Source organism: Cynocephalus volans, chromosome 11, assembly GCF_027409185.1.
Source record: "Cynocephalus volans isolate mCynVol1 chromosome 11, mCynVol1.pri, whole genome shotgun sequence".
In the NCBI taxonomy this organism is placed as follows: Eukaryota; Metazoa; Chordata; class Mammalia; order Dermoptera; family Cynocephalidae; genus Cynocephalus; species Cynocephalus volans.
The window spans coordinates 95,958,351-96,074,932 of NC_084470.1; the positions used below are offsets into that span (position 1 = coordinate 95,958,351).

Sequence of the window (116,582 nt, forward strand, 5' to 3'; positions counted from 1 at the left end):
CCTCTCTGGACCTCCGTCGCCCCCTCGTTTATATTCAGGACATGCACAAAGGCCCTCCCAGCTCTGCAGAACTGTGACTAGACATTTTTTTTGGTATTTGCTGTGGGCCCAGACTGGGGCCAGGTGCTTGTTGAAGCCTTGATGGCACATTTAAAGTGGGCTTGCGACCCCCGGGGTCTCCCAGTCCCTTGAAGCAGTGCCCACTTTCCAAGGAGGGGACATTGGGACTTACTGGCTGCTTGGTTTTTCCTATGTGTATCTCCCTTACCCCCACGGGGCTGTAAGATCCTGAATTCCTGGGGTGGGCCTAGCTCTGGGAAGCTCAGGCTCTGGCCTCCTTAATGCCCAGCCACCTCCTCCTCCCTCCAGACTCAGTCGGGCTCCTCCCCCTCCAGGAAGCCTTCCTCGACCCAGGCTGAGTTAGCTGCCTCCCTGGGCATACTCAGGGCCTGTGCTGCCCCCTCCCATGAGGTGGTCGGGTTTGGGGTCTGTCTCCCTACCAGACAGCTGTCTTGGAGGACGGAGGCTGTATCTGATCTGTTGCCATTTCCTGGCACCCCACGCAGCGTAACAGCTACAGTGAGCATCAGGAGTCCTTGATGAACAAATGGACGAGGGGAACAAATGAATGAGTGAAGGTGATCTAGGGCTCCAGCCTTGGAAGAAAGGGATCTAGACGCTGTCTGCCAGAGGGAGAGGACGGGGTTGAGAAAAGGGCAGAGAATGTGGAGCCATGAGGATTTGGGTCTAAATCCTGGCTCTATCCTGTCCTGGCTGGGTGGATCACTCTCCCACCCTGAACCTCAGTTTCCTCATTTGTCAAAAGTGGCCAATTACCGCTGCCTCTCAGGCAAGCCCACATTGAAGGCTGGTTCCCCTCCCCAAGGTACTGAAGGGGCATGGGTGTGCATGTCTTTGCTCGGCGGGTTTCTTCATGTCCTCCAGCCCTGTCTCACTGGCTTCTGGCACTGGCCATCCCTGTCTCAGGCACTTGGAGCAGGGACCGTGCTGGCCTGGCTTCTGGAGTGAGGAGTTGATGCCCAGCAGATGCCTGCAGAATGGTTGGGTCCTGAAGTGCCCAAGGGAGTCTGAGCAGAAACCCAGGCAGGCCGGTCGGCCCCAGCTTGGCCCCACCTGGCTGGGGGCCTCTGGCAAGCGACCAGCACTGCTGAGCCTCTGTTTTGTCACCTGTTCAATGGGGATTCTGGGCGCTGTGGTGAGGATTAAACAAGTCAGTCAGCAGTGTATTAGTCCATTTCTGTTGCTTATAACAAAATACTTGGAACTGGGTACTTTGTAAGAAAACGAAATTCATTCCCTACAGTTTCTGAGGCTGGGAAGTCCAAAGTCCAGGGAAGGCATCTGGTGAGGGCCTTCTTTGGTGGTGGCTTTACAGCAATGCAGGATCTCACATGGCATAGTATGGCAGAGCAGAGAGAGAGAGCCTCTCATGTGCTCTCTTTTTAAAGCCCTCAGAACCACACCCATGACTGCCATTACACCATCAAATGGATTAATCCATTCACTATAGCAAGGTCTTCACAGTCTAATCATCTCTTCAACACCCCATCTTTCAATTACCATAATATGATCTCCTACCCTCTTACCAATGTTACATTTTAAACTTTGGGGGGACACAATTCAATCCACTGCAGATGTGGAGGCTGGCACAGCCCTAAAGAAAGTGGGCTCACCTGTAAGAGCTCTCCCCTTGACACACATCTTCCAGGCCTTCTGGCAGAGTCCCCAGCCTGTTACCTCTCTGCCACTCGCTATTCTGTCCTTTTATTCTCTGGCCCTGAACTCTCCCAGGTAACAGAGATCTCCCAGGTAAGACAAAATGTTAAGACCATGTTCTGTCTTTCTTATATTTGTTTTTATGGTACCTTCTGTTTATAGCAGCCATTTCTTAGATATGACATGTATTTCCTTCTCAAAATATGCTGACCTAAGCAATAGTGTTGGGTAGCAGAGGAACTGAGGACTTCGGGGCCAGGTGGTCCAGATTCAGATCCCAGCTCCACCTCTTCATTGTTGTGTGCCCTCAACCAGTTCTCCTTGCCTCAGTTTCCCTACCTATATAGTATAAGGATAGCACCAGGACCCCCAACTGGTCTGAGAACTGTTGTGAGGGCTGATGTACCCACTGCTGTGAAGAGTTTTAAAAAGTGAGTAGACACAGAGTGAGTGTGTGACCTGCATACCCCCCAGCCTGAGAAGTGCTGGCTGGGTCCCTCCCCCCCCCTGCAGCCGAGAAGGCCTGCCGCCGCTGTCTGCCTCCCCACAAGCCCCGCAGCACTGCTTCATCTCCGGGCCAGTAAACCCAGATCAAGTTTCCCAGCCTTTGTCCTGTTGCTTGGAGCAGTTCTCAGGCCCTGAACATTCCTCCCACCTGTGCCCCCAACCACCCAAAGTCCCAAAGCCCCAGGTTCTGGGCCCAACTCTGCCCCCGACTCATGCCTCAGTTTCCTCAACTGCGAAATGGGCAATGGTACCTCCTCTCACGTGTGAAGTGGGTATAACCCTGTGCTCACCTTGACGCTATGGTGGCAGATGGGGTTGCTGCTGTCACATGCATGGTTTCTGCTTGAGCACCACAGGTCACTGCCACTCTCTGATGCAAACACTTGACCGCAGTCTTTACTGAGCGCCCCAAAACAGCCCTCCGTGCCCTGCACCCACCCTGCTCTTTCCTACCTCTCGGCTGTCTCCTTCACTGGGACCGTCACCGGGAGAGCTTTTCTCATTCCTCCTCAGCCCATCTTCCCCACCCCTGAACAACCCACAGGATGCAAACCAAGGGCCATTCCCTGCCACCTGCAGGGTCAGCTGGGGAAGGAAGGATAGCAGAGGCCAGTCAGAAGTGGGTTACCAACCTCACGGCCTTGGGACGGTCCCTCAGCTCTCCGTGCCTCAGTTTCTGCATCTACAAAATGGGAACAGTAACAGTTGCTCCCATAATGTTCTCGTGGAGATTTTATAAGCCACATGTCTGGTGCTCGCTCAGCCTCCCGTGGCTGTGTTCACTGGTATGACCATCCACGTGAGGCTGAGACGGGGAGCAAACCCTGCTTTTGTAGGGGGATTTCTCGCACCATATTTGGTCTTAGTATGGATGGAAAAAATTCACCCCCCATTCCGCACTTTCTGAACATAACTACCCCAGCAGGGGCAGCTGGTGCCTGTCCGTGGCCCATGTGTCCTCCTGTTCATTCCTCGGCTTCCAGGCCCCACATCTGACCAGCTGTTCCCTGCCTCCTCACCACCCTCAGCCCCTCCTGGGCGCTCCCCGGCAGCCCCAGGCGGGTGTCCCAGCCAGACCCCATGACGCGTGATTCCCCGAAAGTGTCTCGTGCTTTTCAGGCTCGGCCAATAGCTCAAAGGCCTCTTGGACCAGCCCCACTCGGTCACCTACTGAAATCTTACTCATACTTCAAGGCTTCAGGCTTGCCACCCTCCTGGACAGATGCTGCCTCATCTTGGCTAAGTCTCCTTTCCTTTCAAAGCCTTAATTTCCCTACCTGGAAAACAAAATCATGTTGGCGATTAGGGATGACACAATATATGGAGCAGGTCCAGCACTCCAGGCCCCCAGCCAGCACTTCACCAGCATGACTTCATTTTCTCATCCCAACTGCACTGACACATAGGAATGAGTAACATCTACGAGCAGTGACTCTATACCGCATACTTCACATGCATTCATTCATTTAATCCTCGAAACAGTGCCACAGGAGGGGACCGGCCTTATCCCCAGTTTGTGTATGGAGAAGCCAAGGCACAAGATGGTGAAGGACCAGCCCCAGGTCACACCCTAGTAAATGACAGAGCCGGGATTCGCACCAGGCAGTCTGGCTCCTGCACACCTGCACTTAGCCACTGCATGATGTGATCTCCAAATATACCCATGTTAGACAAGGGACTGAGGCCCAGAGAGGGAAAGTGTCTTGTCCAAGTCCACACAGCTAGGAGGCAGCAGAACTGAGTAGCCCTGCCTGACACACAGCACGTGCAGGGAAACCCTTGCCCAATTCCAGCTGCTCAGACAGCTTTAGGTGATGGGATCCTTGACAGCTGATGGTGTCCCTCCATGCTCCTTCCGTCTACCCGGGGGCCCTGCCAGGCCCAGACTGGACATGGTGGGCAGGGAAGAGGGCCTGGCAGGCCAGGGCTCTTCCAGGTGCCCCTGGGTTACAAGCCTGGTGCCTGTAGTCAGGGAGGGGACAGGCCTTTCTGGGTTCCCTTGTGCCCCCAGTCTTGCCCAAGATCACTCAGCAGGTGAGAGGGGGTAAGAAATGCCTCCCACTGCCCTGATTCAAAAAGGACTGGGCCCTCTGCAGAGCTTCCAGGGTCTGGAGGCCCTTCTCCTTCTGCCTGTCCTCCACGGCCGCTGACTCCTAGAAACAGCAGACAAACCCGGGCTGGCAGGACAGACCCATTGCCAAGGGCCAAGGACTCTGCAAGGTGAAGAATCAACTTCTCAGAAGTTTGGGGCAGAGACACGTGGGGCACCCAGGAGGAGGCAATCAGGGAGGGAGGTGCCGTGTGTTTTCTCCACCAGTCACTGCTCCTGTGACCCTGCCAGCCCTCCAAGGCAGCAGCTGGCCCTCATCTGGGGATTTCCTCAGGCTCATGCCCCTCCCTGGTCTGCACCTCCAGGGTCCCCACACTGCCTGCTTTGTAGCCCCTGTCTCACGCCTCAGTGTGAAGCCCAGAAACTCAGGTGTTGGTACCAGCAGGTCTGGTTCAAGGCCACTTAGCCACTGTGCTGTGTGGCCTTGGGGAAATCAAGCCTCCTCTCTGGGCTAACCACCCTCTTGGGTAGAGCTCCAGTGACAACCAGGTGTCAAGTGTCTGTCATTATCCTCCCTGTGCTTCACTTTTCTCGTCTGTAAAATGGGGATGATTGCACCTGCTTGGTAGAGCTGTGGTGAAATATGAATTAGTCAATATCTGTCAGTGCCTAGGTTAGTGCCTGGCACAGAGCAGGTGCAGTGTGCTGGCCGCATTCCTTTTCCTCCTGGTAGTGTTGTCACTACCAGCTCCTTCTAACAAGTGACAGTGCAAAACAGTCTCGGCCTCAGTTTCTCTGATCGAGAATACACCAAGTCTGTGCATGTCAGCTCTGGAGAAAGAATGTAAGAAATCCCCACCGGCCAAGACTGCGGCCTGGCTAGCATCTCCCCTGGGAGGATGACCACAGGCAAGTCCCTCTCTGTGCCTCAATTTCTCCATCCAGAAAATGATTTCACCCCAAAGCCCCTTCCAGCTCTCACGTGGTTCACATCTGGGAAGTTCTGGCAAAAAGCTCAGGGAACTTATTTATATACAGACTTTTGGGTGGGCCACTACCCTGTCAGTGGGAGCAGGAAGGAAAGGAGAAGCCTGAGCTCTTCAGGGAGTGGAACAGTGGCCCTGGCCCTGTAACCCTCTGGAAGTAGCCAGCTTGCTGGCGTTGAGGGCCACCAACAGGTGGGACCTGTCACCCTCATGTCCTTGGTCATGAGCGACCTCTCATCAGGCCTTCTGCCCACCCCAAAACCTAACTCTGCCACAGGCAGCCTCCAGGCTCAGCTCAAATGCCTCTTCTTTGAGGAAAGTTCTGGGCTCCCCGCCCCGGCCAGAGGGTCCCCTTCCCTGACCCTCTCTCCATTCTCTCTCTCTCAACCCTTGCTGGTTGCCTCTCTCAGTTCCCCACTTCTTTCTCTCTTTGTTCCTGTCCCTCCCTGGCCCCCTCTCTTTTCCACCCTCCCCAGGCACTTAGCAGCCGTACCCACCTCCACACATAGTCCCACAGCCCAGTCTTCCCTCTCTTGCTGCCAGCACTTGTTTGCTCTGGAGTTACGGCCTATGAGCCCCCTCCAGCACAGGCCTGGTGTACACGCACCATTCTGCCCCTGAACTTGGTTCCCTGGCCTCGGCACCACCCCTCTTCATGGTACTGCCCCTCCATCATGCCATTGAATCCCACGCTGCTGCACAAGGCAGGGCATTGTCCACACTGGACAGATGAGAACACCAAGGCTCAGACAGGGTGTGCGACATGCCCAGGGTCACACAGCCTGCACGTGGCAGTGCCGAGATCAATACCCAGGTTGTCTGACCCTATTCCCAAGCTCTCAGATTGCCATCTCTCCATCTGGGGTAGAGCCTCTGTTAAATCACCTCACTACGGCGTCTTTTTGAAACAGCTAAACCAACAGGGATAGGGTCGGGGAGGGGTGGAAGGGACCCACAGGGCCTTCGTGCTCAGCAACACCCTGATGAGCTTTCCCAGCAGGGAGCGCAGTGCACTGGGCCCTGAGATGCTGCCGAGGGTGACCTGAATTGGCTCTTCCTGCCGGGTGCATGTTTGCGTCAAGCTGGTGCCTGGTGCCTGTGCGACGTGAGGGTGGGCAGGCTCCCCTGGCAGCGGCCGCCCCTGGCAGGATGGGTGGGGCCTCGTGCCAGGCGCCAAGGGTTGATGGTCTTTGGAGGGTGGGCAGGTGGAGTGGGCTGTGGAGATTCTTGAGAAGCAGCTGCCTCTCCCCGGGGAGTGGGAGGAGGAGGCAGGAAGGGGAGGGGGTGCAGATGTGGGGGAGGGGTGTTCCTGGGGCCCCGTCCTCGTGGCGACGTGCCTGCATGTCTGGGGCATGAGCTGACTTCCCGATTGTGCCACAGCCACATCCCAGGACTTGCCTAGCATGACAACAGGGCCAGCAGCCAGTAGCCTTGCAGGCTTCTCTCTGCCTGGGGAGCTCAGCTTTGCTTTTCCCAGATTGGGGGAGGGAAGATGCATCCCCCATCCTGCAGCCAGGTGAGGGTCTAGGCACCCCACAAAGCCCATCCTGCAGGGGAGGGAAGAGAGGTGCAGAGGGAGCAGGGCCACCAAGGGCCACGCAGAGGTTCCCTGTCTGTGTTCAGGGTCCCGTCCGCCGAGGCCGGTGGCTGTGTCCTCAGCCCTATCTGGCTCCTGGTCCTTGTTCACTATTGGATCCCCAGGGCCAGGTTTAGCACTTAGCCCATGACAGATGTCCAGCACGTGTTTGTCAAATGAATGGACAAATCTGGACAAAACCGGAATAGAAGCACCTCTGGATCATTACATCTCAGATGCTCTGAGCAACACCCCAGCCTCCTTCTGGGCAGGGACAATGACTTCCCTCACATTACAAATGAGGAAACTGAGGCTTAGAGTTGAGTCTGACTCAGGACTCTCCTATCCAGCGTCCCAGGCAGGAGGTATCTTATGGAGCCATTGTTTACCCTGTGACCTGTATGTTGTGTCCCCAAGCCACCCCTGGTGTGGAAAGAGACCACAGATGGATTTGGGGCTGGGAGTGGTTTCTAACCACTTGCAACCTCCCCAGTCGATGCCTTGTCCAGGCCCCATTCCCAGCCACCTCCCAAGGACTGAGGTGACCCAGCCAGATGGTCCCTTCCCCTTTTCGGTCACAGAATTTAATATAAAGGAGTATGGGGGCCACATTGCTTGGGGATCAACAGGGGTTTTTCTGCCACTGAGAAGCTGGTTGATCCCACACAAGCTCCTTAACCTCTCTGAGCCGCTGTTTTCCACCTGTAATATGGGAACCAAAATCACACTGCCAGGACCAGTGTGAGCAAAACAGGAGCAAAAGACGGAGTTATGGCCTTTCCGTGGAATACTATACAGAAGTGAAAACTGAATGCAGCAGAGCTACATGTACTAGCACAGAAGAGCGTCAGAAACACGCTGCAGAAGGGGGAAGGGCAGGTTCCAGAAGGAAGCATTCGGCATGACCCTCCTCATGCGAAAATTGGGGGCACATGACATTTGGTATATACTATTTGTAGACATGTACATACTCATTAATAATAAAAGAATAAAAACACATTTTGAACAAGAAACACCAAAATCAAGGCAGTGGTTACCTTTAGTGAAAACACGGAGGCGTGTGCTCACCTTATCCAGGACACAGGTTTGCTAAAATATGACTCTCTCAGCACCCACTGTTCTCATCTGTCAGGTAGTCCAGGCAAGTGATAACAGTGGATGGGACTAGCATGGTGGCAAAGGAGAAGGTAAGCAGCGGAGAGTCCAAGTGGTGTTTGAAGGTATATTTTGATGGGACTTGTTTTGGGGTTGCATGTGCCTGCGAGCAACTGACTTAACTTTGCTGAGCCTCAGTTTCCTCATCTGTGAAATGGGGAAACACCTCCTGCATGGAGTGTCTGAAGGACTCAGTGCAAGAAGGCACATAAAGCCCTCACACAAGGCCTGGCGCACCGAGGCGTTCCTTCAGTTATGGTGACCATAACAACTACGGTCACTACCGATGTAGGCAGCGGAGGAAGGGGCACTGCAGGAGGGCCCTGAGACTCAGGACTTGTCAGCTGAGGCACTCCCCACTAGCCCACTAGTAGGCGAGGCCTCTGCAGCCCCTCAGTGGAGGGAGGTCAGGCATGGAGACTCTGTTCCACAGCAATCCCTGAAAATCCTCCCCCCACGCCCCAGAGGCCCCACTAATCGGTCACATGGCTGACCTTGAGCAGTAGGCTGATCTACACGTGAGTCCACACCATCTCCTCCCACTGTTGTGAAGCCCTGGCCCTGGGGGCTCTCAGCCAGTGGAGAAGAGAGGCCCAGCCAGTGCAGGAAGCCCAGTGCATTCCGAGAGCCGGGCTGGGGACACTGCGCCTGCGTATGCCAGGGAATAGGCCTGGCCCTGGCTGTGCCTGATTCTGTGACCTCGGCCAGTGCTTTGAGCTCTGAGCCTCAGTTTCCTCATCTGTCGTATGGAGATATGACTGTTCCCACAGCAATAAGATGATGTGTGTACTTTGCTTGGCTGGAATGGAACTACCTTTACTATTAGTATTAATCTCAAGGTCATCTCCAGGCCCTGCCCCAGACCAGCACCAAAACTTTAAGCACTATAAGGGCAGGAGTTTACCTGTCTCATCCACTGCTGGACCCCAGTGCCCAGCACAGGATACAGTATGTGATCAATGGCTTTGTATCAAGTAGGAGTTGGGGGAAAGGAGGTCTCAGGAGTCCCTAGTGTGAGTCTGAGTCCCGTATCTGTCTTGACCCCCTGAATGACACTGTCCCCTCCCTGCCTAAGTTCTCCTGGACTTCAAAACCAGCAAAACACCACCTTTTTCTGGGACCTTCCCCAATCCCTTTAGGACTGGGGAGCTTTCTCTCCTCCTAGGTCCTGTCACCCTTCAGCCCAGCTCTCCCGGCACATATGGCCATGTATTTAGGGCTCTGGGTTGTGTGTGATGCTTTTGCTAAGGAGGCCCCTTCAGACTTTGGTGGCGTTGTTTCTGATCGCTGTGAGGCTTTGGAGTTACGGTGGATGGAGTTATTTGTGGGCTTGTCCGGAGCTCCAGGAGCCGGGCCCACATCCTTCACCCCTGTGTACCCAAGGCCCAGCACAGTGCCTGCCACGTGGGGTGACTGGGTAACCGGCAAGCACACCGAGGGCTGGCGAGGCTCCTTCCTGTTCATTGTGGTCCAACTGCCATGTGCCTGCACTGTGGGTCCCAGTGATTGTCACCTCCTGATATTCACACCCGTTGTGGTTTGCTCCCTGCTGAATAGTGCTGACCTGTGTGACCGACAGGATTTTGCAGAAAGGCTGGCATGTGACTTCCGAGATTAGGTCACACGGGAGCTTCCACCCTGCTCCCTGGGACCAGTTCCTCTGGGGTAGGTCAGCAGTCTGTGCAGAGGAACTAAGTCCTCCCACCAGCAGCCAGTGAGTGAGCACCGTGAAAGTAGAGCCTCCAGCCCCAGTCAAGCCTGCAGATGACAGTGCCCCAGCTGACACCTTGACAATGACCTCATGAGACATCCCCTTCCCGCCAGAGCCAGAAGACCCTAGCTAAACCACTCCCAAATTGCTGGCCACAGAATGTAACAATGTTTATTCCCTATGAGCCACCCCGCAAGGGGTAATTTTTTACGTGGTGACAGGTAACTGATACGGGCAACCTGTGCCCCCCACATTCCTTGGGATCATCAGAATTTCAGCAGAAGCCGTCCCTGGGTTGCCAGGAGATGGCCTGCCAAGTGCAGATGACACACAGAGGCTTGACCCTCATTCACTTTCTGGACCAAGGTGGGGAGGTGTGAGCCTGAGCCCTAGGCAGGGGAAAGGGCTCTCTGTTCCAGGCCTCATGCTGGGGACTTTGTGTTCCCAGGAAGCAGACCTGACTGTTCTTGATACTTCACGCTGGGGTGACGTGATGGTGCTCCCTGAAGGCAGAGGAGAGACATGAGGCCTCCCTGTTGATTCACGGTGATCAGGAAGGAGGGTTGAGCGTGTTCTTAACCAGAGGCTGCTGCAAGACCTATTGGTAACCAGGTCAGGCTGCTGTTCTTCACTGCAGCCTCAAGCCTGAAGAACGTCACCGTCTCCCCGAATTCAGGAACCTCCTCTCTGCCGGGATCCGGGCTGAGTATGCAGAGGTGAACCAGCAATGGTCTCCATCCTCTGGATGCTCAGCTCAGGCCAACTGACACTGATTGAGCACCTACTGTATGTGGGTGCTGGGCTAGCAGCACTCCACTCAGAATCCAGCCCCTTCTCCACTGCAGCCGCCATCATCTCTCGCCTGCACTGGTGCAGTTGCCTCCTCACTGGCCTCCTCACTTATGCCCCTGCCCCCACCCCTACAATCTATTCGCCAAATGGAGCCCATGTGGTCTTCACAAATGATAAATTAGATCATGTCATTCCACTGCTCAAAACCCTCTGTTAACCCTGACATAAAAACTAAAACCCTTATAGAGAAGTTATCAGGGGCTCACCACCTGACCAATCTGAGATCACTAATATGGGACCACCTGACATTTTCAGCCTCCTGATGGGATGGGATAGCAAGTGAAGTCTTGACTCAACCGATTTAAGGCATTTCAGTCTATATAAAATCAGGGGACAGACGAACACGTTAATGACACTGTAAGGAAACTATCAGATACCACAACTGCGCTGGACTCTTCCCAAGAATCAATGTTTTGTTCACAAAAATTGCCAAACATCCCAAGTGTCCCTCAAGGGGAAAATGGGTAAACAGTGGTTCATCCATAGAGTGGATAATGTTCAGGAATAAAATGTTCGAAATGCTATAGGACACACACAACAATGTGGTCAATCTGTCCGCCTTTATGCTGAGCAAGAGGCCTGACACAAAGAGTGCATACAGCATGATTCCATTTGTGTGATGTTCTAGGGCAGCTGAGAACAATCTGTGCTGATAGAAACTAGGAGCTGTGGTTGCCTCAGGCAAGGGTAGAGATAGATGCCTGGAAGGAGTTCGAGGGAACCTTCTGGGAGGCTGGAAACATTCTGTGTCTTGATCTGGGTGGTGATGATATATGTACAAATTCACAAGCCACATACCTAAGATTTGTGCATCGTATGTGAGTCATGCCTCAATTAAAAATAATAATAATCAAATAAATAAGTTTTCTAAGAAGTCAGCAGGAGAAATAGTAGGGGACTGTTCTAGTTTAAAAGAATTTAAAGTGATATAGCAGTAAAGTTCAACATGTAAACTTTCATTAGATCCTGGTTTCACAAAAGGAAAGGAAAGGGAAGCAAGTGTTAAGAGAGAAACTGTAGATGAATTAAACTTCACAGTTTAATTTGAGCAAGGAACAATTCACAAATTGGGCAGCCCCCAGAATCAGGACATTTCAGAGCACCTCCACTGCTGCCGCATAGTTGGCTGAGATTTACAGACAGAAAGGGGGACATGACGTACAGACAGTGGAGGTGAGGTGCAGAACAGCTGGCTGCCTGTAACTGGTTGAGACTCAGCTACTAGTTACAAGAGTAGGTTCCAGTCCGCTTGCAGATCGAGCTAGGTTGTGAGGGTAGGTTACAGTCGGCTTGCACGTCAAGTTAGGTCACAGTTCACTATGTCTGAAGAAACCTTTCAGCGAAACTTAATGGAACAATTTCCCCCATTTGGTTAACCTCTCAAAATTGAGAGGCACTGACATCACTCTGCGTCGTCATTGTAAATGTACTTATGTGGTCTCAATTTCCACTGAGATATTGCAGAACAGCAGGTTTTATAAGGTGGGATCAGAGAAACAGAACAATAGAAAAAAAAATATATGAATAGAATCGAGTTACTTTTTCTTGAGGGTTGGATCAGAGAGGATTTACTTCCTTATTATGCTAGAATCTCCTGTTCTCAGGAGGGAAAAAACTGGTCTGCTTTAAGACCTGTCTTAAAGTTCAGTTTGTTTTTGTGGCACTTAACAGGAGTGACTCCACTTTGCTTTGGTCTGATCTGCTGGGCACTAGTGCAGGAGCTCTGTCCAAAACGATGGTCTACCTTCATTGTGTTTAACAATCCCCACTTCGGTCGGGTTCTTACCTAGATGAGAGTGTGACCCAAACTTAGGGCATGTGTGACGCTCTCAGGAACCACCATTTTAGGTTTCCAGTCTCAACACATCATTTATAGGTTACAGTGTCTTCGCGATCACATTTCTTTGACTTTCTGTCATCCCATTCAAAGAGAGACCATTTGATGTTTCACAGGTGGCTACAGGCAAACATTTAAAACTTTTGAGAGACTACAGTGCACCAGGGAGACTGATATTTTGACTATCAGGAAAATAATACCAAGAGTTTGGAGTGTGCTACTTAGCCAGTGTCCCCATGAAACAAATAAACCAGAATCAAGTAGGTTGAAGAATAGGCCAGATGAAGAGTCTGCCCATTTTAACCATTTGTGAATCCCCTGCACTGAGTCTTTATAATTTCCAATTTGTGTTCACCCATGTGCAAAAGGAAGTGTCAGCAGCTCACAGACTCTTCCCTGCCCATCCAGCAGGCGATCTGGAGCAATTCCATCATCTAGCACAAGCTTAGCAAGAGGACCTGAAGAAGACAGCTGTGTAACCACAGCCTTTGCAGTAGAATCTGCTACAGAGCCTCTTGTGAGGGATAATTTTTAAATCATTGCCTCATTTACATTTACTCCAAGCCATGTAAAAAAACAAACAAAAAAAAAAACAAAACAAAAACCTAACAAAAGATGTCCAGCCAGAGAGATAATGCCTTCTTGCAATGCTCTTTAACCTATGATGCAGGTTAAGAGGAATGAACTAATGTTCTGTTTCTGACTGATTATGGGGCAACAAAGATAACATTAAAACTTCTAGCCCACACTGACCCTTCATTTTTCATCTATCAAGGTTGCCCATGATACGGTTAGCTGCAAAATCCCCCACAAATAAAACTGTAGCCCATGGGTGCACACAGGCCCCCCCCTTTTTCTTTTTAGTTCTATTATTAATAAAATACATTACTTGCAATGGTGAAATTAGCAGTCTCTAGCCAAGGGTCTGAGGCAAAGTTATTACAGGTTAAAAGAGTGCTCTAAGTGTCCTGGCACATAGATCAGTTAGCAAGAAACTCCTTTCGGGTTTGGGGTGCAATTTTAATTGCAGTATTATTCTACCAAGCAAAAGAGGTAATCATAAGTAAGGAAAAATTAAGAGAAATAGGAGTTTCATGATGGCAGAGAAGTCTTGATCCATGACCTTGGGGCAGTTGTTCACGTCTAGGATGCAGTCTGAGGAGAAACCTCCCTGGTTAGCTTTACCTTAAGGTCCACAAGGGGGGTACAGTTTCAAGGGTCTGGAGGGGCCTTTGAGCTGTGAGATGTGAACCTTGGGTTCACGGCCCCAAAGCTTTGCTGCATTGTGGGTGACAATAGCAGTCTTTCTCTGATGTCCTTTCCAGAAGATCCAATCTCTGGGTCTTAGATTGTGAAGTCAGTAGATCATAAACAGCTTCTTCTACCCAGTAAAAATGCACTTTGGCATAATGCATTAAGGTCTTGCAGCATTTAATCATATCAGAGTTTAGGAGAGTGGAAGACACATGAGTTCCATTATTAGGGGCATAAGCTTTCCAGTGAATATTTCATAAGGCGTTAACGTATGTTTTCCGCTGGAAGTAGATCTGATTTTCATAAGTCTACAATACCTTTGACCAAGGCAATCCAGCTGATTCAGCTAGCTGTGCCTAATGCTATTGCATCTGTAAGACCTTATTTAACTGTTATAACTTGTCCAGTGAGACAAGTGCCTCTGTCACTGCAGACTTTCTCCAGGAGGGTCCTATGAGAGAAGAACGTTTTTTAGTAACCTTTTAGCTAGAATTACAGCATTGGCCCCCCTGCATGGGAAGCTTCTATACAACCAGAAAACAGGCATTAAAAATGGCAATTGAATGAAATCCCTCTTTAAATGTTTAAATGACCCATCAGGTAGCAGAAATGTACCTGAAGTCTTCATTGTCTTCCCAGAATCATGGATTTGACAAACCATGCATTGGTCATAAACCATTTTAGCAATTTTAGAACTGTCACCACACCAGTTTTTCCCATAATTTGGATCATTTTATCTCTTCTGTGATGAGTCATGGAGTGCAAAGCTTTTAATAATAAAGCTTTAAGGACTCAGGAAGGACCAGGCGGCCATCCAGGCTCCACGCTTAACACTAGATTTATACGTATTTTTTTAAAATACCAATTTTGTTTCTCCAGTTCAGGTGCCTCACATGGTTCATCAAATGGGCTATCACAGGTGATTTTGTGATTTGGCTTGGAGTATGGAGCTGATTCAAATTGCATATCTTAACAATTTCAGTGCGAGCTAACTCAGCATGAAAATCTACCGAAGTATTTATTTGGTATTTAATTAACTCTTGTCCTGCTTGATGTTGGTTGGCAGTTTTATAAGCCTGTCAGTTTCTTCATTAGAGTTTAGATGATTATTTCCTAGTGCAATGATACGATCTGAGGTTATCAGAACTCTGTACTTAGAGTCCTTTCCATCCTTCCCATGAGCCCGTTGAAGACATAGCACTTTAGGATTATAATAGTGTGTAAAGAGCTTTAAGAAAAAGCATCAGAATTAAGCAATTAACTGTGGACAACAAAACTTAAAATGCTCATGTCTAAAGATGAAATTGATAAGAAAGTTTTTTTATTTCTTTGACCTATGATAATTTAACATAATAATCATAATTATGACTGAAAAAACATACCAAGACATATTATAACTTTAGGAATTTCATACAGTTTTGGAGCATATAGTGTATTAATCTATTTTGTGTTTCTATAACAGAAATACCTGAGACTGGGTAATTTATAAAGAAAAGAGGTTTAATTTGGCTTATGATTCTGGGACAGCTGCATCTGGCACGGGCCTCAGGCTGCTTCTACTCATAGTGGAAAGTCACAGGCAGCTGGCGGGTACAAGCAGATTACATGGCGAGAGGAAGCAAGAGAGGAGGTGCCCGGGTCTATTAACAACCAGCTCTCACGGGAACTAACAGAGTGAGATCTCACTCAGGACCCCCACCCCCCAGGGAGAGCATTAATCCATTCATGAGGGACCTGCCCCCATGACCCAGACAGCTTCCAGCACTGCCACACTGAGGATCAGATTTCCACATGAGTTTTGGAGGGGACAACACATCCAAACTCCATCATATAGTAATAACATATCCATATAAATGTAACTAAAAAAAAAGGTTAAGCATTGTTTTTTGTTTGACAATACTTCCCGTATAACTTAACATGTCAAATAAGCCTGTTTATTATCTGTCTTTTGAATGCTTTAGGTGCCAAGGTTAGTTTGAGGTCAAAAAGACTTAATATTGATTTTGAAATTTGATTTTGGGAAGCCTGTCAAATATGTCAAAAGTTTAAAACACTTGATCAAAATAGGATCACAGTTTCCTGTAAAATAATAGTCATTCATTCAGCCAAAGTTAAGGTTTTGAAAAGCAAAAACCTCTACTCTGATAGAGAGGAGACAGTTATCCAAATAATCAAAAGACCTAATTAATAACACATGAGGCCAGAAAACCAAATTCCAGTTTTGTATTAGCATACTTTTTATATTAATGCTTAAGTTTCAGAAAAAGAATAAATAATTTTTTGATTTTTTAAATAAAACACAACTTTTATGTGAGCTTTATTTACCAAAAACATGTCTTACTTTTCTCACATAAGGAGTTTCAATGACCATATATTAATTAGAATAGTTAATATAATTATTAATTATATATTATTATTATATAATTATATATTAATTAATATAATTATTAATATAATTTTAACCCTAGTAACCTTAATTTCTAGCAAAAATCTAGAAAGTGAGCAATTTTGAACTATTTTATGTCATATTTTTACACAAAAATGATATTCTGATTTTTGAAAATTTTCTGAATTTTTTAACAGATCCAAATATATTTAGCTTTTTTAAATATCTCGTGAAAACAAGATGTCAAAGTATACAAACTTAAACTTGTGTATAATAGCTAATGTTTTAGTATTTTCATTTATTTAGAAATGACTCAGACATTTACAGTTACCTATTACTTATTTTAACATACCACAACTTTAAGATCTCAAATTACTAAAAAGAATTTTTGAAACTATGACAATTTTATTTATAAGTGTTTAACCCATTCACATTTGTCTAATTTACTCATACCAAGCTAAACCTTTATCAGCCAGTATTAACTAAGGCTTTTGAGATATTGGACATAGGTCCCTTTTCCCTAGCCGTCATGGGTCCCAATCACCCACGTGGCATCCAGGGTGACCATGTGGAGTCCAAGACAGAGGCTACAAAGATAATGTCTAAAGGATATTGTTTCTCCCATCATGGCTAGGAGGCAGAACTGAGACAGGGAGGACAAGAACATGTTGGGTTTTGTCCTGTAGCTGGTGGTCCATGCACTGTTGACACATATGTCCCCAGGCCTCACCATGGCCACCTGTCTAGACTCCAGAATTCAGAGGCTTAAAACCAAAGACAAGCTAACAACAAGATGCGTATGAGGTTTTGGGGGGAAGTCCCGTATCCAGTTCTCTCACAGCTTTTAGTTCACAAACAAATTAAGCAAGTGTCAAACATACCACAAAAGCAACAACTTTATGACTCTAAAACATCAGAGACAGTATAAATTTGTTCTGACCACTAGAGTAAACCTAGGCAAAAATGTTTTAATTAAATTCTGAAAACATATCTGTCCGGTTCAAATTGGCGGTGGTAAGTAACAAAAGGAGCCAGGCAGTGGGTTTGAGGCGAGCTTTAATGGAAGAGCTCTCGGGCGAGGTTCCATGGCTCGCAAGGGAGTGAGGCCAGGGAAGTCGCGCCAGGTAGATACAAGCAGGTATTTATAGGCGGAGGGCTGTTGGTGAGTTTTTTGCCCATATATGGTATGGAATTGAGCAGGGCTCAGTTTCCGGTTCCCGCCTTCCGGGGAGGGTAAGCGGGGGAGGGGGGGAGTTAACAAGATGGAGGCTCCATCACTACTTTGTTGCTGCTTTCTAGTCCTCCGGATCCCACCAGCCCAACAATATCTGCTTTACCAACAATCTTAAAAACTAAAGTCACGTGAACTTAAAAGGCAATTATGCTTATTATGAGTGCACATTATTTATAAGCTTATTTGGCAGTAAGTAGACAAAATACTAACACATGTATAGATGAACATGTAGACACAACATACAGCCCAAACATGTATACATCCACACGTAAAAAAAAACACAGAAACTAATAAATATCTTATAGCTTTTGTTTAAAATTTTAATAATGAGATGGATAAAATATAAAACTAATCAGTTTAAAAGGACACTTGGATTCAAATACTGTCCCTAAATGAAACAAGTCAAAGTTAATCTGCCCCGTGTGTCTGAAGCTCTCACAGAGTTTTAGAGAAAGCAAGGTAGCAAATTTACATCTCAAAGCATGGAGAAAGAATGCAAGAGAAAGATTTAAAAATAGAAACCAAGACAAAATAAAATCATAGAATTTTACCATAGGATTTTAGGAGAAGACACATAGATGGGCCTGGAAGAAAACTCAGAAGTCTGTTCAAAACAACCAGTTGAATGCCAGAAAGTTGTATTTTGGAGACTTATTTAGTTCAACAGGTGGTCTTTTTAACTGCGTTTGTGTTTCTTAGCTAAAACTACTGATTTCAGGGCAGATGAATGAATAAAGCAAGGAAAGCAGTCTCTGTGCCTGGACTCAGCATGGACAGCTCTGAAAAAGGAGCAAGCCCACTTTACCTGAGGGCCTGTTGTTTTATAAACACTTTGTCCGGCTTTTCTTGTTCCTTCAGGGTAAGAGAGCAACTCAGCCAAAAGGTTAACAGATTCAATTTTTCTTATCAATGAGTTGCTCAGGCTTTTTATTTCCCTTTTGTAAAGAGTCTTTTAAAAGAGGCAATAAAAATTTTGAAATCTTTAGAAACTTTGACACATCCATAGGCATCCCTGGATAAGCCTAATTTGGGAGCCCTCAATTTTAAGTGCACTGTTGTTCATTTGGAACAATCCACCATAATTTTAAATGATCATTAATTAGTAAGAGTCCATATTGGAATGTATTTACTACTTCCAAGGCCTAAAACTTATACTTGCAAAAGTAGCCATAGCCAGAAGGTGGAATACTCAGTTCTTTAGAAATTAAGGACCCCCTTTTTTTGTGGGGGCAGCTGGCCTGTACAGGGAACCAGACCCTTGACCTTGGTGTTTAAGGCCATGATCTAAACAACTGAGCTAACCAGACAGCCCCAAGGATCCCCTTTTTACATTTTGGCTTTGGCTCTGAGATCTCCTTGATCAACTTGGCCAAAGATTTTTCTCTACCTAAGAATGCAAGAAAAAGCTAATTTGATCCTGAATCCAATTCAGTTTGTGTCTGTCTGACCCGGCCAGACATCTGAGGCTTCTAACTGAACCCAATCTAGTTAATTATTGGATCCACTCCTATTCTGGACCCAGCCCAGTCTCTGTCTTGACTTCCAAACCCAGTTCAGATAAAAAAATTTTTGCTCAAATGAACTCAGATAGCTCAAAACACAAATCCGTGGAGCTTCAGAATCCAAGAACTTACCCACAATCCCCAGTTGGTACAAGAAAGCAATGAACACAATGGATCCTGTGGGTACCTTGCTTGGTCACTTAGTGTTCCTGGGAGTCACTGAAAGCTCAACTGTGGGTCCCACTTCTGACATCATCTGTCAAAAGAAACACTTTAGACAAATTAAATTTAACAGAGTTTATTTTATTTTATTTATTTTAAAAAGATGACCGGTAAAGGGATCTTAACCCTTGACTAGGTGTTGTCAGCTCCACACTCTCCCCAAGTGAACCAAAGGCTGGCCCTTAAATTTAACCGAGTTTAATTTGAGCAAAGAATCATTTCCGAACCTGTGGCCTTGGTGTTATCAGCACCACACTCTCCCAAGTGAACCAAAGAACTTAAATTTAACAGAGTTTAATTTGAGCAAAGAATCATTTCCTAATCAGGCAGCCCCCAAAATCAGAACAAATTCAGAGCAACTCCACAGCTACCACATGGTTGGTTAAGATTTACAGACAGAAAAAGAAAGTGACATACCGAAAATAGGAGAGAGGTGCAGAACAATTGGCTGCCTGTAACTTGCTGAGACTCAGCTATTTGTTATAAGACTAGGTTAGTCTGCTTGCACATCAGTTCACTATGTCTGAAGAAACTTTAAGCCAAACTTAATTTAACGGAAGGAAGGAAAAATTGAGATATGTAGAACACTTTGAGGACAATTTGCCTAAACCAATCAAGATATTGTGGGTGGGGTATGTTGCCACCTGCCCCTAAACCAGGGTGCCAGCTCCTGCTCCAGACCCTGTCTCTGCATCGACCCAGGTGGACCGCCACAGCTATGGCAGGGGGCATCATGACCCTGTCTTACAAAGGAGGGTTGTAGTCCACACCTCATGGAGTTTCCTGAGGATGAAATGCACTAACCACGTAAGGCTCGTAGCAAGTGTCAGTGGCATCAGTGGTGGTCGGGCAGGGAGTACAGCGAAGTCCCTACAAAGCCTGGAGAAACAGCCATGGGGATCTGCAGGAAAGGCCCTGAGGGTTAAGGTGGGGGAGAGAAAAAGTGGGGGCTGTGCGGGTAGGGAAAAGCCCTGTTAGCAGCCACCTGGAGGAAAAGGTCACCCAAAGAGCTGCAGGAAAGTGCTGGGGAAGAGGGAACAGCCCTCTCATTGGCTCCAGGCCCTGGGTGGTGACAGCTCAGACCTGCTTCTGAAGGACACCTTCTCCCTTCCCCTCCCAATGACCTATGTGTGGTCTTGGGCAAGTCCCTCCTATCTCTGAGCCTCAGTTCCCCGAGAGAGGGGTCAGCCTGGCCCCTCTCTGAGGTCAGTTCAGCCTGACTCTGAGGCAGTACAGAACTACGGAGCACCCCGTGCTCAGTGGAGCACCCTGCTCTCCTGGGCCACGGCTGGAATCTCCATGGTGCATCCTGTGCTCAGACAGGTGCTTTCCCCACAAGATTCCAGGAAGCCACCAGGAGGCTGGCTGGTAGCAGGTTTAAAGCAGCAGGTGGTTCCTGCCAGTGAGCCCCAGCATCGAGAGTTGACCCTTACACGATGGTGCCTGAAAGGGCCTGAGGAAAGGGTGCTGAGCCATTTGAGTAGGTGTCCTTGCCAGAATGCCATTTTGTAGAGGAGGCCCATTCACCGGGGTGTGGCCTAGAAGGACTCCCACAGTCCACACCCCACCCTCATGATCACACACTCCTGCTCCCTTAGCAGGAATGACCTTGGCAGCCAGCCCCTGGCCCAGCTGTGGTCCTGGAACAGAGGACAGGCCAGTTTTGGTAGCAGTTAGAGGAAGAAGGGGTACCCCAGGAGGGACGTCTTCAACAAAGGCCCAGCACCTCACAGGGAGAGGCAAGGGAGGGAAAGCACCAGAGAAGACCCCCAGAACTCTGCCATGTCCTCAGCCCACCCCACCTAAAGCCAGAGGGACTGTGGAGAGGGAGAGGAGGGGGAACGGGAGAAGGAAAGGGTGGGGGGGTTGAGGGGGCAGTGGGGGGAGGGGACTGGCTGGTCCTGAGTGGCCACATGCTGGAGTTGATTCTGGGCTCAGTGGGAGGCTTCAGCGGGCTCATGGCAGGGACACTGTGCTGTTGTTTGCTGCCAGCACTCAAACATTTCCTCTGTGTGCAGAGAACTGAACATACTTCATGCAGTCAATTTCTAAAGCAACCTGCCAGGGTCACATTATCCAAAGGGCTTTGTCTACGGCCACACAGCTAGGACAGGGCAGAGCCAGGGTTTGCGCCCGCTTCTCTGGCCCACTACATGATGTCCCAGAAACCAGGGGCCTTCCCCCATCTGCCTTGGAACCTCCTGGCCTGAAGCTACACTGAGTCAGGCAGGACCAGCCCAGGGCTCCCAGCACCTGCCTCTGCCTGCCTCAGAGGACTCCACCTCACCTCTCGCCCACCCCGGGCTCCGTCTCAGGTCCCCATCACTGCCCCTACCCCCACACTCCCTCATCCCCCAGACCACCACTCCTCCAGGTGGGGCAGAAGGATCTGAGCCTCCCAGAGACCAAGAAATTGGGCCCTGATGCCAGGCACCTCTTGTCAACCCCAGGGTGCACCCAAGACAGAACACAGTCATGGTCTCAAAGAGACGTCACACTTGGAGGAAGCCTTAGAATGCTCATGACATCCCAGGGAGGTGCGTGGTGAGCTAAGGCTTTCCTTTCAACGCTGATTAATAGGATTCTCTGAATCACTGAAACAGGCACAGGGCAGCAGCTTTTTATAGCAGAACAACAGTTGGCAGCAACAACCCTACTTATGCCAAATTTTGAAGGCCGATGTCCTTCTGATTGGATGCTTTGGGTATGGGAGCAGGAGGACTCTCTGGCTTCTTAAGTCCACTCAGAATGGGAGGGTCCCCTAAGGCCCGGTCATCAGTCTCTGCCGACATTCCCTGTTAGCACACCTGGCCTCCATCGTGTTCCATTTCCTGTTGTGTCTTGGGTTGTTGAGATTCTCTCCCTGAGTCTGGTGAGGGGTGCTGCATAGGGGTACAGACAGCACCAGACCCTGCCCCTGGCCTCAAGTTGCTCAGGAGTAATCATGCAAAATACACTGTGGCCAGACAGGTTAACAGAGACATTACCTACTTCAGGAGGGGTCACTAGCTTGGCCTGGTAGGAGGGTGCACGCAGCAGAGGGACTGCTAGTGCAAAGTCCCAGTAGTGGGGAAATCCAAAGTGACGCGAGTCCCTGGGTGAGGCTGGTGGGAAGAGTTTAGGAGAGTAGCAGGCAGGCCAGCCGGACGGGTAGGATATGGGAAACCTTGAGAGCTGGACTGTGGGATTTGGCCATTTGGAGGGCAATAGGGAGCCAATGAAGATACTTTAGCAAGAAAGTGACACGGTGAGTTGGCTTTTCCCCAGGGCGCCCCAGTGGAGGCAAGAAGCTGGTGAGGAGGTGCTGGCGGGGGCTGGGCAGAGGGGTGGAGCCTAAGTCAGGGCCAGGGCCTCGGGCTCGCCCTGTTGGGAGGGTCTCCTAGCACGCTGTGGACCTGGGTCTGCAGGGAGGGACTGAGCTGCGGCTGACCATGTGGACATTTAAGTCCTCGCGAGGAGCAGGAAGAGACCAAGAGAGGGGAGGTCCCTGAGCAATTCAAGAAGGCAGGGCTCAGCCCTTTATCACACAGATAGGGCAACCGAGGCCCGAGAGCGGCTCCCTCAGTGGGTCTGTGGCAGCTCTGGTCTGTGAGCTCCTGATGCCTGTGCTGTCTGTTCAGGCAGACACTCCCTTCCCTGCCCACTCTGGAGTCAGGCAGCCAGGATTCCAGTGCTGCGTCTGCCCCCAGCCCACCCCCCCGACCCCAGTCACGCGTTTCCCTGTCGGCTGAGTATATCACTAGCACCTGCCTCATCAGGCTTCTGTGAGGATTAGATGATTTGTGACACAGGTAGACTGATGGCAAAAGAAGGATTGGGCTCCGCTGAGGAGTGCTCGGGAGCATTCTGCCACCACGACCCCATCCCTTTCTTCCTACCACTGTCCTGCCTGCCTCTACTCCCACCCACAACCCTCTCGGCCATTTCCTTTTTCCCTTCTAAAACAACAACAACAACAAAAACAAAAAAGCCCAGCCATCCACCTGGTCAGGTATGTTTCATGAAAACACCCACCTCCATGGGGCTCACTGTGCCTCCTCACCAAAGAACCCAAAGTGTTGGGGGCTGTCCCAGCTCCACGGTCCAGGGGAAGGTGCTGAGGCCCAAGGTCATGCAGCTCAGAAGTACCAGAGCTGGGGCCGTCCTGCTCTGGAGTCTGTGTGCCGGATCCCTGTGCTGTGCTGGGGGGAAGGACAAGCAAGCCCTTGGGGACACTCCGTCCAAGGGGGTTCCATTCATTCATTTGTTCATATGTGTATTCATCCATCATTTTTGCATTTCCCGATGGATTCACATTTCTCAAAGAAATGTGTGGACTGCTCTGTTTGCTTCTGAATCCTCCAGTCCCTGGCACAGGAGGTGCTCCCAGATGGAAGCTGAAGAAACACATCCAGAAGGGAAGATTTGAGAACATGATAGGTCCACACTTCAAGCCTTCACCTGCTCATGTAGCTCACTCCTGGAGCCACTTGCACCCCCTCCACTCCATGGAATCTCATCTTGCCAGGGCCACTGATGGTCCATTTCCAGAGGCAGACATATCCAGTTGTCGCATGTCAGTCCTCTTGCCCCAGGCCCTCCTTTGACTCCATGAACCCCTCCTCCCTCCTGATCCGCATGCTCTCCTCTTGGCTTCCATGACAGCCCTTCTTCTGGTTCCCTTCAGCCTCTGGCCATTTCTCTTCAGGCTCCCTTGTGAGCTCCTCTTTGGAGGCCTACTCTTTCACGTTTGGGGTTCTCTTCTCTCTTAGCTCATGTTCTCTCTGGATGTTCTCATGAATTCCCTGGGATCTAACACTCTGGTCAAGGAAGGCTTTCCTGGAAAGCACCTAACCCCAAACCACCCACAGGAGCCCCTCTATAACTAAGACACAGAGAAGGAAATAAATCCCAGGTGAAATGTCATTAGTGGTAAAAGTTACCAGACAGAGGAGAGGCTTCTGGCTTTTACTGTTGATCACTAACAAGTATTTTGACACAGGAGCAGGAGAATATCACCATTTATTGGGCATCCTCTGTACCTGGCACTGTCCCAAGTGCCATCTATATACTCCTCCCCAGCCCAGAGAGGCCTGGAGTGGAAGTTATTAGTTAGCTGCAGCTGAGTAACAAGCTATCCCTAAAATAAGTGGCTAAAAGAGTAACAATGTATTTGGCTCACAGTTCTGTGGGTTGGCAACTCAGGCTTGGCTCAGCCTGGCTGGACCCCTTGACGACTCTGTAGTCAGCCAGTGGGCTTCTCTCCACGTGGTCTCTCACCCCCAGTGGGCTGGCCCAGGCTTACTCACATGGCAGGGGAAAGATTTCAAGATGGCAAGAGCAGGTGCTGCAAGACCTCTAGCTGCAGGGCTTCACCACATTCTGTTGCCCCAAGCAGGCCACAGGGTCAGCCCAGATTCCCGGGGGCAGGAACAGATCCCGCCTTTGAGGGGAGGGCTATAAAGCATATGGCCACTTCCAGTCTGACACAGGGACAATCTTCATTTTACTCCACTTTAGCTGGGGCTCTCCCCAGTCCAGTGCCCCTTCCGCAGACCCAGACCTGTGCGCCTTTCCTCAGCTCTTTCCACGGGGGAAGCTCGAGCCTTTGTGCCTGGGAAGCGAGGCCTCAGCCAAGAGGCTGCTCCGAGGGGCCTGCGGCAGGCCGCTGACAAGCAGGGGCTTGACTGAAGAGGAGGATTAAGGGCACTAAATCTGTCCCTCAGGCTTGAAGGATGGCCAAGCAGCAGGGCAACTTGCCAGATGCAGGCCTCCGAAGGAGGGGACATGTGCAGGGCTCTGCCAGGCACTGCTCTGGGTCCAAGGATCCAGTGTCAACCACGCAGGCATGGTCTTTGCCCCAAGTAGCCACGCACACAGATGCCATAGACACAACTCCTCAAGTAATGTTTTCACTGAAGTTGTCCTAAGGGCCAGGGCTGGGAAGTGAAGCGGCTTCTGAGCCTGCTTCCTGGGTGCCAGACCCTGGGCTTCGATTTCCTCCCCTGTAGAATGGGTTTGGGAATTGTATCTTCCTCACGGGGATGGTAACAGGCATTTAAGAAGACAAGCGCGTACAGTGCTTCTCTCCAGGCTGCCACAGGGACATTGTTTAGGACCATTAGCCATCATCAACTATAGTCCAGAGTCCACAGTCCCCTCTGCAAAAGCATGAGTCCAAATGTGTTCGGGGATTAGAAAGACAGCAGGATGCACATACCATATATTACACGTGTCACTCCTGTAGGGTCTGGAGTAGCACCCCATAATCAATCAAACGGATATCTCTGCAGTGAAATCTATGACTATTCATGGCACGTAAGCTAAATAAAGTTTCTAGATAGTTTCATAGGATTTCAAGTTTTGCCACTAAATTAGTTTTTTTTAATTTCATTTTTCAAAAAATTTTTGGATATGAAAATGATAAAGGGTTATTTGTATCGTTATAATTCTTAATGATTCTCCACTTTTGGCTGCCTATCAACTGAGCTGCAGAGCTTGTTCAAATGCAGATTCTTGAGCCTTGCCCCAGACCAAATTAATCACAATCTCAGGAGGTAGGCCCAGGCACCAGCATTTTTAAGACGCTCCCAAGGTAAGTGTGGTGCGAACCTAGGAATGAACCATTTTTCTGCAGATTATAAAATGGAGTGGGATAGGACATCACCAGCTTAATAAGTGTCAGAGGAGATTTCCACAAGAACAGGACCAAAGGATGAGGAGAAACCAGCCGGGAGAGGAAGGATGGAAGAGTGTTCCCAGCAGAGGGAACAGAGTGTGCAAATTTCCCTGTGGCCGGAAGGGACTCAGCTGTGAGGTGGAGGAACTGAAAGGTCCCCAGGGTGGTAGGAGCCTGGGACCAAGAGCAGCAAGCGAGGCTGAGCCACCTCCTCCCGCTTCCTCCTCAGCTGGGCTTAAGGAGAGAAGGTTAGAGACCGGGGACCCTTTCTGAGGGGAAATGCGTGCAGACACTTTCCTGTCAGGGAACAGTGAGCAGCAGCTCGGTCCTTTCTTCCTAGCCATGGGAGGGGAATAAATCACAGTCAGAGTATGGGGTGGCCATTTGGCTCAATTGGTTAGAGTGCTGTATTGTCACGCCAGTGGCAAGGGCTCGGATCCCCATACTGTCCAGCTGTCTAAGAAAAAATTTTTAAATATCAGAGCTGGAAAGTGTCACCCAGATCCGCTAGCCTGATGGCTTTAAAGTGTTTTTATTTTTAAAATTATTTTGGTGCCTTTTAGTCAAACAAAATATTTTGCCACTGTCCCTATAATGGTTGGAGCAAAGTGGCAATGATATTGGGGGGTCTGGAGTCCTGCCCCCTCTAAGCTCTCCCTCAAGTCTCCCCAGGTCCCCCCAGGACTCTGTGCAACCCAGTTTGGAAATGCCAGGGAACCAAGGTTCAGGGAGAGATAATGGGATTGTTTGGGGCAGCGCAGGGACACGGTACTGGTCCCCTGAGTCCCTCACCCAAAAGATTGGCCTGGGCAGAGCTCTCCAAACTTTTGCTGTCAGGTATTCCAGCACGAATTTTCATTTTGCTGCAACTCGCCTATTATGAGTTGAATTGTATTGCCCGCCCCTCAAAGACATGTTGAAGTCCTAACCCCTGCTACCTGCGAATATGACCTTATTTAGAAATAGTGTCATTGCAGATGTAATCAAGTTAAGGTGAGGTCGTTAGGGTGGGCCCTAATCCAGTATGATTGGTGTCCTTACAAGAAGAGGGGAATTTGGACTTAGAGACAGACATGGAGGAGGACGGCCACATGAAGACACACACACAGGGAGAAGGCCACATGGCAATAGAGGCACAGAGGGGAGTGACGCAGCTGCAAGCCTGAGACACCAGGACTGATGGAAGCCACCAGAAGCTAGGAAGAGGCAGGGAAAGATTCTACCAAGAGCCCCCAAGGGAGGTGACACCTTGATTTAGGACTTCTGGCCTCCAGCACTGTGAGAGAAAACATTTCTGTTGTTCTAAACCACCAAGTTTGTGGTACTTTGTTACAGCAGCCTTCGAAACTAATAGGCCCTCTAAAAATATTTTTCTTTTGGTTTTTTTTTTTTTTTTTTTTGCAGTTGGCCAGTAGGGGGATCTGAACCCGTGACCTTGGTGTTAATCAGCACTGCACTCTCCCAACTGAGCCACGGGCCGGCCCAAAATAAAATAATTTTTAAAAAAAGAAACAACCCCCTCCCCCCCCCCCGAAACTAATATACCTTCTAAATCATTATGCATTTAATTTTTTTTCCTCGGACTCATTTTTAAACAACTTGCACATGTTTTGCTAAAAAGTAAAGATTCCGTCGTTCCTATAAATGAAGAACCACAATCCTGTCCATAAAACAGAAGGTGCCTTAAGGATGAAGACAATGAAAACAACCTAGCTGCATTTGACTCCATCTAGCTGGGTGCAGTTGCTCGATGGCTCTGATCTGGGGACACTTTGTTGGAAAGTGAGATGAGCAAGTGACAAGGTGTGGAGGACACCTGAGCACCTAGCTGAGACTTCATTTATCAGAGGGAAAAAAAGAGAATTGAAAAGAGAAAAACTCCTTTCTCACCTGAAAACGTCTTGTCCTGGGATGCCTCCAACGACTAGGTTTTCAGGAGCGGCGCCCTCTCTCTGCCCACCTTCTCTGCATGGCTGAGGAAATGGAGGTCCAGTACGGTTCAGTGATTTGCCCACAGTCACACAGCAAGTCAGCGGCCAAGTCTGGATTTGAGTCAAGGTCCTACATGCTTTCTAGGAAATCACACATCAGGGATTTCTTGGTCCCATCCAGGAGCCCCAGGTCATGCACGGGAGGCCACGGCCTGAGCACCCAGGCACAGCACATGGCAGTAAACTCTGAAGGCCGAGCAAACCACCTCAGCCTGCGTGTCGTAATCACGGAGCAGAGGCAGCCAGGTCACCCGCAGCCTTAGTGCCATCAGGGCCACTGGAACTGAGCAAACTGTGGCCCACATGAAGGGCAACCCCCAAGTGAGGATCACAAGATTTGTTTTCTTCTCACTTTGCAAGACCGTCTGCATTAAAAATCATGGTGAAGGGCAGCTGCAGTGGCTCACTTGGTCAGAGCGTGGTGCTGACAACACCAAGGTCCAGGGTTCGATCCTGGTACTGCTCAGGGTCTGCAAGGGCAGCCATCCACATCCTGTCACATACTACATGACAGAGGTCACAAGGCTCATCACCAAAGCCAGACACCAACTTACCATTGTCCTGGCCATGCGGAGATCTCCTTCCTTCCCCTCCCTGCTGCTCTGTCTTCTCTCAGCTTTTGTTGCCTCTGCTGGCCCATGGGAAGGAACACTCAGATTCGAATCTAAGTATGGCTGTGGGAATGCGGCTCATCCTCTCCAAACCTCAGTTGCCTCATCTGTGGCATGGTTCCCTTCCTCCTGGGCTATTGGGAGGGGTCAATGGGGAAATGCCTGGGAGCACTTGGCTCAGTGCCTCACACATGGCAGGGCTCAGAAACCCTTGCTTGCCAGCCTGCCCTCCACACAGTGAGTTCCCGCTTTCTGTGCCACACAGGAGGCCAGCCACCAGGGGTTTCCACATCACCGTCAACGGTAATGTCCATCGTGCCTTTCTGTGTGCCAGGCCCTGTTCTAAGCCCTTCCATGCATTAACTCATTTAATCTTTGCATTAATTGTGTGCAGGGGGTACTATTACTACCCTAAGACCCTGAACAGAGAGGCCCATGCCTTAGAGGCCCCCTCTAGGACCCTCCTGTGGCTGTACCCCTTCCCACAAAGTCACAGATTCTACAAGGCCGAAAGGACGTGCCCCCAGACCCAGCTCCCTCTCCCTTCTGTGCTGAACTCCGGGTATGGCAGACCCCAGAGTCCCCGTCTGTTGGCCTATTCCCCATCCTCCCAGCTGAGGGCAGAGGGGCCCACTGGTGTGTGCCCAGGTCCAAGGGTGGATGCGGGGGGTGCGTTATGGGGTTGCAGGGTGCAGCTGAGCTTGAAGGGGATGCTGGGTTGTCCACATGTGTGCCCGAAAAGCTGCTCAAAGGGAGGATGGAGCCAGGAGCGGCAGGAGGGGCAAGGGGCAGCCTCCTCCCACCACCAGCAGAACCCCGAGGAGCCTGAGAATTTTAAATTCGAACCTAGCCCCCAGCTCACCATAAAAATATGCTTGTCTTGAAGGTGGGAGAATAGGATGACTTTTACTTAATAGCGTATTCGGTACTGAGACAGAGCCAACTGTAGCCTTCGGGTAGACTCTGCTGCTGTTGGGGTGGTCTGGTGTCATCCCCATTTTCTGAGCCACAGGGGACAATGCATTGGCGCATCAGTTAAATAAGGAATATGCTGAGCCCAAGCCTTTCAATACGCAAGTGGAGAATAACAGGCATAAAAGCTGCAAATAGCCTCAAAGCATGGGCACGATAAAGCTCCTGGAGACCAGGTTTAGCTCCCACATGGCGAGTCACCTGCACCCTCACAATGAGGGCATTGGCGTCTCCTTCCCTGGGGCCTGTCGAGGATCCCCCTTGGTAACCTGGACCTGCCTCTTCCCTTCCTGTCCTCCAAAATGAGTCCCTGACTCCAGGCCAGACTTCTGAGACCCAGATGGACAACTTCCCATCCCCCTTTTCCCACTGTCCTCCACAAGGTCTTCTCTCTTGCTCATTCCAGCTCCTTTTGCCATCTTGACAAAAATAATCAGAATGACAGAAATAATTATGAACAATCACCTTGTGCAGACCCTGACTTCACATTAACCCTGGTGGGGCTCTAGTGCCATCCTCATTTTACAGATGAACAAATTGAGGCTCAGTTTGGGGCTGACCCCTTACTAAGGTCACAGCTGGTGAGGGACAGAGCCAGGAACTGAATACGTCTGTCTGTCTGACCCCAAAGCCCACACATCTGCCTGGGCCTGGAAACTGCAGAGGAGAGGGGCATTCTCGGCCTTGCCCCATGTTACGAGGCAAGTCACTGGTCCTTCCAAGCCTCTGTTTCTCTGGGGAAGTGGCTTTGAGGGGTGGGGATACCTGGGGCACCTAGAGCCTGGGATTCTGGGTTCCAGGAGTGGAGCTGGGGCAGCCTGGGAGCTGGGGCCACCCTACCCTGGCTCAGATGACCAGTCCCGAGGGCCCAGTCAGTCCAGCCTTGGATCAGGCCGTAAGTGGGTACAAAACAGTCCCAGGCTCTGTTTATTGTCTGGGAGCTGGGAATATTTTGAATTATTGTATTTGGGGGGGAAGGGAGGGAATAACCAAATATAAGAAGGCAGTGGCTGAGAGGCCCAGGCAAGAATGCAGAGGAATTAGGCCTGCCTGGATATGTCTGGGCGACTGTGACACTCTTGGAGGCCTGGCACGCTCTGGGTCAAGGATTCTCAGCTCTGATGAGATATTCGAATTGCCTGGACTGCTTTATATACAAAATAAAAAGCCTCACACCCAATTATATTAGAATTTCTGAAGGTGGACCGAAGAATCAGGATTTTTTAAGCTTCCAGGATGATTGCAGTGGGCAGCCAGGGTTGAGAACTGGTACCTCCTAGAGCATGGTTCTCACAGTCAAGAGGCCCCAGAAGCTCCTGGGGGGCTTGTTCAGTGGGATTGCTGGGGTTTCCAATTCAGGAGGTCTGGGTGGGGCCTGGGGCTTTGCTTCTCTCTCCAGTTCCCAGTGAGGATGCTGCCGGTCTGGGGCCCATTCTCTGAGAGCCTCTCCCCTAGACGCTTAGGGCTCAAAATGCGGTTTTTGGACCAGCAGCAAGGGGTCTCCCCAAGGAGCTTGTTAGAAATTCAGAACTTGGGGCCTACCCCAGACTTGCTGAGTCAAATCTGCATGTTAACAACATCTGCAGATGATTATACGCACTTTTCAGTTGGGAGAAGGCTGGGCTAGGTCACCTTGGCTAACCTTCTCCTGCCACAGATGGGGAGACTGAGGCGGGCAGAGGTGGAGGCCTGTCAGGGTTACAGAGCCCCTAAGATCCACTCAAGGCTTGGATCTGGGTCTCTCCAGGGGAGACGGGGAGGGGAGGGGTCTCCCATGGGTGGCGTTGAACGCAAGCACGGTCTTAAAGACTGGCCCCTTTCCCTGAGTTAGTTTTGCAGTTCATGGAAGTGGGGGACGGGCACCATAGGCAGCTCCAGCTCCATTCGCTCAGCAGAGCGTGCCAGGTACCCACCGTGATCCCAGCAGGCACAGCCCTGCCCACATGACGTGGCTGATCTAGCTGTGGAAAGAGATATGAACGGGAACTGGTATCCGAGTTAGGATGAAAATAAAACAAGGCAAAGGCACAGGGCTGGTGTGGGGGAGCAGGGGGCAGGTGGCCAGCTGAGGCACATGGTGGGGGAAGGTCTCTGGGGAGGGGACACTGCAGCCAAGGCCTCAGGATGGAGGAACCAGCCCTGGGAAGGGCTGAGGGGGACCCAGGGGAGCAGCTGAACAGAAGCCCCCAGGCACAGGGAGCTTGGGGTTTCCAGAGGGGCAGGGAGATGATGGGGAGCAGGGGTCTCAGAGGCTGGAGGAGTGGGCTTTAGTGGCATGTGGTGGGGGCTGTGGGTGGTTTACATCAGGAAGGAGGCCTGAGCGGGTCTGGGGCTTTCCTTTTGGTTCTCACTGAAGTACACACTGTCCCCAGTGAGGTACGCAAAACCAAAGTGGCAGCGATGGTGCCTGCGTATCTGCGCACCAGTGCAGGCTTCACCAGCTTGGGCTCCAGCAGCTGCCCGCCCACAGGAGCTCTCGGAAGGGGTCCTCCTGGGCGATACCCCCACCCACGGAGGCAACCACTGTCCCTATTTCTGTGACCCTCATTTCACTCTGCCTGACTCAGAAGCCCGTGCACACGAGAGCGCAGGGAGGCCCGCCCAAGGTTTTGCATGTGCCAGTGGTCCGTTCCTCCTCCCTGGCTTTCGTCCTGCCCTCTTTCTGTCTTTCCATCCTCCTGTGGACAGAGGCAGCAGGGCCGCTTCATTTGGGCTGTTATGAGCAGTGCCACCATTCACGGTCTCGCGTGAGCCTTTGGGTGGGCACGTGTTTTCATGTCTCTTTGATCAATACTTGGGCGAGGAATTGCTGACTCATGGGTGAAGGGTTTAGCCTTGTAAGAAACTTGTCTCCTTATCAGAAACCACCAAACTGTGTTCCACAGTGGCAGTCCCATTCCGTGCTCCCACCAGCTGTGTGGGAGAGGACTAGGAGTGGAGATGGGCTGGGGGGTGGGAGAGGAAGCCAAGGGGCGGGAGGCCCCTGCAGTCACCCAGACGGGAGCAGCAACCTGGGCTGGGGCAGCTGTGGAGCTGGAGAGCGTCTGTCCACAGCTTCAGTGAATGAATAAAGACGCCTGTCCCTGCAGGTCTGTCTCCAGCACTGACACCTTCCCAGTATGTCTGGCTCTGAAGCATTTTGCTGTTCTCGCTGAGGGAGAGGAGGAAGTGAGTCTCTGGGACTTGCCACTCGTAGACCACATCCGGTGAGGGTTCCTGGGGTCCTCTGTGCTCCAGGGCCCGTGCTGGGCACAGCTGTGGACCCTTCCTCCTGGGTGCTCCCCGTCAGGGGCTCCAAGTTTGGCTTCAGGGGGGCTATGGGCAAAGGGCTTTGGGGGAGAGAGAGGCATGAGAGAAGGCCTGGAGGTGGGAAAGCCAAGGGCGCAGGCGTCAGGGAGGGCCAGCAGATGTTCTGGCTAACATTTGCTGAGCCTCGTGCTAGGGACCAGGTTCAGAACTTCACATGAATCATCTCCATGCAATCTTCACAACAATCTGAGGCAGAGGGGTTATGATTAGTCTGACTGTACAAATCAGGACACTGAGGCACAGAGAGGTCACATAATTCATTCTGGGTTACACAGCCCATGAGGGATGAAGTTGGTATTTGCAGGCAGCCAAGAGGAGGGTGGGTAGGCAGGAAGTAGATTCCCAAAGGCTTCATGCTCTGATAAGGATCCGTGGTACGGCCACCGAGACACGTTCGGAGACGTGGACACCGGGTGTGTGCCCAGGAGAAAGTATCCAGGACAGGGAGGGGACCACTCAGCAGCCCCATCACTGTCCTTTGTCTCTTCAGGGCTGCTTTCGGGAATGGTGTTCTGAGAGTTATAGTGGGCTGGCCAGACAATCCTCGATGATCCTTCCGCTGAGCTGGCCAGATGGCGCGGCGTGGGCGGCATCTCCCATGGGCACTGTGACAACTTCTGATGTGACCTGATCAATGAGACTCTTCTCTGGCAAGGGACAAAATGTTTTGTTCAAAGTCCTGGATTGATTTTACTTTACTATGAGGGTTGCTAAGAAAAAGAATCCTCAAGTAGCCTTTTAAAAATCTCATTCACTGCCTTTTCGTGACCGGCTGCAGACTGAAGCCTCAAGCTTGGCCTCACACGCCCTCCAGGAGCTCTGTCGTCCATCAGTTTTCATTCTCCAAATGAGACAAGTGACTCTCCACGGAATTTCAGCTTCTGAAGGAGACCTCTGCCTGCCTTCCTTAAAGGTCCCTCCTTGTTGCCAATGCTTTCTGTTCCCGTGGTGACCACGGTCTCTTCCTAAAGCTTCCAGCTTCCAGCCCCTGGCAAGGGAGCAGAAACTGCACAACGTACACTGTGGGTCTCAAACTCAGGCCCCTGCAGGGGCCAGTAGGTGGCATAAAGGAGCAAACTCGCCAGGTGGGAACTGTGGCATCTTGGGGAGCCCATGCCCCAAGTGAAGCAGTGGCTGATGTCCCTCAGCTTCTGGCAGTGTAGACAGGTGGGTAAAGGGCCCCGTTCTGCAATTTTTCAAGAGAAACCAGACATTCAGATTTTTTAAATGTGAAGTCTGTTTTTATTCATGGCGATTAACTCAAAACATTTAAAAGCCCAGCGGAGACCAAGACTCACATCTGGGAGCTGGATTTAGTGCAGGGACCCCTAGTTTGAGACCTCTGACCTCCTCTTGCAATAGCTTAATGAGTCAGAGCTTATCATCCCACAGTACAGATGAGGAAACTGAGGCTCAGAGAACAGGGATGCAGGCCCAAGTCACATAGCTGGGAAGCAGCAGGGTTGGGAGGGGAAGCTTCCAGTCTCTGGCCTCCATGCTGAGCTCTTTCCAGCCCACCCCTGGCATTGGTGACATTGGCTCCCCCTGGGCACCCCCTCCTGTCCAACCATCCCTTCACCTCTTTTGCAGCCTCTCTCTGGGGTGGAGCTTGGAGCACTTCCTGGCTCCTCTTCTCTCCTCTTCCTCCTCCTCTTCCCCTCCCCCTCCCCTCCCCTCCCCCTCTCCTCCCCTTCCCCTCCCCTCTTCCCCCTTCTCCTCCCCCTCCCCTCCCCACCTCCTCCCCTCCCCTCCCCCCTCTCCTCCCCTCCCCCTCCCCTTCCCCTCCCCTCTTCCCCCTTCCCCTCCCCCTCCCCTCTTCCCCCTTTTCCTCCCCTCCTCCTCTTCTCTCCCCCCCTCCCCCTCCCCCCTTATTCTCTCTCTCCCTCACTCTCTCCTGATCTCTGGGGCTGGGCTTTTTGTCTGACAATCACCCATACCCCAGAATCCCCTCAGTCAAGAGTGTAACCTCTAGAACCAAATTGCCTGGGTTCGAATTCCAGTTCTACTAATTACCAGCTGAGGGACCTTAGGCAAGTTATTTAATTTCTCTGTGGCTCTGTCTCCCTTTTGTAAAATGGAAATAATAGTACCAACCTCATAGGGTTCTTGTGAGGATGTAAGGGGTTAATTTATTTGAATACATTGAACTGTGCTGGGTAGATAGGAATGTGCTATAGAAAGGTATGTTAAATAAAATAAATTCAACAAACATTTGTTGAGTACCTACTGTGTGCTAAGTCTGCGACAGACTCCGGGACTCAATGGGGGCAAAAGGACTAGGTCCTGGCCCTCTGGAGCTGCAGGTTTAGAGGAGGAAGACAACAGATGAGCCTCGTCAGTCCGTCAGTCCGTGTCTGTGCTGTCACTACTTGCACTGCACGGCACTGGCTTACCTGAAGGTGGGCGCTGCAGCCGGCCTTCCCAAATTGCAGCCCGGAACATGCTACTGCCCCTCCCTCCTCTCGGGGCCTCCACTGCCCTGGCTGACTCTCTCCAACCCTCTGCAAGTCGCTGCCACCAACACCCTTGCCTGCAGGCCTTTGCACAGCAGCTTGCTCTGCCTGGGACATGCTTCCCATCCCTCCCACTCAACCGCTCTTGGCTTAGTTAAAGCCTCCCCTTGGTTCAAACCTCAACTCCAGAGTCACTTCCCTGCACTACAACCTACCCCTTGTGCTGTGTGCAGTGACACGTGCACAGGGGAGTCCGGGAGTTTTCGCCTGACATCTGCTCCTGCAACTCACAGAGGAACCTCACTCACATCAGCAGGAGCAGAGGAACATGGGGACTCAGCTGCTTTTCTTCTCCAGCTTCAGTTTTCTCACCTATAAAATAGATGCAGTTACCCTGTACTCAAACAGAGTGCTGAGGTGCAGGAAGCGGATGCCGCCTGTGGCACTGGGATGCTGGAGGCACCGCTGATCCCTGAGTACCTCCTGGAGGAAGGGGCACCTGGGGCCAGCAGAGAAGGGAGGGGAACGCACTGGAGGAAGGCAAGGGAGGGCGTGTGCCTGCAGTGGCCGGTGCCTGCCTTGGCTGGAGGTGGTGTTGCGGGGAGCCTGTTGGAAGGTCAGGTTGGAGCCCCATGGAAGTCCTGGGAAGAGTTGAAGTGTCTCTTCTGGAATTCTGATCCTTAGCATCCCCAAGGCACCCTCAGGAATGCTCAGGAAGAGGGTGTTACGGAATCTCCCAGGCAGCAGATCCAGGCTGGACCAGGCCAGGTGGCTCTCCACAGACCCTGTGTGGTATTTCTTCTTTTATTCTGTGTTTAAGAGGTGGAAGGATCCACGTGCTCCCCAGACAGCCTCCCAGGTGCAAAGAGGGAGAGAGAGGAGAGAGGAGAAAGCTGGGGCTTGGAGAGGAAAGAGGCCTTGCTGGAGGTCACGCAGCCCTCGCCCCTCACGCTCAGCCAGGCCGTGGTTGTGGAAAATGGTCTGAGGGCCCACTCATTCAAATAAGGACGAGAATAATGGCACGCTCCCCATCTCCATTTAAAAATAGTCACATTAGCTGACACTTGCTTGGCACTTCCCAGGTGCTGGGTGTTGTTCTGAGCTCTTTACACTGTTAACCTTGACTCGTCACAGCAGCTGGAGGACATAAGCTCTACTATTTCTATTTCCATTTTACAGATGAGGAAACTGAGGCACAGAAAGTCTGAGTAACTTGCCCAAGGTCACACAAGGCAAGATTCTGAAGCTCTCTGTCAGCTTCACAGCACAACCTCAGGTCATCCTCATGCTGCTGGGGAGGGCTAGGTTATTGTGCCCATTTTTCGGAGGAGCATACCCAGGCTCAGGGAACCTGCAGGATACCCAGGAGGACAGAGGGGAGAGAGAGCGGTGTCAGGCCTGGACCTGGCTACTCAAGGAGCCTCAGGGCCTCACCTCAGGAGCCAAGTGGAGGAGCCCTGGTGGGATTAGGTGGCTGTGGCGGTCCTCGTCTGCAGGCAGGAGGGGGCTGAGGACGGGCTGTGAGGACGGGCACGAGGGTGTGTACGCGGGGTCAGCGAGCCCGGGATCTGTGTGTCCGAGCCTGTGCGCGCGTGCGTGCATGAGTGTGCGTGTGTATGTGTGTGTGTGTGTGTGTGCGCGCGCGCGTGTGTGTCCGCGCGTGGGCGTGGCTGAGCGCCCGGCCCCGCCCCCGGCCCCGCCCCCGGCCCGGCCGAGCTGGTATTTTTCCACCCAGCAGGATGGGTGATGCTGAGAGCCGGCTGTGCAGACAACACACACGCGAGGTCAGGAAGAAGCCGCTTATACACTACCACTTCCCCCGCGCCGCCGCCGGCGCCGAGCCCCGAGGACCACGGGCCCCGAGGACCCGGAGGCCGAGCCGCGCGCGTGGAGACGGAGTGCAGAGCGCGGGCGCCGCGGGCCGGACGCCGAGCAGGGGGCAGCTCCCGACCGCCGGGACTGAGCGCAGCGCGTGCGGCGCCGCGGCCACCCAGGTACCCGAGGCGCGGGGAGCGCGCGGAGCCGGCGCCACCAGCCCCGGCAGCCCCTGCCCATCTCCGCGCTCGGGCCGCCGCCCCGCGTCCCAGCGGGTCCCGGCCTTCCGCCCGCCGGGTGACCCCCATTCCGCGTCCCTTTCACCGCCAGGGAGGGACGGAGGGTCGCGTGCTCGGTCCCGCTGCCCGGGCTGTTATTGTTTCCTCCGGCGAAAGGGCTTGGGCTGCTGGTGCGCGCGGCAGGTGTATGTCTCGGTGTCCGTGTGTCTCAGTGTCCCTGTGTATGTCTGTGTGTTTCTGAGGGCGACTGTTCCTCTGTGTCCGCAGCAGCGTGCACTTGTGTGTCTCAGTGTCCGTCTGTTATTCTCTGTGTCCTGGGCTGTGTGTGTATATGTGTGTCTGCAATACCTGAGTGTGGCTGTTGTCTTCGGACGTGTGCTCTGGTGTGGCCCAGTGTGTGTCTGTGTGCACCTGTGTATGTGTGGCTGTGTCTCCGAGTCCCTGGCTATGTGCACGTGTGTGTCTCTGAGTGTGGCTGTGTCTCTGGGTCCTAGGTTGTGGGCCCTTTTTTGTCCTCGGCTCTACCTGGGAGGGTGTCTCTGGTGCTTAGAGGGTGGAATGGCCAGAATGGTTCTCCAGGGCAGGCGCTGAGTGGGGAGAGGTGATAGGGCAGCATGGTTCCAAAGGTACTGCCCAGGTGCGGCGTGCAGGTGACAGTGCCAGCCTTCAGCAGTCCTGAGTGGCAGGACAGAGGCTGGAGGGACAGCCAGTGGGCAGGGGGCAGGGTCAGCGGGATGGTCCTCTTCCAGACTTTTCCCCTTCCTTCTGTGGGTTCCTCTTTGGGGCAGGAGGTTCTTGTCCCCCTCCCACCAGGGAAGCCATGAAGAGAGAATCCCTGGGACCTCCTTCTGCGGCCTGGACTTTAGCCTGGACTGGAGTGGGGGCATGTGGGCGGCCCTCCCGTGCACTGGGAGGGAGGTGTGAGCTGGGTAGGGCTGATGGCCTGGCTATTTTGGTCACTGTCTGGCCTCAGCCAGATCCTGGCCTCCCCCCAGGACCAGCCTCAAAGGCCTGAGAGGCAGCTTGGTCCCCTGTTTCCTGCCTGGGGAAATAAATCAGCTCAGTAACTGCCCAGATGCTTGAATGGAGGGTCTTCTGGCTGAGGTTTAGTGGCACGTGGCTCCATTTGGTTTTCAGTGAATTGGCCCCCGCTTTGGCGCAGCTGATGTTCAAATAAATGTCATGGAGGAGATCTTTTTAAAATTTCTTTTAAATTTTTTGTTGGCTGGAAGGGAGGTATCTCGTCCAGAGTCTCCCAGCCAGAAGGAGTTTATTTTTATGAGAGAGCGCACGGGTAAGCGCTTAGCAACCGCCTGCCTCCCTCTCGACCAGGGAGTCATCTGGGGAGTGTGGGGTGGGCATGTGGAGGTGGGGTGGGCATGGGGGAAGGAATTTCATCAAGATGGTGTTGGAGGGGGGTGGGGGGCCCAAGAGCACCAGCTGAAAACACACAATAGAGTGGGATTGGCAGAATGGCTGGAGGTCTCAGGCCTGGCTCAGCCCCAATTGACCTTGGGCAACCTTTTTGGGGGGCCTCAGTTTCCTCATCTGTAAAATGGGTGGGGCATACTAGTTATGGGGTAAACCAGGGACTGAGAGGCAGGAGCTTGTTCCCAGGGAGCTGAGTTTAAGTACTGTGCTGTCTTAATGGGCAGGTGACCTTGGGTGATTCCCTGGGTTTCTTTGAGCCTTGGCTCTGCTGTCCTGGCAGCAAGGACGCCAGCACTGGCCTCACTGCGTCCTTGAGGGGATTGAGGGAGATGAGGCTGAATAAGCTTGTGGTAAGCTGCAAAGCCGGGCTCGGCTGTAGAGCTCCACTGATTAGAGGGTGTCACGAGGTCCTGGGTCACTGTGGTATGTGGCAAGGGCAAGGCGCACTCTTGAGCCTCTGTCCTTCAGGGATACCCTTGTACTGACCCATGGTGCAGCTGTAGTCAACCTCCCCACCCTCATTCCCCTCACCTCATCCTGTGATGATTGGATCGCATCTGCTTTGCAACGTCTGGAGGTCCTAGTGGGTAGTGCCCATTTTAGAGACCGGCAAACTGAGAGCCACCTGGAGGACTTTGCCTGGATTGGACAGTGGCAGGATTGGGCTTCAGAAGGCCTCCCCTTAACCAGCTGTGAGTTTTGGCCCCATGGGGCTTTGGTCCCTGGGGTCCTGGGGAGTTGAAATTGGACCAGGGCCTGGGGACAATGAAGGACAAAGGTGCCCTGGTATTCAGGGATGGAGGGTGGGCACCTGGGACCCACTGTCACCTCAATTCTGTCCCTCGTTATTCATTCTCCCATCTCTGCTTTCTCGAGGAGCCCTGCTACCATTCCTGTGGCAGGTGTCAGCCCCCCAGGAAGCAATTTGGGCTCTGGAGACCGAGTTTTCTAACCCCAACTTGGCCGCCTGTCAATCTGTCAAAGGATTTTGGGGACTGTACTTCTCTGAAACTGTTTTCAAGGTCCCAAGTGAGTCATTGAACACATTTCTGTAAATTGGAAAGGGCTGAGAAGTAAATTACAAGGACTGCCTGGAATGCAGTTCTGCTGTAGTGGGGGTGGGTTGGAGGTCTGGGCGGGAATTAGGGCTGGCCTGGAACCCCAGAGCCACCCTGGCAGGTGCAGGCTGATCCTCCTCTTCAGCACAAGGCCATGAGCCAAGAGTCAGAGTCTTGGGGGCCACATCTCACTTTTTCGTGTTTGCCAGCTTGCCTTGGCCAGAGTGTTTGGATTTATGGGTTCTGGGGAGGAGATGTGGACCTGAAAATGCCCAGGGCAGCCTGCAAGTGAGGATGGGAGCTCTTTTTTAAGTTGGATAATTAACCATGACAAAGGTCAGTTCTGGGCAGGCACTGGATTTGGGGCAGAATGTTGGCTTTCAAGGAGCTCATAGTCTAGACATATAAGAACGTGTGGCAGCTGATGTGACCATTGCCATCCCTGGGGTGCTGTGAAGAAGACTCACGAAGTGACTGCGTGTGCACTAGTGTGCAGTCATAGGCAGGATGCACTGCAGCTTCCTAGGGGAGGTGATGGCGTGGCTGTCTCCTATGGGTCGACAAACAGGATGGGCTGGCATACTGGGCAGGGGCATAGCAGGTGCAAAGGCATGGCTGCGTGAAATAGCCCAGCGTGTTTGTAGAACAGGTCCCCCAGGGTCCCAGCTGGAGAGAGGAACACGAGCTCAGGCTGGGTTGGCAGGAGCCAGATGGTGGAGGGCCTCGATTGCTGGGTAAGTGGGCTTGGGCTTTATTTTGAGGGTAGCAGGTATAGAATAGCATCAGAGCAGGTCTGGGGGGCAATGGGGGAGAGGCCAGTCAAGCTGGAGCCCGGGAGACCTCTGATGGTGAGTGAGGACCTAGGCTTTGGTCCAGGAGACCAAGGGTGGCCAAGCTGCTGTTGGGTAGGGCATAAAGCATTTTCTGTGCCAGTGAGTCTTGGCCTGAGCTCTTTCTGTAAAGGTGGGGTGAAAGCCTGGACATGCTGTTTAACAGGTACCTGGGTCATTAAATTGCTGGCTTTGACCTCCCTGGAGTGTGCAGCCCTAGTGTCTTTGGAATGAGTTATGTCAGTCATGGACAGGTCTGTGGGGGTTTCCCTTCCCCCTCACCTGGTCAGAGGCTTTATTTGGAAACCTGAGCTGAGGCTGATGCTCAGGGTGGGGGTTAGGCTTATGGAGGGGAAGGCAGAGAGAGTGAGGATTGCTTCTGTGTTTCTAAAGTTCATTGAGGTTTAGCCAGCCAACTCTCTCTTGTAAAAACCAATGTACAAAAAAAAAAAAAAAAAAAAAAAAAACCAATGTACAAATAACAAACAGTAAAATAACAAAACAGTAAAAGGGGTGAGGGTATAGCAGGGGAAAGAGGCTGGCTGCCCTCGCTGTGATCAGACATCAGAATTACCTGGGGTACTTTGTTTTTCTTTTACAAATTCAGATTCCCAGGCCCTGCCTGGCCATACTGAGTCAGAATCCCTGGGAACCTGGGATTTTAAACTTAAGGTATAATTTATATGCAGTGAAATGCAAAGATTCTGTCACGGTTCGATGAGTTTTGACAGATTTATACACCTGTGTAACCACCATCCAGATCAAGATATATATAGATCGTTCCCAGCACCCCAGAAAGTTGTCGTGTCCCCCACCTCCCAGACAACCACTTTCTGATTTCTGTTACCATAAATTAGTTTTGTCAAGTCTAGAGCCTCATAGAAATGGACTCAATAGTATATACTCCTTTGTGTCTGGCTTCCTCCCCCTGCCGTTCCCAGCTCATCCTTGCTGTTGGGTGTATCAGTAGTCAGCTGCCTTTACTGCCGAGTGCTGTTCCATTGCGTGGACGGAGCGCCATCTGTTTACCCATTCTCCTGTTGACGGCCATGTACGTTGTTTCCATTGTGGGGCTTTTATGAATAAAGCTTCTATGAGCGTTCGTGTACAGGTCTTTCTGTGGACATATATTTTTATTTCTCTAGGAATAGAACTGCTGGGTATTAAGGGAGATATATGTTAACTTTATGAGAAACTGCCAAAGATTCCCTTCTAATTAAGAAAATGATACACCTCAAGAAGTACAGAACTGTATAACCTAAAAAGTGATCCTTTCAGATATTAAAAAAATGTACAGTGTAATCCTCGGTCTGTCTACCTGAATGACCGACAGTCCATCTGACTGACTGACTGTCTGTTTGTCTGTCTTTCCTGTCACACATTTCTCTCCGCACTGAGCTTTAACTATATCCCCCAGGTGTCCATATGGACATAGACATAGTTTTATTACCTTCCGGATCAGTTTTCATTTCAGTTTTGGTTCCCACTTTGATCCAGGGATTATTTAGGATCTGTTCAGCAAACCAGCTGTTGTTTTGTTTTGTTTTTAACAAAAACAGCATCTTGCTTTTTTTGGTTCTGACACTTGGTCTATTCAAACAACAGACCATTGTGGATCTGCTGGGCCGTTCTGAAGGGCTCGCCTGCCTTTGGGAACCACTGACCTCATCTGTGCTGTCCAATCACCACGAGTGCTGCCAGCTCAGTGAAGGAAACGCTCCCACCACCCGTGGCTTTGAACTTGCCCTAAAGGTTGGCAGAGGAGCAGGCTGAGTCCGTTCAGTATTCTGACATTTACCGAGAGTCCAGGGTTCCAGATCTCCCTTCCTGCATGGAAGCCCTGTGCTCAGAGACAAGTCCACCGCGTCTTAGAAAGTGACTTGCCCCAGCTCACGCAGCCAGGAAAAGGTCCACCCTGACGCCCGAGCCCATCCTTGTTCCACTGGCAGCACTGCAGATGTTGATTGAGCACCTGCTGTGTGCTGGGCATGTGCCAGGACCAGGAGGGCAGTGATAAATAAAACGCTCCTGAGCTCAAGTCGCTCACAGTCTCGCGGGAGCAGGGTGGGAGAAGGTCCGTATCAAAAAGTGGTTACTGAACAATTGCAGCCGGTTATGCCAAAGGCAGACAAAAGGTCCAGTCGCTGTCACAGAGGCAGGTCTGAGGGAGAGGGGTCCATTGTCTGTGTTGTGTGGGACTTTGGGATGGTGGGGTCATCCAGTTAACCTTCCCTGCCAACCCATTTTATGGATGAGGAGACTGAGATCAGAGTGAGGAAGACAAAGCCATCAAAAGAGACATTGTTACAAATGTGGGTCTCCCCCTACCCCCAGCTGCACCACCCTCGGTGATTACATAAAACTCCCCTTTGCAGGGGAGGAGGATTTAGGGACAGTTTTTTTTTTTTTTTTTTTTTGTCGTTTTATCGTGACCGGCACTCAGCCAGTGAGTGCACCGGTCAGTCCTATATAGGATCCGAACCGCGGCGGGAGTGTCGCCGCGCTCCCAGTGCAGCACCCTACCAAGTGCGCCACGGGCTCGGCCCTAGGGACAGTTTTAAAGCCTCTGCCTCAAACTTTTCATGATGGCGTTCAGGACTCTCAGATTCTGGTTCTGTCACAGCTAATGGGAAGATTCCTTAGGGCTTGGCTGCTCAGGAGACACCACCAGAATTTAGGATGGGTTCCCGGAAAGCTCATGGAGCCTGGCACGGGGTGGGCAGCTCTGGTCACTGCGTGGAATAGAAGGTGGGGCTGGGGGGAGGAGAAGGGGCAGCCTGGCAGCGACTGTCTCCTCCCTCACGGGGGTGTCTGAGCAGGCTAGGCTGGGAGGCCGGAGGGCTGAGTCCTCCCCTCTGGAGTCAGACCACACCTCTGTGGTCTCTCCTTGTGCTGGGACAGTCTGAGAGAAGCCTCCTTTTCCATGGCTGCTCTTTGCTCACCGTGAAAGTGCCAAGTGACTCACTGCCATGTCCCCCCTCCCCTTTCCAGCAGAAAGTCCTTAGCCAAGGCTGCCAGTGCTTGGTGGGGGGTGGAGATGTGGGTTGGCCGGAGGATTTCAGCAGCGTCATGTTTACTGTGTGAAGGGTACCGGAAGGGGGCGGTGCTCTGTCCTCTTGCCCCACGGCCAGTCAGGATGAGGGTGGCTTCTCAGCCCTGATGGAAGACTTGGATCATGATTTCAAGGACATTTACTTCATCACCAGATGGCACCTGGTGTCTCCTCTGCAGGTGGATGTCACCACAGCCCAAGACTGGCCAGCCTCCATTCCTCCTGAGCACCTCTCTGCCCTATCCAGGGGCCGGCTGTCAGCATGCCACTCTCCTGCTCAAAAGCCTTCAGTGGCTCCCTAGTGCTCTGTGAAAACAAGTCCAAACTCTAAGCCTGGCACTGGAGGCCCTTCAAGATCTGGCTCTCAGCCGGTGTTTACCCTCGTCCACCACAGCTTCTCTCCTCTCCTTGTGGTCCGGCTGGTTTCTACTCCTTCAGGCTCTCATAGCCCTGCCCTTGCCGGTCCCTCAGCCCACAAGACTCTTCCTCCCGCTGCTCTTTACTCCGACTGTTCAAGGGCCAGCTTGAAGCTACCTGCTTCATGAAGCGTTCCTTGAGCCCCTTAGTGGTGCCTGGCACGTAGTAAGCACTCAGAAAGAGCTTAGGTGAGCCAAAGTAGATCTAAGCTCGCCCTGCATTCCACCCCCGTAGCCCTTTTCTCTGGCCTGAGCACACATTTGTATGGTCTTGCCTCGTGTCCACGCACTGGGCTGGGGACAGAGAGGGGAGGACAGAAGCTGTGGCATCCTGCACAGGGGCCAGTAGATGCGTGGATGCATGGATGCAAGAGCGCCTGATTCTCTCTACCCTGACACAAGAACCTATTGTTTGAACCTGTGAGTGGGTCCGGGCTTGGAAATTCCATTCACCTGTCACCATCCATCCGTCATCATTCAACTTGCTCCAGCCCTGTCCTAGGCCCCAGGGATGCGGCTGGTAACAAGACAGAATGAATGATGCCCTTGTGGAGCTGTCTGTCTGGCAGGGGTGATGGATGCTAAGCAAAAAATTACACACACACAGTTAATGAATTGTAACAGGGGTTCTTTTAAAGTAAGACTCCACGTCAGGCTCCTCAGCTCTGGGTTTTGGATGCCCCTGGCCTCTGGCTTGCTGTGTGACCTAGGTGAGTCCTTTCACCCTCTGGTCCTCAGTTTCTTAACCTACAAAGGTGGCCCAGTTGGACTTCATGTTCGAGGGAAATACCTGCTGAATAAAGAGGGGAAGACTCTCCTCTCTGTTGCGGGAGTGCAGATCACCACGTTGGGAGCTGCTCCTGGAGTCTCCATTGAGGGAGCAGTTGTTCTGTCAGTTTTTCAAGATGTCCTTGTCCTCGCTCAAAAAGGAGGCATCCCAATTTGGAGACTGGAGCCACAGAGGCGCTGTGAGCAGAGCTGTAGCAGCAAGACATTAGTAAAGAACATTTCCTCGGGGAACTATGTGGGTTTTTCTTCCACCATTGGTAGAAGAGTAAAGATTAGAATAGACCTTAGCAAAAAAAAAAAAAATTCCAAATCTGCCAGCCCCTTTCTGCAGGTACTGAGGTGTCTGTTTCCATCTCCCACTTCTCACCAGTGGAACATTGTTTTAAAAGTATCCTGACCCAGGCCTGCAAATTATACCAGTTACTGTAAAATGGCCTTCTGGGGCAGCTCTGAGCCACAGATGCATTTTGTGTTGTCATGGAGTTTTATAAATTCGAGCCGGCATGGTTTCAACATAGGATCTTTTTGTAGCTGGTTGTAGGTTTCTCTGGAGAGTGATTCGTGAGCTTTAACTTCACTTTGACAGCCCTGGGGGACTGGGGGGTGAGTTCTAGGTCTCCGGTTAGGGGGTGCGGAGTTGGTGGATTTGCTTTTGGTGTGGGGGCAGTTCAAGGCGGGAGCAGGAGGAGTGCAGGTGGCCCCACCCCTTGGCCCACTCCTCACCAGGGTGGGGTTGCACCTTCCTGGACAGCACCTGGTCCACCTTCTGCTTTGAGTTCCAGGCAGCGCGTTCCAACCAGAGGAAAATTTGCCTTTTTTGCAAGTGACAGGGTTTAGGCTTCTGTAGAGAGGAACAGAGGCAGCCAGATGCTTTTGAAAACCCCCAATCTTGACCTGGAATGTTGTTTTCAGTATATTTTGCTAACTTGGCTATGACTGAGTCCCCAAAAGCAATCAATGGCTGCTTGTCAAGTCTCACTGCAGGACAGATGTGGCTTGTGTCCCTTCCTACTTTGGAGGCTGAGAGACACAGGAGAATACCCCCCACCTCAGCATGTCATTACCTCTGCCCTTTGCTTGCTGTCACCCGAGGCTGGGTGTCAGAGTGCAGGAGCAGTTCAGGGGGTTGTTGGATACGTCTTGACTCAGTTTGGGGATGACACTAACAACAACAAAATAACATATACCAGTGCTCCTCAGACTTGGAATCTTGTAGACCTTGCCTGAATCTTGTTGAAATGCCCCTTCCCAAGCAGTGCGCCTAAGGTGGGGCCTGAGATCTGGCATGTCTAACTGCAGCTCCCAGGTCACACTGATATTGCGGTCCGGGGACCACACTGTGCATCAGAGAGATGAATAACGCTGCTATTGGCTTTCTGCTATGCCTGACACGCCAGGCCCTGTGCTCTGCGTGCATCATCTCCTTAGTCCTCGCAGAAGATGTCGTTACTCCCATTCTGTGTTTGAAAAACCGAGGCCCAGCTGAGAGCAGGTAACTCTCTCAAGGTCACACTGTTGGGAGCTGGCCAAGCCAGGCCCTCTGCCAGCGCCACCTTGGAAAGGATGCTAGTGGGAAAGCCTTTTACTACTGAACAGTGTCCAAAAAGCTACAGGAGGCTTTTCAAGGCAGCCAACTCGGATGTAAATCAGGGGAGTGCCCAGGGCCAGCCAGGCCCTGCTGACGGCAGGGCGGCCTGAGGCAGTGTGTCAGGACAAGGCCCACAGCGGGATTTGGTACTGGCGCCCTGCCTGGTGGGGGAGCCGTCGGAGATGCTCTGGGCACTGGAAGGCCAGCGTGGGGCTCGCTGGAGCCCAGGGAGACCTCTTGTCACTCTTACGGCTTCCCCCACTATTCAGATAAATTCCAGGGTGGAGGGCTGAAGGGGCAGTGATGGGACCTGGTTCTTTAACTGTTTAAAGACTGGCTCATCCTTGCAGCCACATGGGCATTTCCCCTATTTGGGGGTCTGCTTTGAGGACAGAGGGCTGTGGTCTCTTGCTTGACTGGGGCTTTATTTTTGCACTGGACACCTGTCCTCAGCAACTGGCAAGAGTAGAGCTGGTGAAGAGTCTGGGTGCTTAACTTGTACCCTGGACCAGCAGGACAGGCATCACCTGGGAACTGGTCAGATGCAGAATCTCAGGCCCCACCCCAGACCTGTGACTTAGGCCCTCAGGATGGGACCCTGCAATCTGTGTTTTAAAGAGCCCTCCAGGCAATTCTGATGGTTGCTTTGAGAAGGACTAATTTTGACATCTCGGGCTGCCTGCCTGGGGGGTGGGGGTTGGGGATGGGGGAGAGTCAGGCCTAACCTGTGCAGCAGGCATGGGGGATGGCTGGAGTGGCAGGGCTGCAGGGGGCCTCAGATGTCATTTTATCTGCATCCTTCCTCTTTTTCTCGTGGGCTAAGTGTCAAAGAGATAAGGGGATGTGTAAAATTACACAGCAAGTTCACGGTGGGGTATAGGTCTGGATTCTTGTACTTGCAAGTGGCAGAAATCAATTCAAACTAACTTTAAAAATAAATAAGAACACTTACTGACTCCTTTAACTGAAAAGTCCAGGGGCATGTTTCAGGCATGGCTGGATCCAGGTGCTGAGCAATGTCATTGGGACTCAGTTTCTTTCTCTCCATTTTGGACTTCAAGTCCCTCTGTGCCTGCTCCATTCTCCTTGGGGTACCCCTAGCTGCTCCAAGTGTACCCCCCCCATTGTAGCCATCTCAACCTAGAAAGAGACTTCTTCCCAATATTTTTATCAAAAGTCCCAGCTGCCATCTCTTGTCCAGGCTTGGTCAAGTGCCTGTCCTAGAGTCCATCACAAAAGCCCCCTCTGATTGATGAGGCCTGGCTCCTGTGCCCACCTAGAAGTGGGATTGGAGTCAGCCCACCCAGACCCCATGGGCTGAGAGTAGGCATGTCTTGGTCTTCAGGTGGAATAGATTCAGGCTGTCCCCAGAAGGGACATGGGTGCCAGCAGGCTAGACCCACAGGGACCAAGTGCTGTTCTTATCCTCCTCTCTGAGCTGGGCTGGCCTCAGGTAACTAACTGTTAAGGTGTCGCCCAGACATTGTGCTTGTAATTGTGCTTTAAGCCAGCCAGCTTCACCTTTCCTTTTATCCCTCTTCCCTTGGAGTAATCCAGGATGCCGAGGCTTACGCTGCCACTTCCACCGCCCGTGCACGTGACAGACATTACTAATCCACACCCATGGCAGACATTACTAATCCACCCCAGACTTCTCAGAGCCGTGGATCCACCCTCAGTGGAAGCCTCAGTGGCATCTTTGTCACGTGTCGGCCTCTACCTCATGGTTCTAGGCTTCATGGGAGCAGGGACCTCTGCTTTCTTGCTCACTGCTGTGTTCCCTGTGGCTAGTACCGTACCTGGTACACAGTAGGTGCTCAATAAATTGTTGACTGACTGTTCCTACCCCCAGTTCCTTGGACCCAGTAGGATCCCTAATGTAACAATGAGGGTTGTCTACTTTGGGGGACAGGTTGCTCTGTAGCCTGCTGGGACCAGTGCTTACTGACTCCGTGTAGCAGAGGCTGGGGAAAAGGCTTCCAGGGCTGGGCTGCAGGAGGAGAAGGGAGACATGGCCAGCCCTGGAGGCCTCTGCCCACCTCCCCTTGCCCTCCCAGAGATACCCGCTGCCCCCTCTGCTTATCTCAGTGCAACTGTTCATTGAAATGTAAAATCTCAGTTGATGAAGAAGCCTTTTCTGGTTTTCTATATTTTGTATTTTAGGGAACCATTTGCTGGTGGTTTAAGAGGTAGAAGAGATCTGCACCCACTTACCTATTTCTCAGATCGAGTTCCTAAGGACAAGAGGTGTTCTATTTAAAAAAACAAAACAGACCACCACCACCAACAACAAGGCTTCTGTGTGTGTCTGGCTAGCGGGGAGTCTCTGTGTGAGCACACATGTGTGTGTGCGAGTGTGCGTCTTTGTGAGATTGTGCTCTGTGTGTGGATACGTGCTTGTGTGTTTGTGGGTGAGCCTTAGCATCCCAGTTTTCCTGGTCCCAGTGCCTACCAGGGGGTGGGGAGGCCCCTCCCCAGTGTGCGTGTTTGGTGGTCAGCGGTGGGCAGAAGACCTGCAGCCCCGTGTGCAGTCAGACCTTGACCACACTTTCTCTTTCTTCGTTTACTCTCTTTGCAATAGGTCCACAACCAGAACCACAGCCCCTTCTGAGGAGCCTGCAAAATGTAAGTGGCATTTGACCTCCCCATGGGGTCGGTGTCTCACTGATGGGCTGTGGTGACCCCAGGGTGGGGGGCTCAGGAGGTCAGTGTCTCCTCCAGCCTGTAGGTGGAGAAGACAGGACCCCGGAGGTCCCAGGGCCTTGTCCGCATGGGTCCCCTGACCCGGCTTGGCCACCCGTGCCAGGGAGGCAGTGGCCCTGCAAACAGGATGAGCACTGGTTTTGGAGCCCCAGCCTGGACCCCATCCTGGTTCTGCTATAGAGCATCTTGGGCGAGTCTGGCATGGGGATGGGGGCCCTGCTGAGCTGGTTCTGAGGATTGGAGTCTGACGCACATGAAAGGGTGAGCTTGGCTCCTGGTGTAGATAGGATGCTCCGGGAAGTGGGGCTGCTCCCACAGTGGTCTCTAATCTATCAAACTTTTTATTAAAAAAACCCCGAAAACCTTCAGAAAGTTGCAAGAATAACACAGTGAACTCCATTATACTCCTCACTTAGGTTTTCTCCTCGTTAACATTTGCCATTTGCTGCTTTTTCTCTCTGTGGTCTGTAATATTCTTTTTTTCCTGAATCATTGAGGAGTAAGTCGCAGGCACGATGCCCCTTTGTCGCAATCATCCAGGTATTTTGTGAGAGCAAGGCCGTTCTCTTATATAACCCCAGCACGATTAATCCACCCAGGACACTTAACCCGGACATAATCCTGCTATCTAATCTACAGATTTTGCTGATTGTCTTGGTATTTACAGCAGCACTTTTTTCTTTTTTTTTTTCAGTTCAGAATCACAATAGTGTTTTCCAAATGTGTTCAATGTATGTCCTCTTCACCTGATTTAAAACATTGCTTATTTATAGGGGCTTTCAAAGTCTTTTTTTTTTAATTTTTTAATTTTCTTAGCAGCTGTCCAGCACAGGGATCGTACCCTGGACCTTGGTGTTATCAGCACCGCGCTCTTACCACCTGAGCCAACCAGCCAGCCCCAAAGTCTTTCACTCTGTGGCACTCAGTAAGAAATGCATTTGACGACAGCGTGCGGTGTGTGAAACTCTCACATGCGTGCACATGCGCGAAACTCAAACTCTGAAACCAAAGTTCCACAAGTAGTACTCGTGCCTGCCATCTGCTGTGCTGTCTTCTGTTCTCTTTTATAAAACTGTCACCCTGATCCCTGTTAGATAAAATTGTAGGAGGCCGTTGTTTTGGACTAAATTCCTGCACTAGGCCCCCAAAGACCAGATTAAAAATCAAAGTGAAGTCACCCCTGCTAAGTTCAGCGTCAACAAACCCAAACTAAATTGTCTTGAGATCTTCTGAGAAATCAGGAGACAGAGATATAACATCCAATTTCCCAAACAGGCTAGTTGAAATCTTTAATAAGCATGAAATAATAAAGTTCCCTTTGTTTTAATTCTTACACAAAAAGAATTTCCCAAAGTAACCTGATGTTAAATAATATTCTTCCATGATTCTGTCTCCCTGTCCCCACCTTACAAGGAAAGTGACTTTGAAATAGCCAATCCCCTCTTTGTTCTTTGTTCCTTCTTTCTTCAGCCTTTTTCTGTCTGTAAAGTCAACCTTGGGCTGGCCGGTTAGCTCATTTGCTGAGAGCAAGATGTTATAATACCAGAGTCAAGGGTTCAGATCCCCATACCAGCAAACCACAAAATAGTTATAAAGTCAACCTCTTTTGCTCAGCTCATTGGAATACTTAATCCATTTTACGGGATGAAGTGTTGTCTGATTGTAGAATCACGGTAAAGCCAACTGAAATCTTTAAATTTGTTGTAATTTTGTCCCTTGACATCCTTTAAGTTGATTTCATGACCCACTTGTAGACTCTGCTCTGGAATTTGAAAATGGCTTTCTGGGCAGAAATTTCTAGCAGGTGGGGAGGTTAAGCTCACACTGATCCAGTGTTGGGATTGGTTGATTTGGGGTCACCTGTGAAGTCAGACTAACAGAAAAGCCACTTTGGGGCCTGAAGGCCCTCGGCTTGCTGCTGCCAGTGGCTGGATCCAATTCCGTTCTTGTCATCAAGCCCCCCAGCCCGGGGTGCTCTGTTACAAGCAGCCTGGCCCCACAAAAACATGATCTTTATGCCACGACATCAGGCGAGCATGTCCCCAGTGGTTCAGAGCATCACCCTGACCTGCTGCTGAATGGGCATGGAGGTGACCCTGTCCATATCCACTTCCAGAGTCATCATCGTAATCATTATAAATGTCAGTAATAGTAATTGTTAACATGCGTGGGACTCTTACACAGCCTGTTTGATGTGGTGCAGAGAGGTTTCGTGTGTTAGCTCTTTGCATCCTCAGTTAACCCTATGAGGTGGTGCCCTTACTCTTTTTATAAAAGTAATGGATAAGCTTACGGAGCACATGCTATGTATCAGGCAGTGCACAGCACTTTACAGATCCAGGCACAGACTCTTCACAGTAGGCCTGTGGGGTAGGCACTGATATTATCTCCATTGTACAGATGGGGAAACTGAGGCTCTGAGAAGTGAACTGATTGCTTCCAGGGTCACACAGCTAGGAAGGACTTGAGGCCAGACGATCTGACCCTCTTGCCCACACAGTCCAGCGCTGCACATGTGTCCGCCGCCCCCCCCTCAACATACCAGTCCCAGGCTGGGAGCAGACTCAGGGTCCAGCCCTTTCCCCTCCTCAAGACCTTCCTGCTAGTTAATGAGTAGCCAAGGGCAGCTGGGAAACAGGCCCATCTGCTGAGAAGCTGGAATGTGAACCCTGATTCCAGATAAAGAGTCTTCTGCAGGGGCCCTGGCCCTTCCCAGGCTGGTTGCTGTATAGGCAATAAGCAGATAGAGGCCAGCCCCCATTCTTTTGAGACTGGCTGATCTGCCCACACGTGGGAGCCCAGTCTACAAGAGAGGCAGCTGAGCTGAGAGACTGGTTTGCTCTCAGGCCTGTCTGACACCTCCTCAAAGCAGCCCTCTTGGCCTACTCTTTCTGAAAGGGCTCCTCGGCCCCTGACAAGGCAGTCAGTGGGATTGTGAGGGGGTGTCTAGAGGAATAGCAAGGAAGAACAAACACTGTCACCTCTGAAGTCTGAGTGTGCCTGGGTGTGCATCCCTCCTCACTGGGCTGTCACTAGGGGCCTCAGACCTTTAGGTTCCCATCTGAGAAAGGGGATAATGTGGGCTTATGAATGTTTGCTGGTTGTTCAGTGGAGAATGAGCTATTAATGAAATAGCCAGAAAAAGTATTGCTGACAGGGCACCCATGCAGTGGGAGTTCATGGGGTGGGGGGCTAGGCAGTCCCCATTTCAAATCCCGGCTCCAGCCCTGGCCAACTATGTGACCTGGAGAGGAGTCACTGACTTCTCTGAGCCTCGGCTTCCCCACCTGTAAAATGAAGCAGTAAAAGCACCCGGGAGGATCATAAGGACAGTGATCCTCACAGCAGGGTTTGGAAGTGCTCATCAGACCTAACAAAATCAGTGCCAAGCATCCCACATACAGCTTCCCATCTCATTCTTCAAGGTGGGACCCCTTAGAGCAACCTCCCAACCCCCTCAGCTAATGGGAGGAGTCCGGAAATCAGACCCACCCTCCTGGGTGCCCACAGTAATTTAAGGAAGAAAGGAGATTCTTAACAGGGGGACCCTCTCGTGTCATGAGCTTACCCATGGGATCCCCCCTCGTTATAAACTCTAGTGGGGAGGGGAGTGTTAGTCCAACAGCCCTGTGCCTAACCTCACTATTGAAGCTTAAGGCAGCCACAGACACTGTGCGAAAGAATGGGCGTAGCTGTGCGTCTGTAAACTTTACGGTATTTACAAAAACAAGCTGCTGGATTTGGCCCAGGGACTCTGAACCTTGATGTTGGCAGCACCACGCTCTAACCACTGAGCAACCGGCCAGCCCTGACCCCTGTTCTGAGTCATGATTTATTTGATCAACTATTATTTACTTAACTAATCCCCTAGTGATGGGAAATTGGCCAGTTGTAGTTTCCCTTTCTTGTAAGCCACTCTGCAGTGAACACCTTTTTTTTTTTCTTATTTTTAATTGTGGTAAAATACACATGCCATAAAATTGAGCATCTTAACCATTTTTAAGTGTACAGCTCAGTAGTGGTCAGTATATTCACATCGTTGTGCAACTTTTTCATCTGGCAAAACTGAACTCAGTGAACATCTCGAGTGAGTGTCTTTACATGTTGGTCTGGTCAAGACACTGGACTTGCTAGTCTAACAGGGTGCACATTTTTAAGATGCTGGACATGCATCGCCAAATCATTGACCCCCAAGAGATTGCCCTACTTTACTCTCTGGCCTGTCATCAGTGACACTCTCAGGCATCAAGAGGGAGTGCCGGCACCTCCCTGGGGAGCTCCTGGCTTCCAGGCATCAGGAAGCTGGGATTTCAAAACAATCTACCCCAGAGAAGCAGCTCCCAGTCTGCTAGCATTCCTCATTTGGGGAAGATGAGAAAAACCCAGGAAACAAAAAATGGCTATGAATACCGAGCCAGACCCAGGTGTTGAAAAACACACCCCACCCTCTAGAGAGAGGAGATATGTGGTTAGGACCTAAGATGAGGTGTCCGATGGGCCTAGGTATGAGTGTCATTTGGTGTCTACCTTGCTTTGTTACCCTGGGCACATCACTTAACCTCTCTGGGCCCCAGTCCTCTGTCAAAATGGGCATGATATAAAATGATGTGGAACCTTCCTTCTGTGGTTGTGAGGATCAGGGAAGGAAAACGAAGAAAGTTCTTGCTTAGTACATCGACTGGCATGCAGCATTTACTCAGTCAGTAATGCCTATTGCCGTGGCTATTGCTAAGTATGACTGTGATTATTTTTGACCCCTCTGTCTCAGAGGAGTCTAAACATACGGACGGTAACAGCATCTGCAGCCTTTGCAGTTCTCACAGAGTTCTTCTGTCTTTAGTACTAAACTCAGCTGGTGAGGTGGTTGTCACTGTCCCATGTTGCAGGTGAGGAAATTGAGGCTGAAGAAGGCAGTGTGAGGACAGGGCGCCGGCTTTTAGCCCGTGTCTTTGGCCTTTGTCTTCCACACAGAGTAGCGGGAAGAGGGGCCCCTCGAAGATCAGAGTGAGCAGGTGCTTCTTCCGGCCTCACCTGTGGAAAGCTTGGGCCTCAGGTGGAGAGGAAGCGCCTTGAGTGTGTCTTCCCATCTTGGCTCTTAGCCCCAGCAGGGGTCAAACAAGATTTCTTCAAGGACAGGGTTTTTCTCAAAAGCTGACAGGGTCTTTCAGAGACAAGAGCTGCCCTCCAAGGTGAAATCTGAGAGAGGTTTCTGGAAGGTATTTCCATGTGTTCATCTGTTCTCAGCCAGCAGATGCTCTGTCCAGAAACCCAGGCTCTAAGCAGGAGCCTCTTGTATTGCTGGCACTGCAGACAGCCTCTGGGTTTGGAGGGGCTGGCTCCCTACGGCATCCCCGAAGGAGGGTGCCCTGGGTGCCTTTACCCATCTCCCCTCCAACTTGCTGGAGACCTTGGACAAGTCACTTCCCCTCTCTGGGCCCTCAGTTTCTTCCCATGAAAACCAGGGAGTAGAATCGTTTATTCCCAGGGTACTTCTGGGGAGGGCAGTACCAAGATTGGACGAATCTTCGCCCTGTCATTCAGGAGCTGGGTGCCCTGATGTGAGGGGCTCCCCTCGGTGAGCTGTGTGTTCTCCTGTGTACAACAGGCAAAAGCGCCCAGGCCCCCCAGGGTCTGTGGTGCTTGGGGAAAGTGCCCGCACCTGCCACAGCTTGGCGGCTTAGTGGCACACCCTCCTCCTCGTGGGTTCCGGCCTTTGCTTCTCCCCCCTCCCGCCCTCGTCCCTAGGAGTAGCCACAGGTAGTTTTGGATTGCCTCCTCCCCTGCCTCTCATTTCCCGGCTCCCACTCAGCTCCTTCCTCCAAGTCCCCCCATCCTCATCCCTAAGCTCTCACTTGGTGGGGTCCTACCAGGACTATCACCTTGCATGAGGTGCCTGCCTCCCACCTGACACAGGGAGGGGGTAGGGTTCTCATTTATATTTTCAGGGTCGAGTTGTCCCATGAGCCTCTGCTAGTCTCACTACCCCCTAGTCTTTTCTGGGCATCCTGGCTGCCCCGACCATCTCCCCCACGTGAGGGCTTTCTCTGTCCTTTAAGCTACCAGAGGCTTGAGAGACTAGGTCCTGATGAGGAATCCAAGGCTGGGTACAAGTCAATGGGAAGGGTGCTGTGATCAATTAGCAATGTCTGTCCAGGGGGCAGGACAGGAGAAGGTGGCATGCATGTCCTCTCTGTGACATCCTCAGTAATGGACACCTGCTGTGGAGAAACCTGGTGGAAACAGGGAGGAGCCAAGAGGACTTCAAAAGGTCTCCGCAGCCAGCAGGCTTCCTCCAGGTGGGAAGAAGGCAAGGAGACGCATGTGGAAGGAGAGCATACAACCTTTATGTCTGAGTCGTTTAACTTGTACCCAGGTGGAAGTTTGTCACACCAGGCAGCTGGAGTGTTTAATCCCTCTATTTCCTGAGACTCCTATTTTGTGCTGGGGTGTGGTTAACACAGGGATCTCTCAGGACACTCTGGATAGGGTTGTCAGAAAAAATGCAGGGGGCCCACTAAAGTAGAATTTCAGATAAACAGTGAGTTATTTTTCAGTATAAGTATGATGTATTTGTCCATTTCTGTTGCTTATAACAAAATACATGGAACTGGGTAGTTTGTAAGAAAATGAAATTTATTGCTTACACTTTCGGAGGCTGGGAAATTCAAAGTCCAGGGAACACATCTGGTGAGGGCCTTCTTTGGTGGTGGCTTTACAGCACTGCAGGGGTCTCACATGACAGAAAATGGTGGAGCCGAGAGACACTGACCTCTCGTGCTCTCCTTTAAAAGCCCTCAGAACCACGCCTATGACTACCGTTTTTAATCCATTTTCTAGGGCACAGTCCTCAGAATCTAATCATCTCTTCAAGGCCCCACCTTTCAATTACCATGAAAGAATTTCTCACTCTTTTAACAGTCACAGTGGGGGTCAAGTTTTTTTTGAGGGGGGACACTCAATCCAAGGTATATGTCCCATGCAGTATTTGCTAAATCTGACGAACCTTCCTCTGAGCATCCTTTATCCAGCAGTCCAGGGAGGAAACAGCCATTCCCGCAGAGACTTGTATGGAATTCCTTCTTGAGGGTTCAGGTCGTCCTCGTAAACCCCTCCCCAGTGGGCTCTCATCCCCACCTTGCCCCTCTTTGCTGCCTAAGACACCTCTGTCTCCCCATCCAGGCAACAGGGGGGTCAGCCTGATTGATTCACAAGGTTTGGTTCTGACATTGAGAAGCTTACCGAGGAGTTGGTATGCCTCGAAACTTTACCGTTTTGTCCTCCTCCAAGTCTCGAGACAGGCCTGTGAGAGTCAGAGTGCACTCTGCCTCGTGGGTGGGGAAGCCAGGGCTCAGAGGTGGCGGCTAATGCCACCGTGGCCACATGGGGTAGGGGACAGGACCGTCAGGCTTCTAGACCCACGCTCCCACCTGCCGTCTCCTTCCACAGGGTGCAGCCTGTTGGAGCCCTGCCGCCCCCTCCAGATTTACCCCTTTAGACCTTCTCATGCCTCTTGTATGATCTCACACCCGAGTAAACTGAGTCATTTGTTCAGCACTCATTGATTCGTTCGGTTGTGAGCACCCGCTGTATATCAGGCATAGTGCCGGGCAGTGGGGATACGGTGGGAGACAAGGCAAGAGGGGAGAGATGATGTAAATGGTCACACAAACCATTATTCAGCTGCAAAGTGGGACAGGGCCCCACGGGTGCAGTCAGTGTATGATCTTAACCTGGAGGCCCGGTCCGGCTCAGGGCTGTGGAGAGGAGCAGTTTGGGGCTGTAAGCCACCCCTTCCTCTTCTCATGAGCCTGTCTGTCTTCAGCTCCCCATTTATTCTCCCTCATAACTAGCCTCCCAAGGCTCAGAAAGGTGAAGTGACCTGCCCAAGGTCACACAGCACTTTGAGACTTCAGGCCTCTGCTCCTGTCAGAACCACCCTTCTTGCTGTGGTGCCATCGAGAGAATTGTCCTTGCTGCTGCTTCCTGGCTGTGCTACCTTGTGCGAGTCCATCTCCTAGCTGGGCCTCTGTTTCCCCATCTATTAATTGGGGACCATGATGTTTACTGGGTTCGACAGCGCATGTAGGAGAAAGCAGTTTGGTATTTTGAAAAGCTTGGTGTAAATATTTCTTGTTAATGTGTTTTAATAATGGTCATAATAAAGTGCATTCAGGGGTGATTTAGTCACATCAACAATCCAGACAGTCAGTGAGGTCTCTCACACTAGAAGAGGCAGAACCAGAGGAAGTGACTTTCTCTGGGCCTGCTGATCCCTGTGTGGCCAGCCTGGAAGCCTCATGGCTGGGGACCGGACCTGCCGATGTTTCTGGGGAGAAGGGTTGCCCTGGCTTAAGGTCACTGGGTACAGACCTTTTGTTTTCAAGCCCCCTCCAGCCCTCCTGAGTAGGGGAAAGGCCCAGGTGAGAGTAGATGACACCAGGGGAAGTTTGGGGAAAATCTCTAAGCATCTGACAGTTGAGAATTGAAAGTCTAATCATACAGTCATCAAAACGCTAGGGGCTTTTCCTGTGGCTCAGGCCTCAGCTGGGCCCGGGGTACCATGAGTGGCCTTTGTCCACCTGGAACTCCCAGGCCAGTGTGGACATGTCACAAATCAGGCGCCCATCATCAGGGCCTCGTGGAGATGCTTTGGGCACATGAAGTTCAAAAAAGCGTTCCCAGGGGTCTTGAATGACCAGAGTGTGCCCAGTGGGCACAAGGCAGGCGGGCAATACCGGCAGAGGAAACAGCCCATGAAGAGGCCTGGCAGAGAGTGGAGGCGGGGAGGAAGCTTTCAGGAAGCCGTAAGGAGCACTGCTGGTGGGGTGTCTGTTGCGGGTAGTGGGGAGGGGAGAGGGGCTGCTCCAGTGGCCCCCAGTGCGTGCTGGGTGGTCAGTCTTGATTCACTTTGGGGAACCAGCCCCGTGCCAGAAGTCTTTATTTAATAGTTCCAGGTGCCCCTTAAAGGTAGTGACTGTTTAGTTGTTTTGACAACTGACTTCTGCTCAGGAAGAAAAACAGACCAGCCCTCCCCTCACCCAAACACCACTGCAGGAGAGTGACAGGTGCGGCCAGAAGTCCCCAGAGGAAACCCACTCTGATGAGGTGTCTAACCTAGTTTGTTGACTCACGTGGCTTAGAGAGCACGTGAAGTGCCTTGAGAGGGGAGGTCCATCAAAGGCGGCTCCGTCCCAAAGCTGCTGGTTTGACTGACGCAGAACGACAGATAGAGAAACTGTTTATCTGGTGTTTTCCCTGCATGAGAGATCTGAGCCCTGGATGTTTGTTTCTGCCTCTCCCAGTGCTCAGCTGGGTGCTGAGAAGGGGTGTAGTTATTGTTGAACAAGTGCATGAAATAAAAGAGGCTGGTCTGTCTCCAGCGGGGGGTGTCCTGTTTCTCCTGAGAACAAATCCGACTGTGTATTGAGGCACTTCCTTGTACCGTCCCTTGTGTAATTCGAGATGGCCCATTTTGCAGATGATGCAACTGAGGCCCCCTGGGGGAAGTGACATTCCTGAGGTCACCACTTGCAGCTGGCAAGTGGCAGCGTATCTTCTATGGTGCCGCAGCACAGGGAAGGTGGGACTAGGCGAAGCATATTTGGGGTACAGAGTCTCACAGGGAGGTGCCTGCTGGGGAATTCAGAGAGCACAGCTGGAGAGGCACGGAGGGCGAAGGAATTATGTAGAACTCGGCCATGGGGGTCAACAGGAACCGAATGACCAAATGAATAGATGAGTCAATTAAAAAGGACAGATTTCTCGGCTATTTATAGTTGTGGCCTAAATCTCACGTATCCTTGCTTCCAAGGCGTAAAAGGAGACTTTTTCAGATTGCGCAGGACATCTACAGGGTGAATAAGCAGATTAAGTCCTGGGCTGCGGTGAGTGGGACACTTTGCAGGAAGGTCAGAAGAGGTGGGGGGAGGGCCTGGGGGCAGGGAGGGTGGAAGGCAGCAATTGCATTTCCAAAAATGGTCTGGACTAGGCGCCCCGGGATGCTACCCCTTGCCTTCATCACCCCATTGAGATTTGCCACACACGCCTCCCCCACCCCCGTTAACCACCTAATTGCTCTGGCCAGGCTGAATTTAAATGGTTCAAAATCTCTTCCTTAGCCCGAGGGGTCAGTATTTAGTAATCAGTAATCACAGCAGGTATACATAACTCTCACTAATTATGAGTATAATTAAATGGGCCAATCTTTGCAAAGCATGTAGCTGGAGGCCTCCTGCAGCTGTGGGTGTTAGCGCTGCGCTTTTGGTTCCTGCTGTGGCTGAGGCTGCTGCCACCCAGTCCATGAAGATATGTGTGGTCTGGGCCAGCTTAAGAACCTGGATTCTAATCCTTGCCAGTTAATTTGCAAAATGACTCTCCTGCCTCCTGCCGACTTTGGTTTCCTACTGTGTCAGGTTGAGGGGGTGGGACTTCGTGGTGTCAAAGGTCACACCCAGGAGATGTCCCTGAGCCCCATGGTTAAGGATCCAGGACTTCCACGCCTTCCTGGCTGTGCAACCTTGGCCAAGTCACTTAACATCTCTGAGCCTCAGTACCTCATCTGTGAAGTGGGGCAAGGTCCCTCACCTCGTAGGATGGTTGATAAGGCCTGGGTAAGGTAATGCATCAAAGCACTGGTCACCGAGCCTCACATGCATGAGCACTCAGCCCAGGGAACTGGCACTGACAGCATGGTTGGAGGATTTTGCATACACTTACATTTCCAGTGTGCGTTTTGGTCCTGTCAGATTCTCTAAGATGCTATAAAGTCTCATTACCTTCAGACTAATTAGGAGATAAGTGAGCAGCCACTTAATTTAAGGAAAGAAGGAAAATATTTAGCATTAGTAAAGAATTACTATTAGCCAGAATTTTACAAGGTACCCAGCACAGTGCCAGGCACATAGTGTCAGCTGCAGTTATATCAACGATGCAAGAACAGTAGGAATTAGAACAAAAGGTTGCTATGACAACAAACCGGGGCTGTCCTAATCCCCACCTTGGAAAAGGCTGTGCCCCTGCTCTAGAGCATTCAGGTGAGTAATGAGCAACTGCTGGGGGATGGGCAGGGAAGGCTTCCCAGAGGAGGCGGCATTTGAGAGCGGGGAAGAGCAGGGACGTGCATCCCAAGGCCTGCGAATGGCCTGTAATAATGCTCCCAGCTGCGCGAGCCCAGGGCTTCTCGGGAGATGGGGAGTTCTGTGACAAAGGTAAGGGGGGGTGTTAATTGGCTCCAGTCATGCGGGCCCATACTGGAAGGGGCATTGTGACCTCATGACCAGATATTCTGAAGCCCCGAGCTGAGGTGTTAGGTGTCATCCGTACTCCCTCTGGCCTCTTCTGCGCCTTGATACCCCGTACCTTGTGTAAGTCACGTTCACTTGTCTTCTGTGTCTTTGTCTGCTCACCTGAGCCTCTGTCCCTTTGCAGAACACACTGAGCTCCCTTCTGTGACTCATGCCCTGTGAGATCACCAACAGCTGCAGTTACCTGGGCAACAAGACTAGGGGAGTCTGCCTGTAGGGGGGAGGGTGCAGGGACAAATGTGGGAGCACTTTGGTGCTGCTTAATTCCTGGAGATCTGAGTAGTCCTGCCAGGGGCTCCCCAGAGTCATCCAGCTTGGAGGAGGGCATGGCTCCCCTTGCTGCAGACTGCCTGCCCAGGCTGCCCCCCCAGACCACCAGTGGAAGCTCTGCTTTCCAACCTCCTCAGCCCAAATCCTTGGTGGATGGAGCCTCTCAGTCCCTGAGGGGACCCAAGGTAGGTGGCCAGGTAGACAGGGGTTAGCAGGGCCTTCCCTCAGGGTCAGGGACCTCCATAGGATTTGGAACTCTGGATTTCCTGGGCCTGAGAAGAGCTCTCCAAATAAGTAAGGAGTAGAGCTGGGCCTAGGAATTTAAACAGTAGGGGCAGGTGGGGAAAGGAACGGGGCCTGCAGAGGCAGAGCTGGAACACTGGAGACTGAGGCTCTCGTCTGGGCTCCAGCAACCCCTTCTCCACCTGGGCCTCAGTTTCCCCACCTGTGAAATGGGGACATTAGGCCAGATGATGATGTCAAGTTTTACAAACTAGTCCAAGTTCAAAAAACAAATTTGGTTTGCAGAGTGGAGTGGTCCATCCTTGGACTGGCAAACTTTTTATTTTACCACCTTATGGGGATTTAAAAAAAAAATTTTAAAAAGGGACCAACTGTTTTCACCATGATGTAAAATAAAAAACATTTTTAAGACCATGAAAAGCAGAAAGGCTGTAAAAGTAGGAGGCAGGGATGCCTCACTGCAGGCTGGTGAAGACGCCGTCCCAGACTGGTGCATACAGCGGCCTGGTGCTGGACAGCCACAGAACAGATGCCCTTTGGGAAGACCTAAGGGCCCACCAGGCTCATTGCTGCTCTCCTGAGCCCTCCAATGGGCAGGCAGTTCTCCCAGATTAGCTCCAGCGTGAGTAGATGTGCACCCTCACACATGCAGTTTTCATGTGTGTTTCTCTGTGCGCCTGGCCTTGTGCTGAGCAGTTCACCTGCATCTGCTGGTGCGATCACCCTCTGCCCTGTGAGATCGATGCCATTATCAGCCACGTTTTACAGATGAGGAATCCGAGGCACGGAGAGGAGGCTGCCCAAGGTCGCCCAGCAGAGCTGGGATTTGATCCCTGTCAGCCTTGCTGCAGAGCTCCCCGCAGCCCTTTCCCTTCCCAGGCCTTCCTTTTCTGTCTGGAAACATTGGGCATTATGTTGGGTCCTGGGCATGTCCATGATGCTTTGCTCCGGCGCCCCCATGGAGGAGCCGTCGGAGCTCCTGAAGTGGAAGGCTTGTTGTCCTTAACTGAGTTTCCCCTGAGCCCTAAATGTTCATTTGAGAAGTGCTTATTATGCTGGCCTTGTATGAGGTGTCAGGAGCAGGCCCTGGGTGACAATATGGGCTGTACTGTGGGGATGGAGGTGGCGTGGCCCACGCAGTGCAGGGCCACCATCCTGCAGGCAGGTGCCCAGGCTGAGGCGTGGGGATTTCCTGTGGATCGCACAGGGGAAGAGTGTGCCTGGCTAAGGCAAAGGCGTGAACCAAAGCTTGGGGGCACGAGAAAGCCCAGATGTGTGGCTCGCCTAAAACCTGGCTTCCAGAGAAGCAGAACCAGCGCCTTTGCTCTGGAACAGAGGGGCACCAGGGGCAGACAGTGCTGGTCGGCACCACCCTGTCTTGTTAAATCCCAGGCTGTTTTATTCCTCTAGCACCAGACTCTGGTTGAGGTAAATTTCGGAGTCAGCGTGAGGAAGGGAGGAGCTAGGAAGGAAGAAGAAATAACTTCCTCTGAGGAGAAACCTGTCTAAAAGAGGAACAGTGAGGAGGGAGAGGTTGTTTACATTTAATGAGCTAGGAGTTTCACACACTATAGATGGGACATTGTGCCCATTTTATAGATGGTAATACTGAGGCTGAGAGAGAGAAAGTGACTTGCCCAAGGGTGTATAGCAAAGTGCCCTGGCTGGTTTCCATGGAGCTGTGGTTTCCATGAAGCACAGCCCTGATAACACCCACAGGCCCTTTGCTGACTTTCTCACCAGGGCCTGTCTCCTTCCAGTTTCTATAGAGCACGGGAGTTTGCCCTCTGTTTGTTTTTCACAGCCAGCAAGAGGAGGGCGGCTTTCGGGTTCTTGCAGTTTAAAAGGGGAAGTTCAGGGAAATGGCAATCGAACCTTTCTTTTTTCTTGTGTCTCCTTTTTGTGGCTTCCAGAAATAATCCTGGGTTCTGCAGAGTCCATCTCAGGATCATGGTTGACCTCACCCAACCCCCACTTCCGGCAAAACCAGGCTGAGGGCTGGGCTGGGCTGGGGGGAAGCTGACTGACAGAGGAGAGAGCAGCAGCCTTGTCCTGGTGAGTCAGGGCCCCGAGGCCGAGGCCGTTGCCTGCTGATTCATCCTCTGCCTGCCAGGCTGGGCCTCAGCAGCCTGACTCCAGCTGTGAGGGAAGCACTGGGAAGGGGCTTCCTCATCTCCCACCCTTCACCCAGCCCCTGCACTTGCACCTGGAACAGGACTGGGGGCAGGCTGGTGGTCATGCTGTGACTGGCCAAAACACAAGAACACAGAACCCCAAACCTGCACCTTAAGAGCAAGTCCAGTGGTGTGCTCAAGGCAGGCAAATGATCTGCCAGGTCAGCGCCAGGGTCCCAGAAGCCCCATGCACAGAATCAGCAGAGGTGCCCATTGCGAGCCCTGCACCTGTCCATGTAGACAGACCCAAGTGCTCAAGTGGACATCATGGTGGCTGTCGTCGTCCTCCTCCTCCTCCTTTAGCCCGGCTTTGCTTACCAAGCACGCTGGAAGTCTACCAAGCAGTGCTTGGGGTCCGAGCCACCCAGACAGAGTCCATGACTCAGCCTTCCTCCCTGAGTCCAGGCTGCCAGGCCCAGCTCAGGGGGTGTCCTGGTTCCTCCTCCTTGCAGCTTTGCCCCTTCACCCTAGACCCAAATGCGTAGCTTAGTTCCTGTCCTTCCTCTGACCTTGTTACTTTAACAAAAGAGTACCTCTCACCTGTCTCTGGACATTAGTACCTTGAGGGCAGGAAGGTGGCCCTGAGCCGGGCGGGTGGTAGGTGCCCAGTCAGCACCAGTCAGGTGACAGGGAGGACTTGCCCCAGGTAAGAGCCTGCTCAGAGCAGGGAAGTAAGTGACTTCCCAAGATCACATCATATCGAAGGGTGACACTGTTCTTTCCAAAGCATGGCTTCACCATGGAGTTGTGGGTTAGGCTCCATGCCCAGAAAACATTTTTCTCTGTATCACCAGTGTGAAATCCTTGGCTCTGGGGAAGTGGTTTCAGCCACCCATCCCCAGGTACTCAGCCTGTCATGAGAAGCTGGCAGGTCTGGGGTATCAGGGTTATGTATGTTGTGGGCCCCAACAGAAGTCCCTACAGGGAAGAGCCCCACATGGGCCCTCAAATCCCCTCCCAGAGTGGGAGGGAGGGGTTTGCCTGGTGGTTAGGGACTAGCTGGGGCTTTTAACCAAAAGGTTGAGCTCTCAGTGGGGCAGTGCAGAACTCAAGACTGGTCCAGGTTCTAACCCTGGCCTTGAGAACCCCCTCCCCCCCACCTGGCTCTGTCACACCCTGGCCTTCTCTGTTTCTTTACTATGTCCAGTATGGCCCTCTTCACACACGATATTCCCTGCTCTTAGAATGCTGCTCCTCTAGATCCTTGCCATGCAAGTCCCAGCTTCAGTGTGGTTAAAAGTCTGGCCCTTGGAGCTGACCATGTGGGCTCTAATCCCAGCTGTGTGACCTTGGGCGGGTGGCTTTGCCTCTCTGGACCTCACTGCTTCACCCAAGCTGATGAGGAATAAACCAGCTAGTTGGTGCCTGGAAAGGGCTCAGCACGTGGCCTGCCTGCAGTGGGTCTTCAGTGAGCATCTACCATTATGAGGTGTCACCTCTGGGGCTTCACTGACTCCCCATGCTGTCCCCACTGTTGCTTACACATCATCCTGCTTTGTTGTCTCCTCAATGCTGGTCACAGTCGTCAGCATTTCTTCATTCATGTGTTTGGTGTCTGGCTCCCTGTCTGGACAGTCACCTCCTTAGGGCTCACCCCTGGGTCCCTGGTTCCTGGGGCAGTGCCTGGCACATAGTAGGGTAGATTTTCAGTAAATATTTATTCAATAGTCACTGCTTGCCAAAGTCACCTTTGCTCTTGGGTTGTCCCTGGACCTCTGAGGTCCAGGGGGGAAGTGACTTGCCTGCGTGACCCAGCAGAGCTGGGACTAGACTCGGCTCTCTGACTCTCAGCCCAGTGCCCTTTCTCTGACTCAGTGGCCTGCTCTGGCATGCCTTGGCACACCTCTGTTTTGGGCCTGGCGTGTGCCCCAGCTCCCCTTCAGCTCAGGGGCAGCTCCCGGCCATCCTGCCTGCAGTGCCTCCCCGCCCCCCCCACCCCCCGCAGTCTACACGCAGCAATCCTGCTGCTGCTTCCTCTCGGCTCCTGTCTGTGGTTCTCTGAGGCTTTGGATCATGTCCTGCCTCCTCCACAGACGATGAAACAGTTTGGACCCATCCCCAGACCTTGTGTTTACCTGCTAACCTGTTCATGAGGGGAAGATGACAAGGTGGCTGTAGACTGGACCCACATCGGGCCCCCCCACCCCCCGGCATTGACCCAGAGGCCAGTTCTTAGCAAAACCTGTTCACCTTCACCCACTTCCCCCTGCAGACCACAGACTAAGAAGTACTAGCTGGTCTTGCAGGTCCCTGCGCAGATGTCACCTCGCCCCTGGTGGGCACCAATGTTGTGGAGTCGGGACCTGGGTGCAGATCCTGATGCACCACCCTGTAGCTGTGGGACCTGGAGTGAAGACCTTCCCCTTCTCTGAGCCTCAGCTTCCTCATCTGTGAATGGTGAGGTTACTTGAGGCTTGGGGACAGGTAGATGCTTCTGCAGTTGAGGACTTAGTGTGAGCCAGGCAAGGGGCTTTCAGGTGGTGGTGGGGTCTCTGAGGGGAGACCTGTGCTTTGGTGGGGTGAGGGTTGCCGTTAGGTTAGGAAAGAGGAGGACCTCGCCCGCAGATGCTGAACCAGGCAGATGACAAACCCTGTCCCCAGAGATGGCACGCTGAAACCATTCTCCAAGCAGAATTCACTTTCACTGGGACCGGGATACTGTTGCTCATTGTTTTAGCTTTGTTCCAGGCCAAACAATGCCCAGCTTCCTGGATGACCTCACCGGGACAAGCCATTGGGGCGGTCGACTGGCCTGGACAGCATCTACAGACGAGCTGTCCTGCCCTTCGCTGTGGCCACCTTGGGTGACCTGGGCCAGTGGCATGACTAGAGGATAAGCTGGCTATGGGCCCAGTCTGGTCCCCTCTGTGTTTGTGTTTGGCCCCCATGGTGTTTTAGAAATTGGAAAATGTGTATGCACACACAATCCAGACTTCAGCATCTCTTGAGAGATTGGCGGATCTGGCCCCAGTGGGCTCCAGTCCTAAAGGTGACTGCAGTAGTGGGAGCCAAGTGGAGCTGCTAGGGCAGCACCAGGCTCCCAGTGCCGCAGCCCCTGCCCTCCCCGCAGCCTCCCCACCGCACCGCACTCCTGTCCTTTGTCCACCAGGCCCCTGGAGGCACTCGAGCTTGTCAGGCTTGAGTTAGTCTTTCCTCAGGAATAGGTAACCCAAGGATACGTGATTCAGTTCAATGATTAAATCTCTTAAAGGTGTACTTTTTTTATGAAAAAGAAAAAAAAAAGCCTTTCATTGATTAATTTCTACATTCTTTTCAAAAACAGCTATCCCACTTAGAGGGTGGAATAATACTCTTAACACAACTTACTTTTTTGTTTGTTTGTGTTTTGGTGCGTAATTGTTAAACACTTAACAAAAGCCAGGGATCAGGAGCATGCCATGGCAGACATTGCTAGTGGATCCCAGCCCTGTGCCTCTCCTGGACAGGGAGCCCCTTCAGATCTATCAGATGTTGTCCCCTGTTTGCTAGACAATGGCTCCAGTCCACAGCGCCATCTGTCTGCCGGCCTGGCCCAGCCCTGTGGCCCTGGCACTGACTGCACCCCCAGTCCCTGAGCCCTGCCCAGCCTCATCAGCCCTGTCGGCATCATGTGGCCCTTCACTTCCCTGTTTGCCCTTCTATTTCCCTAATTTGTCCAGCAGCTGCAGCTGACTTCTTAAAGACGCCAGACCCTATTTCACTTGGTGAAGCTGCTAAAAGCAGGCGACCCATGACCACTTCTGCGGTTGAGAACGTGGACTTGGGAGGCCAAGACAGACCTGGGAGCCATTGAAAGCTCAAGTGGCCTTTCACTCACTGTGTGACTGTGGGCAAGTGACTTTACCTCTCTGCGCCCCATCAGTAAAACGAGGATGGGAGCAGCACCCACTGAGGGGATTAACCAAGAAAATGCCTGTGAAGCGCCTAGCACAGTGCTACATAAATGTGCATGCAGTCAGTGCTCAATAAGTGCAGCTGTCTTTTTCTTTTTTAAAACTTTTTAAATTGACAAAAATTGTGCATTTTTATGACATACAATATGATGTTTTGATATATGTGTACTTTGTGGAAAAACCAGTTAACTTATGCATGACGTCACGTACTTGGTTTTGGGTGGTGAGAACACTTGAAATCTACTTCTTCAGCAGTTTTCAAGTGTATTGTTATTAACTGTGGTCACTATGATGTATAACACATCTCTTGAACTCATTTCTCATGTGTAACTGAAATTTTGTGTCCTTGGACCAACACCTCCCCAGTCCCACCACCACCCCCTTTTTATTTGTTTTTAACTTTTTATTTTTATTGTCTTTTTGGTGGTTGGGTGGTACAGGAAGCAAACCCTGGACCTTGGTGTTATCAGCACCATTCTCTAACCACTTACCTAACCAGCCAGCCCCTTTTTAATTTTTATTAAACAAACATTTAGGGTACAATGCTTATCCCATAGTATAATAAAATCCCAATGTGGTTGGCTGTTTTTTCAATAATAGCTAATATTTGTTGATCGCTTGGTATGAGCTAGACCCTGTGCTGAATATTTTACAGTTATCATCCTATTTAATCCTTATGAGATGATTATTATTTTTTCCTCACTTTTTACCAGTGCAGAAACTGAGGCACAGAGAGATTGCTACTTGCTCCAGGTCACGAGATTGCTACTTGCTCCAGGTCACACAGCTTAGTCATGGGATCATGAGCCAGAACACTGGCTCTGGAGTGGACAGGGAACCAAGGAAAGGAGTGGGACACCTGCAGACAAGGGGCCCAGCCATGTGCTTGATTCCACAGTGAGCCCAATGGGTGGGGGGTGGTGGGGGGCTTCAGGCCTCAGATTTCCCCATCTGTAAAATGGGTGTGTCATCCAGGTCTCCTCCTGCTCCAGTTCTGGGATTCTGAGAGCTGCTTGCCCACCCCACAAAACAGCTTGCTTAATCCTCAGGGTTTTGTTGAGAAGCGGTAAACCATCAAATCCATGCCAGGGATCTTTCCTAGAGGAATGGTATGAGCTGCTTGCCCACCCCACAAAACAGCTTGCTTAATCCTCAGGGTTTTGTTGAGAAGCGGTAAACCATCAAATCCATGCCAGGGATCTTTCCTAGAGGAATGGTATGTGCTAGGCACTTTGGATGGGGGGCAGGTATGCCAAAGAGGAAACAGACACATACCTGCCCTCTTGCTAAAAAATGGCATTAGCTTTTGAGTGGTTAAGTCAGTAATAATAAGAGATTTTTTTTTTTTGCAGCTGGCTGGTACAGGGATCCAAACCCTTGACCTTGGTATTATAACACTGTACTTTAACCAAATGAGCTAACCAGCCAGCCCTAATAATGAGGTTTAAGTCACTGTTCTCTACCAAACAGAGACACTGGTTGTCAGATGCTGGTTGTTTATTTTTGAAGGTTCAGGTTCTGCAGAGGACGGTGAGGCAGGTGGGCTGGAGAGAACTCGGGCAGGTGCAGAAAACTCCCAAGCCTCTGGACAGCGTATCCAGGAAAGAGAGGCCAGTGCTTGGTTTCCCCAAAGCCTTGGACTGAGGTGACAGATACTGGAGGAGGCAGCCACAGCAGTGCCTGCAACTCAGTTCAAGGCCCCATTGGCAGGCACTTGGGCACCTGAGGGCCAGAGAGGGTGGACGGGCTCTAGGAAGGAAACAGGCATCATGCTGGGTCCACAGCCAGTTGGCTGGCTCTGTACCTCTGCAGTCCTTGCCCCCTCCGGCCTCAGTTTCCCCATTCCAAAATAGTGCTGAGACCTCCTCTAAAGCTTTGCCCAGTGCCTTAGGCATTAAGCAGACTGAGGTGGGATCCTGGCTCTGAGTCTCTCTCCTCCTCACCTGCTGGGTAGTCTCAGCCAGGCCACGCCTTGCCCACTTGAACCCCAGCTTCCCTCATCTGTGAATGCACTAATGGTGTCTTCCAGAGTAAGGGTGTTTGAGCGGTGAATAGGAAACCACATTTATAAATGGCTCAGCACAGAAATGAGCTGTTTGCAGCACACACTAGAAAATTGGGTAGTTTTAAACAGGGTGGGAGAAAAGGAATCGTCTATAAATCCACGGCGTCACTGGCACTGGGTTGAATCTGTCTGCAAATGTGCCAAAAGTGATCAGGTAATCTGCAAGTTTGTCTTCAAGCACAGCTGTCTCTGGCCGCCACCCCTGGAACAGAGACAGAGTTTTCAGCTGGGCAGGGAGGGAGGCTTCATCCCAGATCCTCTATATCAGAGTCAGTTCTAATCCCTTGTAGCTGTAATAACCAAAGAGGAAGCTCTTAAAATGGGGAATTATGTGTCTCGGTCTCTGAAAAATAACCCTGGGCCCAGTGCCAAGGAAAACAGCTCTTGTCGGCGGGGAAGCGGCTGTTGGAAGCCTGTAGAAGGGGCTTGTTCATAAGCACTTGATGCACTGTGGGGTGGCTAGTGGTTGGGGGCTGATTGGCCCGATTGCAAGTCTGCAGAGACAGATGGATGGAGGCACTCCAGGGAAGGTGTCGTCTGCGGTCAGGCTGGGCCAGCAGGGGGACAGAGGTGGCAGAAGCCAAGGGTTCAAGTACAACATCATGGTCACTGTTACAACTAGCTGAGTGACCTTGAAGTTCACTCGGTGTCCCTGGGCCTTGCTGATCTCACACTGAGTAGGACTAAGGCTTTACATACCCCAAGGTCGGGGTAGACCTGATAATAATTATAGCAGTAACATGCACAGTAATATAGCAGCTACTATTTGTGGAGTTCTTGCCACGTGTCATATATTATTCTAAGTACTTTTCATGCACCCCCCTCATTTAACTCTCACAACAGCCCCGTGACATGGGCACAGTTACCCCTATTTTACAGATGAGAACACTGAGGACCAGAGAGGTTGAGTAAGGTCACCAGGTTGTCTGAAGTCACCCAGAGGGAAGTGGCTCTCAGCTTCTGGACCAGGGCTCTCACTGTCAGATTCCTCCAGTGGTCGGGACACCTGAGGGCCTACTGCAGCCGGCAGGGAGCTCAAGAGCTTTCTAGACTGAGATTCCAACAGCAGATGGGAGGCTTCAGAGGCAATGGAGCCTGAGGAGTGGAGGGAGCTTAAGGAGTTCTGTGTGGCCAGTGGAGAAGGGGAGGGGGAGATGGGGTCAGAGGGTCAGTGGGCCAGTGCTGGGACCCCAGGGCCATGGTGAGGAGCTTGTGTTTTCTTCTAGGAGTGATGGGAAGGATCTGACTTTGCTTTTTCAGTTGCCTTCAGCTGCAGTGTTGAGAATAGATTGGGGGGGGCGGGCGGCATAGCAACAGGGAGACCTGTGAGGAGGCGCCACAGACGCCCCTGCAAGGCTGACGGGGCCTGGAGCACGGTGGTTGCTATGGTGACAGAGAGATGTGGGTGGATGCCAGGAATGTTCAGGAGACAGAATCGTGGATCTTGCTGGAATGGGCTTTTGCAGGGACAGGGCTGGTCAGACACCCCAGAGGGGCTTGGAATGGGCCCCTGAGAGGAGGCTGGGGGCTCCTGCATCAGCATCTGACCTCATCCTGGCATGTGTCTGAGGCTTAGGTGATGCCATCCAGGACAATGGCCCTCTGGTTTGCAGCCAGCCTGAGTGGGGGAGCCAGAGGCAAGCCCAGCAGGGCCAGGGGGCAGGGCTCTGGCTGTGTACTCTGGAAGGCAGGTGGGCCTATCCTCCATGGTGGGAGAGGCGATGGTGCTGGAGGACACATCCCTGAGTGTGCCTTGGGACTGAGGAGTGGGGAGAACCCTGCAGTGCCAGGCACACGACAGGGCCCTGCTCTGCCCCATCAAGCCCTTCCCTTGTCCTGACTCAGCCAGGCAGGGGATGATGGGGTCCTGAGTGTGGACGGGTTTGAAGGCCTCACTTTGTAGGAGACCAGAGACTGGAGCAAAGGGTCTTAGGGAACCCACTTGCTGTTCCCCAACCCCAGGTTTCTAGAGAGCTCTCTGAGTGCCAGTGTGGCAAGTGGGTCTGGGGGTCCAGAAGGCAGAGCCAGGACTCTCAGGGTAGCCACAGGGAAGTAGACCCTGGCTTCTCATGGGGACACGCTTTTGCCAGTCCCAGCCGCCTGTGAAGCCACAAGGCCTGCTTCCCCCTCACTGGGGAATGAGAGCAGAAGCTGGTCCCCCTCCCACCCCCCCCTTAAATCTGAGGGCCCAGCTGACCTTGTGAAGTCCCTTCCAGCCCTGAGGTCCAAGGAGGCGGGCCAGTCCTTCTCAGTGTGGAGGCTCCAGCTCATTCCTTGACAAACACCTTACTGGGGGGTTGAGTCCCACCTCCTCCCATCATGCACCCATCATGCTGGCCCACAGTGGCTGTTCAGATAACCATCGGGGGCTGCACAGATTAATGCTGGAACAATGCTGGCCGCCCGGGCTATTTTTACAGTAGCCATTGACCTGCCGAATCCCCTGCCTGTCCCTGAGGGAGCAGAGCAGAGAAAGGCCGCGGATGCTCCGGCAGACAGAGGAAGGGCTCCGTGAGCTGCCCAGTGGCTCCAGGAAGCCTTTCGTGGCCTGCTTGCTGCCAGATAGCAAAACAATTGGGGTCCCCCACCCGAGCCAGGGAGAGGAAGGAGGCGTGGGGGAAATGGGGGCTTTGTTGTGCTTTTGTGCCTCTGCTCCTCACAGCACGGCCCCCATGGGCCCAGCTGCTGGAGCCAGGCCAGCACGTCCCCTGTCCACAGCTCAGGTCCCCAGGCAGCCCCCACTCACCCTGCCTGTGAGGCTCTGAGGCTGAGTGACTCTCCCGTGTCACACGATTGGGGTTTTGCAGTTGGCGCGTGTCACACTATTGGGGATTTGCAGTTGGCACCCGTTGCTTGTGGATGACACTCTGGGAAACACCTACCTAATAGCTCTTCCCTGACATGCTTCTGGGTGCTGGGCACAGTACCAGGCCTTGGGAACCCAGCAGTAAACAAGGCAGACAAGGTCCTTGTCCCCACAAGTCTTTCCTAGTTGAGAAGGAGACAGTTACCAGTGGAGCAAGGGGATGCACAAGGTATCTTCAGGTAGCGTTGGGCGCTCTGATGGGAAGACAAGGGGACACCCCTGGAGCTGGCAGGTGGTGAGCTGGCGAGGGTGTGCCCATGGGGGTGGGGGGGCCACATATGCTCCAGCTGCTGGTCACCGTGAGGAATATGAGCCCAATGTGGCCCCACCTTCCAACTTTTCAAGAAAACCTAGAAATCTTCACTTTTCTCTGAAATCTGATATTTCTTTGTTGGCCACCAATTTGGATCATGAAGACAAACCACTTGTGTCCCAGGCTGCTTGGCTGTGAGTTGGCCACCTTTGCTGTCATTCTTTTTACTTCACAGATGGGGAAACAGAGGCACAGAGAGAGGTGGGTAGGTCCACTAGCTCTGGTTTCTTCCATCCTTCATATTCTATGTCCCCCTGCTATGTCGTGGGCAAACCTTTGAAGGTGGGGGACCTGGCCTTGACCTCTGTCCCCTCCCCTGGGCAGGCTGGGACTCAGGATGCTCTTGGTAGCCTCATCTGTTCTCTGATAGTGAGTGGTGTCGACCTCCTATCCGGATGTGACCGTGGCCCTCAGGGCCAAGCTGCCAGGGAAGGTATGCACTTGGGGTCCCGAGGAAACACAGAAAGAGGCTGTGCCCTGGCTGGTGGCGGGCCTCCACAGTGGGGTCCACGCAGAAGTACCTGAGACTGACCATGAACAGCTCCCAAGGGCCCAGAGATTCGGGGAGGACGAATGGAGATTAATAAGCACATGTGCATAATCCTCACCAGGGCAAATCCACTAAATTTTCTGCTACAGAGATGTGACTGGTTTGTACATAGCAAATATATTTTGTAAACGTACATTTTTCCATACCTGGATGGAAACCCCATCTTCAAATATTGCTTCCATTCCAGCCTGGAACCCCCTTTCTCGTTTGTTTCCATTTATCCATTCTTTGAACAGTTCCAAATGAGCCCTTCCCATGGTTCAGGCACTGTGCCGAGGCATTTGTGAAATGGGAGCCATCGTTTTTTATGTAACCAAAGTTGGAAAGTAATATCTGTTAATTTCTAGAAACTGCAGTCAGGCTGTTATTTAGAGGGTGCCTTGAACTGCCTGGGATGTGTTGCATTTTGTGAGAGATGATGCCAGGGCTAGGGGCAGGCTGAAGTATGATGTTTGGGGACGACAAACATGGGGCCGTGGTACTTCTGTTCAGCAGGTGCCTCAGGAGTGGAACCTGTCGATTCTGTGGGTTGCGAGTGTCCCTGGTATCTCCAGCCTGAATTGTGAGGTCCCTGGTCTCCTAGAGGGGGTCTGAGTGATTTGGGATGTTGTTGTCAGAGCAGTGGACAGACAAGGGGATGCCAGGGCCCCTGCCACAGGACTGGACAGGCAGGGGCCGGCTCGTGGATGAGAAGAGAGAAGTTGTGTTTAGGAAACACAGTAGGTCCCTTACAAACCACCCATTGCTCCTGTTTTGTCCCCCATAGAAAGTGAAGAGATGGCCACCAAAGAGAAGCTGCAGTGTCTGAAAGACTTCCACAAGGACATCCTGAAGCCATCGCCAGGAAAGAGCCCGGGCACACGGCCTGAAGACGAGGCTGAGGGGAAACCCCCGCAGAGGGAGAAGTGGGCCAGCAAGATCGACTTTGTGCTGTCTGTGGCGGGTGGCTTCGTGGGCTTGGGCAACGTCTGGCGTTTCCCGTACCTCTGCTACAAAAATGGTGGAGGTGAGCCGGGGCTGGGCTGCAGAGCAGCCCCCCAGAGCAGAGAGTGGCATTGGAGGGGAAGGGGCTGTGGGGGCCTCTCCCTGCCTGCTTCCCAGCTGCCACCCTGACCTCTCCCAAGTCAGCCTGCCATGAGCATGACTAAGGATCAGGGTGGTGATCTGTCATGGTCTTACTGTGTTACCTTGAGCAGGTTCCTTACCCTCTCTGATCCTCCAGTTCACCATCTCCAAAGAGTTTCCCCCAAACACGTGCCTCTGGCTGTTCCTTACTTTGTCTTTTCTTACATTAGCTTTTGTTTTTCTAACTTAACCAAATGTAAATCAAAAAACAAGCTTTGTTTCCTCCTACGAATGGAAACCACTTGCAAAGATATCCAGGAAAAAAAATACAGTAAAGATACCTTTTAAATGTATGGTCTGTCTTTGGTTGGGTTCGTTAGCTGGTTGGTTTGGGTTTTTTAGGGTTTTTGGCTTTGTTTTTGTACTTTTGCCTGCTGAAGGCTCTGAGCTGGAACCCTCTAACACGTCTGCTGTTACAGACGGTAAAGTCAGCAGCACCCGATGGAGGCTTTCTCTCCAGTGCTGTAAGAGGTGTTTGAAGAGCATTGAGTGGGGAGGGGTGGCCCGTCATCAGAGGCTTGTCTGTCAGCAGAGATGCACAGGCCAGGTGCCGCCTGCATCAGGAGAACCGCCTTTTGGAGGATTCTCCTTTAGAGCCTGTTTTCTTTTTTTTTTTTTGACTGGTAAGGGGATGGCAACCCTCGGCACGGTGTCGCCCGCACCACGCTCAGCCAGTGAGTACACCGGCCATCCCTATATAGGATCCGAACCTGCGGCCTCGGCGCTACCAGCACCGCACTCTCCCGAGTGAGCCACGGGGCCGGCCCTAGAGCCTGGTTTCTTAACCTTTCGTGGGTCTCAGACCCCTTTGGGACTCTGATGACTGTACTAGACGTTCCCCTGAACAAAGCACATACTCTAGACCCAAATTGCCCAGTTTCAAAGGGTTTATGGACCTGCTGAAGCTGTTAGGGGAGGCCTGGAAGGATCCCCTGCCCCAGTGCTTTGCCCTCATCCCTCCCAGTCTCCCACCCCCAGCTGGAGATGCTCACCTCCTGCTTGAACCGCCTGCCCATCCTGCTGCCCTGGTAGGCCAGGGAGGGCAGGTGAAGGCCCCAGCGAGGAGATGACATTTGAATGGGCCTCACAGGCTTGGCAGCCCTCCTTCAGAGGGACCGAGGTGGGGACATCAGGCAGGCAGAGGCACAGCAAGCAAAGGCCCTGGGGCTGAAAGCACCTGTAGATGTGAAGGTGGGAGGGAGGGCCCACTGCAGAGGTGGTGGCAGCCGCGGGGGTCGGGCCTGGGGAATTCTCAACCAGGTGCGAGAGTTGGTCCTCATCCCTCATGTCCCTCACTTATTCTCTGATTCCATGGCTGGCAGGGCATGGGAGCGAGCACCTTTTGCATCAGCCCTGTGACAGCCACAGCCTGATCTGTGCCCCATTCTTTCCGCAGGTGCATTTCTCATACCATATTTTATTTTCCTGTTTGGGAGTGGCTTGCCTGTGTTTTTCCTGGAGATAGTCATTGGCCAGTACACCTCTGAAGGGGGCATCACCTGCTGGGAAAAGATCTGCCCCTTGTTCTCTGGTGAGTATGGGACAGTGGCCACCCAGGGCCTGGTGTTCATCAGTTCTGTAAATTTTTATTGAGCACCTGCCATTCGCCAGGTACATCGAACCCTCATGCATATCACTTAGCTCTGTGCCTAACACAGGCTGGCACCCGCACAGGACAGATACTCTGCCACTACTGCTGTGTAGGAGGAAGGGGAAGGAGATAAGGCAGGTGCCCCACACACGGTAACTGCTCGGTGAGTGCCGGTGGCACCCACCTCTCTAGGTTGTCGATAGATAACCTAGCAGCTGCCGAGCAGTGTAGTGCGACAGAGAGCACTCAGCCTCAGGAGGCTCTCTGTCTGGGTTCAAGTCCCACTTCCTTCTCTTAATGGTTTTATGACTTTGGGAACATCACTTTGGGCTCAACTTCATCTATACAATAGAAATACAGTAATGTGCTTATGTCATCAGGTTGCTCTAAAGACAAAATGACATGTGAAAGTGCTTTGTACACGTAGTAAACACCAAATTAATGGTAGCTTTATCAGTCCTCTGCTTAGTTCTTAAAAATGCACTCAAAGTAATCACTGTTATCATTAATTGGAAGGGATGGGAATACATGTGAGTCTATTCATTCAGTCATACACATAAATCTATCCATCCTTTCATTAAACCTTTTTTCCATTAAACCATTCAATAATTAGACTGTTCATCCATTTTCCGTTCATCTACCCATCTACTCATTCATTCATCCACTCATCTACCCAACCTTGCAATCAACCACCATTCATACATCCATCCAACAAATTGAATATCTGTGCAACAAGTGAGCATCCATCCATCAATTCAACGCCCATCTGTTCAGCTATCTATCTGTCCATCTGACCACCCATCCACCCACCCACCAACTATCCGTTCCTCCACCCAACCGTCCATTCCTCTAACCATCCATTCGATGATCTGTCCCTCCTTCCATCATTGTTTGACTCATCCTACCATCCCATTTATCTAACCATCCATTCGTTGATCTGTCCCTCCTTCCATCATTGTTTGACTCATCTTACCATCCCATTTATCTAACCATCCATTCGTTGATCTGTCCCTCCTTCCATCCATTGTTTGACTCATCCTACCATCCCATTTATCTAACCGTCTATTCGTTGATCTGTCCCTCCTTCCATCATTGTTTGACTCATCCTACCATCCTATTTATCTAACCGTCCATTCGTTGATCTGTCCCTCCTTCCATCCATTGTTTGACTCATCCTACCATCCCATTTATCTAACCGTCCATTCGTTGATCTGTCCCTCCTTCCATCATTGTTTGACTCATCCTACCATCCCATTTATCTAACCATCCATTCGCTGATCTGTCCCTCCTTCCATCATTGTTTGACTCATCCTACCATCCCATTTATCTAACCGTCTGTTCTTTCCCCTGTTCATTCATCCTTTCATCCTGCAAATATTTGGTGGTCACCACTGAAAAGCCCCTTCTGGCCCCAGGCCTGGGGATACCATGGCTATCCAGTTGAGTATGTAGCCGTGGTGGGTCTGGCCTCCCTCGTGATGCTTGCTTGTCTTGCTTGTCCAAACTGCAGGCATTGGCTACGCCTCCATCGTGATTGTGTCCCTCCTGAATGTATACTACATCGTCATCCTGGCCTGGGCCACATACTACCTGTTCCAGTCCTTCCAGAAGGAGCTGCCCTGGGCACACTGCAACCACAGCTGGAACACACCCCACTGCGTGGAAGACACTTTGCGCAAGAACAAGAGTCTGTGGATCACCCTCAGCACCACCAACTTTACTTCCCCTGTCACCGAGTTCTGGGAGTAAGGCTGGCCTCATTGAAGGAAGGAGGGGGACACGGGCAGGACAGAGCAGACAGCCCAGTCCCTCATTTTCTCCCAGGGATGTGCGAGTCACTATCTTCAGGGGGGAGTGGGAAGGAGGGTACAGGTCTGGAAATAAATCCATGCCTTTGGTCTCAGATGGGCCTGGAATCGAATCTCAGTTCTGCCATTCACTGGCTGTTTGATCTTAGGCAAGTCACTCTCCCTTTCTGAGCCTCAGTTTCTTTAACTGTTATTTGAGGGGAGTGAATTGTTCCTACCCCCATGGGATCCCTGTGAAGATTGTTTCCCAGAGGCAGGTACACATACTTATGTTGTCTGAAAATGATACAGTTTTCTTAATGTATTTTAGAAAAAATACATTCTCTGTTATTGCACAGAGAAAAATGCATATATGAAGCTGAAGTAGTTACTCAAGTGAGAAGGTGAGTAGACAGAGCACAAAATATGTATCAGTTAGCTTTTGCTGTGTGACAGCCATTCCCAGTCTTGGTGGCTTAAGCAGCAGCCATTTAGCTCTTGACTCTGCTTGTTGGCAGTTTGGGCTGAGCTTGGCTGGGCACTTCCTCTGGTCTTGGGCTCCTTCATGTGTCTGCAGTCGGCTGTAGGTCCTCAGGGTCGCTATTCTGAGGCTTGGCTGGCTGTTGGCTGGGGTGCCGGGGCAACAGATCCTTGTGGGCTCGCCACCCAGCAGGCTCCCCTGGGCTTGTCACAGATGGCTCAGCATTCATGGAACAACACATGGGTCAAGGCCCAATGCACAAGCACCACTCAGGCCTCCTCTTGCGCCATTTTTTGAACATCCCATGGGCTAAAGAAAGCCATGAGAAGAGCCCAGATTCACAAGGTGGGGGAAAGAAACTGCCTCTTTGTGAGAAGGTGGAGAACTGTGGGCACTTTTACAGTTCACCACAATGCAGTCAGTAGCTACAGGGAGTGTACAAACAGGACAGACATCAGAAAGACAATGTGAAGGCCTGATATTTGGAGACTCTTACAAGCTGATACACTGGGCAGGCCTTCTCACACAGTGCTTAGAGGTTGATCAAAAAGCTGTTAGTGCGTCACCTTCCCCACTCTTCAGAGCTGTAAGGCTTGGGGCTCAGCACTCAAGTGCGGCCTCTTGACTGTGGAAATAACCAAGATAAGGCCTTGTGTGCAGGCTGGGAGCTGCGGCAGGGGATGCGGTTAAAGAGGACAGTGGTCCCCAATGGTCACAAGACGCTAATCCCTCTCTTTTGTGTGTGGCTTTGATGATTTCAAGGTGTCTACCCACCTCTTAGATGTTGGCCCAGGGAACAGGCTAGAGAGGAGGGCGTTGCCTGCTGACTGGTCGTAGCCGTGCTTTGGGATCAGGGCTGGGAAATTCTAGGCCAGGAAGGGCCAGTTGCTCTCACATGCTGTGGAGTCCTTGCTTGGGTGAGCCTTAGTAGAGACTCGTGGGCAGGTCCCTAGGCCTGCTTGGACTGTGGGCTCATCTTGTGTGCATATTTTTTGCTCACAAACAAAGAGGACAGACATTACAAGCACTTTCATGGCCCCTCGGCTCCTCGCCCTCTGGAGAGTTGAGTTTACAAAGAAACGCTGGTGCTTCATTCTTCTCACTTGAATGGGCTCGGGGCCACAGCCCTGTCCTTTCTGTGCTGTTCTTGGCACAGCCTGACGATCCAGGCCTGCCCCACCCAGGGCACTGGCTCCCAGCCAGCCCGTCAGAGGCGTCTGCTGGGGCCTGCCCTCCTCCCCCATTCCCCACCATGGACTGGCCTGCCTGGGTTAGAACCCTCACTTTGCCACTTCTAGCTTGGGCAGGTGCGTTCCCTTTCTGGGACTGGGGTCCTCACTAGCACCTGGGGCAATGGTAGCACTGTCCCCCAGGGCTGTGGGCTGCCCTAACCGAATCCCATCCTGTATGGCCACTGAGAACCTGCTCAATAACCGTGGGTCATTGTTATTATTTATTTAGTGTCCTCATAATGGATAAAACTGCCACTGAGGGGCATTTGGTACTCTTCAAGTGTCATGACCTCAAAGGTCTGCCCCTCCTGAAATGCCCAGAAGGTTCCCCTGTTGCAAAAGGGTCACTCTTCACTGTCACAGTGCATGTCTCTCTGTTGTTTGAGGCCTGAGGGGTCAGAGAAGGAGATCACTCCTTGGGGTGGCCCGTCCCCCTTGCCTTACAGAATCCCCATTCTGAGCACCCCAGCTCCCTTTTCTGGCCTGGAAGAGCCTGAGACAGTGTTTATGTTTGGAATGTTCCTGGTTCTGCAGGCACCTTCTCAAGCCCCCATGTGATCCGGATGGGTCTGCTGTCCCAAGCACTGCCCTCCTGCCCACTGCCCGCCTCCACTCTGGCCTTCACACCTGCCCCCGGCCCCCAACCTGGCCCCAGGCTTGAGCAGGGCTTTGTGAGACCATCTAAACATTCAAAGAAAACTTCCCCTCTTTCTAGAGCCCTGGGGAAGATGGCAGCCCACAGAGGAGGAGCCTGTAAAGCAGGTGTAAGCGAGAGGACCGGCCCTGCCACCTCTGTGAGTGCATGGGCTGAGGCCAGAGAACTGGGTCAGGGGACTTCAGCTTAGTTCCAGCCCTACTCCAGGCCCGTGCAGGATAAGAACCCAGCCTCCTGCCCTCAAGAGCCTTTCTTTTCTTGGGCATGAAACAGTGGAAGGGAAAAAGAACCCATGGGGAATAACTACTCCCATGAGCATCATGCTGGCAACTTGCCCCTGTCATTTTATTTAGTCTCTGCAGAGGCTTTGTGAGTAGGGAAATATCTAGGCATCATCCAAAACTCTTCTTTCTACCTCAAATCCCACGTTTAATTCACAGGTCCTCTTGGGTCTCCCTTCAAAGTATATCCAGAATCTGACCATTCTCCCCAAGCACTGTCACTCCCCCTCCCCCACATAGGATCCTCGTCAATCTCCCAGGCACCAGCACTGGCCTCTCGCTTCTCGCCCTGCCATATCCTTGCATCTCTGTAATCAATTCTGAATCTAACTTGTCATTTCCCAACTCAGAACCCTCTCGTGTTTTTTCCCACATTATGATCCCTCCCGCCAGAAAGGACTAAGTGAGCGCATCCCAACACCGTGATTGCTCGCTGAGTGCTGGTTCTTGTTAGTTCCATGCCTGCATCCACTTGGCTGTGCAGCCTGGAGCAGCAAGTCACTCCCCATCTCTGGCCTTGTTTCCCATCTACAAATGGAGGGACCATATGGGCTGGGATTTGAGGGATGAGTAGGAGTTCACTAGGCAGAAAACACTAGAGGAAAGATGTTCCGGGCAGAAGGAGGGGCCCTTGCAGAGGCACAGTATTCTGAAAGCACAAGAGTATTTGGGAACAGCTAGTAATTGGTGTAGCCAGAGCCCAGATGCATGGGGAAGTGACAGGAGGTGGGTCAGGGAGGAGGGTTGAGGCCTTGAATGCTAGGCTAAGTGTGAGACCATGGAATATATATGAGAAGGGGAAGGATATGATTGAGTCTGTGTTTTCTGGACATTGCTGAGGGAACACACTGGAAAAGAGAGGCTGGGATGTATATTGAGCACCGACTGTATACAGGGACTCAGAAGGCTCAGCCTTTAGTGGGTCTGGTTTCCTTTTGGGTGAATCTTATATGATTTACCCTGAAAATAGCCCCTGCAGTGACCAGCTCTGGGGATTCCACCGAGTGAGGGTTGCCGGCCATTATTGCGGCCTTGCTGGCTGGTGGCTGTTGAGCTGCAGAGCAGTGAGGATGCCCCCAAAGGCTAGTCTCTGCCCCTCGCCCAAGCCCAACCCCGGCCATTGCCCCTTTCACTTCTCCTACCTGCGCAGACACGTGCGACCCTGACCTGTCCTTTTCCTCACAAACGTTGTCCGACAGGTGCACGGGAGCTGCCTGGGAATCAGATAATGAGGCTCATGGGAGCTGAGCCTCTGGATTCCTCTGGGTAGGGAGGGACCCTATCTGATCATCCCCGCTGGCTCTCTGGTATCTCAGCTGCACGGCCTGGGGGCTGTCGCCTCACCTGTGCAAGTCCCAGCTCTCCTCTGTAAACTGGAGAGAGCACGGTCCTAACACCTCACAACCTGGCTTGAGTGTTAAAGGGCTAAGACAAGTGATGTGCTTAGGAGGGACCCCTGGACACTGAGGACAAGAGACGTTAAGTGACTTGCCCAAGATCACATATGCAGCTAGAAGCAGCAGAGACCCCAGCCCTGACATTGATACTGGATCCTGCCTCTGTCTAACCTTTTGTCTGTGTCCCCACCAGCCACCAGCCTTAAGCCCAGGGCTGGTCTTGGAGCCCAAGTCTGCTATCACGGGTCACATTGTGTGTGTGTGTGTGTGTGTCCCCACTCTCAGGTTACGCGTGGGGTCTTCTCTCTGCCTGGATCCCCCACACCCACTCTATCTGCAGTGCTAAATCACTGTTCTCAGCAGGAGCCAGTGAGATGCCCTTTTCTAGATCCCCATGTGAAGCCGCAGGAGCCCCGGAGACTGTCATTTCATGCTGGCTATTATTTAACACCGAGTCGCTCAGTGTTGAGGAAGTGGAGCATCTGTCCCTGGTTTACCCCATCCCGCTGGTCCTTGCTGTCCAGGATCACCTTTGTCCTGAGGTCTCTCGCCTACCCCAGGCTCTGGAGGACAGGTGGGGCCAGACTTGGCCCAGTGGCCCCCATCAGGCTGGAGCCGAGCCTTCCTCCTCAGTTCCTTCAGAGCCCCACGGGAGCTCAGCACGTATCATTAGACTTTATTAGAATCAAAGAAATGAGTCATATTTGCAAACAAGCCCTGCTCAGCCAATCTCCCCCTGCAGCTGTCGGAAGGAGGGCTGTGGAGAAAAGCGTGTGCAGCCCGCGCTGGGGCGGACGGGCCCTTTTCTAATTGTTGCCTCCGCCAGTCTCCAGGGGAGAGCTGTGGCCAATAAATGCCTGGCCTGCAGTCAAAAGGAAACGATTTGGCCCACTTGGAGGACGTATTTACATCTCTGAGTGCCGGCTGGACGGCAGCAGGATGGCCGACTCAAAACAGACATCCAGACAATTCTTTTTTGGATCCCACCCTGGAATGAATCATTACTATTCTTGGACAAGAATGCAGCTTACCTCTGTTTGAAAGGGACAGGGAAGCCTGGGATGCTGGGACCCTTGCCCAGGGCACAGGTTCTGGCTCAGGGTGTGGCTGGTCCCCAGGATGACATCAGAAAAAAGGAACCAGGCTCAGGGTTGATTGCTGTATGTGTGATTTCAGGTGAATTCCTGAACCTGTCTGAGCCTCAGTTTCCCCATCAACCAAATGGGTACAATTAATTTACTCAACTAATGTTAATTGAGCACCTACTATGTGCCAGGCACTGTTCAGTGATCAAGACAGACACAGGCCCCACCTCCTTGGGGCTGACAGTAATAGCAGAAAGAAAATTGTAATATAAAAGTGATAAGTGATGAAAAAAAGAGCCAGAGCAGGGCAAGGCGAGTGACCAGGGATGCTGTTTAAGGAGGGGACAGGGTGGCTTCCCAGGGAAGTGGCAGCTGAACAGAGACCTGAAGGAAAGGAGCAGATGAGCCATGGACTGTGTGGCCAAGAGGACAACTAGTTCAAAGGCCCTGAGGCAGGACCGTACTCAGCCTGTTCAGAGCACATGCCACAGAAGCCATTGTGGGGTCAGGGTAGAGATGGGACAACCATTGATCCAGCTTGTCCAGGACACTTTCTGTTTACACTTGTTGTCCAGGAGTCAGTAAGCACTCTTCTCACTCTTCAAAGTGTTTAGGTCTGAATGGCAAAAGGAATGGGGCAGGTGAGGAGGACCTTGTTGGCCAGGGAAGTGGAAGCCATGGGAGAATGTGGAGCAGAGGAGGGACGTGACTTAGGTGTTGACAGATTCCCTCTTGACTGTAGGGGTGAGAGTGGAAGCAGGGTGGCCAGTGAGGAGGCTGCTGAGACAGTCATTGGTGGCAACGGGCTGGGGCAGAGGTGGCAGCAGTGTGGGGGGGCATGGTCAGATCAGGGATAAGGTGCAGTCTCCTCCTGGGGTGGTTAGGAGGCGCCAGTGAGTGCGGGCATTGTAGCATTACCTTGGGGCGCAGCACTCTACAGTTTACTGAGCATTCGCATTTGACACAGCGGGGAGACCTACCAGGGATCCTAGCCCGCCGCTTTGTAGAGGAGAAGACCCCAGGGAGTCGGATACAGAAGGCACTTGTGGAGATTCAGACTGACCTGGGCACTTTCCAGACTCCACAGCTACCCCAGAGACGTCTTGGAAACGGTGTTGATCACTCTGGCCCCGAGCCTGCCTTAGGTCCTGTTGTGACAGCCCTGACAGATGAGACATTCATTCCATTCCTAGGACATTTGCATGGCCCATTACAAACCTTTTCAAGAATTTTAAATAATTTTATATAAAGATAATACCTGTATATACATATTCAAATAGTAAAAAAAAATTCATAGCAAAGTGAGTCCCCCTGCCCCGCATCAGCAGTGATGACAGGCAGCTTCTTGTGTGTCCTGCAAGAGCAGTCCCTGTGTGTTCCAGCAGCAGTGCGTGTCTAGCCCATCCTTTGTACACAACAGCGAGTGCGCCTGGGCGCTGTTCCCCACCTTGCTCTGCTCGCTTCTTTTATCTCCAGGGTTTGATTGCAGCGTGTAGTGTTCCATTGTGTGCCTGCTCCGTGGTTTACTGGGCCCCTATTTATGGACATCTGGGCCATTTCCAATCTCTATAGGCAGCACTGCTTGGGGTGGACACTGTGTCTTTGGCCATCTATGCAAGTATACATGTAGGAGACAGTCTTATGTGTGTGTGTATGTATTTACTTATCTTGGCGGCTGGTGAAAAAGGTCTTAAGAATGGGATCATCAGGTCAGAGTAAATGTGCATTAAGATGTCACTGGATGGTGCCGTGAGATCCTACTAAGGGACTGCCACCAGCAGCAGAGGAGCAAGCATATGACTCGGTTTCTTTGTTGTGGCATCCGTCACTGGTCAGCTGCCCAGAGCAGCCAGTGTGGCAGGCTCCCATTGGCAGTGGGCACTGCTGGTTTGCCCAGCCCGGTGGTGGGGGAAGGGCAGAAAGGGGGCCGAGGGAGCTGGCTGTGAGCTTGGTGTGGTCAGTCAGGGCTCTGGGGTTTTAAACTTCTCAGTCACCTTGTCCTGAAGAACAAAAGAAAAGCTGTCTGACTGGCCACCTAGCCAGTGTCACCTGAGCACCTGCTCTGCGCCTGCCTGTGAGATGGAGTCCTTGCCCTTGGGGTGCTCAGTGTCTGCTGGGCAAGGCAGATATTTCACCAGTGTGACAGTGGACAGCTGGAAGACAGACAGGGACTCCACACTGAGTCATCCGAGCATCAGGGAAGGCTCCCCTGAGGGCTGCAGATGTGCGCCCAGCTGGCCATGGAAAGGGTGCAGGGGGCCTCTCGGGGCGTGTGCAAAGTTGTGGACCCTCTCCTAATGCCACCCATTCCCCCAGGAAGGCTTGGGCCACAACCAGCATGTCCTGGGCTTCCATTGAAGGTGCTGAGCTCTGGAGGCTGAGTGGGAAAGACCTTTTGTTCTAAGGCTGCCGTGGCCGCCAGATCCACAGGCCTGGTAGGGCCCCAGCAGAATGCAGTTGGCCGGCCGCCTGCCTCATGGACATACCCCCTGCCCTGAGGTGCCAGGTGACCCTGGCATGTAGCAGAGGACTGGAGAAATTCTTTTAAAAGTGTAGGCTCTATTTTATTTTAAAATCAGAGCAGCAGTGTAGTGGAATTGAGCAGGGACTGGCTTTGGGGGTCAGCTTTGCCACCTGCTGGCTTTGTGAGTATGGGCACGTGGACAATCCAAGCCTTGGTTTTCCCATCTGTACAATGGTCAAAGGACCTTTGCTCTTCGGATCAGATGAGATGAAGCGAGGTCTCGGCAGGCCAGAGGTTGCCGGCACCTTTTGGTTTTTTTATCAGCATTATCATGAGCCCACACCATCCTAGTGCCGGGGGAGCCCACTGATATCACTGTGACCAGCAAGGAAAGGACAGAGGAAGGCTGTCCTTAAGGCTAGTTAGTAGGAATATTTCACGGATGGTCCAGAGTGACACGAGAACTTGCTGCATCCCAGTTGAGTTCATTCATTCACTCATTCATTCATTCAACAGATGTTTATTGAGCCCATACTACGTGCCAGGTGGTGTTGGAGGTGCTGGGAACACAGCAGAGAACTAAGAAAAGGCCTTGCTTGAATTCCAGTGAGAAAGGAATCTTGGATTGATTCAAGGTCCATACGTTGAAGCTTTTTTGGACAAAAAGGAGACTAAAGGAAAACGGGTTCTAGCCCAGTGGGTGTTCTGAGACCAGAACCTGGACTGTGAGGATAATCCACAGACTGGCTGAGAGCTTAGGATGTTCTAGAATGCTTCCCCAAGCAGCATCCTGGGCAGGAGCTATTATGTCCATTTTACAAAAGAGGAAACTGAGGCACATAGTCACACTCCACTCTCTGACTGTCCTGCTTGAGAGTGTGGCCTTGGAACAGGGAGCTGACTCCCATTAGAAGGAAATCCAGCCTCTTCCAAGGGGTCATGAACACCCTGGAGTGTACAGTACCTGTCTCCTGAGATCAGCATCCTAGAGATTCAGGGGGCAGGTGACCCAGGAGGATCAGTGGGCAGGGCCGACAGCCCTGTGCTCAGTGTGGCTGCCCTTGATGACTGGCAACAGTCGGAACTCTGGGACAATGGGTACCATTTCTGGGCATTAAGTTTCATGGTCTTCTTGGCTGTCAGCACTCTGCCCTGCCCTGGCTTCAGATGGTATCTCCCCCACGTGGAATGTATCTGTGAGTGGGTGCTTGTGTGCATGGTCAGCAAGGATTGGCAGGAAGCTTAGGTCTTGTCTCCAAAGACTGAGGCTCTGCATGTGATCCTGGGCAGGGTTGGTGACTGCCCCATGTTGATTGTCCTGAAAACCATCTACCTGTCTCTTTCCACAATCTTCAAAACCCTAGCAGGGATTGGGGAAGAGACCAGCACTGCTTAGGTGCCAGCTGTGTGCCAGAAGTTCTGGAGATCTTAATGCTGTGACAGTCACAACTGCTATGGTTTATCAAGTGCTGGCTGCATCCCAAATCCTGTATTTAGGATTTTGTGTGGGTTTTCTCCTCAAAACGAGCCCCTATAAAGAGATGGGTGTTCTCCACCTATACACAGAACACTCTGCCTTCTTAAGGTCTACACTTCAGTGAGAGATCCAGATAACACACAAGGATGAATAAAAGGAAAGAGGGATGGGACAGAGAACACTGGGGGAGTAGTTACCCCATTTTATAGATGAGACGACTGAGGTCTGGGGAGGTTGAGTAACTTGTCCAAAGTCAGTGATTGAATAGTGGGACAGAGATTTGAACCCAGTGTTTAGCTCATATCAACACTGAGGAAGGTTCTGCCGAAGTCCCACAGAGAAATGAGTACCCATTTTACAGATGAGGAAACTGAGGCTTAGGGGTTACTTAACTTGCCTGAGGCCAGGCTGGTTTGAACCTGAATTTTTTAGACTCAGGAGTCTGAATCCATCCCCTTCCTGACTTCCCAACAACTCTATCCTGAGACAGATGGGGATTCCAGGGCTTGGAGAGGCAGGTGACTTGTGCAAATATAGCACCTCAGGTGGGAGTGGAACCCCAGCCTGTTACAGTTTAGGCCTTGGCTCCCTCTGCCCTGGGGGCCAGGCCCCTACTGACTTCACACTCTGTGTTTGCTTGAAGGCACAACGTGCTGAGCTTGTCCCCTGGAATCGACCACCCGGGCGCTCTGAAATGGGACCTCGCTCTCTGCCTTCTTTTGGTCTGGCTGGTCTGTTTCTTCTGCATCTGGAAGGGCGTCAGGTCAACAGGGAAGGTAAGCTGGACTTCTGTCCCCTCCCTGCCCCCTGAGAGCTCTATTAAGGCTCGCCCTCAGAAAAGAGAATCTTTCTCACTCCACTGGGCCATCCTGCCCACAATTCACCCTGACATAGCAGGAAGGTAGCCAGTGGTGGTGTGCTGATAAACCAGCCTTCCCCCCAAAATAAAGTCCTGGTTTGTAGCATTTGCCAGTTTCATGGTGTTAGTAGACCCACCAGGTCTAATTTCAAGCTGACAATGGTTTAAGGACCAGCTCAGAGGGAGAACAGAGTCAGGCTCTCAGGGGCTTATATAAGCTAGTCCTGCCCACCACTTCTTTCCTGTCTCTAAGGCGTTGGCAGTTAATTCAGGTGTTAGCCAATAGCTAACATTGGAGTTGTAACTAATAAGTTAGCTGGTAACAAGAGGTTAGTGGGCAACTGTGTTGTTAATTCTGAGCTATTAGCCAACAATGTGGACCTTTGCTTTGCAAAAGAATCCCCCCTCCCCCGCCCAACCAGCAGTGTCAGTGTCACCCAGGAGCTTGTAGGAAATGCAGAACCCTGGACCTGCCCTGCACCTATAGAATCAGAGGCTGTGCTGTAACAGCATCTCCGGATAATCCAAATGCTCTTAACAGTTTGAGAAGCACTGGCTTGGATTTTTGCTGCTAAATCAGTTTAATTGTTACCTTATAACTAACATCTCAGCCAGTAACTACAATGTTAGCTGTTAAGGGAACTATGAGTTATAACTAGAGTATTTGCTTCTTATTAATGTTACATGGTGACTAGGATATTAGTGATTAGCAAATGAGGCAGCTGATTAATTCAAATGTTAGCTTGTAATTAAGGTTTTAGGTATGTAACTGATATATTGGCAATAATGAAATGTTAGGTAACTAAAATGTTACCTGTTACCAATTAGAGCTGAACAGTTCCCTGATAACCAAGACAATGGCTGATGTGGCCTTTCTGATGGCCAAGCTTATGCTCAGAGGTGTGAACCCAGGACACTGAGCCATGAACAAGGAAGGTGCTGGCCCGTCAGCCTCAGGTGTTGCCCTATTGACTTTCTCCCTATCATTCACACCTTGATGGGGGAATGTCTCTTTAAGATTAAAAAAACCCACAAGTCAAAAGAGTCTCCTAAGATGGCAGTTGAGGTGCAGTGCTGGGCAGTGGGCAAAGTCCTTTGGTGAAGGGGCCTTTGCCACCCCAGTCACAGAATTAAATTTAGAGTCCAGGAGCATGCTCTCGCTGGATCAAGAGCCCCTAAGGAGGTGAAATCGTGGATCTGAACCAATCCAAGCCACTACTGCAGTCACCTGCTCAGCAAGATCGGGGACTGCGGGGCTGTACAGGCCGAGTGGAAGTGTCCCTGGAGCAGGGGTGATCCCGTGCCCCCCAGGCCCTCTGCCTGTGTCTCAGGCAGAGCCACCCTGCAATCCTGAAACCCAGTCTGGGAAGGAAGCAGTTCAGGCCTCAGAAACCTGCACACACACACCCACTAGAGACCCTGTCCCACCCAGGACAAGCGGAAAGGCGAACACGGGCATTTCCCACACCTCCTTGGAGTGCACTTTCACCTGTGCTGCCCTGTCCTCTGTCTTGTGAGCACACCATTTTATCACTTTTCTTTAAACAGTGAGGAAACGGAGACTCAGTGAAGTTAAGTAACTCCCTCGCCTCTGAGCCTCAGTTTCCTCATCTATAAAATGGGTGGTACTGAGGGGAAGATGAGGTGCATTAACCCTTACCACAGTGGTTGGCACTGACTGTCCAGTGAACGCTAATTCTCTTCTTTGCTCTGCCTCGGTTTCCCCGCATGGAAGCGAGTCTGTCAGGAAGCATCTGTGCAGCACGGGTTCTGAGCAGTGCTGGAGACACAGTCATCTCCTTATGCACAAGTAGTTGTGGAGCCTTTGCTGTGTGCCAGGCACTGTTGTAGGACTGGGGCTGGGGACAAGCAGCGATCAACAAAACAGACAAACATCTCTGTGGTCCAGGAGCTGATGGCCTGGTGTGAAGAGTCAGGTTGTACAAGATGGATGTGAAAAATATGTAGGAGTCATATGGTGACAAGAGCTCTGGGAAAAAATAAGCAGCGAAGGAGAACGGGAGGGTCGGGTGCAGTTTTAAATGCAGTTTTAATTAGGGAGGCCAGGCAAAGCTCACCGACAAGGTGACTTTGGGGCAAAGGTGTGAGGGAAGTGAGCGGATGGGCCATGCCATTATCTGGAGGGAACAATTCCAGGTAGAGAACAGCCAGTGCGAAGGCCCTGAGGTGTGTCTGACCCAGACCCTTGGGGAGCTCCCAGTCTGATGGAGGAGGCTGATGTCCACCAGGAACAGTTGAGACACGATGGAGCATGCAGGAGAACAGAGTCAAAGCCAGAAAAGAGGGTGCCAGGCTGCAACTGTCGCCGAGCGGAGACGTGACTTGCCAGATGTCCCCCACCTCACCCTTAGCAACAACCTCCACTGTGAGGCAGGCGTGGTTCCCAGAACAATAGCAGGGCCTGGGCCAGCCCAGAGAAGCCAAGACAAACACAGCTCAGCTCTGTGGACTTCCTGGAGCTCCACAGCGGAGGGGCCGCCTGCCCACCCACCTGCCTGTTGGCCATGGCTTCCAGTGCTGGCCACAGACCGGGTTCACGGCCGCTGCTGGGGCTGGGCCTGCAGGCAGCAGCCGGCCTCCCGTGGCCAAGGCCCTGCGCCCGTGGCTGACATGAGTCCAGCGCAGAGGGGTGAGGATTGGAGGGAGGAAGCCCTGGGCCCAGGAAGATCGGGGTCTGAGTTGAAGTCGCTTTGCCTCCCTAAGTTGCAGTTCTCTTTTTAGTAATTTTCAGTACTCCAAGGGTCTGAAATTGGCCCAGAGTAGACTGCGGCTTAATTCATTCAACAAATAGAGGTAATGGCAGCGCTGCATAGCACGTGTGTGCCGGCACTGTTCTTAGGGCTATTTATTAGCTCATTTGATCCTCACGATAATGTTTTGTGGTATGTGCTGTTACTAGTCTCATTTTACAGATGGGGAAACAGAGTGCCAGAGAGGTTAATTAACTCACCCAACGTCACGCAGCTGCTTGGTGGCCAAGCTGGGATTTGAGCCCCAGGCAGCTCCACTCCCAACCCAGGTTCCCAACGCTCTTCTGCCTCCTAGCGTCACTCACCCTGTGCCAGCCCAAGAGGCAGTAAGTAGGGCACGAGACAGGCATGTCCCTGCTGTCACAGAGCCTGGGGTCCAGGGAGGGGGCAGAAGTCCAGGCCTGCACGCAGGAAGTGCAGCTCTGTGGACCCAAAAGGGAGGAAGGTCCCGGAAATGAGCACACACGTTTGCTGAGGCTGGGCCTCTCCATGGTCCACCTCTAAGGCAGCTCTTTTTGTCTGGTGGTCAGAAACAAAGGGGTGGGAGTGTGGGGTCATCCGGACCAGACCCAGTTTTGGATCTCAGCTCTGTCCCCACAAACTGCATGACTTTAGACAAGTCCCTTTCACCACTCAGTTTCAGTTTCCCCTGGTGTGAAATTAATTAGCAATCCACCCCACCCCCACCCCCCAGGGTGCTGAGAGGACGCTCAGCGCCTGTCCAGGGTCTCTTGGATGAATGGCAGCCCCTGCTGCTCAGGCCCTCACTTCCCCAAGGGAAAAGTTTGTCCTTGCAAGTTTCCAGGGCAGTTTGAGGGCTCAGAGGAGCCACGGAGTTTGGCCAGCAAGAGTGGAAAAGTACTACGTCCCACTGCAAGGCCTGCTGGGCCCACGCTGGTGGCCCACTGGTGGCGGCTGGCACCCGCCTCTCCTGCGAGGATCCCGGAGGACTCACAGAAAAGTTGAGAGAAGGGCTCTCGGGGGCTTGTCCTCGGAGCAACAAATTCTGCAAAATAAGGGTAGCTTTCCAAAGAGGCAGCTGAGGTGGAGGCTGCAGGTGGGCATCCGACTCTGGATTTAGGGAGGAACGACTACAGCACAGCAGTGCACCCGAAAACTGTGGGGGCCCTGAAACCAGTTGGCCTAGATCCAGTCCAACCCCCACCACCTCCTACCTCTGTGACCCAGGCAGGTGACTTCACCTCTCTGGGCCTCGTTTCCTCATCTAGAAAATGCAGTTGATAATAGCGCCTAGTGCTTCCGAGTTCTGAGGATTAAGTGAACCAAGACTCTCTTAAGCTCCTAGCACGGTGCCGGCTGCAGTTAGCATGCGTGCAAGACAACAGGGGCAGCCACCCACGCCCACGTGCCTCACACAAAGCCTGCTGGCCACAGCCTGGTTGCTGGGCAGGGGCCCAGCTGGCTTTGAAGTGGCCGCCCTCTGGGGATCCCTGTGGGGATGCTGTCCACAGCTATTGTTCACCAAGCCGGGTGTGGCCCATGCAGGGCCCCAGAGGTGGGACTGGTGGAGGCGCCTGTCCGCCTGTCTGTCTGTCCACAGGAAGGGAGGAGCAGCCTGTGGAGCAGGCTGGTTTCTGACATGCCCCTGCCCTCCACGTCTGCCAGCCTGTCCTTGGGAAATTGTGAGGGTTCCCAGCCTCAAGAAGAATAAATAAGGGTGGCTGGGGAAACTGAGGCCTGAGGAAGAAACAGTGTCCAGGGAGCATGTGGCAGATGCCAGGGTAGCTCCCCCCCTTCCAGCCCTGTGGGAGCATCATGATGGTATTGATGGCTGAGGTTTCCCGAGTGCTCACTGCGGGCCAGGTCGCGGCCAAGCAAGGTCAGCACTCACTGGGGAAACCGAGGCCAAGGTCACCAGTAAGGAGGTTACAGAGGCAGTGTGAAAACTCAGCTGGAGAGAATCCCAGAGCCCCTCACTTCGAGGTGCGGAAACGAAGTCCAGAGTTGGGCAGTGACTTACACGTGGTCTCAAGCAAGCCAGTCACTGAGCTTGGAATCAGACCCAGGGTCTTGGCCCTCTGGTCTTTGGGAGAATTAACAAACTGCTGGTCGTGGAAGGCTTTTTACCACTCTGCTGTGTGCAGGCTCTGGGGCAGGACCCCGTTCTGCTGCTTAAGCACTGTGTAACCCTGGGCAAGTGATGGACTCTCTCTGAGCCTCAGTTTCTTTACTTTCAAAATGGAGATGGTAATAAAATGCACCTCAGAAGGTTAGGGCAGAATCAAGTGAGTATAGAAGTCACAGCACTTGGAATGGTGCCAGCCACACAGTAGACACTCAATAAATGCTGGCCGCGGTGGTTGGCCTGAGGGCAGCTGAGCCAAGCAGATGCTGAAAGCTTTCTTTTTGCCCCTTTCCAAAGCCTCTCGTCTGTTTCTACTCAAAGGGATTGTGGCCACCTGAGAATTTTGCTCTGTCAAGGGTTCCTGTGCCAGCTAGGTGAGGTCTAGGGCTCGGTCGCTATCTGTTGGTATCCGTTACTTACCTGGGCCCCAGAAGTGCCCTGCAGTGCTCTGGCACTGTACCCCCCAATACCACGGGCACATTCATCCCGTGTCCGGGTCTTGGTTTCCTCACTTGTGAAATGGTATGTTGACTGTGCAGTGGTTCCTCCCTGGCCTCTGATCCCCAGGGTAATCTCAGTATTTCATGTGCCACCATGAGCTTCCTGCACAACCCCCACAGTGGGACAGAATGCTCATGGTTTTCCTCAGAGTGAGGTGGTTAACCCTCCTCAGACTCTGGGTTCAAATCCTGCACTCTACAGATGACTTGGGCAAGTCCTTGAGCCCCACTGAGCCCTGGTTCCTCCAGTGTAAACCATCATTTTGGGGGCTGTGCTGAGGATGAAGGGGGATTGTGTCTGCGGAGTCCTGACTCAGCCAGTGCCCAGCTTTAAATAGAAGGATTTTACAGTCCATTCAGCCAGGCACCTTCAAGCTCCTCCCAGGCATAAACCCTGCCTGGAAAATTCTCATGTTGTACAAAAAGGTGGGAAAATCTATCCACGAGAACTGAGGCCACAGGATAGTTTGGCAGACCAATGCATGCAGGACAGGAGAGGGAGAGACAGTCGGGCAGGCCCATGGGACAAAAGCCCAGGCCCAGGCCATTTCTAGTCCCCGCCTCACTCCTGACCTTGGCCTGTCAGGGTGTGCTCTGTGACCCCAGGGAGGCCATGGGTCTCTTGCAGGTCTGGTGAAGTGGAGGACCTTCCTTATCCTGGCAGAGGGGCTCTGAGAGGCCTCATTCCCTTCCAACAAGTTCCCGTGTGCTTCCAGAAAAATCACAGTGTCAATTGCAGGCCCCATTTCTTGAGTACCTACTAAGCGCCGGGTGCAGTTTCCACAGCATTACAAGCATCATCCCAGTGAATCCTCACCCCACCCCTTCATGAGGGACTTCTATTACTCTTAGCTGAATTTTACACATGAAGAAACTGAGGCCCAGAGAGGGTAAGCAGCACGCCCAAGGTCACACAGCAAATGAGGGGGCTGAGCTGGGGTTTGAACCCACACTTCCTCTCATTCTCAGCCCTTGGAGTCATACCAACAGTTGTAGCATTAGCTCCTATATACCAAGTGTGTGTACCAACCACGGAGCTGAGCTTCTTACATGTGCATTTGGTAGTTTTTTCTCTTACTTTGTGTTTTCCATCTCTACCCACTAGAATTTCAGTTCCAGAAGAGCAAGAATCTGTTTTGTCTTGTTCACCACTGTATTTTGGGTTTAGATGGTGCATGGGTCATGATAGACTTAAATATATATGGGATTTTTTTCATTTAGTCTCAGTAAATCTATGAGAGGTAGGCACTTGTGTCACACCCAAGTTCCAGGTGAGGCACCTGAGGCCCAGAGAGGGTAAGCAACATGCTGAAAGCCACACAGCAAGTGAGACAGCAAACTTGGCTCCAGAACTCCTGCTCCTGACCAGTGCACTCTCTTGCCTCTCAGACAGGATGCTTGAATTTAACAGCAGCAGATGATGCCCACAGGCCCCCCTGAATCCCTCTCGCCCCTCGCAGGTTGTCTACTTCACCGCGACTTTCCCGTTCGCCATGCTCCTGGTGCTGCTGGTCCGCGGGCTGACACTGCCTGGCGCAGGCGCAGGCATCAAGTTCTACCTGTACCCTAACATCACCCGCCTCGAGGACCCACAGGTACTGCACAACTGCAGCGCAGGGCCACGCTGTCCTCCCAGTGCAGGGCAGGGCAGCACATTCTCCACAGTTCTCTGATGCACAAATCTAGCTGGGCTGTCACCCTGGCACTTGTCCATGGCCTGTGGCGGCCACAGTAGTTTGTGGCGCTCTTGGACCTTTCCAGCTGTGGGTGTCTCTTTTCTTATTGAGAACTCCTGAGGCTGGCCAGTTACAGAGTCTGCTTTAGGCACTGTGCCAGGTAAGGGGGAGATCTTTTTATGAGTTCATCTCCCCCTTGGGCCGGGCTTCTGCCCACAGCAGTTGAGAGTGCTGCATCCTGGGAGTGGGAGAGTCAGGGCCTGGACAGCTGCTAGTTTCCTCGGCTGAGGATGGAATTCAGAGTAATGACCTCTTGGAAGGTCGAGGGGCAAATACTGGAGGTACTCAACCATGTGACCTCAGGAAGTTAGAGAAAACCCCAGGAGATTTTATAGGTCCATTGGAGGACTTTTTCTACCCAGGGTCCTTAGCCTTGTGGTTGCTCCTTCCCCATCGTCCTTCTGCCCAGAGCAGGACGTAGGTGGGAGTGGGGTTTGGCTGGCATCAGATAACAGTTGGGAAGGTAGCTTTGTGACAATCAGGAGCTACTTGGTGAAGGTTCCGGAGAGCAGCTTTGTCTACATAATCCTTTAGGGAATTCCTCCCCATTCTAACTCGGGGGTCCCCCAATAGTAACAATTACAGTAAGGATAGCAGCCTTGACTGACAGGCTTACTGTACATCTGGCATTGGGCTAAACCTTCACTCTTCACTCTTTGAACCTGAAAAATAGCTCTGTGGGGCAGGGCAGTGGAGCCTACTTTATAGATGTGAAAAGTGAGCCCAGGGTTGAAATCCAGATCCATGTACTTCAAAAGCCCTGCCTCTTAACCCTGATGCTAACTGGCTGGGGAGGGTTTCTTCGATTTCTGGGGTTCATTGCAGCTCAGTGTTACCTGAAAGGCAGCTTGGATTTAAGCACAAACACTCCATTTGCAGTCAAGAATCTGCAACTACAAGGTCCTGTCCTCAGCTATCGCCAGGTGGCTGAGCACCTGCGCCGCCCCCTCCAGGAGGCAGGCTCTCATGGCCCCTTCTCTCTCTCCTCTCCACCTCCCCTTGCCCTCACAGGTGTGGATTGATGCCGGGACCCAAATATTCTTCTCCTATGCCATCTGCCTGGGGGCCATGACCTCGCTGGGGAGCTACAACAAGTACAAGTACAACTCGTACAGGCAAGTGTTGCGCCAGCGGGCCTGGCGGACTCTAGAGATGATGATGATGTTTAAAGAGAAAAGAGAAGTAGGGAGCGTGGCTTCCTTGTGTTGTGAATTAACTTGCTCCCTGACATATGTGTAACTTAGGGACTGTATGCTGCTGGGATGCCTGAACAGTGGTACCAGTTTTGTGTCTGGCTTCGCAATTTTTTCCATCCTGGGCTTCATGGCACAAGAGCAAGGGGTGGACATTGCTGATGTGGCTGAGTCAGGTATGGTGGTATTGGTGGCAGTGGTGGTGGGCACTGCCACCTAGTGTGTAAGACAAGTACTGCAGGCATGAAGCCAGACCCTAGGGGGCTTTTGGGGGGATGAGCCTGGTTTCTAAAATGGACCCCCACACCAAGATGTACCCCAAATATCAAAGAGTACAAAAGCTGAATTTTGAACATTTATTGCAATCTGGCCCAAGGGGTGGCAGAAATATGGGGTATGGTTAAGTTGGGGAGTATTTAGCTACATTATACGGTCTTCCCCACCCGTCCTTTCCCAGCAAACTCCTAGTTTCAGCGACAGAAACCACTTTCATACCTCAGGCCCAGTGGGCACTCCATTGCCACCTTCTCAGTCGTGGTTTCTGTATTTTGCACTTTGCTCCCAGCGCACTCCCTCTAAGCAAACTCATTCATTCATTCCACCGACATCCATTTATGGAGGCTCTACTCTGTGTCAGGCACCACAGATGAGGACAGTGGGAGCGGAAGGCTACCCTTTGGGACAGTGACAGATGCAATTTGGGGGTAGGTTGTGAGGACACCATCCTCCCTCAGGGTGGGGGCCCATTTGGCCGGGTACTCGTCCTTGGGACACCTGGAGTCATAGGAGTGGAGAACCACAGAGTCTCAGAATCATGGATTCTGCAGTCTGGGACTTCTGGAACCTGGGATCCCAGAGTTCCAGCAGGATGGTTTTGGAACCTGAGGATTATGGGGTCTTCAATTGATAGAATCCTACAGCCCTACCACAAGATCTCCAGTGCCTGGACTTGGCCATGGCTGCTTGAAGTCCTGGGCTGGCAGTCTTAAAACTGCAGTGACTTTGATTATGGGATTACTTTAGGCTCCCAGGACCCCCAAGGTCCACCTTTCCGGAGGCTTCTCCGTCTTTCCCCAGTACTGCTCAGTTCACTTGGAGGAGGGGCGTCAGTTGCCTGGAAGATTTTGTTATTTTACACACTGACGGCCCTCCCCTCTGCCCCCCGCTGCTGACCTCCTGTTTCTCACAGCCTCCCTGGGGCCAACTGGAGGCAGGGGAGGGTCCTGCTCTGAGCTTCCTTTCAAGCCCAGGGGAGGGCGTATTTGAACACAAGGCCGTGTTCTGGTGCCCCAGTCATAGAACCGTAGCTTTGGACGGTCAGGGGACACCTCGGCACTGTGTGTTTAGACATCCACTTCTCGGGTAAGGCGACCAAGTGACTTGAGAGCAAGGGCCTTGCTCGGGCTGGTTAGGTTCAGAGCAGGGGTCTCCAGGCACCCTGACCACTATTCCTCCACCCACCACATGCTGGACAGGCCCTTCTGACATGGGGATGTCCCCCTCTTGCCTCCCACCCCACCCTGGACCCAGGTGATCCCCTCTGTCCAGTCCAGTGCAAGAATTTGGGTGGACTCCTCTGACTTCTTGGAGCCCCCGGCTCTGCTCACTTTCCTCCTCACTTGGCAGAGACCCCCACTGCTGGGCCCCATCCTTAGACACCCCCTAGGCTTCAAGACCACCTGGGCAAGTCCACACCTCAGCCCCACACTTGTCCACTGCCTGTGCTTTCCAACTGAACCTTCAGGCAGGACTGAAGGTTTGCCCCCGCTTCCTAAGGGTCCCCAAAGGCAGGCCAGAGGCTGAGGACACAGAAAGTAATTCCAGAAATAGTCACCCTCATTTGGGAGCTGGGCAGTGGAGTGATGAGGAGTAGCCTGGGAAAGTTTACACCTCCTCTGCAGATGGCTTTCTCCAGCTGAGGGCTTGCAAACCAATTCCAGCTGATGGGGAGTTGCCAGGAGCATGGAGTGCGTTTGGCGGTGGGAGAGGTCGATAGATAGATAAAATATGTCTTTCTCTGTTGACAACTAGGTATTTTCATATACGCATATATCATCAGCCTAAGTTGTTTGCTTCCTCCCGTCCACTTCAAAGATCTTGTCATTTATCCCCCACGGGGATATCTGAACAGCCAGCACATGAAGGGTGATTATTTCTTTAATAAGCTTTTAACAAGCGCCATATTGAGCGAAGTGCATTTGAATGAGATAATTACTTGTAGCCAAACAGTGCAAACGAGATGTCACAAGGCACATTCTCTGCTAGTAGGGAGGCATCCTGATCCTCAGAGTGGCCGTGTTCCTTCTCCTGGGCTTCTCTCTGTAGAGGTCCCCGCACACTTTTAGAGAAGGCTGCTCAGACCCTCTCCTGCAAGCTGGCTGAGGGAGGTAAAACTGAAATACAGAAACGAGCCAATTAAGAATGTGCAGCACCCTGGCGGCAGGGGCGGCGGGGCCCACTTCACATCTGTCTCACAGTCGCTGGAATTGTTCCCTCTCTTGCTGAGGACCAGGCAGGGCCAGAGCTGACGTGGTGCGAGACCCGCAGGACCCCTGTGGATTCTGACCTCGACTTTGAATCCAAAGTCGTTTCCCAGCGTCCCGGGGACACCCAGCCCTTGTCCCTCACACTCATTCTTTTGGGCAGCTTTGGGCTCAGTAGGAACACCGTTCCACTTCTGGCCCCGGCCAGTGCAGGGATCCGAACCCTTTACGTTGGTGTTACAAGGTGGTGCGCTAACCCACTGAGCTAACCGGCCAGCCCGCATTCCACTTCTCATGGAACTTTCTAGCATCACGGTGACAAACCACTCTGTCACCGCCCAAGGACACGGTTTTGGTCGGGTTTTCTTAGGCCGAGTGGACTCTAGACTGTAAAAGGAGTTGCTCTTCTCTGCCTCATTTGGAGTTAATGCCATGTGATGTGGTTTCTGGTTCCACTGCATTGCAAAGTTGGTTTTATTTTGTTTTGTTTTTTCATTCTTAAACCATTCATTTGGTTTCTGATATTTGCTGTAAGAAATTGTCCACGTCTCCTGTTCTCTAGACCTTCTTGTTTCCCACTTCTTGACTTCTTTTTTTTAGTTGTAGATCTTACTTTGTTTTTTCTGTCCAGGCCCTTTAGGCCTGCTCGCAACCCCTTCTAGGACCCACAGGTTATCAGTTAACGACTAGACTCTTTGCCTTGGCATCTACTCTCAGACTAGTTGGTGACAGGAGCAGACATTGCTCGACTCCTCTGGGATGACTTCCATCAGAAAGGCACCCCGAGCTGGCAGAGCTCCTGTCTTCCCAACTCTGCCCCACAGTTCTGTCCTGGTGCCCTCTTTTGAACCCCAGAGCCCTTTTCTAGGGAAACGGTGTCCACCTCTGAGAATCAGAGCACAAGAAGGCTCCTTGTGAGTCATTCACAGTCACCTGACCCTCATTTTTCAGTTATGAAGCTGAGGCCCCAAGAGAGCATGGGTCATACAAAGAGGAAATGAAGTAAGGACTTGACTGTAGCATGGGCCTCCCAGGCCTGGGACCCTGCCCCTGTGCCTGGGTCCTTTCAGCATTGGGCCCTGTTTGGTCCAGCCGTGAGGTCTTGGCTCTGATGGTGCATGAGCGGACACCGCACATGCCCCACTGAAGAGGCGTTGGTCCTGCTGGGTGTGGTTTTGTATTCTTTTTCCCTTCCACTCATACAATGTTTTAGCCATTAGATCAAAAATGGAAACGTTTTCTTTGCAAACAAAGGCTTCAGTAGTCAGATAACCAGAACTTTCCCCTGGCTTCCTTCCACAAATGTTGCTGACGTGATGGCTTTGGTTTGGGAGTGGGGGTCCCCCTTTTCCTGAGTCCCTGACAGACTGAGTCTGAGGCTCAGTCCTGTGTCCTGTCCCAAACAACCAGCGTCCGTACGGATTCCGGTTTGTGAGGAGGCCATTCATGCTGCATAGGAGACAGATGTTAAACCGGGCCCCGCCTGAGCCCCGGTACGTCCCACCCAAAAGCAAGACAAGCCTGGTCTCCTTCCCCAGGCAAGAATTCAGCCCTGGCTCCTCCCTGCATTTGGGTGTGGGAGACCCGCCTCAGGTCTGAGTGTCTGTGTGAGCCCTGGTGCCCCCAGAGGCCTGGCCACTGATGTGCGTCCCCCTTGTCCCCCCTCCCATTTTCTCTCCCTTTAGGTCCTGGCTTGGCCTTCATTGCCTACCCGAAAGCCGTGACAATGATGCCGCTGCCCACGTTTTGGTCCATTCTGTTTTTCATTATGATTCTCTTGCTTGGACTGGATAGCCAGGTATGTATGAGTCCTGGGCTGGCCCTGGGGGAGCCTGATTCTGGGAAAGCCTCCTTATCCAAGCCATGAGGGGGTCCAACCCCTGCCCCAGCTCCAATCAGACTTGTAGCAGCTTCAGCCAGCAAGGGATCCTCCAAGACACCAGGCATAGAAAAGGTTTCAAGGCAGCAGCAAGAAAACATCGGGCCCAAAGCTCGAGGCTGTCACCTCAGCAAGGGGAAAGGGATGACCAGGGTTAAAATCAAGCCATAGATGAGAAATAGAAGGTCAAGACCCCAAAAGTAATGATATGCTCTCCTGGAGCCTCTGGCAGGAAGGGATTGACATCACTGGGGCATGAGTTGATCGGTGTCACAAGTGGGGCAAGAGGAGCCTAACCCACACTCAGTGTCCTATGCTTCCCGGGGCAGTGAACTTGCTCCGACCCGTGCTTCATACACAGCTCAGGCTGGGGAGCCTCGTCAGACCCACCCTGTCCTCTGGCTGTCCTGACTACTGCCTCTGGGGACAGGAGTCTTTCTATGCTGGGGTTGTTTCCTGTACTTCTGAACCCCACCTCCCATCCGTCCAGGGCTCGGGCCCCCACTGGAAGGCAACTCACTGCCAGGGCGTGTTCTGGCTCTGCAGCAGCACAAGTCCAAGCCCGCCCACTGCTGTGTGACGTTGGGCAAGTTTCCTCCCCTCTAAGCCTTGGTTTTCTCATCTGGCAAATGGTTGTGTTTATACCTGCCTTGCCTTGTGTGAAGCACCGGTCACAGTGCCTGGCATAGAGCAGTCGGTGGAGGTTGGAGGACAATTCACGTGACCTCCTGGGCCCCTTTCCCTGGAAATAGGTGTATTTTCATTGGGGCTTTGTTAAGACAACAGTTTAGAGCACGTGTCACTCCAAGAGTGGGGAATTACAGTATGCAGGGTGGGTGGTCATGTGCCGAGGCCAGTCAGGGTCCTGCAGGAGGCGCCATGCAGTCCGGTCACTGAAAAGCAGGGACGAGGCAGGAGTCTGTGCAGTCTGGGTCTGGGGGTCCCACTGCCCATAGAAAGTGTGTGGTCAACTGAGACCCTGTGAGAGGCCGGAGCCTGCAGCCAGTTCAGGAAAGCCCCTCACTGCCCTCCCCAGGGGCCATGGCCTTCAAAGCCAGTGCACAGGGCGAGTCTCCGGGGACTCAGAGCTGAGTAGGAGGAAAAAATCTTAGAAGGTCAGGCAGAGGAGAGTGAGTCCAGAGAGAGGAGGCGGTCAGCTAGCAAGGTCAAGAACGGGGTGAGGGATTTGGCAGAGGGGACCAGGATTAGCAGAGAGGACAGAATGAAAACATTTGGGAGACTGGAACCAAAATACTTCTGTAGTTGTTGATAGACTCGAGCTGTGTAAACAAGCAAGAGGACGGATGCCATTAATCATCCCTCATCAATGAGTTTGGCCTTTAGAGGCCCTAAGCCAATGGTTTTTATAACGTCCTGTAGAGCTCTAGGTGGAAGGAAAAAAACAAAAACAGAGGTTAATACATGACAAGGCCTAACATCTCCACGGGCCCGAAACAGGCCGCTTGGGCTTTGCCAGCTGCTTCCTGAGCCGGTGGAGGTGGTTATTCATTAGGTTTTGTCCCTAGCAGACAGCAGGGGCCTGGCTGAGGACCCGCACCTCTCTGCTGGGCCATGGAGCCGGCATGCTGAGAAAGTGGGGGGGGGGGGGCTCTCAAAGCCAGCCTCGGGGCGGGGGGTGGCTCCTCCTCCTGCTTTGCAGAGCATGGACCTCAAAGCGCTCAAAGTAGTTAAGCGACCTGCCTGATATCACCCAAAGGAGGGGCAGGGGTGGGGACTCTCAGGCCCCTTCCTGGAGCCAGAGCTCAATGAGGCACCGCGGGCGTCTGATGGCCCAGGTTGGGTTGCTTCCTCCACATCTCTGTGCTAGTGAACTTGACAAAGGGGGGAGGTTTTGCAGGTGCCAGTGACGTGCCACCTACACGGTCAGCACCAAGATGGGCTCCAAGCCCCACTGTGTGAAGCATTCACCGGGTCCCAGGCCTCATGCCAGGCTTTTTATGTACATGTGGGGGTTAAAATATACATAACATTAAATGTACCATTGTAACCATGTTTAGGTGCACAGTTCAGTGGCATTAAGGACTTTCACATCGCTGTGCAACTGTCACCACCATCCATCTCAGAACTTTTCCATCTCCCCAAACTGAAACTCTGTCCCCATTAAACAACAACTCCCCATCTCCTATCCCCAGCCCTTTTCCTGGCTTTTTGTACATTAGCCCCTTAATCTGCAGTGTCCTGATGCCTGGGGACTACTATCACCCTTTTTATAGCCGAGGAAACTGAGACTTAGAGAAGTCTTCCCTTTGAATTCTCCCAAAATAGCTTCCTGGCAGGGAGGTGCAGAGATCCAGGCAGAGGCCTCACGCTGGCATCAGTGTGTTCCAGGGAGTGTGACCCTTAGCTCCTCGGGGGTCCCTGGCATTGGCGTGAGCTCGCTCCCTGGCCTAGGAGCCAGCATGTGTGTTTCTTGGTGAGATGCGGTGGGGAATTCACCCACGTGGTGCAAATGCCTGTTGATATCCGGGCTGCCCAAGGGGGACAGCATTTGTGAACAAACAGCTCTAGGAGAGGAGAGTGGGAGCCTCCCCTCCCCCATGCTAGGGTCTCACCCAGCCCAGCCCCTGATGTGGGTTAACAGTAATCACCTAGCTGCCAATTCACTCTAATACTTTCAGATCTTTCTCGATACCCCTGCCAAGCAGGGCAGATCCTCCCATTTACAGAGCAGGACACAGGCTTGGAGAAGTCAGGGTCACATAGCTGTTAAGTGAGGGCGGCCCAAGAGGCTGGTGGAGGCGGGTGGTGCTCTCTAGACATGCAGGGAGCTTGGAAATGAGGGCGTCTGAGCTGGTCTTGGCCCTGACTCACAGTGACACTGTATCCTCTTGTCTTTAATTTCCCCTCCTCAAAAAAGGAAAGAACCTTTGTTTTTAACTTCTTTTGAAGCTTAACATTTGAGCTGCAGATTTGCTATAATTCAGTTGCTATTTAGGCTCAGAAACCACTCAGCTGACACATCGATTGGAGGTCAGAAAAGCATCCCCTTCTCTTTTGGGCCCCTTTCCCTGATACCGGGCTCCACAGTGTCATCTCCTGCCCCGTTCAGCCCGTGAAAGGGATTTTCTTCTTATGTCCCTTTCCTTGATCCTCCTGTGAGGTGTCCCAAAGGAGGAGGTGGTTGGATTTGTCTTGTTAGATGTTTCTTGCTGGAGAAACAACCTTCCCCAAAGCCTATCCCAAATAGAACAACAGATGGGTCAACATTTTTAACTTTTAAAGGAGTCAGATCAGCCTTGGAGGGTGTGTTGGTTGGCAGGGCAGTTTGGGTGTAGCCAAATTCAAAATGCTTCTGTGTGCCCTTTAGCCCTGAAGTTCACTTCTGAGGCTGCTGCAAATACACGTGCACACGTGCCTAAAGGCAAATGAGGCCAGGAGCTGCTGCCGGCGCAGGCACGACAGACGTAGCAGACGTCTGGAACAGTCAGTCCGGCATCGGTTAGATCAGTGGTACCTGGCCACAGGCTGGAGTTTTATGCTCTCTTTTAAAAAACGAGGCAGCTGTCTATGTCATGATACGGAACAGTCTCCAGGATAAATTGTTAGGCACAAAGATGGGAAGACTCAGATTGAGAATCATCCCAGAGCGTGACCTATGGAGGGGACTTTTCAAATCAGCTTCCTTACCATGGGAATCCAGCAGTGGGATCCTGGAGTCACAGGCAGCATGTGGCTTACACACATGGACATGCGTGCACGCATCCCCAAAGGGTGAAAAACTACTGTGTGAATCTGACCTGAACCTACCTCCTTTCCACTGATGGGGAAACTGAGGCCCAGGCGTGCCCTGGGTTATCCAGCAAGGGAGTGCTGAGGTCTACTCATTCGTCATGAGTTTACTGAGCAGCCACAAGTGTCTGGCCGGGCTGGGCACTCAAGGGCCAGATATGAGTGCGGCACCACCTTTGCCTTCAGAGAGGACCGAGACACAGGGCGTGGGGGGGGTGAGGAAGGAGTTGTCGCGGCAGCACACAGGCACCACTATCGGGCAGGGCGGAGGGTCAGCACTGGCTTCAGAGAAGCGGTCGTTCTCCAGCTGATCTTAGATGCTAAGGGAAAGGTATTCTGGGGACAGGAACAGCCTACAAAAAATGCACAGGTGCAGACCACCACGGCTTGCCACACGGTACAAGGTCTGGCTCCAAGGAGCGGAAGGTGGCCTTGCCGGGCAGAGCCCTGAGGGACCGGGCTGTCAGGTCTGCGGGCGGCTCCTGACTCGAGCCAGTCTCTCCTGGTCCTTGCCGTGCTGTGCGAGCCCAGGCTGTCCCCTGAGCAGCGGGGGGCACTCACCGGCTCTCCTCTCCTCTCCTCTCCTCTCCTCCTTAGTTTGTTGAAGTTGAAGGACAGATCACGTCCTTGGTTGATCTTTACCCATCCTTCCTAAGGAAGGGTTGTCGTCGGGAAATCTTCATCGCCATCGTATGTAGCATCAGCTACCTGCTGGGGCTGACGATGGTGACAGAGGTAGGTGGCTCGTTCACCCTACATGCCCTTTTTTCCTGTTGCCATGGCAACATTGCTGCCACCTACTGCCCTTGGTCCCCCTGTCCTGAAAGACATGGGGAAGGGGCACTTCAGCCAAAATCCATTTTAACAACAGCTCTGTTTACCCAGGGCTGTGTACAGTGGCCTTTGTCAGGCCTGAAAGGGTTGAGACACAGGGTAAATTCAGACCTCCCAATAAAGCCCGCAGGCAGTGCCATGTAAACATCACTGCCTTGCAGGTGGCTTGCCGTGCAGCCAGGCCTGTGGGCATGTGGGCATCTGGTTGACAGGGGAGGTACGCTATGGGCAGGGGCCACGAGGAGGCACGATCCAGAATGGGAAAAGGGGAAGCTAAGAGCAGAAGGGAAAATCAAAGGCAGCAATGGACTGGCATTTCTAGCAAAAACAAGCCAGAAAAAAGAAAGGTAATTGTACCAGGAGGAAAATGGAAGCCTAGTATCAGGCCCAGGCATGCTCTCTCCTGCACCCCTCCCCTCCCACCTCCCCACATTCTCTCCAGGAAAGGGTCACATTTAAGGATCACCCCCAAACCTAATCTCGAGGCTTCACTTCACTCCTCTTGCTTACCAGAAGTAAAAACGTCTTTCTGGAGGTGTCTGTGAGAAAACTTCCCTGAGAGTCAGATCACAGGTCCTCACACTGGGCTGCTAGGTATCACTGGAGGCTCCTGTGTCGGCCACACTAGCTTCGAAGCGCCTCTTTGGAAGCAGCCCTCAGCAGACCTGTCGTTTTGCTAAGACGTGTTGTTTTGCTTTCATTTTTTGTCTGTGTATGTTTTTAATTAAATTTGTCAAACATGAAGTTGAGCATCTTTTTGTACATTTATCTGGTCATCATAGGCTTTGATAATTTTTCTCTTGGGTGTTTTATTTCTTATTGATATGCCAGAGCTCTTTGTATATGAAGGGGATTAGGGACCAAATAACAAATCAACCTTCTCTGTGGCTTTTTCCTTCACAGGGTGGCATGTATGTGTTTCAGCTCTTTGACTACTATGCAGCTAGCGGTGTATGCCTTTTGTGGGTTGCATTCTTTGAATGTTTTGTTATTGCCTGGATATATGGTGAGTATAGTCTTTTGCATATCCTTTTTCAAATTTCTCCTCTGGGCTTCTAAGAAGCTTCAAAAGCAGAGAATTCTAATGGGAATTCATTCTGAGTTGAACAGAAAGGCCCTCTCTACCCAGACTACACAAAAAGTATCATGGCAGCCACTGTCTGGATTCTCCCTTTGCTGACAGTGCAAGGTGTGGCTGTATGTTCTGACAAACACAGAGTTGGTTTTGCAGGGTCACCTATGATTACCTACTCTGGGTTCTAGGAGTGGTCCATTTTCCCCTCCTTCAGACCTTGGATTGGCCACACTAGGATCTGGGGTCTGCCTAAGGTTGCTAGAAAAATTCAAGATGTGCAATTACATTTGAATTTCAGATCATTTCAGATGAATGTCTGCCACACTTGGGTCTGTATGATGTGGAGATACAAAGGCCTGGATCAGGTCCCAATAACCCCCTCATGGCCTTTGAGCCCCTGCTGTGTCATTCCCAGGGCTGATGCTGGCCTTGGACACTGTGTCACCACATGTCCAACTCTGTCCCTTGCAGGCGGTGATAGCTTTTATGATGGTATCGAGGATATGATCGGCTATAGGCCCGGGCCCTGGATGAAGTGCAGCTGGGCTGTGGTCACTCCAATTCTCTGTGTTGTAAGTTCTCTCCTGCCCTGGCTCTGGGTAGTAGCCTTTTCTCCCTGGGGCTCAACCTTTTCACCTGCCAAACCATCTTTCATTCGGCATCTGCTAAGGACAGGCTGCAGTAAACCCAGGTTCATCTCTGCCTGGGGTGAGGATGGAGAGCAGGCTGCTCCAGAAGGTTACCTTGCATTGGGTTTTGAAGGATGAGTAGGAGCTTGTCAGGAAAAGAAAACAGGAAGGGCACTCCTAGCAGAGGAACCAGCCTATGCAAAGGCAAGGAGCGGGAGGGTGTCTGAGGTATGTAAAAAAGTCCAGCAATGGAGAGCACAACCTTTTCCCATCCCTTCTAGGGCTTGTGGACTCAGTGGGGTTCACTGGTTAAGTTGGAGAGCCTCTGGGATGCCAAGTGGAGAGGTCATAGACATTGGAAATGTGGCGCTTCCATGGCAGGGTGGGGTAGTGGCTTAGAGGACAGGTTCCAGCAGAGAGATGCTCTGGGCTCCCAAGGACAAGGCCCCCAGGGCAGTGGAGTGGCTCACTGCTCTGCCCACGAGGCTTCTCTCCCGCTGCCTCAGACCTGGCCTTGGCGCATGCCCACATGCTCCGCCTCCAGGTTCCACTCGGAGGCGCAGCAGATGGGAATTCCTGTGCAGCAAAAGCTGCTTACCCGTCCAAGTTTGAAACCAGTCATGTGCTTTTGAGCTTATTGTTGGGGAGACAGCACCTGCTGTGCCATTGTCAGCCAGACTAAGTCAACGACGCTGTTAACTCACTGTGTGACCTCACGCAAGTTACTTTCCTTTCTGGGCCTCAGTTTCTCCACTTGTAAAATGAGGAGACTCTGAAGTGGGACTCGTGGCAGCTGACAACTTTAGACTGTTACCATTATTATTTAATATGATTATGGCCTTTTCTTCCAAGGTGAATATTTTCCCCCACAAAAAAAAAGTAACCAGAGCAGCTAGCAACCACAACAATTGGCAAGTTTATCGTTGGAGGTGAATTTAGTTAGCTCAAGCCTGCGTTCTCACCCTCACTTAACATTTGCCTGTTTTTTGAGCCCATGCTAATGGCCCGTGGCCATCAACATCCATGAGTGGTGGGGTGGGGTCAGCCCTGAGTCTCGAAGCCCGAGCAGAGTCCTCCTTTCCCTCTGAGAAGAGCAGTTGAGGCTGGCTGGGGTCACCATGGTTTGACAGGAAGACGAATCTATTTAAAACAGAACCAGTGACAGGGATGGGAGGCACCTACTTATGCCTGGCCCTGCCTTTGCTCCTGGGCCCTTATGTGTGGGGCAGTGGCAGACGGGGTGAGTCCCAGGTGAGGGCTGCTCTGGGCTCTCCCAAGCCTGAGGAAGCTCCAACCAGGACCCACCCACACCACTGTCCTGCTCCAGGAGGGTGATGTCATCCTACCTCCCTGGAATGTAGCCTGTCTCTGATCTGTCCAGTGCCTCAGGGAGGGAGAGAGAAGGAAACCGAAGGTCAAAGTGGAGACGGTCACTTTGTGGGTCAATTCAAGACAACCCGGGCTCTAATTTTCTCCAGAAGCAGATACCCTGGGCCCCCAGCCAGCCCTCAGTGCTCTTCTCAGAGGGAAAGGTGGATTTTGCATGGGCTTCAAGGCTCAGGACTGACCTCCCTGCCATGCATGGACGCTGATGGCCACAGGCAGGTAGCATGGGCTCAGGGCCGGGCAGTGCGCGCTGCTCAGGACAAGCCCCAGGTCCACACCCCATCCTGGGGGCTGGGCCTGGGGCTCGCACCACTGCCCGTGGCTCAGGGATGGAGAGGGCGTGGGTGGCAGTGGGGGAGGGGAAGGAAGTCTTTCATCCATGCCACCTGGATTTACCTGCACCAGGTGTGAAAGACACGTGTGTTAAAGACAGACATGGGGGCCTGCCATCAGACTCAGGCTCTAGAGGGGAGATGAGTGCTGCAGAGATGCTTATAGCCATGTGCTCTGGGAGGAAAATTTCGGGTGGGGCCTGGGCAAGTAAGCCAGGTCCATCAGAGCTGGAGTAGGATGAGGAGAAGTCAGGGGAAAAGAGGGCCAGGCCGAGGGGATGGCCTGTACGAAGGCCCTGAGGTAAGTGGCTGACCAGCTGGCAAGACTTCAGGGTGGCTGGAGTGCAGACATGGAGGAGGAGGCGTGGGGGTAGAGGCACTGGGGAGCCACAGAAGGATTTTGAACAGGGAATCAACTCAGCCAGATTTGCCCTGGGGGGAGATCCTTTGGCAGCAGAGGAGGGTAGGAGGCATAAGCCAGCCCCTCCAAGGAGAGACCCTCTCCCTTCTGGTTGGGGCCTGCTCTGGTCCCAGAAGCCCCCCGCCCTTTGCTGTCCAGGACCAGCCCCCCTGACTGCTCCCATCTCTCTGCAGGGATGTTTTATCTTCTCTCTTGTCAAGTATGTCCCCCTGACCTACAACAAAGTCTATGTGTATCCCACCTGGGCCATCGGGCTGGGCTGGAGTCTGGCCCTGTCCTCCATGATCTGCATCCCCTTGGTCATCGTCATCCGCCTCTGCCAGACGGAGGGACCACTCCTGGTGGTGAGCTTGCAGCCCTGAGGTTGGGGTAGGCCAAGGCCGGCCATTGGTTTGCTGTGTGACCTTGGGCAAATCACTTGCCCTCTCTGAGTCCTAGACCCTTTACAGGCCTGATGGAGGGTTGAGATTGTGGAAAAACAGGAACAAAGTACATTTCACGTGGGAGAAGGCTTTGTGGTGACAGTCAAAACAGGCCTGTGGGCCGGGAAAGAATTAGCCAAGTAGAGAGCGTGAGAGGGAAAGGTGGTCCCGGCGTGGGGCAGAGGAAAGAGCGATGAGGCTAGAGAGGTGACAATGGCTTTGGATGCCAAGCTAAGAGCTGGGGCTTTATCCCGGGAGCAGTGGTTTGGTTTCTGCAGCAGTGACACAGGAGGCGTGAGCCTGGTAGGCAGGCTGAGTTCCACCTGCACGCCTTCCCTCAGCCTGTGCCAAGTCCGGGACGAGCCCAGCATGCAGAGCCGGTCCCCAGCCCCAGTGACTGCTGGCTGCTGCCCCACGGGCCCTCCACACCCTGCCTCCTCTCAGAGATTCTTCTAACTATACGAGCGATTCCAAGCCCTGGCAAGAGCCAGGGCTCTTTCCAAGAAATTTTTTTCTCAGAATCTCTCTTAACCTTTGGGCTTGGGCCGCCTCCAAGACTGCACTGTTTTGTTCTGGGCTATTTTATTGTTATTCTCCTTTTAAAATCTGGAGCCAGGATGTCCTGGGGCCCTGGCTCCCCCTTGGGCTGGGTTGCATTTCCTCCTAGGCAGGGGACTGGCCTGGAGGTGGTGTTGGTAGGGGGAACGGGGAAGGGGAGACAGGAAATAGGCAGGGAGGAAAACTGGAAGCTGGGGTCTGTCTGAGCAAGGCCCCTGGGGTATTCCTGGAGTATTATATTTTTTCACAGGACACAGGGCAGGACCTCAGTATTCAGCCAGAATGCTGAATGGCCCTATCAGTTATTAAAATACTAAAATATCGAGCTTGAGGACGGATGGGTAATAGCTACTGCCCTGAGCCTTCTAGGTGACCCCCTAAATATCCTATGCCAACCAATTGTCCCCGAATTTCCAGAATGTCTTTGCCACCCAGAAACTAAAAGGTTAAATTGAGGCACAGCAGGGGGTGTCTAGAGGTCCGTTCTGATTGGTCAGTGTCTCAGCAATTACATATCACTGGTTGGGGGGACACCTAATGGGTCACTAACTTAGTGTCCCTTCGAAACCTAATTTTGACACATTGGTCCAGCCCAAGTTTAGAGGTTTGGTGAGAGTGGAGTTAGCATGGGGAGAGGGGTGGTGGGGGAGGGGGACTGGCTGAGGGTGGGTTCACCCCACACTCGCACCCTCTCCGTATCTGTCAGCCTGGCTTAACCAAAGCTGCCTCCTCTGAAGGAAGTTGACCCACCACCTGTTTTTGTTGCCCCGTGTGCCCCTCAGGGGCTTCCACATGCCTAGGTTGCCAAGGTGTCCTCCCAGCCATAAGCCTGTCTCTGAACAAGGTTCCGGCCACCCTAGATCTCTATGCCTGGAGTATTCCAGTTGAGGCCAAGACCCCGGAGAGACAGAGCCCCGGGTGGCTGCCTCTTGGCCTTGGCCTCTGCCTCTGTCCCACTTCCGTGTGCATGGCCTGTTGCACAGGTGCCCAGAGAAGCAGAGTGGTGAAAAGGGACCAGGCAGGCCGTATGGGCCAGGCCAGGAGCAAGCCAGAGAAGGCATGCTGCGTCCACAGCAGGCTGCCCATGCCCTGAACCCTGGCCACTTATCACCAGGAGCAGACATGGGCCTGGAGTTCCCAGATCTTGCCACTTTTCAAGAGAAAATGGAAAACTGGATTTTTAAATGAAATATTATAGCTTTTAATAGGCAGCTTTTAAAAAATCTGTAATGTACCCAAATCGAATATAAATGCCTAGAAAGAGGGCTATTTTTTTTTTCAACTGCTGGCCCTCTTAAGTCTCCGAGTGGACACTTGGCAGGAAGCAGGCTGCAAGGCAGGAGCCCTAAGTTCAAGTCCCAGTTCCGCCATTGATTTTCTGAGTGTCCTTGGAGAGGGTTCTTTCCCTCAGTGATTCCAAGATAAGGCAACCAGCTGGGAAGACAAACTCACCAGACCCAGAAGTGATCTGAGAATTCTCAGGCAGCCTGGCCTCTGGCTCCTCTCTTGGAAGGTGCCGCTCCAATGCAAGCAGTTGTCTCCAAGCCCTTAAGACACAAGCCCTGTGGGAAGAACTGGATGCCTGCGGGGAACTAGGGGAGATCTGTCTGCGAAAAGGCAGGAAATGCAGCTTGTGGGAGGCTCAGGAGTTTGGAGTTTCTCCTTGAGAAAGGTGGGAGCCATGGGAGGTTTAATACAGTTATCCAGCCTAGGGCATATAAATTGCAGAAACTTGGCTGCTTTGCAAGTCAGAAATCAGAGGGAGGGAATCACAGGATTGCATATTTCAGCTCCTTAGGGGAAAGAAGTCAGTGCGTGGAGATTGTGAGTCCCACCCAGAGGTATAGAAGGAAGCAGGGGTTGGCCAAGAAAACTACCAACAGGAATTTTGCCCAGAGTCAGAGTCTAGCAGGACTGTGAAAGCACCTTAGTTCAACTCCTTTATTTCCAAAAAGGACAAAAAAACGGGAGGTTCAGAGAGGGTAGTAGTTTGCCAAAGAAGAAACAGCACACTAGCAGGTTCAGGAGGAAGACAGATGGCCATGGTGAACCAGGTTGCCTGATTTCCCTCGCTGCTCCTGTCTTCTTCCTTCTCCAGAGAGTCAAGTATCTGCTCACCCCAAGGGAACCCAACCGCTGGGCGGTGGAGCGGGAGGGGGCCACACCCTACCAGTCTCGCACAGTCATGAACGGCGCTCTCATGAAACCCACCCACATCGTCGTGGAGACCATGATGTGAGCTCTCTCGGGTCCACGGGCCGACTGCTTTCCTGCTGTTTACTAACATTAGATTCTCATAGGACCAGGTTTACAGAGCTTTATATTTGCACTAGGATTTTTTTTTAATTGTCACAGAAAATGTTCCCTTGTATGTGTGTGTGTATTGTGCGTGTGTGTATTTTGTTTTGATTTGGGGGTATTTTATATAAAAAGAAAACCCATGGGCAGTTGTCCAGGGAGAGGCAGAGCTTTCATACTGAATTACGTGTATTTTATGGGAACTTGGTAAATTTTTCTTTGTATTTTTTTTTTTTACACATAACTATATACACACTTAGAGATTGTCATACATTTTACCACTTGAATTGATCTTCTTGCCAGCAATAGATCTCATTTTCAAAAGCAATTCTTTGGTGCTTGTGTACCTGGTAAAAGTTCTGCCCACGAAACACAGGGTGGAATTTTCTCGGGACAGCAGATCCATCTTAAAGTGTAGTACCTTCCAAAGCCTGGTTCAGGAGGAAGAAAACCGCAGGGAGAGGCCCACCCTCCCGAGCCAGCGGGGCAGGAGAAACTGGGGCCATGAGGAGACACCTCATTCTGCGTGTCTTAGCCAAGAAGAGAGATGCCAAAACAATGAACCACCCCCCGAATAAAAGGGACTGAGTAACACCAAAAGATGAAGCCTACAGCACACACTTGATTCTAAGGGTAGTAGAAACTGGTGCACCAGGAGCAAAATCCCACGCTCTATTTTGAGATCGAAGGTGGATCGTCAGTAGGAGTGTCAGAACCATTGGTCTGAGAGGGCTGGCAGGAGGGGGCTCGGGTTTGGGTGCCCCCAGGAGGCTCACTACTTGGCCTTGCAAGGGGTGGTTGAGACAGGGGAGGCCAGTCTTTCCTGGGGCATTCCAGGCAGAGACCTGCATCCAGCCCCACAGGAGCTGGGGTCTCGGGGCTCAGAACTTCACACAAGATGGGTCTTTTGCATTGGAGTGGGGTCATGAAGGGTTTTGGTCCCACCCCGTGCAGCATCTCCAACACCTCTGGAAACTGCCTGCAGGAAGGACGAGAGGTGAGGCAGGGAAGGAAGTGGACTGAAGGATGCAGGTCCTGGAGAGGGGCGCTTCTCTCTCCTCACCTCCCCACCTCCAGCTCTGTCCTCTTCTCCCAGAGGTGGGGAGACTCCTGCCGAGCTCTCGTCAGAGAGGCCAGCCCAGGGCCACCCACGCTCCTAGCAAGGAGTGCCAAGAGCAGCTTTTGAGGTTGGATCTTTGAGTCACGTGAAATGCTCCCCAAATTCTCCCAGTGCAGGCATAAGGGCAGCCCTTGTCAGTGACTTGGGATCTAACAAAGTTCTTCATTTCAAACCCCCTGTAGTAACTGGTGTCAGACATTTCACCATGCGGGGACTGAGCAGAGAAGGCAAAGGAGAGTTTTCCAGGAGGTTGAGATTGTCCAGGGGTCTGGTACCTCAGCACTGGCGTGTCCGAGAACCTTACACAGAGCAGAGTTCTTCTCTGAACCAGGAGAGAAGGGGCTGCACCTTTAAGATCCACCCACTTGGACCTAAACTGTGCCATTTGAACAGTCACTTCCAAGTTCAGAGTCTAAAGTAAACCGAAACATTGTCACACACACAGGCAGTGGCTGCCTCGGTGCGGAGTGGAGGCTGGCGTGGGCTTCCAGAGCAGGGAATCCCAGAATCCCGGAAACCCCCTCCCCACATTTGGGAGCAGGAGGAGCCTCTGGTGTCCCCCCTCCCTAGAGACAATTCTGAACCTTTTGTCTTTGGCAAGTGTACACATTTCACTGTGTCCAAGGCTATATACTCTGCCAAACAACACCCAGTCCTATTCCAAACCATCAACAATGTGTTCCTATTTTTCTATGTGTTTATGGTCCCTGTTGTGTCTGATTTGATTTTACTGTTTTTTCCCTATTTTTACTGGGTAGCAATGTGACCTGTTTTCCTTGTCTTATGTAACTGTAGTAAACTAACCACAGTCAATGACTGGGGACAGGTGACATGCGGGGAAGAGGGGGCTTGGCAAGCAGTGGCTACCTGGGCATTTGTGGTCATTTCTGTCTCCATCTCCTCTCCAGGGCTCATACCCCGTTACAGTATTTTGGGTTGGTAGGCAAATAGCAACATTTTGGAAATGGCCTGAGAAAGCCTCTTCTTATAAGATTCCCAGACCAAATTCTAGACCAAAGACACATGCAGACCAAGTCCCTAGACCCCACCTGGAAGGAAGGTCGGCCACCTTCCCCAAGCCCATTCCTCGACAATCTCCTGAGTCACCTGTCTCCAATTCTGATCCCTCTTGCCCAGTCCCTGGGGCTCTTGTGTCTCTGCAGAACTTGGCTCTGTGCATACAATGTGTAACGATGCTTGACTTTCATGTCTCCATATAAATGAAACTTTTCATTAGAGCTCGTGACTCTGGTCCACCTGTGTCTGGAGAATGGGCAAAGTCCTCTGCCCACTCTCTGCTTGGGATGGGTCAGAAATTCTGATGCCTGCACACAGCCCAGCCAGCCAAATCTGGAAAGGAAGCGAGGGAGGTGTTTAGAGCATTTTTAGTAAGATGGAATGGGTGAATCTCAGCCAGGGAGATGCTTCATTGAGATCGGCGTGTTAGTCACCACAGTGCAGAGTCCCCAGCTGTCAGTGAGGGAAAGGCCTAAACAGCCCCTCATCCAAAGCCCTCATCGTAAAGGGAAAACTGAGGCCCACAGCAGGGAGGGGACTTTGGCACCATGAGTCAGGAATGAAAACGGACTTTCTTGAGTTGGCTGAGCTGCAGGTTCTCCAAGGTATGTGCAGTGAGGGGCAAGTGTGGGACCAGGGCTGAATCCAAGTAGGTCTCAAGGTTCTTCCTGACAACCAAAGATAAGCCTCTATGAAAAAGGAAACACCCAGCCCCACTGCTCAGGGACGAGGTGAGCTGCACTACCGCCCTCTGACCGACCTCACGGGCCAGTTGGACCCTGAGCTGTGGCCTCAGGTAGGAGAGGCAGGCACCTGTTTACCCTGGCCCTGCACGGGGACTTCTTCCTCCCAGCAGCCCTCCGTGAGCTAGAAATTGAGATTCCTCTTTGCACAAGAGGAGACTGAGGCCCAGAGAAGCCAGTTGATGTGCCAGACCTTTAGGCAGGATTTAAATGAAGTTCCCCATGGCTCCAAACTTAGCCTGAGGCCAGGTAGGAAATTCCCAGGCAGCAGAAGGAGACCTCTGGGCAGTGTGCAGCACCCTGTCTGTGCTGCCAGTCCCTTGTCCTCACCCAGGTGCCATCACACAATGGCCTACGGCCCAGCCAGCAGCTCCTAGCACTGCCTCTCCTGATGGAGAAATGCTCTGGGCAGCCGGTCTAAGAGAGAGGCATCTTATTCCCCCCTCCCAAGACTCAGACACAAACCAGGAAAGACCCAAGAGAAACCCCCTCCAGATGGCCAGAGGTTCCATCTATCCCTCAGACCCAGGGCCAGGCGATCCCGGGCCGGGCTGTGCACGTGGATGCTGCAAATACCACTGTGTGCAAAGACCCAAGTACAAAACCACAAGACAAAACAAAACACCCAGATAGCAAATCCTGTAGAGAGGTAGGCAACCTGGAAGCCAGGGACAGCATCTCCCCGTCCCCTGTGCCTGACCTTCGTAGTACATCTTGTTTTATAGGAAGCTGTTTTTCATTGTTCTCTTGTGGGTGTCACTGCAGACGTGTTCTGGCGTGTTCCTGAGGGAGGGAGCATCTTGTTATTTATTTGGCTGCAAATTGAGATGTTGGCTCCATGTTGTTATTTTGTTTTTTGGATTTTTTTACCCAATTAATCTTCCGGTCCCTAGCAACTGTGATTCTGTATTTAGCACAAGAGAAACCTGAGAACGTGGGTCTTGCCTCCTTGCAGAAATATGTCTGGCTCATCAGGACGTTTTTTTAAAGCTTCAGAATATTTTTAAGATATTTTAAACTTTTGTAAAAAAATAAAAAGTCAACCAACAAGAGACTCTTCTGAGGAGGATATTTGTATTTGAACAAGATGCTTGGTGTATGATTCAGTCTTGCGGTATACACGCTTTTGTGTGTCGATGTTTTATGATATGAATCCCTGCATTTTGCAGGTTTGTTTTCCCTCATTTGCTTTTTAGATAAATATGTATATCAATATTTTAAACTCATCTTTGCTTTTTTTTTAGAGGAGTTTGTAATCACCTTATAACATGAAAATAAACATTTCCCTTTTTAAAATCCAACACGTGTGAGTTCTGTTTTGGTGAGGCTGTTTTTCCCCATGTCTGGCAAGTGCTTTTCAGTTTATGAAGGGCTTTCAGTCCAGCACCAGGATGCTCCTCAAAGGTACGTGTCATAATCCAGAGTTCGAGATCCTGGGGCCGAGGCTCACAAAGGGTCACAGCAAGTCCGTGAAAGAGTCTGTATCCGCACCCAGCTCTACGGGGCTCCTGGCTCTGCTCTGACTGGTTCCACTGATTCTGCCTACCCTGAGCAGCTGGGAGGCCTGGCACCAGTCATCTGAGCCTCAGTTTCCCCATTTGGAGTAAACTACAGCCTCCATGAAGGCTACACGCATGATTAGAGGTGCTGTGGCTTCTTTACCGTCTCTTCCAGCCTCAGCTTACTTATCCTGCTGTAAGTGCAGGAAGGGGATGTGGGGAGGGGAAAGGGCAGGGGGAGGCTAACCTAGTTGCCCTTCTCCCTTCCCTCCCCCACTAGGTGCAGTCACTTATTAACGCCCAGCTAGGGTTCTGTGGGGTCACAGAGCAGGTCGCTGTTTGGGGCAGCCTTCTAGCCAAGTGGCCCCACCACCCTTGTGAGTGGACAAAAATTGGGAGCCTGTTGGGTCCTCTTCCCCAACTTCCCAAAGTTTTTCTCAGTCAGTCATTACTGATAGACGAAGTGAGAATAAACCACCCCCCACCACCTATTTTCTGGCTGTCTCTTGCCTTTCTGATGGCCTCGTCGACCTCCTTCCTCCCTCCCTCCTCCATGTGTTTTGGCCGTGGGGCTTGTGTTCAAATCCTGCTCCATCCTTTACTAGCTGTGTGACCTTAAGCAAGTTATATGACCTCTCTGTGCATTTCCTCACCTGTGATGTCGGGATGATAATAGAGCCCACCTCCGAAGTCCGTTAGGAGCATATCCACGAGTTCTTGCAGAGAGCTCAGCACAGTGCCTGGTGCACGGCTGTGCTGTGTGAATGGTGCTGCCTGCCTCAGTCTTGCCCCTGCTTACACACCTCCTGAGACGG

The 116,582-nt window shown here is 52.0% G+C and overlaps 1 protein-coding gene across 1 annotated transcript; it reads left to right on the forward strand.

The window, feature by feature from the left end:
* The first annotated feature begins 36,800 nt into the window (after positions 1-36,800).
* SLC6A6 (solute carrier family 6 member 6) lies at positions 36,801-111,329 on the forward strand. Its single transcript, XM_063114022.1, has 15 exons — positions 36,801-36,997; positions 48,803-48,846; positions 73,368-73,607; positions 75,123-75,257; positions 76,828-77,062; positions 86,820-86,952; positions 93,853-93,987; positions 95,140-95,243; positions 95,373-95,497; positions 99,490-99,602; positions 104,031-104,168; positions 105,171-105,273; positions 105,814-105,914; positions 108,284-108,454; positions 111,189-111,329. Exons 3-15 carry the CDS (start codon positions 73,379-73,381, stop codon positions 111,327-111,329), a joined length of 1,863 nt encoding a protein of 620 aa, XP_062970092.1. The 5' UTR covers positions 36,801-36,997; positions 48,803-48,846; positions 73,368-73,378.
* The last annotated feature ends 5,253 nt before the right edge of the window (positions 111,330-116,582 follow it).

Coding starts and splice junctions, on each gene's coding strand:
- SLC6A6 (XM_063114022.1), top strand. CDS start 73,379: ATGGCCACCAAAGAGAAGCTGCAGTGTCTGAAAGACTTCCACAAGGAC. Junction 77,063..86,819: donor CCTGTCACCGAGTTCTGGGA/GTAAGGCTGGCC, acceptor GTTTGCTTGAAG/GCACAACGTGCTGAGCTTGT. Junction 108,455..111,188: donor CGGAGGGACCACTCCTGGTG/GTGAGCTTGCAG, acceptor TTCCTTCTCCAG/AGAGTCAAGTATCTGCTCAC.